Genomic DNA, 143,279 nt, shown 5'->3' with positions numbered 1-143,279 from the left:
GAGTTTCCACAAAAATAAAAGCTATAATTTGTTTACTTCTATTTTTCAAATACCTTTTTTTCTCTTATTTTACTACGAGTACATGTCTGTGCAGAAAATACACATGAGGGAGAAAAGGAAAGAATGGCCCGCACAGCCCGGCATCCCGAAATTGCCGTGCGTTCACACACACTGAGCCTTTGGTGATGAGCCGTCTGCCAGGAGAGCTGGTCCCCCATAGGACCTTTGTTAAAGGGACTGTCACACTCTGCTCGGTCTTCCCGCTTCGCTCTTAAGTCAGTCAGACTCAGGGGAGTTGGGGCCACAGCTCACACGTCCAGAGCTGAGGACCCAGCAGGAATGCACGTCCTATCTCCCTTCTTGCTCAAGCAGCTCAAAAACCCAGCTCCGTGAAGCATCAGGAGCTTCAGAAGGAAACTCGTCCAGTCTCTGCAGCAGGAGTCCATCTCCTTCTGGAGCCGGAAAGGTAAGAGGTGAGGAGAGCTGGCCAGGTGTAAACAGTTATCCAACAAAGAAACCTGCCCACCCTGATTTTTAAATGGCATTTTAAGCCTTTCATGTCCCTGCTTTTGTTAAAACCATGCATTCAAGAAGTTCTCTTTCCTCCTAAACTTTGTAAGAAAAATAACAGCACGACACAGTGGCAGTCTGCAAGCTGTGTCCTGGGAGAAAGGCTGCTGTCTCAGCCCCGCAGCCAGGGTGGCAGAGGCCCTGGATGTGAAGTGGGACAAAGGTCACACCCACACTGGGCCCTCAGTGACTGCCTACAAGAGAATCATTTAAGATCTAGAGACACAGACTTAAAGTGAAAGGATGGAGAAAGATATTCCATACAAATGGAAACAAAGACAGAAGACAAGGACATTACATAATGATCAAGGGATTAATCCAAGGTCAATCCAAGAAGATATAACCATTGTAAGTATATATGCACCCAACATAGGCGCACCTAAATCCATAGTGCAAATATTAACAAACATAAAGGGAGGAACCGACAGTAACACAATATTTGCAGGGGACTCGAACACCTAACTGACGTCAATGGAGAGATCATCCAGACAGAAAATCAGTCCAGAAACACTGGCCTTCAGGCCAGTCCATTGCTCTTTATAAAACATTCTATCCCAAAGCAGCAGAATACACACCATTTTCAAGTGCACATGTAACAGTCTCCAGGATAGATCACATGCTAGGCCACAGATCAATTCACAGTAAATTTAAGAAAATTGAAATCATATCAAGCATCTTTTCAGAACACAACACTGAGACTAGGCAATGACTAAGCTGTGTGCAGAGACAAGCCTTCCCCGCTGCCCCTCCCTGCCTGTTACGTGACTGGGATGAGGGCAGAGGAGGGATTCCCCCCGAGGGGAGGGGACGCCTGATAGTCTTTCCATTGAGTTAATCAGCCTCTTCCTCTAAAAATGCAAACAAACACTCCTCGGACAAGGGACCCTCCCGCATCCGTGGCACCTTACTGTGACTCTGTCACCAGATACTGCACTGTGCAGAGACAGCGGCGTGCAGCTCAGGAGCGCCTGGGGACACGGCCTCCCCTTGGGGCAGAGCCTGCATGCAGCACAGGCTGCAGAAGGAGCTGGAGCTCCGGGACAAGGTTCTTGTACTTCATTCTCTGCTTTTCCAAATGAACTGACCTCCTGAGCAAATATGTAAACACATTTGTTCATTTTCTAGAAGATAATTTAAAGAATCAATCTCCTTGTCTCCTCAGAATAAGCTGCACAGTAGAGATTTAAAACCATCTCATCCCTCAGAAAATGGGAGAGTGTAAAGATCTGTGGCATCAGCGAGCTTATTCAAGTACAGAGGGAGGCAGGAAAAGGGCGCCTGAGGGAGATTACACAGGCTCTGCAGGGCCTCACAGGAGGCTGTGTGCAGGCCGCCCCGCCCACTGCCTCCAGGTTCTTCGGGGGACACCGGGGCGCACGTTCCTCACGGGGCAATGGGACCACACGGGCCGTGAGGGTCCCTGGGACAGTGGCAGAAGAGGGGCCGCTCCGGACCTGGCCCACAGTAGGGCTCCGTAAACAGGGGCCTGTTCTTCCACTTTTCAAGGATGATTTCCCACAGGAGTGCTCAAAGGGCAGCACTGAATTAGGTGATGAAGAAAAGGAGTAGATTGGGCTTCCCTGGTGGCGCAGTGGTTGAGAGTCCGCCTGCCGATGCAGGGGACACGGGTTCGTGCCCCGGTCCGGGAAGATCCCACATGCCGCAGAGCGGCTGAGCCCGTGAGCCATGGCCACTGAGCCTGCGCGTCCGGAGCCTGTGCTCCGCAACGGGAGAGGCCACGACAGTGAGAGGCCTGTGTACCGCAAAAAAAAAAAGAAAGAAAAGAAAAGGAGTAGATTAACCGCGGTTAGCGGAGCGAGGCAAAACTAGAGGCTAAAGAACGCGGAGAATGGCTTCTCTGCAGGCTTGGGGACGCCGGTGGAATGTGGTTAAACTCTCACGAGGGGATGTAACTCTGTTCTCGGACTGTCACCTTCCTAAATACCTTTACAGCGCATCATCCTTTATTACTGAAAAGACAATGAAACGCCCCCGAAACGTATTAAGAAAAAAATCACCTACACTCCGTCACCCCACCACCATTCCTTTTGAAACATTGGCCTTTGAAACCTGGAGCTGGCCAGCCACTGGGGAAACTGAGGCACGGGATGAGAAAAAGTTCAGGCAGCCCAATGGTAACAGGACAGAGCAGCCCCAGGCCTGACTGGATCGTCTCCTCCGGTTCAGCGGCTGTCAGACCGTGTCCACAAATGTGGTCTCTAGATAAAGGACAGTGCCATGGCCAAGAGAGGAAGGGTCAGAGAAGGAACACGATTAAGACCTTGGAAAGGAAGCCCAGGAAAAAGGGTGAGAGGGTTATTCTGACTGTTTTTATAGAGAAACACGAGGAATTAAATCTGATTTTAAGTAGGGAATTTCAGACTCAGTAAGGGTGAGCAACTCCACTGCCTGGAACAAAATGAGACCATCAACAGAGCCAGAGCAGGATGGATTTGCTGCCTGCTCCCCAAGGCCTGAAATTCAGAGGTTAAACCAAACCCGAAATGTAGATTCCAAACTATGAGTTGGGACGTGTTGGGGAAGGGAGGGAGGAGGTCAAAAGAAAGGAGACAGACTGACCTCCAGGACAGAAGGCAGGGACCCCACCCCACCTCCCGGCCAAACATCTTCCATGAGCAGCGACAGCAGCGGCACCTAGTGGGGTCAGATGTAATTGCGGTCATGGCCCTCTTTCCAGAACTTTTTAAATTGCAGCAATGAAGTCACCTCATGGAATGTTCATTAGGTCATAATTCAAAGAGTTCCTAGAAATGTCAGGAATTACCTGTGCTGCTTTGATGGCCACAGGTAACTATGAGTACCTGCCAAAGGAGGACCTCAATCCGGATGCAGAAACTCCAAACCAGGCCCACCCGCCTGATGGCTCACTTTCTTCATTCAGTAAACGACCACTGTATGCCCATCATGTGCCATGTGCTGACCTGGCCACAAGAGGCTAGGCGACGGGGTAAGAGGACAGAGCGTAAGGGGACAGAGGGTAAGGACAGAAGGCAAACAGGACAGAGGATAAGAGGACAGAGGGTAAGAGGACATAAGGATAAGAGGACAGAGGGTAAGAGGATAGAGAGTAAGAGGACAGAGGGTAAGAGGACAGAGGGTAAGAGGACAGAAGGGTAAGAGGACAGAGGTAAGAGGACAGAAGGCGAAGAGGACAGAGGGTAAGAGGACAGAGGGTAAGAGGACAGAGGATAAGAGAACAGAGGGTAAGGGGACATAAGGATAAGAGGACAGAGGGTAAGAGGACAGAGGGTAAGAGGACAGAAGGGTAAGAGGACAGAGGTAAGAGGACAGAAGGCGAAGAGGACAGAGGGTAAGAGGACAGAGGGTAAGAGGACAGAGGATAAGAGGACAGAGGGTAAAGGGACAGAAGGATAAGAAGACAGAGGGTAAGAGGACAGAGGGTAAGAGGACAGAAGGCTAGGAGGACAGAGGGTAAGGGGACAGAAGGATAAGAAGACAGAGGGTAAGAGGACAGAGGGTAAGAGGACAGAAGGCTAGGAGGACAGAAGGATCGGTCTCTGGGAGATCATCTTCAGGGGCAGTTGGGAAAGGAAATCTGCCGTAGGGTGTGACTGCAGCCGCCGGGGCGGGGGGAGTGGGGGCTGTTTCTAGAGGCTGGGGAAGGGAAGTTTTCACGGAAGAGGCAGGAATTTGGCGAAGACTCCCAGCGCAGAGTGGCAGCGAGAGCACTGGTTCTATTGGGAAATGGCACCTTTTAGATGCCGGCAGAATAGCGGAGAAGAGGCGTCTGACAGGCCGCTTGCAGGAAAGGTCGGGAGAGGCTCAGCAGTCCAGGCAGGAAGATGGGCGCGGTGGGCGGTGAGGGATGAGAAGCAGCTCGAGGCCGTGGGAAGGGCACACGCCCCACTCTCCGCCAGCCGGGAGCTTGCCTGGCCATCCCTCCGGGGGAGGGCGGGTTAAAAGCGCACGCTGCAGGCGTGAATATGCCGGACGTCTCCGTGTGATGGGCCACTGCCAGCATCACACTCCGGACTCTCTGTGCCCTTATATTTTATACTCCCGAGGGAGTGAGTGTGTCTGATTGCTGCACTGGGGAGAAAGACCAGTCGGAGCACAAGCACCGCTCTCCTCCGTGCCACCCAGGCTGGGCAGCCCGGCCCAACACTGCTGTCACTGTCGCCCCGAGCTACTGTCAGGTAGCACTCACAGTGGTGAGGACGAAGCCACCTTGTCCTGACCCGCAATCTGTTCACAGCCCCAGGGAGGGAGGACGGAGCTGTTGCCCTTACACTGAGGACAGGCCAGGGCATTCGAAAAAGCTCCTCACTCCAACATACCCCCAGGGCGTCGAGGTAGAGAATAACCAAGGCTGAGGGCAGAACCTGAACGTCAAGTTTAAGTGGAGGGCAAAAGAACAGGGGTCTTCTGCCCATTTTTGGATTGGGTTGTTTTTTTGATATTGAGCTGCATGAGCTGCTTGTAAATTTTGGAGATTAATCCTTTGTCAGTTGCTTCATTTGCAAATATTTTCTCCCATTCTGAGGGTTGTCTTTTGGTCTTGTTTACGGTTTCCTTTGCTGTACAAAAGCTTTGAAGTTTCATTAGGTCCCATTTGTTTATTTTTATTTCCATTTCTCTAGGAGGTGGGTCAAAAGGGATCTTGCTGTGATTTATGGCATAGAATGTTCTGCCTATGTTTTCCTCTAAGAGTTTTATAGTGTCTGGCCTTACATTTAGGTCTCTAATCCATTTTGAGTTTACTTTTGTGTATGGTGTTAGGGAGTGTTCTAATTTCATTCCTTTACATGTAGCTGTCCAGTTTTCCCAGCACCACTTATTGAAGAGGCTGTCTTTTCTCCATTGTATATTCTTGCCTCCTTTATCAAAGATAAGGTGACCATATGTGCGTGGGTTTATCTCTGGGCTTTCTATCCCGTTCCACTGACCTATATTTCTGTTTTTGTGCCAGTACCACTGTCTTGATTACTGTAGCTTTGTAGTATAGTCTGAAGTCAGGGAGTCTGATTCCTCCAGCTCCGTTTTTCATTCTCAAGATTGCTTTGGCTATTCAGGGTCTTTTGTGTTTCCATACAAATTAAATAGACATTTCTCCAAAGAAGATATACAGATTGCCAACAAACACATGAAAGAATGCTCAAAATCGTTAATCATTAGAGAAATGCAAATCAAAACTACAATGAGGGCTTCCCTGGTGGCGCAGTGGTTGAGAGTCCGCCTGCCGATGCAGGGGACACGGGTTTGTGCCCCGGTCCGGGAGGATCCCACATGCCGTGGAGCAGCTGGGCCCGTGAGCCATGGCTGCTAAGCCTGCGCGTCCGGAGCCTGTGCTCTGCAACGGGAGAGGCCACGACAGTGAGAGGCCCGCGTACCGCAAAAAAAAAAAACAAAAAAAAAACTACAATGAGATATCATCTCACACGGGTCAGAATGGCCATCATCAAAATATCTACAAACAATAAATGCTGGAGAGGGTGTGGAGAAAAGGGAACCCTCTTGCACTGTTGGTGGGAATGTAAATTGATACAGCCACTATGGAGAACAGTATGGAGGTTCCTTAAAAACTATCATATGACCCAGCAATCCCATTACTGGGCATATACCCGGAGAAAACCATAATTCAAAAAGAGTCATGTACCACGATGTTCGTTGCGGCTCTATTTACAATAGCCCAGACATGGAAGCAACCTAAGTGTCCATCAACAGATGAATGGATAAAGAAGATGTGGCACATATATACAATGGAATATTACTCAGCCATAAAAAGAAACTAAATTGAGTTACTTGTAATGAGGTGGATGGACCTAGAGTCTGTAATACAGAGTGAAGTCAGAAAGAGAAAAACAAATACCGTATGCTAACACATATATATGGAATCTAAGGGGGAAAAAAAAAGGTCATGAAGAACCTAGGGGCAAGACAGGAATAAAGGCACAGACCTACTAGAGGATATGGGGAGGGGGAAGGGTAAGCTGTGACAAAGCGAGACAGAGGCATGAACATACATACACTACCAAATGTAAGGTAGATAGCTAGTGGGAAGCAGCCACACAGCACAGGGAGATCAGCTCGGTGCTCTGTGACCACCTAGAGGGGTGCGATAGGGAGGGTGGGAGGGAGGGAGACGCAAGAGGGAGGAGATATGGGGATATATGTATATGTATAGCTGATTCACTTTGTTATAAAGCAGAAACTAACACACCATTGTAAAGCAATTATACTCCAATAAAGATGTTAGAAAAAAAAGAAAAAAGAACAGGGGTGCTGTTTCTAAAGGGGAAGAGGCCGAGGGAACTGACCCAAGAGCACACAGAGCTGTGGGCTTAAAGGGAAAGGGGGCTCCACGTGCATGTGCATGCAGAGAACACAGAGGGGGCACCCACAAACAGCCCCGGCTCTCTCTCAGGGCTCCTTCTGTCCCAGGTTCTAGAACCTGAGCCTGGCCAAGTTGGCAGTGAGCTTCCAAGCACAGACACTTAGTAATAACTAAATGAAGCTCCAGGACATTGACTGCCCTCTGCCCTTTGAGCAGTTATGCTCAGACTATGATGATGGATTAGCGACGCACAGTCTCTTGCAGAGGGAATTAATATTTAAAATATGGTGTGTGAACTTCCACCTCTTCTTACAAAATCTAATAAAAACCTCATGCCTATGAGTTTCTCATCACGAGCAACACCAACACGTTGCTCAATGTCTCTGTCTGGGTAACTTTCCCAAGGGGAGCAAGCAGGAGCCTCTGGTGTTTCCTGCCTTCGCTGATGGCCAGCCTCGCGGACCCTGGGACCGGGGGGCGCATCCTCTGCTGAGCCCTGAACGCACTCACCACTGCCAGATACGCTGCCTGCTGTGGCCCGTGAGGAGCCCTCTGCCTTTTTCACAATAACATTGATTAGAAGAGCTTGCCCCTGGTTACAGAAATAACAAATTCACTTTAGAAAACCAGAAAAATTGTAGTAAAACATAAAACAAATAAAAATTAGTTATGATTCCACCTTCCTGAGGTAATGAACATTAATATTCTGGAGTATTTTCTCCTATATTTGCATAAACATTTTTCTTAAATAAAACAGATTAGTTTTTTACCTCGCTTTCTCTGTGTAACATTGTGAACAATCCTCAATGATTCTTACTCCTCAAAAACATGATTTTTAATGGCTGAGTAATATTCCACTTAATGGAGAGACATACCATCATTCCCCGTTCATTTCATCATCCCCATTTGAACAGTTAGGAATGTCTCTATTATAAAGAACACTGCAGTTAGAAACCCTGTACATCAATCTGTGTGCATCTCTGATGATTTCCTTAAGGCAAATTCCCAGGCATGCAGCCACCGAATCAAAGAACCACCTGACATAAGATGTGTCTAAACCAGAATGTTGGTCCTCTGCTCCCAGGCTGCACTGAAGGGCAAATAAGCTACCTTGAGGGTAAGGCTCAAGAATGAGGATCCCAGCAGGGTCCTGAATGGATCCATTTTTCAAATTAAATAAGATCAAATAAATGAGCGGCCACAGGAGTTACAAGGCTGAACTGGAGAGACGGAAGCGGCAGCGGAGGGGGCAATTGCTCAGGTGCATTTTACAGGAGAGAAGAGCTAGTACTGAGAATTTCCACATGCGAAACCACAAGGAAGACCTCTGTCCCAGGACCCCTGGCATGGCTTCCACTCCCGGGCGACTGCACTCCAAGCTGTTTGTGTGAGCAGCCAGCAGATTACGTCACGTAGGTGACCAGGACAGGGCCTGGCACAGAAGCTCAAGAAATGTGCTTTCCTTTCTGCTACAATGTAATGACGAGGGTACTCAGAACACAGCCCAGCCAGCAATATGAGTCAGTAAAACTGCGGAATAAAGGCTGAACTTCACGTCCCTGCGCTCATGTCTGGGTTATTGGATCAACACAAAGTATGGCTCTTTAGCTCTGTAAGAACACGTCACTTAAAAGGGAAAGCACAAGGAAGGATAAAGCACCGACCTACAGCAATCTCCTTCCCATCTAACTCAGGCCGTAAGTACAGCCAACCTCACAGGTAAGTAACGAAGCAGTTATTAGGGGAGTATCTCAGCAGCATTTCCTTGCACCTCCTCATGCCCCAGCCCCATTTCCGTCCACCACCCCTAAACACCACCAGACTGAAGAGACACGTCCACAGCCACACCCCTCTAACCCGAGGAGCTCCCGGTGCAGCTGCCAGCCCAGCTCAGCATCCCATCCCCGTTCAGTCTGCACAGAGTTCTCCCTGTAAGATACAGGTGTCAACAACACAATGAATTTGTTGTTTACGCCCCTCACTCCCTTTTCCTTTTCTGTTATACTTAATCTCCTGTAATGGTGGCTCAAGCCACAAAGACAGTGAGAAGATAAAACTGTATCATGTGGCTGGTATCACAGATATCTTCTGACATAAGAAGTGGTGGTTGGAATTTGGATTCTAGTAAAGATAATCTTTGGTGGTGGTAGGGAAATACCTTGCAGCACGGAAATTTTCCAAAAGCAATCGTGTCCAGTTGTTTTTAAGATGACTCATTTGGAAGCTGAGCAAGGAGCTTGAATAGGCAAATCAGAGAATTATAAATGATTAGTAAACATACGAAAACAGCTCTATCTCACTGGCCATTAGGGCGATGCGATTAAAGCAAGGTATCATTTTTCACCTCTAAAACTGGTAAAAATCTTGAAGTCTGATAACATTCAGCGTTTCTGCGGATACGGGGAAATGGACGCTCCTCACCGCCACGGGTAGAAACAGATTTGGCACAACATCCCTGAAGGGCGATTCTGCACTACTTACCTAATGTGCACAGCCTATGACTCAGCAATCTCACTTCCAGAAACCGATCCTGTAGGCCTGCACCTCTCATACAACAGCCCCTACTGTACATGTGGCTATTCAATTTTAAAAGTAATTTAAATGAAACAGAATTAAAAACTGAGTTCTTCCACCGACCTACTTACATTTCAAGTGCTCAACAGCTTCGCGTGGCTAGTGGCTGCCGTGTGGGACAGTGCAGACATACCTCATTTTCATCATCACAGCAAGTTCTACTGGGCAGTGCTGCCATGGGAATACGCACGCAAGTGGAGAAAGATAAACGGACAGAGATACTCAAGGCAGCGCTCTCTGTAAAGCAGACTGGATATAGGAAAAAGCGGAATAAACAAATGCCACATTTATACAAAAGTGCAAAAATTAAAAATATGAGGGATATTTATACAAACAGAGGACTCTGCTGTTAACTTTGTAAGTATGTTGCAAGACAAGATATGCATTTTAACATTTTATATAGATAGATATTTATATAATCTCTAAAGACACTGAAAAATATCGCAAGGACACATGTCAAACTATTAGTGGCAGTGGAAGAAGGAGGGACTGGAGAGAGGAATGGGAATTTTCACTTTTATTTATGTCTACATTGACTGAATCTGTAGCAACCAGCACATATTTTGTTAAAAAAAAAAAAAGATTTTCAAAAGGAGCTCTACTCTTAGAAGGATGATTTACCAGTAAGCCCTGAAGACATCATAGTCTACTCATTTCTTTTCTAAACTGGTATTTCCATCCTCTGGCCATCACTCTTCTAGATCTAGTCATCAAAAGCGTTGTCCTGAGGCCCGGGGGGGCCATGGATGCACCCCATCCAGCTGTGACCCCTCCCACCAGCCTCTCCCTGGCAGCATTTCCCCCAGTTGTCCTCTTTCCTTTGCCCTCTTTTCATCCACTCACACGCTCACTGTCCCTCAGCAGCTTTACAAAACTACCAACAGGATACAGTCTCTCACACTGCAACAGGTGGCAAGGACCTCGGCAGATGTGCTTCTAACCCCCAGAACAAAGCGCGCCGTGTGACAACGCGGCCTGACCGCAGAAGAGCAGCAGGAGAGCGGGGACGGGCAGCAGCACAGACGATTCAGACACACATCCCACGGGTGAGTGCTTTTCACAACAAAATCAATCACGCCAAATATAAGAAACCAGCACTGGCAAGTGAGATGACCAATTATGTTCCAAATGTGATGGGTTTATTTTATTTTACTCTGATGCAAAACGAAAGATTCCACTACCGCAGAGACCGATATATTACAAGGTCATGAAAAAGTGGTGTGGGACATGCAGGACGTGATGGACAACTGGAGGGTCGGGTCATCTCCTTTGTAACATGACGCTACATGTCGCTGAGCAACACATTGAAAATAACACAGCAGAACTGAACTGAAACGTGGCACGAACATGACAACTTCCGGGCATGCCTTCAGGCACACCTCCCTTAGGCTGGACTCGATATCTAGGCTTCTGTGTGAGGAGGATTACAATTCTTTGGAAGAATAAGAAGTTCACACCTTTGAAATCTCACAGAAGAATTTTAAGGCCAAAACATAGTGGGTTGACTTCTCTTCACCTCCAGGGACAAAGCTGATGCTCTATTCAAAACCACATTAAGCTTCTAGTTCAAATCCCAGCCCGACCTTGTGCCCTCCTGCATTGAAGTTCTTTCCATCGATTAGAGCTGACAGGGTCAGTTTCACTCCTAGGAAGAAGCAAACACCACAATCACTTGTAACAAGCATTACAATCAGATCTGCATTTCCTAGAAACAATGGGTGGAATCAATGACATGGGTTACAGCTGGCTATGAGATTACCTCTTACTAACTGGATGCCAGGTTATCCACAGCCACCTGATCTGCAAAGCACAGTCATGGCACACTTTATTTGGAGTTCACGGTTAAGAATGATGAGTGATCAACCAAACTCACAAGCCACAGTAACCAAGTTATTATTAGGAATACAGTAAGTCCCCTATATACAAACCTCCAAGCTGTGAACTTTCAAAGATGCGAACGTGTGTTCACACGTCCAGTCATGGAAGTTAGTTCACGTGTCTGGCAAACATGGTCACATGTGTGCATCCTCTACAAGTGGTTGTGCTTTTGTGTAGTTTACTGTACAGTACTGTATAGAATACAGTAGTACGGTATCTCTATTTCAAGCCCAGGATGTCCAGAAGCAAGCATAAAAGCAGTGGTGATGTAGCTGGTACAGTACTACCCAGACATCACTAGATCGTCTCTTCAAGAGGGTAGACAGAATTGAATCCAGCAAGGAGCCAGAACCTGTGCCATCAGCGTCAGCCATGAGTGAAATGGCAGCTTGCGCTCCATCTCCTGTTGCTGACGACCCTTCAGCTCTACCATCTCCCACCTCCTCTCCCCACTCCAGTCAGTAACTCTTCTTGCCTGTCCACTCGATGCCAGCCCCTGTGTGCCAGCTGTTGTACTGGACTACTGTACTTTTTAAGGTAGTGTACTGAAAGATTAAAAATGTTTTATTTGTTGTGCTTGTTTTTTTATGTATTATTTGTGTGAAAAGTATTATAAACCTATTACAATACAGTACTATATAGCCAATTGTGTTAGCTGGGTACCTAGGCTAACTCTGTTGGACTTACGAACAAACTGGACTTACAAACGCGCTCTTGGAACGGAACTCATTTATATGTAGGGAACTTACTGTACAAAAATATTTTTTTAAACAAAAGTGCTTAATCTGTTTTACTTTGAACAACCAAATGTTACAAAACGGTCTGAATCAACCTAAAGTGATTGCAGGTTGTCTGTAGGTTCTTTTCATTATTCCTCAATCACCTTCTACCCCAAGCCCACAGTTATTCACTCCTTTACTCACCTGGTCGAAGGGTCTGAGTATAACCCAGTCCAATCAGGCTGGCATTATTCACTTTAGCCTAAGATTAGGAGATGAAATAGAAACAGTTAGAAAACAATCAACTTCATAATATGTAAGTCCAACATAACCACTCCATGCATCAGATTTCCAAAGCTGAAACACCTTAGGACCAATCCAGAATTAGTAAAACTGAAAACTTAATTAATAAAAGATAAATCTTTTAAGAAGTCAGTAGAGGACAGAGGGGACCTTGAGAATGCATGCTTAAAGGCCTCGAGCAAAATTTTAAAACACTGTGCAGCCAAACATCCCTCCTGTGAACTGAATTCTTTTGAGTTACCAGTTTTACAGCCTCCGACAGTGGTATGAGCATGAACTCTGGTGAGAGACAGATCTGGGATCAAATCTTGGCACCTGTCTCTTATTGTGTGACCTTGGGCAAGTTACCTGACCTCTCTAAGTCTCAGCTCCCTCATCTATAAAATGCAGATGAGGGTAATACTACTCATCCAATAATTAGTTGTGAGGGTTAAATGAGATAATACACATAAAGTCTTAGCATAGGACCTGAAATTTAAGAGCTCAATTAGTGTTATTAACAAGAATTACCAATGGCAACAGGAATAGTAATTGAAACCCAGGAACTTACAGATAAGAAAATTTTGAGGCCAAAGAGATAAAATGACTTTAGGTCAGACAACAAATACAGAAGGAACTAAGATTAGAACCCACAGCTCCTGACTTCAGGTATATGCTCTTTTCACTAACAATGAGTAGCTCAAAGTTAATAAAGAACATGCAGACTACAACCACATCACAGCATCCATTTACGACTTAGACGAAACCCTAAGAGCAGACCCAATCTGCAGCACATTCTTACACACAGAGAAGTTCTACAGTCCAGCTTGTACTTAGCGGCGATGCCGAAACGGGTGTTGTTACTGCCAGCCGTCCACGCGAGGTTTATTGATGTTTCAATCTTCTCGTTCACCTTCTGGTAGATCGACCCTCCAAATTCAGTGCCATCGTTCCTGTTTTCACAGCGTAAGAAAAGTCATAAATATCTAGTTTGTTACAATATGGAAACAAATTCTAAGACTAACTAAATCGGGTCTTATTTTACAGCTACAGACTTCAGCAGACTTCTAGCACAACAGACTTCCAAACAAACCGGTTATGTGATTTATAGCCACCTAATTAAAGCACAGTAACATCTGACTCATTTACTTGGCTCCTCCACAAGACATGAATTTCTTAGACACAATTCAATTATGCACAAAGGCAGACACCTCAAGTAAGTATGATCTGTATGTCTCTGACATGTTCACAGTATTTAGAAACTTCAAAGTAGAGTTATATAAAGATTCTGCAAAAAAAAATATATAGTAGTACAAGCCAATTCTGGATTTCACTCAAAACACAATCTTAGCATTAGAAAGCACCCTCCAGACAATAGCTACAGTGCATGGCACCAGGGAAGTACACGACGTACTGCTTCAGAGCACCTCAGCAGTCAGTCCCTGAGTTTTCATAATACTGTTTCATCAATTTCAATGCCTCTTTCTACACCACTAGCGACCTTATTTAAGTGGAACAGACTGTCTAGTGGAAAGCAATCTGTAACACTTCAAAAACACAGAGCTGATCCTTTGCTTTTCTTCCTGGGACAGCAGCGGTGCCCAGTAGGCCAAGACATAAAATACAGTTTAAAAGTTCAAATTCATGTAACCAACAGGCTGCAGCCTACAGACTTGAACCCAGGACTGCTCTGAGGACTTCTGCTACTTCTGAATACAACCCAGGTAACTGGTTCTGACCAGGGTACCTGAAAACCTCCAGAGAATTACACTGGGGATGCTCCAGGACGCTCAGATCAATTAGGGGGTTGTTCATGATCCTAACAGACCTGCTTCTAGAAACTGACAAGATGAACAGGGAACCAGAGGAAGCAGGAACGCCTCCAAAGGATCCCTTCTATCAGGAGGTGACCCCTGCCCCGGGCCCTCTCCATCCCAGTGGCTGGGGTACAGGCTCAGAGGCCAGCAACTGCCAGCAGCACACCACCAGCGCCAAGTGCACTAACTCTGCAGTGCTTTGCCGACTACGAGCGGCACAGTGTAGCTGGATGTCCACCAAGGCATGACGTCATGCCAGCACCACCCCTTCCAACCTTCTCCACATGCTAATGGCTACCATCCTCTGGGCGACTGTGCCGGCACTAAAGGAGGAACTCTGAACCGTGAATACTCACACGTGAGTGTGCAGCTGGAAGTCTGCAGCCTTGTAACCCAGGGCGAAATTATTCTGTGACAGTTTGGATTTGGCTGTATCAAAACTCATCTGATAGCCAGCAAGCCAACCTTCAATGGCCAACACAGCCCAGCCATAGATGGTTGGTCCAGAAAAATCTATATCAACATTACTGCCAAGACTGAAACAATCCCGTTTATAGGAGGCCTTCAATTTCCCACTCTTCTTTCTGTAAAAAAAACCAAATGAAAACAGCACAAGTTTTCACTGCTGTCCAGAATTTTTAGAGTAAGATCCCTCCTCTCCCATAATGTAAATACTGTTTTGGCAGGTGGCCCATATACAGTAAAAATGTTTCAAATGACAGCTCTACAAATGTAATTTTGTTAGGATTAGAAATAGATATACTATTTTTTACCTATTCCTCACTGTAAGTTCAAATGATAGGGTATTTCATGATTAATTTCATGAAAGCATAAGTATAAAAAGGTGTAAGATATTTCAGTACCAAATTAATAATCTGAATGTATATGTATACAGACATATAAGAAACCAAATTTCTTTAAATGTTTCCAAATGCTACAAAAGGTAATGCCCGACAAACTTCTAAACTATTAACCTGTCACAGAGAGAAGTGTACTTTTTTTTTTAATAAGCATATTTATTTTCCTTAGGCCAGTGTTTTCTCCCTGGACAATGTTAGATGGATGGAACAGAAGTGTACATTTTTGAAGGACAATACTGAAAACACGAAATCAGTTCTTAATAGTCCTGTGCTTGTCCTGAAGACAACACAGGTGTGTAGCAGGAAGGACACGCCTGCTGTTACAGTGGAGGAGAAATGCCACGTGGCCCCCATCGAGCACCTGTCCTTTAGAGAGAGGCAGGTAGGAAACAACATAATCCCCATTTTTCAGATGAAAAAACTGAGTCAGAGAAGTTGGGGGATTTATAAAGGCTAAGAAATCAAGTAAGCGGAACTATTCTTTGCAGTGTTCTGGTGCCAGGAGACTACACTCTTCTCTTAAGATGTTAACTTCTCAGCAAGACATCACATCCGTGAATCTTCAGGACAGCTTAAAAAATATCTCGTCTCAGACCCCTCTAGCTCCTACGTTTTTTCTACTAGGTGCCTCTTTGAGTGTCACATAGGGAGTGTCCTCAGCGAGGGTCCCTCCCTCCCTCCTGCACACACAGGTCTCTGTGCCCCTCACCTCCAGAGCTGCTCCTGCAGTTCCCTGCCCTAGGCCCTTCTATCCCTTCAAGCCACAAGACCATTTCAGAAAATGGGGTTGGGATAATTACCCTGTGTTCGGTACAAATATGGTATCAAGAGTCAGTTTCAACCCTTCAGCCAACTGAAAAATAAAGATTTCAAATTAACAATCAGCAATTTTTGATTCTTTTCTTGACTTGAAAAACCAATTCTAAAGTTTTCTCTAACTTCCTAACAAATAAGAAAGTCATTAAAGAAAGCCAAATATTAAATGATTTAATAAATTTCCTCTTCTTCCTTCCCTGCCCTCTATCCCACTCCCCTCACCCCCAGGCTTCATCATGATTCTCTCACCCAAAAAAAGGCTAAAACATACAGGTCAAATCCTGTTATAGCCAATAATGTAAATTAGAGTACAAAACCAGAAAATCCCAATACAACAAAATAACTGTGATACTCTCTTGAAATTATTGTAACTGGACATTTAACAAGCCAACCTAAGTAATTTATTCAGCTATGTATACATATGCATTATCTATATATGGTAATGTGCAAATAAACATACTTCAAAAACTAGTGCCCTGAATGTAGCAGGCACTTGACAACTGCTGAAACATTTTCTCTTTGAAAACATTAAAGAATTTTAGAAACATTTTTCTGTGGAGTCAATTTTGCAATGATTACAAAACAAAATTAAATTAGATCACTACAAATAGCTTGGTCTACTCAGGAGAGGCTCAGCTGTGTAACAATAAGTATTATAGAACTGGTCAGAACAAAAGATATCATAATTACGTACACAACAACAAAACCTTACTTTCTAGAAACATAAAACATACCAAAGAAGGCCACATGCAGAGAAAAAAATACGAAAACTAGACAGGGTTGCAAGATCTCAAATTATATTGGGGATTTGTTCATCATTTTATCCCCAAGATAATTTTACCCTACAAATATCTTCCAACGCTCTCTTACCTTATTCTCCAAAGAGACTTCTGTCCCAAGAGTATTGTCTGTGTTCCACTTTTGGGTGAAGGTCAGTCCATAGTTACAAATCTTGTATTTGGTCTCTAGGTTGCCTGATGCTTTCCCTGTATCAGTGTAAGCATGACCAGAAGTAGAAAATTCCTGGTAAGAAAAAATAATTACTTTAAAATCAGCTTATGAGATAGAAAATATTCATTCCAGAAAGTAATGTTCAATGTAACAGAAACCAACACAACTTACTTTTTACCACAGCCCTACTCTGCAGCAACTTATTTCCTGCTTTCCTTCCTTCTTTCCAGTCTCTAAATATTTTAACCAGTCTTGCATCTTCCCATTACTCCACCTCTCTTACTGATATTTCTGTGCCATATACTCTCTTACTAAATGGGAATCTCTCTTTTAAAAGAAAAATATCTTTACTGAAAATAAATGCCTTTTCTAAAAAGACAAAAATATTGAATCTTAAATATGTACTTTCATGACACGAAAAAGACTATCAGTTCTCTATCGTACCTTGTGAACTATTAGTTAACTTTAAAGTCCTTAAAAATCCCCAAACACTAGAAGCCCTAGATTGCCCCCTTTTAATAGGGCCAGAACTTTAATGCATTAAAAAGCCTTATTTTTATTGTGGTGAAATACACTTAACATAAAATTTATCATTTTAACCATATTTATGTGTACAGTTCACTGGCATTAAGTACATTCACACTGTTATAAAAACTTTATTGCTTTTGTCCACAAAACTATCCATAAGACTATCAGCGTACACAATTTCAATAATTGAAAGTACCCATTTTTCACAAGAAAATGGAATGTTGTAACTTATCCCTCTTCCCTGTCAAATAGTTACTATGAATGCCTTAAAATATATCCTCCTCCCAGTTAGGTGTCCCTCAGTCATATGACAATAAGCAATTAGAAATAGATCTCCTTCTAGGGGAAGCAAACAGTCAACACCTGTCACTGTCAATCTATGAACTGTCAAGAAAAAACGTTTCTGATTGGCCCTGTTTTTAAAGAACATTTCTGAAATATTGCCAACAGTAAAGAAACCCTGCCAACCCTGCCCCCTAACGCTCGTTCTACAGGCTGATGAAACAACTGGGAAACTGTGATCTGTTTATCTACACCACGCAGAAAGTTTTCAAAGAGAATATCACACTGCACACTAAGGGCAAGGCCTTGGTAAAACACGATAAAATGCTAGTCACGTTTAATAGTTCACATCACTTTCTTTTAGTAGATCCAGCTACCTAGTGTTTCATTTTTCACATTTACCTTTCATAAACTTGCAAGTATAGCAAATATAAACCTTAATTTTGGTGCAAAAAATAAAGGTAAAAGAGTATTTAGTCTATATTTCTTTCTTATCATCATCATTTCTTAGTCTGAAGCTCTGTCAAAAATCTAAAATGCCAGAGGTACAAATCTCAAAGAAAAGGCTAGAACTTTCCTAAGTTGAGTTCCAGGCTCACAATTGCTTCAGTTTTTGTCTAATTTCATAATTAGCTCAAACAGTGCAAAATATATTTATAACATGCACATAACATCTACGGTTCTGCATTAAATGCTAGTATGCAACAAAACAATCATGAAAATGTTACTGTTATAGATGGCATATCATAAAAATACCAAGATACGATCAAGAAAATTTGGAGCAGTGGATGAAATTTACCCTGAATCAGTACCAGAGAACAAAAGCAGCCATAAAAACAAGCACACAAATACACTGTTTCTCTTACCATCTGAATGAATATTCACACACAACAGCAGCATGAAAGGGAGATAAAATTTTAGTTGTTGATTTTTGCAAGACAAACCTACCTTGAGCAAATTCTGAAGTACTAATCAAAATGAGTATAACTTTTCTAATTTAATAGATGATATAACAAAATCCCATCCTAGTAGGGGAGTCGCATACATATTTATTCACTACTAGAAAACCCAGGGAAAGAATCATAGTGACAAACCAGGACTATATGAAGCATAAGACAAAGTACCATAAATACTCCACATGCTTCTTGCCCTTCTAATTTAATCATTATATCCAGAAATAAAATTTGCGCTGGTTTGAATAGGTAAATACCAAACAAAAAAGATGCAGCCAATAAAGAGAAATCAGAGAATAAGGTGAGGGTAAAGTTGATCTATTTGCTGAGACTTACTTAAAGAAAGCTCTGGTCAGTGACGCTTTGATAATACACTGATATATCCTTTACCATATTCTTAACTTCCAGTAAAAAAGACTTTATGAACATTAATAAAAACTGTAGACTAATCTTCTACATGCATTTCTACATTTGTTTCAACTAATCATGAAGGGACAGAGACTAAAATTAATTTGTTTTTGTAAAAGGGCAACAAAATTTGCATGAACCCAATACAAGGGAAGCAAAGATTTTAGTGTCCATATACATATTCATGAAAGTATAAAGATATGGCATGGGTCAAAAATATATACATATATACACATACATATGTATACATATAAAGATATGGCATGGGTCAAAAAAATATATATATATACACATACATATGTATACATATAAAGATATGGCATGGGTCAAAAATATATATATACATACATACATATGTATACATATATTCTGTATCTTCTGAGAATAAGACTCAGAATACTCTTATTATGACAAACACAAAGGGTCTCCCCCCAAATTCAACCTGACTGTCCTTGGGCTCAAGTGGCTGGGCAGCTCACTGAAATCTGAGAGCAGGACAAAGCTGCAGGGAAGACAGCATAGCACCAGAAGTATGCCGTTTCAAGTAACTTGACTAAACAATGATTTTTAAACAGGTTTCTTTAACTTAATTATGCCACATCTATTAAAAATATATTAAGGGCCTTCCCTGGTGGTGCAGTGGTTGAGAATCCACCTGCCAATACAGGGGACACGGGTTTGATCCCTGGTCCAGGAAGACCCCACATGCCACAGAGCAACTAAGCCCATGCACCACAACTACTGAGCCTGCGCTCTAGAGCCCGCGAGCCACAACTACTGAAGCCTGTGCACCTAGAGCCTGTGCTCTGCAACAAGAGAAGCCACCGCAACGAGGAGCCCGTGCACCGCAACGAAGAGCAGCCCCGCTTGCCACAACTAGAGAAAGCCTGCGTGCAGCAACGAAGGCCCAACGCAGCCAAAAATATAATTAATTAATTGATTGAAAAAATATATATATATATTAAGTACTTACCACTCCACTACATGACTTGGTTCTCAGATCTATTTTGACCATGCCAAATCCTAGACACACACAGAAATACACATTAATGTACAAAATGTGACATGCACTCCAGTCTTTGCAACTTAGAAATTATGAAAATAGTCCATAGTACATTCCATGGAAAATACTCAGTATTCTTGTTAGGTGAGAGTTCCACAAGGAATTGAATTATAACAAAATAACTTAAGTTTAATTTTTAAGTCCCTCAAAATAATAAAGACATATTTTGAAAATATAAGTTAAAAAAACAAATGGATGAAAGGAATATGTACTATTTTAAGAACCAAAATTATTAGAAATTATGCAGATATATATATACAAGCTTAAAATATATAATTAACATTACTAGTTAATAAAAAATCAAATGTGTACAGCACAAAAAATTAAAAATGCAAAGACTAAATTTTTAAAACTAAATGTCCACTTGCTTTCAAACACTGTATGTTCCTCCAAAGAAGTCAAAAGCTGTGTCTTCACCCTCGTGAAAAACTACACCCCCTACGTTAGCTGTCCCCAGGGCTAACCAAAGGAGGCACACATATTACAGATTTATATGATTTCACCCAACAGATAATATTAAATACACAAATGCTATGTATGTGTTAATGTACACAACAGCTTTTAATGCCTGTGGGACTCTACCTCTAAAAACAGAAGTCTAGTAACCTGCTAATGGTGATCCCCTTAAATCTTGTAAAATAGATTAATGCTGACTTAACCTCATTCTACTAAGCACAGTCTCTCCCATATAGTAGGCATTCAGTACTAATGCTTACCCCCAAATTGGCAATTCACAATAGAATACTTACCATATCCTTTGTTGAAGACATCCTTGGCAGCCTTTCCTAGGTCACAGTAAGTCGGTGTGTTACACATATCTTATAAAGAAAAATGAGGACAAGGGAATAAAAGTAACTATTTAGTATTTATTCACTGTTCAGCTGTTTAGTTCTGTGAGAAGAGGTATACAGCTTTTTCTTCCTTTGTGTCATTAATGCTTATGCCCTAATGCAAGCCAAGTTAAGAGAAAGCATGCTGCTCCTTTAAAAAGAGCTTTCCAGAATGCTAGAGAATAAAAGGGTTTTTCATGAGATTCACAAAGGTCATCTTTCTGATTGCATTGCAAAGAAAAGAAATTTCTCCCAGGCTGAAAGAGATGCTCTGTTAAACTGGACTTTTACTTTTTAAAAAAATGCAAAAATGTACATTAGAAAAACATTTCTTGGGCTGTTATAAAGCCAAAGAGCTGTGTAAGATGTCAAGGTAAATTTTCTGAGGATCTGTAAAACAGATGCAATTAAACATCTTCAGGGTTACCGTTTTTGCCACTCTTGACATTCAGTTCTTAAGAATTACCACACTAATTGAAATGTATTCACCCAGAGTATGCCCTCTCTCAAAACTCTTCTTAAAATAAAGTGCTATAATCTTACCTAGTAACCAGATATAGGACAGGGTCTACATGCAGTGGTCTGCTCCCCCAAATCAGTATACACTCTAAAGTTACAGCCTTCAAAACCCAAGGGGCTTGACTTTTCATCTTGCCTACTTAGTATTCAGCCAGCCTTTCTACTGTCAAGATGACCCTCACATCAAAATCTCAGGCCTATTGACACTGCTGAACATACCACTCCTTTGCCCTGTGCACCACAGGAAACCTCTTCCTGCAGCAGCCTCAACAGCCACATCCAACAGGTCGTAGAACCACCTCAAGCAACCCCACTGGCCCCATTACTACACCAGAAACATCCAGAGCACCAGCTAGCCCCTGAACCACCGACACAACCGAAGGTATTTAGTTCTATTTGGCTGAGCTCTTAGTCTGGCCTGCTGCTAAGTTTCTGCCTATCCCACCACACCTTAACACTACACACACTTTATGGTGCACTTCGTAATTGTGAATTCACTTAAAATTTGTCCCTTAACCTAAACCTGTCAAATATGACAGATATTAGGATATGTTAAGAGAACAGAGTATTAAAATATACATAAAGTTAAGAAGAAAGCGTAAAGGCGAGAGGAGATAAATGTACTGACTCATGGCCATCCTAAAGCTTTGCTGTTCTAAGCCACAAGGTTTCGTAGTTCACTCCCAGAGCAATTGATTTACAATTCAGTCCTCTGTATTCAAAGGATCAATTTTAGGCTTTTTACACATTGCCAACTGCAATCTGATATTACTCTTTATGATCACAATCGATGCCGGTATCTGTTGAAATGTTTCCCGAAATGCAGGCACTACGTATTCAAATAGAAATGTTAAGGCTTTACAGTCTGGTTTTTTCTCTACTGACAAGAGAAAAGATACACTTAAATGTTTAGAAACATCCATCCAGGGACCCATTACAGTCTTTTAGCATTTTCCTTCTTTTTCAAAACGACCTGCCAGACACTTTGCAAAAGTCGTGTAGGGGGGTGGACCTCAATTTTACCTAGTTCAAGCTTACTTTTTCAGGCCCAGGATCCTGATGGGAAGTGCACTGCCGGTATGATCAAGCAAAAACTCGAGAAGCCCCAGAGACGACACGTTCCGCACATTTCCATGACTACAAATGCACTTGTCCGTGGGCACGCACAGCGCACCGGGGTTGCAGGAGCCGCAGTCGGGGGATGGGGGTGACGGGTTAGTTATAACCCAGCTTCACACGATTACTAACGGGACCGTCAGCTCGCCTCGCCCCTTGAAGGTGCACATTCAGCATCCTCCCCTCGGCGGCAGGGAGTGGAAGAGCCCCCCTGATGGTGGACTCCAATGCCAGGGAGGAAGCCGGGGGCGGGGGTGGGTTCGGGGTTCGAGGACCCGACTTCCCTCGAAACCAACCTCCCGTCCGGCCTGACGCCCGGAGAGTCCTGGGGACCGGCCAGGCGCAAGCAGGTGGCGGCGCGGCGGTGCATCACCCGAGGGGCCGGTCCCCGCCGACCCCGCCCGCTGGCCCGCGCCCCGTTAGGCGGCCCTTCCTCCCGCAGGGCCCTGCCGGTCGCCCCGCCCCCGCCCGGCCGCCGGCCCGAGGCCCCGGCTCGCCTCACCTCCGACGGGAGGACCTGTCCGCTCAGCCAGGAGGGCGCGCCCGCTCCGCCAGGGCACCGAAGAAAGTCTTCAGAGCAACGCCGTCCGCGCCTGCGCGGCCCCACGCCCACGGCGCCTGCGCGCCCCGAGCCCCGCGTCGCGGCTGCGCCGGAGTGTCGCGCCGGGGTCGCGCGCGGCAGGCCCGAGGCGGACCTACATCTCCAACCGTCCGAGTGCGCGCGTGCGCGGCAGGGCCCGGCGCGCAGGGACGGGCGGAGGTTGACGTGGGGCGCGCAGGCCGGGCGACCGCACCTTTGTCCGCGAGGGGCCCGCTCTCGCGAGAAGGCGCGGAGACTACTAGTTACCGTTGCCAGGGGAGGGGCCGCGGCGGCGGATGCGGCGGTACCAGCTACTCCGCAGTGGATGCTGGCACAGCCGACCCCGGCGTCTTCTCTGGCGGATGCCTGGCAGATCTGTATGGGGATTTCGTGTAAGGGTGACTAAAATTCAAGAATGTGGCCCTTAGGTCATCTCGTCTTAAGGATGAGAAAAATAAGTCCCGAGGGGCTAAGTGACGTGACTTATTCAAGATGACACAGGGTAAATGATATTTCAAAGGCAGAGAGGAGATGGAGGCGGGAAAGCTCTCCTTCAGAGACGAACTGCAGCTCGTAAGTGTAGAAGAAATTATAGAAATAGGAAATCACCACTTTGGAGCCACCAATAACTGATTCAAGCAAAATTCCTCGATAGATGCTGGATGGTTGAGGATATTCATACAGTTCCAAAGTGTCATCCCACAGGTTACTTAGTGAAGAGAAAAGGGTACCTTCACATCAAAGAAGTCACCCTCAATCGAGTGATCAAACTTGACATCACCAGGGATGGTACAGACTGACATCACATGCTCATTCTTGCCAAAAAAGTGACTTGTCTCTATTCACAAGGAAACAATCCGATTGAGGGACAATCCAAATTGAGGGACATTCTGCAAAACAACCACCTGGTCTCTTCGAAAATGTCAATTTCATGAAATATTAAGAAAAAGGCTAGTGAACTGTTCTAGATTAAAGGAGACAAAGATAGGACTCCAAGACCAATGTGATTCTAAATTGCACCCAGGATCAAAAAACAAAAAGCATCAAAAAATAAAAACAAAAAGCATCTATTGAGGATCATTCTTGGGTCAACTGAGAAAACTTGAATGTCGACTATAGTAGTATTGTAACATGTAAAATTTTCTGAGAGTGATGATTATACCTTGATTATGCAGAAATGGCCTGGTGTTTAGGAGATACGTGCTGAAGTATTTAGGCATGAAATAGCATGTGTCTGCAACTAGCTCTCAAATGGTCAAGGGAAAAAACATGCAAAATGTTAACAATTGGTGTAGCTAGGTGGAGCATATGTGGATGTTCGTTGCATTATTCTTGAAACTTTCCGATAAGTTTAAAATTTTTCAAAATAAAAAGTTGGGAAGAAAAAAACCCCACAAAGTCTTTGATATTCAGTTCCTGGTACCAGGTTGCTGCTTGAATCAAGAGGCAAAGATTATTTCCCTGCTGTGTGTAAGGCATTTCAGGCTAATAAGAGATAAGATACATGCTCCCAAAGGACTCATAATGTAAGACTTGGACAAATACCTGCTGAATGAGGCAGAAGATGATAAATGTCATCAACAAAGCAATAGAACTCATAGGCTAAACAAAATGGGCTTTGTAGTCAAAAGAGGCTGGGTTTGTATCTCACATCTGCCAACTCTGTGGTGTTTGGCGAGCAACTTAACCTCTCTATGCCTCTGTTTCTACATCTGTGAAACAGAACTAAATAAGGTCTACTTCAGAGGATTGTAGTGAATAGTAAAGAAAATAATGTATCCAGAGCACATAACAATCTACCTGGCATATGGAAAATGTTCATTAGTTAATAACACAGATGAAGATATGCTATAAGTGATTAAAAGCTGTACAGGCAAAACTATGTTTATTCACATACATATGCATATTAGAGCCACAACTTCAGCCTGTACTTTGGCACAGACCTGGACTTTGTCGGGTACAACAGGCCATTGAAGGCTGTAAAGAGCACTTTGAATGGGAATTTGGCAACGTTCCTTCCTTGGGCTTCTTTATCCAAAGACCTTTCTTCTGAAGGGAACTGATAACACCAGTCCCAGGTCATGCACCAAAAGACCTCCTCTTTCTCCCAGCACCTGATGCAGGAAGGTGGTAAAAGAAATTGTTAAGGAAAACGGCGACTGCAGAGGGAATCATTCCTTTGCTTGCTATCTCTCTGGCCCTGTCGGCTTATCAGGATCCACGTTACCCCTCAACGTCCATATCAAGCCTCTAGCCTCTGCCGCCTCCAATCTACAGCCATTGCTCACCCCCGACCCACAATGGGCTCTAAGCTCTTGGGAAGCATAGAAAGGACTTTCTCAGTCCAACTTCTAATCACCTGGCATTCTTCTCCTATAAAATGTCTAGAACCAGAATTTTAGGGCAGGGAAGGGGCTTTGGACTCCTTCATTTGTGAGACATTTGCTACGTGCTTACTGCATACAGGACACCAGGCTCAGAGCTGATGGATGAGCACACGCCCAGACACATCCGTGTTGTGTGCGTCCGGAGGCCCTGGTGAGCAGGCTCCCAGCACAGGTCACCTGCTGTAGTCAAGGTAACCTGACTGTCTGCCTGTGTTACCTTTGTGAGAGAAAATCTCAGGTTAGTATAGTTTTACCCTCAAAAATGAGAAAAAAAAACACCCTAAGAACAGAAACCCCACTGTGAAGATTTAGTAGCTCGATTGCCCTAAGTGTAAGGAAAATTAAGATTCTGAAGCCAGCGGTGTTATTTAATTCCCTGTTTCTTTAAAGCAAAAAGGGCCCACTTGTTTGTTTTCAAGGACTTCAGAATTCTGATGAAGGGGGAGGATCCCCTTGGCATCTTTGAAGAAGCGGAGGGACCAGCCCCATCCCTGGGCCTCCTCAAGGGGGCAGCAGAGCACAGGGACCCAGCGGTGAAAGCGCCTCACTGTGCCAGGGATGGGTCAGGTGGACAAGAGGGGCATGGCTTGAAGTGCAGAGGGACAGACATCCAAGACTGTGTTATTGTATATTGAGGGTGTATATCATACCCTGAAATTCCATGTCTGAGGACTCTTCTCAAGGAAACAGACTCGTGCAAAGGTTCATCTTGAATAGCTTGAATGAATTACAGTAGTAAGAAATTAAAAACAACTTAATGGCCAACATTTAGAGGATTCATTAAATTATAATACGCCCATCTTCTGAGATATGATACAGCCGTGTGTTCTGATAATATTTGATGATCTGGGGGAAAGGCTCAGTTAAAAAAAGGAGGAAGGAAACAAAAGTTTAAGTACAGTGTAATTCCGTGTGTGTGTGTGTGTGTGTGTGTGTGTGTGTGTGTTACAGTTTTACTTTAAGAAGAAGCAGGGCAGACAGAGAGACTGGGTAGAGGGGGCCCACATGGGTAGATGTAGGCTTTAGTAATGGCTAATTCTGGACTGGTGATAGATTAATAATACATAATATATATATATGTATATATAATAAACAGATGCTGTATATGTGTGTGTATATGTATGCACATAGAAAAAAATCGGGAAAATGTTTCCAAAATCTTATAGTGACTATCTCTGCTGGGTCAGAGTATATGTGATTTTTATTTTCTTCACACTGTTCTGTATTTTCCACAATTTCTAAAATTTGGAGACGTGTTTCTGTTATAATCAGAAAAGTTAAACTCACTTTCATAAGGTGGGGAAGTACCTAGGTTCATGAGAAGGGCATGCTGTTCCGTGGGCAATTTCCATCCAAAATTGGAAATGTCTCTGGGATCAGTCCCTGGAATTTATTTTGGGCTTTCTGGGAGCTCCCTTCACTCTTGGCCACAAGGGGGCGCAAGGAACCAAGGTAAAGAATAGCTAACCCTGCTGGTGGGCAGGGGGCTTGGGACTCGAGTCAGGGTGATGACCCCTGTCCTCCCCTTGTCCCCAGAGCCTCATCCAAGCTCTCCATACGGTTGTGAACACAATTATGGGGGCTTTCCTACCCAAGTTAGAGTCCAAGTTGAATGTCAAAAGGGCAGCAAATATTTACAAATTGTTTTTATGAGGAAACCAATTTTGTCAGCGTTCCACATGTGGATTAGGGTACAGCCTGGCTGACACAACCTGCAAATTAGCTCTTCTTAATCACTTGCTAGTGAAGCACTATGATCACTTATACGTGAAACATAAATTAAGAAAAAAGAGGATGGCATACTCCTATGGAACCTAAAAATAGTTAATAGGAAATGTCCCCTTAGTGAATATATAGCTGTGTTTCAGGCAACTTGATGTTTTGGGGAATGGCCTTAGGTTAGTGAGCTGTATAGTGTGGTATAGAGGGAAGAATCAACTTTGGAACCAGAAAACTTATGTTAAATCCGAGGTCTGCAACTCACTGGCTGTGTGACCTTGGGCAAGTTACTTGACCTCTCTGAGCCTTGGTGTCTTCATCTTTAAAATGGAGATCCCCAGGAGTACACCGTCCGTCCAGATGGGGCCCACCCAGGGGGTTCCACCAGATGGCTTTCTGTGGCCAAAGTTCTGAGGAGGCTTGGACCACACACCAGGGTTCACCCTGGGCCAGAGCCAGATGACGCCAGTGAGTCACACACATCACAAGCCCCAGGACGATGGAGGAGCCGGACACAGACTCACCCTGAAGGGGTGTGGAGGGGCTGCGGGGAGGGAGTCTACAGCTAGGGGCCCCTGGAGAACACCCCAGGGAGAGGCGAGGCCTGTAGCCCCACCCCGCCAGTGGGGACTCGGGAGCCCGTGTGTGCAGAGCTCAGGGCAGCCATTCACCACCCCACCTCACCTCTATGGAGATGTGATTGACATGAACCACGGTGTAAGTTTCAGGTGTACAGTGTGATGATTTGATACAAATATATATTGCAAAATATAATTACCACAGTAAGGTTGGTTAAGGGTGTCCTTTACCTCATATAATTACCATTTTTTTGTTGTTTATTACGGTGGGAACATTACAGCTCTGCTCTCACAGGAACTTTCAAGTTCACAGTACAGAATTGTTAACTATAGTTGCCAGAGCCATTCATTTAGAAAAATTTGTGTCTTCAGAATTGGGACTCCAGGCAGGTCTGGGATCTCTTAACACTATGGGATTCACCCCCTACCTTCGAGGAAAAAGAATCAGACCCCAGGTAGGGTCCGAACCCAAAGACAGCAGAACCCATCTTGTCTGCAGGCTGGAGGATTCCCCTTTGCACACTCCTTCCCTGAAACAGGTGTCCTGGGATGTGCGGACCGCCGCAGGGGTCCACTCTCTGTCCCTCAAAGTCATACGCAGTGTTGCAGGGGGGCCTTCGTTCCTTCCTCTACAACCCTCCAGCCTCCCACTTAGAGACACCACTCCTGCTTACAGATCACACACCCCCCTCACCCACCCTGGCCTGGACGGCTGCCACGGGGTGATCCTCAGGTCAGGTGACCATGTCCCCAGGCTCTGAGGGCCACCAGAACACCATTGCCTAGGACTGGACACAAGGGAAAAGAGGAATAAGCGGGGTTAGTTATAGGGATGCAGAGGGAGGAGACAATAAGAAAATGAAAAAACATGAGGCAAAAGAGAAAGACTCAAATGAAGAAGAATGCGGGAGACAAAAGTGTAGAAGGAAAACGATGAAATGAAAAGAAGAATGGAGGTTGAATTCCACTCAATTTTTTTTTTTTTTTTTTTTTTTTTTGCGTTACGCGGGCCTCTCACTGTTGTGGCCTCTCCCGTTGCGGAGCACAGGCTCTGGACGCACAGGCTCAGCAGCCATTGCTCACGGGCCCAGCTGCTCCGCGGCACGTGGGATCTTCCTGGACCAGGACACGAACCCGTGTCCCCTGCATCGGCAGGCGGACTCTCAACCACTACGCCACCAGGGAAGCCCTCCACTCAATTTTATAGGTTTCTGCCCTCCTCCCTGCAGTGTATTTACTATTAAATTACAGTCAGTAAAGAGAATAAAACAAACTGGACTCTATGAAAATACCTTGCTTTCCAAGTCGGTGCTCCATATGAGAGTTTCGTAGAACCAAGGGGCTGAAAGGGCCTCGTGATCTCCTCTGGAAACATAAATGTAATCCAGCTGAAAAAGAAACCACCCCAAATCGCCCACACATGGGGACTGCAGGCTGCTGGGACCCTCAGTGGCATTGGTGAAAGGACGTCTGGTCCCCGAGTCAGAGTGGTCCCGACACTGTCCCAACAGGCTGACTCCTGCTGTGACCTAAGACGAGAGACGCTGTTTCCAGCGAATGTGTACTGAGATACGGCCAGCTTTTTACAAACCTTTTCTTGCCTTTTCATCGCAGCATCTGCTGTCACTACCCCCACCTCTGTGTCTTGTGTAGCACGAGTGTGTCAGGGACTGCAGGACGCAGAGGAGGAAAAGCCCTGCTGTGGCCTGAACACTTGTGTCCCCAGATTCACGCGTTGCAATCCTAACGCCCAGTGTGACGGTGTTAGGAGGGGGGCCTCCGGAGGTGCTCAGGTCATGAGGTGAGGCCCTCATGAACGGGATTCGTGCCCTTGTGCAAGAGGCCCCGCAGAGCTCCCTCTCCCCCTCCTCCACATGAGGACACAGCGAGAAGGTGGCCGTTTACGAGCCAGGAAGCAGGCCTTCGCCTGACATAAACCTGACCACTTGGGCACCCTGACCTCAGACTTCAGCTTGTATAGAAGCACCTAGTCCGTGGGATTTCTGTTACAGAGAGGTGTGGAGCGTGCCCAGGAATGGGGTAGGGTGGACAAGGCATTCAGGATTGATGGGTCACACACAACATCATCTAATATTTTTAAGCAAAAAGAAGGCAGAGCACAACCTTGACAAAGGAAGCTCGGGGCCCCTGGTGCTGTTTCCAGCTGGACGCCAGGTTGGGATCAGGAGAACGGAGGCTGCCTTACGGGAAAGGCAGGTCCCAGCGCCACGTGGTTGGTTGGCCAACTCCAGAGGGAGCCGCTCACACATGCGCCGGTCTGCGTGGTGCCGCTGGGGTGAGCCTCATGGTGGCTGACCCCCCAACCCCTCCTTCCCCTCTGCCCGGCATCACACACTCCCGGAAAACTGGTCTGGAGGAGCCCTGCAGGCCGCGAGGAGCTGAGGCTGAGAGGTACGTGAGCTAGCCAAGGCCACACAATTGGTGATGAGCAGGACCCAGTCTCCCAGGCTGTTTCTGGAAGCGGGCCTGCCCTGAGGGGCAAGACACCTGATAAACCCGCTTCCTGGGCCGGCAGCTACGTGCCTCCTGACCTCAGGTACCTCAGCGGCAGTGCTTACACCAGCGCTGTGATTATACAGATCCTGCAATCTTTGTCTCCCCTCATCAACCTGCCCCCTCATCTTTCATTTACTGAGCATTTCCCGTGAGAGCCTGCCAAAGACCCGCTTGTTTCGGCTCCTTTGATTTGCCGACACAGGAGACTAACAAATAAAACTGTCCGTTCCGGAGTGAACGTAACTCGCGGCGCCGCCTCTGCCGTGAGCTCCGGGAGCTACAGCAGCTGTCCCCGGAGGATGCAGGTGTCACACCCACACACCAGCCCACGCCGCACCTCCGCCCTGGCCAGGAGTCACCCGGGGGGCTGGCATCCCCCGCCGTGCTGAACCAGGAGCCCCGGGGAATTTCTTCTCGAGAATTTTCACCCGGAGGCACGAGGAGGACCGGCGCGGGCTTGCCAGGTGGCCCACAGTCCTTGCCAGGGGCGCCCCGTGGCAGCATCCTGGCCGGAAGTGCACGGGAGGGCTTCCTTCGTGGTGTGGCTAGCGGGGCCACGGCTCCCCGTGGGGGCGGTGGGCTCTGCACGTGGTCTGCTGTCTGCGTCTGGGAAATCCAGGCCCTGACCTAAGAGCAGAAAAAAAAAAAAAAAAACGCCTTTTAAGCAGAAACACTAATAAAGCCTTCCTCTCCCCACTGCTCCATCATCTCCAATCCCCAGTCATTGAGCTCAGCCTTAGGGCCGTAAGGGTGCCCACAGGGCATCCTGGCTGATGAACACCGATCATTAGCGCACAAGCAGCCTCAGCCGATCTGAAACCAAAAGTCATCTTCCAGGGAGACTTCTCATATTTAGTTCCTCAAAATTGCTCTGGCTTTTGGGAGACCTAGAAATAATGGACTACTTAGCGGAGATTTTTCTTCGGCGCGTTGGGTTGCACACACTTCTACCGAGAGCCTCCATGGGAGGGCCGTGCGTCATGCTAGGTCCTGAAGTTCACGTGAGGATGAGAAGTCCAGGCTTGGACATGAGTGAGGGACATTGGTTTATAGAGTTTTATGAGTACCAGTTATGGTGCCAGGCCCTCTACACGTATTCACCCATTAAACCCTCAGAATATAGTCATTATGGGGAGGTCGTGCCCACTTTACAGTTGTGTAGATACAGCCTAGAAAGCTGAAGCACCTTGTTCAAGGTCACAAAGTCACTATAAATCCATTTATCTCTGCAGCCATCCATCACATGAAACAACTTATGGAGCTTCTATTATATGCCAGGCCCTCAAAGCATGAGGATACAAAGATGAACAGCTACAGCCCTGCCCACCCAGAGCTTATCACCTCGTTGTAGAGACCAAGAAGTACCCAATCACAATAGAGTTTTATAAACACCATGGTGGGCAGCCGGATGCCTGGGAGAGAGGGGGAATCGGGGGCTATAGGGGAGGCCAGACTTGTGCTCAGATCAGGTCGGCCTGACTCCAAAGCCTGCACTCTTACAAGGCCGAGAGAAAGTCAAGCAGAGACAGAGACAGAGAGGAGCCTGCTTTTCGGTTTTGTTGCCCTGTTTGTAGCCTCCTGCACCTGGTGTGTCTGCATCCTCACCCCTCTCGGTCTGTGGGAGCATCGCTCCTGGAAGACACGGGGGTTAATCTTCCATCTTCCATGTTAAGATGCCCAGCAAAGCCTTGATGATTTGGATCGTGTCACCCTTCCCCCCCAATCTGCTTTCCATCCTGAATTCCATCTTCAGTGCCATAGCCATCCACCTGTGCGTGGAATTAGAAATGTCAGGGTAACCTCGGCTCTTCTGTCTCACTCTCCCGCCACCCCCCACATCAAATGGTAGGGACTCAAGTGCCCAATCCCATCCTTGGCTGGTTCTCACGGTCACTGTGTCACTGCCTTACACTGGCCCTCCTCTGCCTCCTCGTCCTTCTCTTCATTGGCCCAGCATCCGCTTTCAATCCACTGCACCCTAGCTCCACACCGCCGCCAGCACTGCTTTCCTAAAAAGCAAATTAGATCCTGCCATTTTCAAGTTCAAATATTCCCCCGATGACTTTCTACTGCATATGAAATAATACCCGGTGTCCCTTGCCTGTTATCAGGTTCCTCACAGTCTAGCCTCCTCTTGTCTCTCCACCATCTGCCCCAGCCACACAGATTCTCTAGAACCAAAATGCACCTCCCTGCCCCTGCACACACTTCACCCTCTGAGCCTGGGGTAAGACCATCCCCTACTTCTCAACCTAGGAAACTCCTACTCATCCCACAAAACCCAGCTCAAATGACCAGTCACCACCTCTGTAGAGGCATTCCTTCATTCCTCCAGAAGGTCTAATCACACCCTTCTCTGTGATCCTTCAGCTCCACATTTCTATCTTTATCTTAGTGCTTGTTATATCAAAATCATCTCTACATGTAGATCTTCTTGGATACTAACCCCTCAGGGGCAAGGACTGTGTTTTATCTTTTATTCCCAACACCTACACATAGGTTCTGTTAAGTACAAAGTACTCAATGAACGTTTGGTTCCAGTCCTTTTTGTCTGTGTGTTTTGCCAGAGGCCTCTGGTGCCCTGGTATTCTCTCTTCTGTTAGGTAACAGGAAGCAGGGAAACCCAGCAGAGAGCGAACCCTGGGGCTCTCTCTCCTTTATGTTCGGCCATAATTGTCCAACTTCAAAATAAATTCTGGAACACCCCTAGTCACCAGGAGTATCCTACTATCAAAGGGTGTCTGATGCTCTCAGTTTACATGAAAACAAGTAGTACTTGCAGAAGAAATAGCTCCGTTGTGCCACACGATGGGGACAGGCATCCAACCCCAGGAAGAGAGCCAGGTAACGGACCCTCAGGTCACCTGCCCCAGCCACTGGGCTCCAGGTGTCCCTCGAGGCTGGGAATGGTCCCCTGGCACAGAATGTCCAGGTACCTCTTGACGGACTGATGTCAGGTGTTTTGGAGGAAGACCCAGTAACACCAAGGTTACCATTGATGGCATAGATAAGGGGCACTGGTAGATTTTAAACGGCGCCTTACACCCCAGGTACGGGGATGAATTTACCCTGAGAACAAAGCAAACAATGAAGGGATTTGGGGACCCAGATCTACCCTAAAGGACTTAGGCAGTGATAAGCACGTGTCTAAATCACTCGACTTTGCTAACTGGCTAGTCTGGCTGGAGAAAAAAAAATCAGAGAAAAAGGGATGAAGCATTTTTTAAAAATTCAAATTAGGAAACTTGAAAATGCATGAAATCCCATCTGAAATGAGTTCCAGTCTTGAAGCCTGTTCTGCTTAAGTCACTTCAACATCATACAACACAAATTAAATCCATTGCTCATAAAATACACCTAAACTTCCTATTAAATTGTATAAAACTGTATATAAAATGGGCTTTCTGCGGTTGTCCCTATCACTAAAAAAGGCAATTTTTATAAAATCATTATCTTCCTAATTAAATAATCCTAACTTCAAACAGTTCCATTTTCATTTTAAGGAGAATTATTTTCCAATTGACATTTAGTCGGGACAGGTGCTGTTACATTCACAGCTCTTAAGCTATTGGGATTTTTACGTCTGAACACCAGAGACACTCAGGGGGCATTTTGTCTCTTTTCTATCTGTCTTCACTATCTGAGCACAGTGTAAAGTTTCTCAGTATATTTTTTGTAACTCATTAGTTTTTGGCATCCCGCAGAGCGTATTGGCTAACAGGTTTCATCCTTTCTTGGAGCACAACTAGCTGTGAAAACAGGTCTTAGAGCAGATTCCCTCCACCCTCACAGGATTACTGAAGGTAGGAAATGCAGGTGATTATCAGAGTTTGCTTTTGATACAGACATCCTGCTCTTCCGCTGGCCCTTTGAACTGACTTTGATATGCAGTGATTAAGAGGGGTTCAACCCCTGGAGGAGCAGTGGCTGCAGCCCTGCCTCTGCTCCCCCTCTATTGAGTCCTCATTTTGAACTATTGGTCAAACAGATTTGAGGGGATTTGTTGGAGCCTGTGTGGGGTAAGAAGGAAGGAAAGGGAGGAGGAAGGAGGAGGAGAGAAAGGAGGGGGCACGTCTATAAACAGTTTCAGAGGGAACCCGCCGGTCAGACCTCGCTCGCCTGATTTCACACACCTTCCTCCAACGAAGATTTGCTTGTCTTTCAGAAATAGCAATCCCAGGGCGACTTGCCGAGTTCCCATTTTGGCAAAAGCTCCATCGTGGGTTCAGAGCAGGCCAGCTTCGAGGAGGACGCAGGGAGGGCTGAGAAGGTCCAGGATGGTGGTGTTGGTCCTGCTGCGGCTTGGCTGGCTGTGCGCCCCCCTGGGAGCCCTGGTTCTGGATGTCAACAACAAGAGCTCTGTGGATGCGCAAGGAGCCCGGAAGGTAACGCTCGGTTGAGGAGGAGGGCTGGGCGCTGGGCTCGAGTGAAGCCATTACGCAGATGAGCATCTGAAGTAGCTCATCTAGACGGTGGGCCGGATGGAGGCTGTGGAAGGCACCCTGGAAGAATCCAGTCGCTTTAGCATTAACTCACCAGATGAGCCAAGTGGCTTTTCAGGGCATGGAATTTCAGGGCTATCAATTCACCTATAAATCAGGGAGTAAGCTAACATTTAGAAAGCTATACACCACGTGCCAGGCCTTTTATACATACTATCTCATCTCCTCTTCCTCAGAGCTTGAGACAGCTATCACATCTCCTAATGACAGATGGCGGAAATGGGCTCAGAGACGCTGAGGAATTTAACCAAGGCCACACAGCCAGGGAATATGGGAGTCAGAAGTTACATGCTGCGTGCCAACCCTCTCACTTCACAGAATTGTTTTATAGGAAATGTTTCATATACATATGAAAAACCATCAACCGAAGATGAGAGAAATCAGTCTTCGGTATCTGTTTCTCTGCAAATGAGGCATCACTAGAAACCAAAGGATGGTTGGGTTGGCCCACTGAGGGGCCTACTTGGCAAATGGTGACTGATGTGATTCACTGGAGTAAAACGGTCAAATAGGGATGCCACAAACACCAACACTTCTTTAAACTATCGCACAGCATCTAGAGCTTCTAGATACATATCAAAAATCTCATAACCGTCTCTAAGACACACGTGGGAAAACATTTTCTTCCATTTTCACAGAGAGCATAAAAGATGAAATTCTATGTTTAAAAGTAGGACAATTTTTCAGACACAAATAACCTTTGCAGCACATAGGTCTCTTCGTTGGTGATTTGCTCTCCGCTTTGTGAAAGAAAACCAATTCTAGTGAAAAGTCAAGATGCTGCTTGAGGTTTGCCTCAGTGTTTAAAGTGCCTCTCTTTTTGGCTTTCTCCATCTCCTGCCTGGAATAAAAACTCTTCACATCTCGCCGGATTCCCTAGCCCTGTGACAACAGCTTCTCTTTACAGGGTTCACAGTGCATGTCTGACACAGACTGCAACACTAGACAATTCTGCCTCAAACCCCAGGATGAGAAGCCATCCTGTGCTACCTGTCGTGGATTATGGAGGTGGTGCCAGTGGGCTGCCGTGTGCTGCCCGGGGACGCTCTGCGTGAACGGTGAGTCAGCACGAAGACTTGCAGGACTGCAGTGCTCCCAAAGAGCAGACACAGCATCCGGGTCTCTTAGACGAGGGTATTCCACGACAGGCACTCTCTAAAGGCTCCAAAGTGGTTCTCCGCAGCTGCCTCTTCCCGATGCGGCAAAATAGTTTCTTTCCCGGCAACAACTCTTGCCAGCAACTTGGAGATGATTTTAAAGCAAGGGTTCAAGTTGGAATCTTTCAAGTTCTTCTGTTTTCACTTAGATTCCATTAATTACTTAAGCACCTGCTTTGCCATATGTGAGATGTAAATATTTAGTGCCTGTGTCCCGGAAATCTAGAAAGTTATACAGAAACTGAAGGCGGAAGTACTGCCAAACCCTGTGACAGTCTGATAATGAGCCTGTCTGTGGTTCTCATCCTCTAACTCCACCTGCTTGTCTCTCAGATGTTTGCACTGCAGTGGAAGATGCAACCCCAATACTGGAGAGGCAGATCGATGACCAAGACGACACAGATACACAAGGAACAAATGAGCACCCAATTCAGGAAAACAAGCCCAAGAGGAAGCCAAATATTAAAAAATCACAAGGCAGTAAGGGTAACAGCAGCATTCTAAGCATATATATATATATATATATATATATATTTTTTTTTTTAAGAAAAATATTTTCTCCTCCTAGGCTCTTAAGGATAGGCTGAAACTGACTTATGCCTCTCCACCCCGGAAACACCTAGGGAGCATGTCCTATTTCCAATCTCTTTCCATAAACAGCTATGGGGATCATGGGGGTAAGAGCACAAGGTAGTTGGCAGGCCAAGAGGACGGGGAATAGCTATAATAACGGGCTGATTAGCAAGAAAGCCTTTAATTGTTTAATTAAATTTTATATGCACATCTTTTTATAGCCTATAATTTAACAAATAGAAATTTCCCTTTCTAGATCCTCAGAATACAAAATAAAGGAGAGAGGAACATAGACGCAATAACGTTTCATTCTCGGACAAAATACGAACTTCACTAAGATGCTTTTTACAAAATTGCAGTCTCAAATTCCAGTCTCTGACATAAAGCAGCTAGGATTTTGAAGGTGGTGAATTGGCCATTCTTGTTTGTTGAAGGCGGTTAGTTGCCCCCTGTGTAAGTAGTGGTCTCTCTTTGGGTCAGTACAAATCCCATTTAATAAAACACTGATGAGTGATACTTATTTCATGTCTCAAGACTGGAAATCCCATCTTTCTTTAATAAATGTTTTAACTTTATAAAGCAGTAAATTGTGTTTGGGAAGACAGAGATGTCCACTCCATTGTTGCTTTCAGCCCAGGAGCCAGGCAGGCTGTTGCTCTATCTTTACTTTGCGACCTTATCCTACACCCCACGCCCTAACCCAGTCATGCCCTCACAAGCCACCATTCCCCCTGCTTATTACTAAAGCCCGTATCAATCTCGTTACAGGACAAGAGGGAGAAAGCTGTCTTAGAACTTTCGACTGTGGACCTGGACTTTGCTGTGCTCGTCATTTTTGGACTAAAATTTGTAAACCGGTCCCATTGGAGGGACAGGTCTGCTCTAGGAGAGCGCACAAAGATACCGCGCAAGCTCCAGAAATCTTCCAGCGCTGTGACTGTGGTCCTGGACTATCATGTCGAAGTCAGGCAACTGGAAATCAACGAAACTCACGGTTAAGAGTGTGGCCAGAAAATCTAAACAGCTGCACATCTTCCAGCAGAAGTCTCAGACAAGAACTTAAAAATCTTCCCATACAAATAACTCTTAAAATCAAATCTTGTAGTAAGTGAAACAGACTGAGCTGGAGAAACTGCCTTGTGATGAATGGAAACTAGTTTGGGCTTGTTGTCTATTTCTGCAGAAAAGTGATGTGATTCTATAACAAATTTAACTTTGATCTAGTGATTCAGTTAGTTCAAATAAATCTTTACGTAATTTCTGGTGACAGTAGTAGGCAGGGAAAATTATCACAGCAAATACTTTATTTTTCCTTAAAACCCCCATTGTTTATAATCACTTATTTCTTGGAAGGGAAATACCGTTTTGCTACAAAATAACTTGGTTAATAAAGAAGTAAGATTCAAAAGGTAGTATCTTATGTTTGTGTAGCCCACTGCAAGTTACAAAGCATTTTTACGTTATTTTGTTTTCAATAGCTTTACTTACCATTTGAGAACTTCCTATATTTTGTATTTAAATAATTTCTATATTTCAAAGCTAGGGCTTTCAAGGAGTGCTTTTACTTATACATTTTGACCATCTGAACTTAAAAGTTACACTGGAAGAAAACTAGGGCAAAAAAAAGTAAAATCTTTGTTCAAAGTATAAGAGACCATATTTTATACACATGGGTACATATTAAAAGTGGTTTTAATTAGGGAAGCTCTTTCTGATGGATTACAATCAACTGTTACAGATTTCATTTAAGAGATAAACCACACACCTGTTCTTGGAATTAGGTTATAAGTATATGTTACAAAATCGCATATGGGCCAAGCATAGAAAAAAGTCTCTAAAAAACATTGAACCTTCTTCCAAAGGCTTGCCTAATTGACTAATTTACAATCAGTAAATAGGAGGAAAGGTAATGAGGTAATGTGGTTTATAGCATAAGGGCAGAAAATGAAAAAGCAAAAATTCCCATTTAAGATTTGTTATCATCTCATCTCTTACTCCTCTCCACTGACCCTTAGTAAAGTGTCATCATGAACAGAATATATAAATTTAAACGTATTTGCTAATAAAATAAGCACAAGATCATCTGATAATAGTACAAGAGGTTTTATTGACTAACGCAAGCTACAGCATGAAGAAACAATTATTTAAAAACACCACAGACCCTTATGTAGCAAAGGTTAAGAAATAAATTAAGACCTATTGGGCTGTGCCGGGGAGGATGGGCCTCATTCACTTCGATCCTTGGGTTCTCGGTATTTCCACTGGATGTAGTCAAAGATGTCCTTCTCACTATCCACGGGCAGCGGCTCTCCAGCAACTCCTGCAAGGAGGGAGAACAGAACCTTCCTCATGAACCAGTTCTGGAGTTTAGAGGTTTCAGGACTGAGAGCTACACAGGACTCACTTTCAGAGGAAAAAGAAAATAGTCCCCAAGCCACTCAAAAAAAAAAAAAAAAAAAAAGATATTGACTGCCCTCCCCCTCCCCCGTGAGCTTGTGTCTGTGCTTTGCCACACATATTACCGGCGCTACACAAAGAACCTCAGTACCCCAACTCTGGCCAGCTGAAGTGGCCCTAATCCATGATTTTTCTGTCTGCTGGATCTCCACCGTATTAGAGAAAATACTCTAGTGAGTTCCTTTGCAACTCAAAATACGGTCCCCAGACTAGCAGTACTGGCACCACCTGGCAGCTTACTGGCAATGCAGAAGGCCACCGAATTAAAATCTGCACTTAACGAGGTCCCCACATGGTTTGTATACACATTGACATGTGAGAAGCACTACCAGGGATGAAAAACACTTTTAGGACAAAAAGACAAAATCTTCATCTTCCTAGAAGAGAATAGTAAACCACACAGTATATTGTGAAATGTTAACAAGATCTATAAAACAGAAATCAAGCAATTTTTACTCTTAAAACTTTAAAAGCTTGGGGCCAAAGCTACCAAGTTTGGCCTGGCACTAACAAAAATACCTGGGTTCTTTGGAAGTCTTGGAGATACATTTAAGAAAACAAAAACACTTTAGATCAATAAGATTATTTACTGACCACCAGAGGTAGAAAGAATTTAATCCATTCTAATAGAGCTGGAAATAAACGAATCTTGTCATCATGGGCCTTCAACTGAGGGCCTGGGAGCACCTATGGATTAAAGCTTTTTTTGTTGCCTGAGGGACTAACAATACCAAAGAAACTGCAATTAACTGGCACAGTTACTGAAAGGCTTTTTAGAAAAACCAAAGTTGCTAAACCAAACTATCCAGAGGACTAGGATTATCTCTAATGCAGACAAAAATACTCACCAGTGACGCCCAAGGGACGGATTGTGTATTCGTTGATTGTGAAGCCTTTTTCTAGGGCATGAGCTCTCATATTCTTATTGAAAATATCACTCCCAGTGAAATAGAGGACACCACAGTAATACTGATCCTTGGGTATCAACCTACAACCAATAAACAATTCACCAATCTTTTACTACATATTTCCAATTTAGCAAAAATGGTACTCTTAAAATCATTAAGGCACAAAACAAGTCTGTGTGGTCCAATAACTGAAGAGGACACCATCATTAGGTAGACCATTCAAATGACCTCAACTTTGCAGTTAGCTGAGGTTTCAGTAAACTATGCTCTGCAAGAGGTGTGGACAAATGCAAAGCAGTATCACTTGTTACAACCAACTCTCCCCAGGCAGGATCTACTCTGAGCTGCAGAAGACACCATGGTGAACCTAGAGATAATAAAGTAGATTCTGCAGACAGTCATTATTCTTTACATACTTTCAGGCTAAACGTTGTCTATTGCAGGGACACATGGCACTTTGGAATGAAAAGGGGTCTTAGACATTTATGCAAATTCCAAGACATACAGAGGGAGGGGGAAAAGGGGAAAAGAAGGGAAAAGTTAATAAGTCAGCAACAAATTTTGAGTAATACCTGATATCAATTCTCCTGTGTGGATATTCCTTTTCATCATTTTTACTGGGAAGCTGGCAAACACCCTAAAACGTATATTTAAAAATAATGTTTAAAGATTTTTTTAAACTTAAGGCTTAATTCTAATCAAATACTGTTAACCGTGAAGTTATTTTTGCTTTAAATGGAGGCAGTTTTAGAATTGTGAGCGCTTGTAACTTAGTAGCTTTTCTATGCACTATATATTATCCCTGCCTTCCTACTGTGCTTCATGATAACTAGAGAACCACATGAAACAGCAGGCAAGGGTTCCGGTTATGAGGGTCTGGCTTTTGTGTGACTCTAAACAAGAGAAGCTAATCAAGGAAAGCGTGAAAGGCAGAGACCAAAACAAACAGAAAAAAGCAACTTGGAAGAAACAATGATTATTCAGGGAGAAGAAAACAGACACAAAAGCTATCAGTAATATTCTCAGATCACAGATTTTTATCCATGAAATAAGGACAGAATTCTACAGAAAAAGAAAACACAAGGAAAAGATTTAAATCAAAATTTAAAATATGATAGAAGTAGAAGAAGTTGAAGTTGAGGAAATCTCCCAGAAATCAGAAAAGACAGAGAGAGGAAAATTAAGAAAAATTTAAAAGATAAGAAAATTAGAGGATCGTTTTCTTCCTTCTCTACAGGTGAGTTTTCATTATACTTCTGCAGTTTTCTTTTTTAATACTTCTGCAGTTTTTAAACAATAATTATCAAGGTGTATTTTGTTATCTTTTCCTTTTCCAGGAAAATGGGGACAGTTTATGGACTGGGCAGCAACGCATAAATATGTAAAAAGAAATACAAACATCACCAAGTTTCAAATCTAAAGCTTCAAATGCCACATTCTAAGAAAACTACACAAGTGACAGGTTTCTGGTCCTAAAGAGCAGTCGAGTTGGTACACACGTCACTAAAAGACATACTTTTCACTCAGCAACATAGAAAAATCAAAATCTAAAATCTAAAATGGGTATTTTCTTTAGCAACTCCTATTCCTGAGAGATTAATGAAACCTCTTTATCTTCAAATATGAAACCTACCTTCTTAGGCACTAACAAGTTCCAACTCAACCTTCAAATGGAATTACCATGAGGCATTACCTTGCAGAGCTGGATGTCTGAACCCACAGGCAATGATTTTTCTGTTTGTCACATCAGTAATAGGATTCCATCTAATGGCTTTGTTCCTGTCCTCAAGGCTAATTTTATTTCCTGCACTTTTTCTGAAGTGCTAATGTTAAAGAATTTCTCTGTATTACTGTAAATTCTTTATTCAATTGAGTGGATTAGTTTTGTTTGGCATTTCAGTTAGGTCACTTCATGCTGACTGTCTGAAATAAAGCCTCTTTCATTTCCCCAAGTGTAGCCAAGGTATCTTCTATTGTCCTGTGAATCCTCGCTGTAGACATTTCACAGAAAATCATCCTCCGAGGTCAAACCTGCACGAAACGCTAAAATTTGAGTGGTACTCACCATATATAAAGTAAAAAGGCATCTAAATGCAGAGGAAATTGGTTTTTCTTCCAAATGTCATTATATTCACGGGAAGAATAGTTCAATTAACTAAAGGCCCTGAGTTTACAAGAAGAGCTGGAATAACCCTGGCTTTCCTAAGCTTTGATTACTATTAGTTTAAGAGAATTCATGTTTTGAAGATAACTTAAAAAACACACAGATGGTCATATCTTTAAAACTATTTAGTCAGTGCTTATAGCAACAAGATGTTCTGAAAACAAGTGGATCGATATGGAGTGGAGTTTACTCCACTTCATAAGCTGAATTCATTTTGCAGCCAATTTCCTTTCAGAAACCTAGAGACCTTAACTCCTTTGGTGATCTCTGCTCATGTTCACGTGCTCAGGGTCACTGCCCTGACTCCTGCCTGCCTCTCTCTCCCCGCAGAGACCTGCCTGCCTAACTTCCTTACTTCAAGTCTTTCCCCAGGTCTCATCTTCTCAATAAGGCCGGACTCTTTAATACCGTCTCCTGCACTCCCTTTCTTTTTAAAAAATAATATTATCTTAACGTTTTACCTACTTAATATGTTCATTGTTAAGTAGCAGTCCCTTCCCATACCCTCAAATAAAAGTTCTACTTAGGGCTTCCCTGGTGGCGCAGTGGTTGAGAGTCCGCCGGCCGATGCAGGGGACACGGGTTCGTGCCCCGGTCCGGGAAGATCCCACATGCCGTGGAGCGGCTGGGCCCGTGAGCCATGGCCGCTAAGCCTGCGCGTCCAGAGCCTGTGCTCCGCAACGGGAGAGGCCACAACAGTGAAAGGCCCACGTACCGCAAAAAAAAAAAGTTCTACTTAAATTCACTAATCTATCCCATTCTCCTAGAGCAGAGCCTGGAATGTAGTAGATGCTAAGTATGTATTTGGTGAATTGACTGAATACACCTTCTCATTCCTACTGACACTCATTCTCCCCGCTTTGTTCTTTCATAGCACCATCTTCTCTTTTTCTATCCCTTTTTCTGTTCCCCAATTTAATTCTTTCCAGGTTACTACCTTCTTCCAACTGATCTATTTCCAAATAGAAATATATTATCTTTTATATTATTATTATGTATTATACTAGTATAACACTGCACAACTCTTTGAAGATACAGTATCTTCAAAAGATATTTGTACAAACCCTTCAACGTTTCCACATATATTACTTAATCTGATCTGCATAACAGTCCTTTGACAGAGGGCAAGGATATCATTTTATAAATAAGAAAATTAAGGCCTTAGAGAAGTAAAGCAACTTGTCAATGTCACACAACAAATTGGTAATGGAACCAAAAGATCTTAAAGCCTCCGTATCCAAATCTCCTTTCCTACAATGCAACATACCAACACCCACCGTGTTTGCAACAAGACACAAATCACTTCTTATTGCCTCCAAAATAAAATGATTTGAAAGTTGACCTGGAGTGCTTCTCATCCTAACAAATACTAATTATACATGTCAAAACAGCAGGCTCAAACACGGCATTTTCTAAGCGTCAGTGAATACATGAACTACGTGTACAGTATACAAACTTTATACACAGACCATCCACTAAGATGGATTCCTATGTCACAACATAAAGGCCTTGGTCTCTTATTGTGGTCTAAGTCTTCTATACTTTGAAAACAAACAAAAAGCCTGCTTTCTTATTTTCTAACCTGTTTTCTTCTGGAAAGAGGTTTGGAGGATTCCCTTTCTGGCAATACCTGTACATGTGCTGCCAGGTATGACCGAGAGAACGGAAGGCTAGATAGAGCCAAGACTTCCACAACCCCAGCCCGTATCCTAGGATGGGTGAGCGGTCCTAGTCTTTCACACACCACATGTACTGTGAGGTCTGAACCGGCCGACTCTGCAGCATCACTGGGATTTGGCTGCCTCTGACCTTCCTAGACAAAGGACTTCCCTTCTTTGAGCAGCTACTAGGATAACCCAATTCCACTATGTCAGCAACTCTTTATGTTCACATACTTGGCTACCCACCTTCCTTTGCAGGTTACACCCAGCCCACCAGCTTGTAATTTTTCCTTGTATTCTTGCTAGCTGGATTACTACAGCCTCTGTAGGTCTTTCCTCTGGATCTCTTTGGGCACAGAAGAATACTGTTCAGACTGTAAAAAAATGCTTCTGCTTTTTTATTGTGTAAACACCTTCCTGGTGGCTAACTCTGAAAACAGCTGCTACACTTCCCCAGGAGAGAGTCCAGTGCTTTCACAGAGATGACTACTGAAGGAAGAGAGGCCAGAAGGGGTCCCTGGTGGCATACCAGGACACTTCCCTACTATTTAAAAAAAAACAACCCAACTTGTCTAGCACATGATTTTTAGAATTTTATCTGATTGAATGTTCTTTAAATGTAAGATTTATGCACATTCATTTTGAGTGATTTAAAGTCAATCTAAACTTAAAAGGATGTTCATATGGCATATACAAATCCTATTTTTATTAATATCTCATGTGTGCATATATTTTTTGAGCATAGAGTAAGAGCTCAAAACCTGACATACTAGGGAGAACAGATCATAAATGTAATTCTCAAAAACTGACTAGAATTTTTATTTTTACCTTTCCCAAAGTTCTTTTGAAAATACTGATAAAGTGTGACAACTTAGTTAATATACTTTCATAGCCCATTAAAATCACCATGCTGAATCAAATGACATGTTTTTTTGCATATATGATTAAATACACATAACATAAAATATACCACTTTAACCCTTTTTAAGTGTGCAGTTCAGTGGCATTAAGTACATCCACACTGTTATGCAACCATCACCACCATCCGTCTTCAGAACTTTTTCATCTTCCCCAACTGACATTCTGTCCCCATAAACACTCACTCCCCATCTCCCTGCTGCCCCGCCCATGCCCTGGCAACCACCGTTCCATTTTCTGAATGACATGGTAATTCAATTATCTATCTCAACCATCTTCTTCTACTTTTGGCTAAGACTGTCAAATCTACACAGTGAGACTCTTGCTAATTTTAGCATGTCCATGCTCCAAAAGCATAGTCTCTGACTTAGCAAAAGGGGGGCATGGAGAAAAGAGCGCCCAAATGCTGTATTTAAGTGAGCAGCAGATAAATGTAAGCCTTTATTACATTAGCCCTAGATTTCTGTTTGCCTTCGGTTTTTATACAGGACCATTTATTAATGTTTTTAATCCATTTGCCATTCGTCTTGAATCCTCAAGTCTTAATCCCCTAGGAAGAACACAGGACTTTGACAGTCCATCACAGTGTGTTTCACTGGGACGACTCCACAGGTGCCCCCTCTATGAGCCCCTTTCATATAGCATAGTTCTTCCCCTGGACGTTCTATCACGTACCCTGATGCCTTCTTTCTTTGGTCTTGTAACAGATTAATACTCTTCAGACAATTCTAATCTCACTTATTAATATATTCTGAGTCAAAGAGTATTTGCTATTTTAGGGAAAAAATATAATGTATTAAAGTCATTATGGATATTTTAAAAATAGCAGATTATGCATAATTACCTATTCCAATGGCACAGATTATTTACAAGTGGGGAATTTAGAACAAAACTCTTTACTGGGACTTCCCTAGTGGCACAGTGGTTAAGACTCCACGCTCCCAATGCAGGGTTCGATCCTTGGTCCGGGAACTAGATCCCACATGCATGCTGCAACAAAGAGTTCACATGCCACAACTAAGGAGCCCTTGAGCTGCAACTAAGGAGTGCACCTGCAGCAACTAAGACCTGATGCAACCAAATAAATTTAAAAAAAAACAAAAACAACAAAAAAACCCTCTTTACTAAAATATTCTCAGATTAGAGAATATATCTCCTCTAAGGTCTAGGATGTCCTATTTACTGACCGTGACACTAAGCTACAGTGAGGTCACACTCAGAATGGTTACTGGACAGTCTCCACAGTTTTTTTTTAAATGTGTTAATTCAAGTGAGTACTTACCATGAACTTTGTTTCCCCTTTTGACAGAGTGTCTGTAATAAAATGGACCTTTTGTAACTGCTCCACAACACGATGTAACAGCTTTGGCTATAGAATCATAATTAGGGAATAAGAAAAAAAGCAATTACTCTGTTACAGCAAGAGAGCATTTTTAAAATGAGTTTTCTGATGCTCTATGCAGAAATGCCTAGTTTTCCTATGTTCTGAGTACCTTTTCTTCTAACAGAAAATTCATCTTATCAAATGAAACCACCACTTTTCACCAATATCATGATACCCCCAAATAGACATCATTTGTCTTTATCTGTTTCATTAAACAAAAAGTTACCTGCTTCATCTTTAAAAGGTATATATTCCAAAATCAAAAGCATTTTGCCTTCATGGGTCTTCTAACAGAGCTTAAGTTTCTTGATAGACAATAAATAATTCTGGAAGTATTTTACTAAATTTCATCTCTTCCAAATGCTAGACTGTCCTGCCAATTATTTGTGGACAAACAATGCCTATCCCTTCCAACAACTTACTTTGCCTCTCAAAGAATTCAGTCAGTACAAAACACTTCAACTGACTTTCAGAAAGATTAAAACAAAAACTCATTCTGAAAATATCCAACTATCATTTAGAAAATTATATTCACTGCTGTGTAAGACCGATCACATTTGCTTATAAATTCTGAGGTACCTGTTTTGTTGACTCAGAGGTAAAGCTTGGATGGGTAAGAAGAACATCCATGTCGCCACTGGACTCTGCCCCTATGATAGCAAAGAATATGTATGGAATTCTCCTTGTAAATTTATCAATTAGGCAAACACAGAACCAAGGTGATGACACACATAGAAGAGTCTTACTTCTTACAGCCTAACTTTCTATTTCACTGTGCTTCATATTCAGAATTAGTTAAAAGAGTTCAATTTTCTGTCCAACTATTCAGGTATATTAATGTAAACAGCAGAATCTGGGATAACAACAGTAATTGATGTTAGATATATGTTGCATACAATTGGTTAAATATTATTAAAAATGTACCTAAGTAACTACTCAATACTGAATAAAAATAACATTTAAATATACCTTTAAAATATATCTATGAACACTAAATATTTAAAAATCTCAAATTAAACAATATGCTCTAACTCTGCAAAGGTTAATCAGAAAATTCATTTCAATTCTTCTGAATGAATTCACTTGATGAGTACTGGTAACAATTACTATTATGGCATCATAGATAAGAATGCTAGATTCTTGGGGCTTCCCTGGTGGCGCAGTGGTTGAGAGTCTGCCTGCCGATGCAGGGGACACGGGTTCGTGCCCTGGTCCGGGAAGATCCCACAGGCCGTGGAGCGGCTAGGCCCGTGAGCCATGACCGCTGATCCTGCGCGTCCAGAGCCTGTGCTCCGCAACGGGAGAGGCCACAACAGTGAGAGGCCCGCATACCGCAAAAAAAAAAGAGAATGCTAGATTCTTATAGCAGCTACCCAGAGAATTTCTGATAGCCTATTACCACTTCCTAAGCAAAACTCCAGAGGTGGCCAGAGATTCAGTCAGACATCTATTTCAAGGTTTTAAATAAAGTTCTATTTCAATTTTTTAAGATAATATTTTAAAATTTAGGTTACCCTTCCAAAATTTTGAGCCAGTAAGAGACCAGTATTGTGTGGTTCTCACTTTGTTCACATTCACATAGTAAATTAAGATCTTCTGAAGAACCTGGTTGTTTTGAGAACTGGTTCTGAGCTGATGTCTCTGAGACATTAAACTTAGATCCATTAGAGAAAACTTAGAAAATTAAATAAAGTAAAACAACAAACATAAAAACTACTCATGGCTTCACTAGCATCTAGCCAGATAACCACTATTAGCATTTAATATACCTAAAATTATTTTATAATAATTTTATTAGAACTAGTCATCAAAAAAACCCATCTTATAATAAAATCAGGATGAATTTCCTCTAATTTATACTCCCATTTATAAACAAATAAATTTAGCTAATACTACTAGATATTAGTAAATCTATAAAGTAACAAAAATTACATCTTTTTAATCCATGTTTTTCATATACATTAGGCAATTTTAACATCAAGGCATGAATAACCTAAGCTTAGGAAGTATGTTACCTCTTCTGAAACTGCCACAGACTGTAGCAATGTATTCAGAATCCACTTTTTCAACTTCACTTAGTACAATATCCTAATAGAAGAAAACTTAAGTCAGTATTCTAAAAATGGCTTTTCACCAATTGACATTCTCAATTCTAACCAAAGAATACAATTCAGCACACTCTTACTTGCATTTGTAACATCTCTTCACGAGGAATTCTTTTCTCAAAGTCCTCAAAATATCTATAAAGACAGAATAAGTAGACAAAAGATTTTTTGTGAAATTTGAATCTTAGAAATTAAACTGCCTACTTTATCAAGTGTCCTTATACAAGCAGATCTTTCAAAAATCAAGACTAAAATTCATTACGACAAGAGTAAAATTGGGGGGGTGGGGAGAGGTTTATTCCTTAACTTGGATCAAAATCCTTAAGTGTCATGCTTTGTGATATTCCAGATATTCCATCCAAACTTATTTTAAATAAACTTCGCATTCACATACCAAGAGTAAATAAATATATTTAAGTTAATACGGTTCCAAGTTAGACTGCTCCCTACTGGCAAATCCAGGGATTACAGTTTATTGCTCTTAAATCCTGAAAAATACTTGTATTTTAAAATATTATCCAACAATATGGATAAACCGAGACAACATTATGCTAAGTGAAAGAAGTCAGTCGCAAAAGACCATATATTATGATTTCATTTACATGAAATATCCAGAATAGACAAATCTATAGAGACAGAAAGTAGAATAGTGGTTGCCAGGGGCTGGGGGAGGGAAGGGCAGTTGGGAAGAAATGAGGAGTGATGGCTAATGGGTTTGGGCTTTTTTGGGGATAACAAAAATGTTCTAAAATTGACTATAGTCATGGTTGCACAACTCTGGGAATATAAAAAAAACACTGAATTGCACACTTTTAAGTGGGTGAATTACTTGGTATATGAAATGATATTTCAATAAGGCTATTAAAAATACTATCTTAGGGGATTTCCCTGGTGGCGCAGTGGTTGAGAGTCCGCCTGCCGATGCAGGGGACACGGGTTCATGCCCCGGTCCGGGAGGATCCCACATGCCGCGGAGCGGCTGGGCCCGTGGGCCATGGCCGCTGAGCCTGCACGTCCGCAACGGGAGAGGCCACAACAGTAAGAAGCCAGTGTACCGCAAAAAAAAAAAAAAAAAAAAAATACTATCTTAGTATTAAATAACATCTAAGAATGATAAAGTGCCTGTTCAAAAACAATTCTCACAACAAGCAAGTTCTTCAGAAGATCTCCATTTACTATGTAACTACGTAAATGCAAGGAGAGTGAGAACTACACCATCCTGATCTTTTACTGATTCAGAGTTTTGGAAAGGCAGTGTAAGTTTTAAAATATTGTGGTAAGGCATCAACAGGGAAGTTCAGAAGGTTATTAGGACTGAATGGCCAACAAGACAACCTAAGACCAGAGGAGGTACGTGCTTACGCACGTACGCTACGTGCTGTAAATAATCAGTCAGAAGAGGGGGTCTGTATCTTGCACTTGACAAAGTAATTACCCATGCTGACAGACGACACGTCTACTAGTTATTCCTATTCTGGTATTTAGGTGTCTGGGTTTTCTTCCTTTTCCTTTTTAAAAAAATTTAGTGTTTCATGGTCATGTCCCGTCTTCTCAGGTAGACTCTAAACTTCTTAAGAGCTACACAGAACCTGTTTATATCCTAACCTCAGAGGCAGTGCTTTCTACAATGTAAGCATGAAATAAATACCCTGACTAACTGAGGCCCTCAGTTCTATGTATTTTAAGGGGAAGTTCCCAGCTAAAGTCAAGGTAATGTGGGATATACTCAAAACAAGCAAACAAACTAGAAGGCAGTAAAAAAACACGTGTGAATACAGGCTTATTCTCTACAGGAGTCTGCAACAAATCTTAGCATTTCTGATTAGTAAAATGGCTGTGTTTAGCTAAGTCTGAAGACTTATGGTGTACGGAAGAATGGCTATAAAAAATTTTACTTTTACATTTCAAGTGTCAAAAGGAAATCTGCTATCTTACTTTAGCCCAATTCGCTGATGATGGTTCAATTTATCTTCATTTTTTCTGAGATCTGTATAGAAGATAAATAAAGTTGAGATGCTGATTTAAACATTTTTGAAAAAAAATGCTAATTTCAGTGATCCTTTTTTTCAAAGAACTACCTGGAAAACACACTGAAATGACTTTGAAAAGCAAATGAAAAAACTTTCAGATAGTAAGAACTAGATAAAAGTGATTCTTCAAGTCAATAGTAAAACCCAACAGTGACTGCATAATCATTTTTATTTACTGAATCAAAATTTCAATTATAGCTACATAGAACAGTAGATAAAACATACCAGGATCATACCAAACTTCACTGAGTATAGCAAAACGCACCTTCTAAGAACCTATATTGCTTAATTTACGGTTAATAGCAGCATGAGAAGTTCATTCATACTGTTCATTTGTTCATTCACTCCTTCACTGGATTAATATTTATTGAGTACCGATTTGTGCAGGCACTATGCTAAAAATCCCATTGAAAGGAGAGGTAGTATTATCATTTTTTTAATCAAGAAAACTGTAATATCTTAAACTGAAAGTGACCGAGTCCCATCTGGGTGGTCCTTTAGTGGGTACAGGCACAGGAGTGAGCCTTGTTAAAGAAACGGCAAGATACGTATGCTTCAAAAGCAACTCCTATGGTCACCCTTATATTCACAAACATAAATTCTCTCTGGAGACATAAAATGGAGAAAAATAAGCACCTTCATTATTAAAAATAAGCATGTAATGTTTCTCATAATTGTGTGCACACAGAAAACACTAAGGTATATGACCGAAAATGCCACAGAAATATTGAGTTTGTTATATATGGAGAGAGGGATATCGACAGCTATTACATTACATATCTGTGAATGGTGAAATAATGTAAAACCACCACAGGAGATCCTTGACACCCCAAGGGATGCAACGAATACCTTTGAGGAACAAACTCTTGACCTCTTTAACCAATATTTCACTCAGGTAAATTATATATGCCACACGCAGAAAAGCACAAACCCTCTCTGAGATGCATATATAGAACAATTCATTCTCTAGCTATGTGATTCACACAAATTCTCAAGTTAATAATATTACTAATTAATCATGCCTTTTAAGAGTCAGTTACTATTTTTAAGTACTTACTAGGTACCAAGCACTCTGCTAAGTCTTTTACATACATTATTGCATTAAATCATATGAGAGAGATATTATGATACCATTTTGTAGCTGAGAGACTGAAGTATCACAGTCAACTTTTTTTTTTTTTTTTTTTTTTGCGGTACGCGGCCCTCTCACTGTTGTGGCCTCTTCCGTTGCGGAGCACAGGCTCCGGATGCGCAGGCTCAGCGGCCATGGCTCACGGGTCCAGCTGCTCCGCAGCATGTGGGATCTTCCCGGACTGGGGCACGAACCCGTGTCCCCTGCATCGGCAGGCGGACTCTCAACCACTGTGCCACCAGGGAAGCCCCCACAGTCAACTATTTTAATAAAGGGGTGGAGACTGGATTCAAACCCAAGTCCGTCTCCAAAATCTGTCCACCTGACCATCTGGGTTGCTTATAAATTAGTTGAGCCCACAAATATTAATCCCCAAGTGCCACAGATGTGCTGTAATGAATCCATATAGTATATACCCTTGAAAGCATGAAGAGATAAATTATATTTAAAAGATGGCTATATTAGGTTTAAGGAAAATGTTTTATAATTACTTGACTTTTATTTTTATCACTTCTTTGGAAGCAAAAATCCCTTCAATAAGCATTGCAAGCCTCTTAACAGAATTTTTCTCAATATACATAACTTGGCTTTTAGGCTGAATGTATAGGACTTTATGGTCTAGAATTTTATTAAAGAAACAAAAGCAATTTAAAAATCGTCTAAAAATCTACAAATGAATCATTGCCTTTAAACCAAGAAGCCACTTCTTGTTCTTCTTGATTTTTTTCTAAATTATAGACCAAAACATGTTTAAAATGGGAATATAAGCTATACTTTATATCTGTTCTCTACTGTAGAGTTAAAAAGAAAATCTTACCATTCGTTTCTACTAATTGAGAAAGGGTTTTTCAAATTCCAGTTTGTTAGAGCATGGTCCTTCAGCACTATATCTGACCTGAAATTAGTGACCCACTGTACAGACTCACCTTCTAATGTCTTAATTCCTTCATCTACAAACTTCCTTGCAGCAGAAGGACTACAAAGAAAGAAAAGCATTATCTCAGTGTCAAGTGAAACTCAGGATCCAACAAATAACCAGTTATGCCTCCTCTTGTCAAACATAAAAGCTACCTTTGAGCTAAAAAAAACACCTGCTAAACTACTGTGTGGTTACTTTGGTAATGTTCAAATTATTGAAGCCTTAATCTAGGGAGACAGTCATAAATTTAGATATGAAAAAGACATCCAAGCAGCTAGGTGGCATAATGCCGTACATTATTCATACACCAGACATACAGGCACTTGAAAACCATTCATTCAAATGAGATTTAATGAGGGCCTATTATGTGTCAGATATTCTTCTAGGTGCTGAAAATACAGCAGGAATAAGACAAATAAGGGCCCTGGTCTTACCTGTTTATACACTCCAGTGGTTAGAGAGAGACAATAAACAGATATATAAACAAAGAAAAATATCTGGTAGATGAATTAAAATAGGGTAATATGACAGAGTGGCTGGGCCTTCTTTAGACTGGGTGGTGAGGGAACGCCTCTCAGATGATACTTAAACTGAGATTTTAATGACAAAGAGCCTTGGTACAGAAACTGACATTCATATCAGGAGGGCAATGTGGCATAGAAATAATAGATCTGGACTGGGAGTCGGGAGACCCAGGTTCTGATTCTGGCCCTGCCACAGCTATCTCACTTTCTGCATTCAGTTTTCTTGCCTGGAAAATGAGAATAATGTAACAGACGCTCTCTAAAACAAATATTAACATTTTATAATTGTCTTGGGTCCCCAAGGAGTCATGCTCCTTTTCAGTATACTAGGTTTAGGAATTTAATATATTTTAAAATAACATTCATCAAATGGTTGCCATTAAGGAACAATCATCATATACCTAAAAGAATGGCCTCATTTTATCAAGAAGAGAGTTAAGTGAAGCACTGCAGCCCTAATACTTCAGTGTTAACCTTTACTCTCTCCAGTGTCAAAGAAGCCTCTGCTAGCTCAACTTTAAGATAGAGATGCCTTCATTAGGAAATACTTGAGTGCTTGTTCCAAGCTCATATGCCAGGTACTACAGAAAAAGCTTAAATGTTTAAGATAAATACCACGCTCAGAGAGGCAAAAGAGCCACAATGTGGAGGGAGTGATAATAAGTCCACAGAGCAAGTGCTAATGGAGCTTAGAGGAAGGAGAGATTATTTCTGGCTGGGGACTCAAACTGGATTCACGTGCCTTGAATGGGGCTTTTAAAGTCGCGGCAGCCTCTGAAGAACCAGCCTGAGACGTGTAAAATATGGGTGAGTGAACTGCATGGGCAAAGGCGCAGAGGTGGAAAGGTACAGGCCTTGAAGAGAAAGAGCATGTACTTTAGTTTGGCTGACATAAAAAAATTAAACAACCCTACTACTGTGTCTGCTTAAAAAATAATTCTTACCCAATGCCACTAACTCGAGTCAGGAAGTTGATGGATGAACTCGTATCATCCTGCCGAATCTTTAAGGAAAAAAAAAAAAGTCTAACAATGATTTAGGAATGCCTTGAGGACTCAAATGATCTTATTAGAAATACACTAGGCTGCTAAGAGACTTGAAGAGCCTTTTACACTGCCTGGATAACCCATGCAGAAGGATTCATGTAAAACCCCAGTGGTTACAGGTGAGTAAGAAAGCAGATGAAGATGGCTCTTCGCTAATTTATCCAATACTTTAAAAAGGCTTATTCATAAAAAGACCAGAAGTGATATAATGACTATCATCAGGGTGAAATAAAACCATAAAAATGCTTGCGAGAGTTTAAGCATAGAAATTCTAAAAGATAACAATCATTTAGTCAAAGTTTATAATCTCCCTTCTAAATGGTACTGAAAATAAAGAAGTAATTCTATCACAGATGCTAATAGTCTCTTAAATGCAACATAAAATAAGTGAACAGTTTATAAGAACAATATTCAAAATCTAAAATATAGGACACTTACAAAGCCATAAACTGCTCCTCCCTTTTCTCACTGAATCTAACAGAGGGTGGATGACATCACCCACCCTGCAATGGTGCTACATGATAGCTGCCATAAAGGCAGACACTATAAGCAAACAAGTAAGTTAGCATTTTACCTTTTCCAGTTTACGCAATTTTCCAGTAGCTAAAAATTCATCAATCTTTTCAGCAATTTTTGTTCCTACTCCAGGCTACATAGAAAATAAAAAATATAAAAGTCACATAAATATTATGCTTACCAAATCACTAAAAGATAAAGGAAAAAATGAGAAATGAAAAAACAGTGATCGTCACATGACCAGTTTTCAAACAAAGGACACAGAAAATTGAGCACCAGTAAAAATATATTCTCCCAAAGACAAAATGTTTAAATGATTGGCAAAAGAGGAGCCCTAATAAGACAATTCTAAATGACCTTGCTTTTTCAAAATTAACTTTTGTTGTAGAAAAATTAGAAAATATAAAATTGCATAAAGAAAATATTAGAATCACTTGTTAATTTCATCACCCTGAAAATTAAAATAACCTGTAACCTTGCCACTTAACATCTGCTATGTACTGACTTCTTTTTTGCTCATATATATATGCAAAGTTACGTGCGTGTATATATGTATGTGTGTGTGTGTGTGTCTGTGTGTATACATACGGCTACTTTTTTCTTACAAAAATAGAATCATACTGCTTTGTAAAGTGCTTTAACTTAAAAATGAATCATGAACAAATGTCTGCATCGATAAATAAACTACAACATCTTTAATGACCGCATAGTGTATTATTGTAGGAATGTATCATAATTTACTTTAAGACTACCGTACAGGAGAACATTTAGATGTTTTCCAGTTTTTGAAATTATAACAATGCTGTCATGGACTTGCTCTAGAACAGAAGTTCTCAGGCTTCTACATACACCTGCATCACGTGAGGGATGTGTTGGAACAGAGAATGCCAAGTCCCCCCCAAGAGTGACACTATTAGCATACAGGGCTTCACGGAAATTACAGAGAACAGGGCTAAAGGGGCTTAATCGTGTGCTTATTAGTAGGTAAGAGCTCCTCGGGAACACTAACTCACATAAGTTCCTCTACCTGGGGATCAGAAAGAACAGCTAGCGAGCAGACATGCGAGTACTGCTCTGTTACCACACTCTCCTTGAGGAGTAACACTCAAGCTGAAATTCAGCGTGAGAATGAGTACACATGTACGTGGCAAAGTAGAGAAAGAAAACTGTAATTACATATGTTAAAAAAAATCTTAAATCCACCCCCTCCCCCAATAAAAACACTCCAAGCTTGAAAAAGTATGCTTGAAACACATTAATATTATTCCAAGAAAGCAGTGAAATCTGCCCGTGTGGGTCAAGGCAGCTTCGGAGGCAAATTTCATCTTGTGGGAACCCATCAGATCGGTACATGTGTGAGCTCTTCGATCAACTTGCTCCCTAAACTTACCAGTTTCTTAGCTTCTGCTCCACTCTTTATTTTGTGTGGGTACTTTGCTATCACAGATGCTGCTTTTCTACAAGTAAAAAGAACAAAAAAAAGGAAAACCAATTGGAAAGCCAGCAAAGTATTAGTTTTTCTTAAACTGGAATATACATACAAATATGCAGCTTAAACTTTCACCAAGGTGAACTTATCTTCCACATCTGTGTAAAACTTTAAAACTCAATGAGCTGACAGACCACCTGCATCTCTAACTTGTAAAAGTATCCTGAAAACCCTCGCATTTGAGAATAACACAGTTTCAACCATATATGTAAAACTAGGGAGATCCAGGAAACCAGTAGGCTTTCCTTTCTGGGATTAAGTGGAAAATATCACTGAGCTTTTTTTTTAATAGCTAGTTTTTAGAAATTGTTCATAACTCTCCTTTCATAAAAAATGTGCCACCTAGAAGTATTCAAACTGCTACATGCCAAACTGGCTTATGGATGGTTATTTTTAAATTCATGGCTTAAAGCTGTATTCCCCTATGTCCTTGTACCAGTTCTTTTTTTCATTGCTCTCATTTCGGTTCCACGTAAAGCAGTGACCTGTATCCTTGCCATCTCCACACATACCTAGCTCAGTAGTCTGGTGACAGATTGGGTCCACCCTGGGAGCTCACTGATGGTATCCTGTCTATAATTTCAATGCTAAATGTAGTTTTTGGATAGTCTTTGAAGCCTTAGTTTTTCACTCTGTTCTAGCACATATAACCTTCAGATTTGGATTTCGACTTCTGTATTAGCATGTTACTGATGATGAGTCTGGAAAGGTAGGCTGAGGGCAATTTGTGGAGGAAATTGTTTCAGCAAAGACAAGCAGTTCCACATAATTGGCACTATGGCACAAAGCCTGAAAGGGAAGAAGAATTAAATCAGGAAAGGCCTTTTGTATGCAGATGCTTTGGGGTTTTATCAAGGTAAAGAGGAAATATTTAATTCAAGAGAATACTTTGGTCACATCAAGAGAAATGTATATGGGGACTGGGGGCTGGGGAGGAGCCTGCAGGGGTGGTAGGGCATCACCTGCTTTTCCAGACTTATTGCCCACTCAGACTATACCCCTTATGCAAACTGAATTACTGACTTCCTAGAAAATGCAATACCCCTTCGTGTCTCAGTGCCTTGGCTCATTTTGTTTCCTTTCTCTAGATTGTTCCTCCTCTCCCTTATCTCCTGATGGGCTCCTTGAAGACTAAACACCTCCTCTCTGAAGCCACCTGAGACTCAAGTAGAATACGGGGTTGAATCGCTCTCTGATTTTGAGATCATCAAATGTGTGGACAACAGTACAAATATTTTATGGAGGAATTCACAGGAGGCAGCGAAACGGAGTGTAATCAGCTTTTAGTTATGGTGAGTGAGAAGCAAAGATGGGAGTTGAGTTTAGTTTTGAAAGGGTAGAGACAAAGGTAACATAGGCTTGAAAATCTGGAGAAAAGCCCAGTGAATACAGATCTGGAGTCACTGACTGGTATTCAAAGCCAAGAATGGTAAGATTGCCAAGGAAAGTATAAAAGTGAGAAAAGAGGGCTCAGGGCAGACCTCTGGGAACTACCAACATTAAAAGGTAAGATACAAGAGGAGAAAGAACAGAAGATTGTGCCATCATGGAAGTCAAGATGATGCCACTGAGAGTCCAGTAAGATGAGATATGGGTGAGAACCTTTTCAGAGGAATGGCAGGATGGAAATTACACTGCAATGAGATAAAGAATGACTGGGGATGAGGAAATCCAGGCAAGGAATACAGATTATTCAAGGTTAACTGTAAAGTGGAGGAAAGAAAAAGGTGCTAGCTAGAGGGCAGAGGGAGGTGAAGAAGATTGCTTTGTTTTTGCTCTTAAGAGCTGAGGGACTTGGACATGTTTACAGATTAAAGGGGCGGAAGCAGGCGGATATGGCATTAACGGCTAGGATAACGGCCCTGGTGAAATGGACAAGGATGAGATTCAAAAGGTGACAGATCAGCCACACACCAACCAGATGGAAAGAGTCCCCTGAACCACATCTACTTTACAGCACAGACCTCACCCACTGTCTTTCATTATGACTTAAAATCAAACTGCATTTTCAGTAATTCACGTTCAATGATGGGAAAAATATGTATTAGCCTATTTTCAATCAGAATTGGCAACTAATCAAAACTGATCCTACAGAACTCTGCCCAAATTCTCCCAGAAATATCGCAGTAAAGTGCCACCAGAGTCAATACCCTCAGTTCTTGCTTTTTATCCCCTCCTACAGACGGTCCTAATATCCACTGGACCCTCAGCCCTGTTAATTGCCACACATCCGAGAACGCATGCTAACAGAGAATGCCCCCCCGTCCCACCTGTAGGCATTGTACTTGTGGATAGCCTGGTTCACGTTCTTCTCAAAGTTTGCGAGTTCTGAAAAGGCAACAAGAGGCTCGGTGAACAAGAACCACGAGTAAACAAACGAGAACTGAGTTTCCTGGAAGGAGGCGTAACGACCTCTTAAGGGACAGGGACCTCCCCGCTTGTACACCGGCCAGGCTAAGGGCAGCCCAAGCGTGACTCAAGGGTCTCCAGCAGGACTGACAATCTGCCACCGGCGCCGGAGGAAGATCCGCACGGAAGACTCCGGGCTGCTAGGGGCCGGACATCCTTGGGCTGTCGGGACTCGAGAGAAGGAAGGGAAAGCAGCGGGGAGGGAGGAGAGGAGAAAGGCAGCGGCGCCGGGCCGGGCTAACCTGTGAGCATGTCGGTGATGCCCCCGTTGAGCGTCTCCTGCGGCGCCTTCCGTTTGCTCATGGTGGCCTGCACCCGAGGACCGCAGAGAGCTCACAGCCAGGGATGGTCCACTTGCCCAGCTTTCGGGAGGGGCTGCGACCTGGAGAGGACGCAGGATCAGCCCAACGCGGCGAAACCAGCACGACTGGCTGAACAATGAGGGCTTCTGACTGGGGGGGCGGGGCGCGGCGCACGAGTGACGTCACAGGGAGGGGGCGGGGCCGGTGGGGGGCCCACGGCCAGGGGGCGGGGCCGGGGAGGGGCCTCAACGGCGAGAGAGAAAAAGGATCCTGGAGCCAGCAGGACCGGGAGGAGGATGTTGGACCCGAGCTTAGATTTGGCGGAAGGGAAATGGGAGCCTCAGGATTACAACCCAGTGGGGTTCCTATGGGAAGACTTGGACTCCTAACCTAAGGCGTTGTACCTGTCTTCCCAGGCATAACGTTTTCTTCAGTCCTCTCCGTAGAAGGGAAGTCTGGTTTTGACTCTGAAGTCAAAACTTCAGATGGTGGGGTATGTAAGATGATGGGGTATGTAAGATGATGGGGTGCGAGTAGAGTACATAGACCGCAATGCAGTCCCCGCTGCAGAGGAGTCCTGTAAGGCTGCGGCAGGAGTCTGGAATGAAATCTGCCGATCACAGGAATGCCTCCCATACTAAACTTTTTAGCAGATATGCCAACAAGTGTCAAAGGATATTTTATGTTTTATTCCCCTCCTTTTGCGGCAGGGGCCAAAGTGAAAAAAACACTAAGAAGCCCTTAACCTAGATAATGAGCAATGCAACTGTCATTACAACATGATGACCTATAACTGAAAAATTTATAGTTCTGCTTAAGAAATGGAAATGTGACATCAGCAATATGTTACTTACAAGAGTAACTCCTGGGGTTCGTACTCAACTGCCAATTCCAGGCAATTGCTTTGTGTATAAATAAATTAAAAGCTTAACAAAATGATACATGGTTGCTGTAGAAAAATCTAAGAAATATATAAAAGGAGAATAGAAAAGTAACATAAATGATTATCTCACCATCCAGTTTAACCACTATCAATATTTTGGGACATATACTTCCAGTCTTCTAATCCAGTCCTTTCTAAATCCTTTTCAATAATGGAATAATTATTTAGATAAAATAAGTTTTTGTGATTAGGCTGTGTGGGTTTTTTTTGTTGTTGTTGTTCTTATTTACACTGTCAGTGTACATCTTAAGTTATGCTTCTTGGACATTTGTATTTCTTCTTTTCTGAATTTCCTATTTATATCCTTTGTTCATTTTTCTTATTTATTTATTTATTTTTGGCTGCGTTGGGTCTTCGTTGCTGCACTCTTGGTGCACGGGCTTCAGTAGTTGTGGCACACAGGTTCAGTAGCTGTGGTGCATGGACTTAGTTACTCCATGGCATGTGGGGTCTTCCTGGACCAGCGATTGAACCCATGTCCCCTGCATTGGCAGGTGGATTCTTAACCACTGTGCCACCAGTTCATTTTTCTAATGGGGTAGTTGTCTGTTATGAACTTGTTAGATTTTTAAAATATTACTACTAACACTTTTTTGTATATTTTACTTGTAAAGTTTTTGTAAGTATTTGCACTATCCTCTTGTCCCTTGCCTTTTAACTTTATTCTAAAGCTTCTTGCCACCTTGATTCCCACCTTCATTTAGATATTCTCTGTTCTCCTTTTCTCCTATGCAATCTCTATTCCAGGTTATGTTCATATTATTTGGTTCCGAAGAATGATCATTTCTCATTTTAAAAAAAAGTTTTTATTCACCTCTGGATAATGAAAGTTACAACTTTAGGGAACTGTGGGATCCCTATATGAGTTATGTCAACTTTTAAAAGATCAGTGCCAGAAAATCCAAGGAAAATGATCAATTCTCTGTGCTCATCTTCTTGGATAAACCAGTAACATTTGATCCACTCATTCACTGTCTTCTGGAAACAATTTGTTTTCACTTGGCTTCTAAGTTAGCCCGTGCTCTGGGTTTCCCTTCTTCCTCAATCTTCCTTACTAGCCACCCCTTCTCAGGTGTTGGTTTGTTTGTGTGTGTGCTGGTTCCCAGCTCCTCCTCCACTCTCCAGCCTTGTGGGAAAGTGCCTCAGGCCTTGAGCCTTTAACCAGCTTTTCCACTCTGTCCAGCTTCGCCCTTTTAAATGCGAAGTTAGCTTGAAGACTCCTTTTATATTTCTAGCCCTGATCTCCCTTGAACTCTAGTCTCATATACCATCTCAAAGACAAAATGTCCTACAAACTCTTGCTTCTTGCCCCTCTAGCTTCTCCTTAACTTTTCCCCATATCCATTAATGACATTTAATCACCCTGCCATCAGGCCAAAATCCTAGGAGTCATTCTTAATTGCTCTCTTCACACCCCACATCCAATCTGTCAGCAAGTCTTGTCTGGTCTGTCTCCAGAATATTTATTCTGAATTGGATCACCTCTCACTGCTTCTGCTGCCACCACCCTAGCCCAGTCTACCATGATTTTGCTTCCCAATTACTACCACAGCCTCCTAGTGGCCTCCCCACTTCTGCTCTTATCCCCTAAAGCAGCGGTCCCCAACCTTTTTGGCACCAGGGACCGGTTTCGTGGAAGACAATTTTTCCATGGACCGGGGTCGGGGGGTGATGGTTGTGGGATGATTCAAGCGCTTTACATTTATTGTGCACTTTATTTCTATTATTATTACATTGTAGTATATAATGAAATAATTATACAACTCACCAGAATGTAGAATCAGTGGGAGCCCTGAGCTTGTTTTCACTTGCCACTCACTGATAGGGTTTTGATATGAGTCTGCAAGCAATTGATTTATGATGGTCTCTGTGCAGTCAAACCTCTCTGCTAATGATAATCTGTACTTAGAGCCGCTCCCCAGCGCTAGCATCACTGCCTCAGCTCCACCTCAGATCATCAGGCATTAGATTCTCATAAGGAACGTGCAGCCTAGCCTTCACATGCACAATTCACAGTACGGTTTGTGCTCCAATGAGAATCTAATGCCGCCGCTGATCTGACAGGAGGCGGAGCTCAGGCGGTAACGCGAGCGATGGGGAGCGGCTGTAAATACAGATGGAGCTTCGCTCATTCTCCCGCCGCTCACCTCCTGCTGTGCTGTGCAGCCTGGTTCCTAACAGGTACCAGCCCGTGGCCTGGGGGTTGGGGATGTCTACCCTAAAGGCCACGCTCCAAATAGGACAAGAGTGATTTTTTTAAAACATGTATCAGCATATGTCATTCATTTGCTTAAATACCTTCTCACTGCACTTAGAATAAAATCCAAGCTCCTTTCCATGGCCTTCAAGGCCTCATGTGTCCGCCTGCTACCAACTCCCCTGCTTCACTTCTTGCCACTTTCCCCTTTGTCTAGGACACAGGTGTGCACACAGGTACCTGCTTTAGGGCTCATGTCCCATTGTTCCGGCCACTGCCTGACTGCTTTCTGCTCATCATTTGAGTGACAGTCCTGAACAACCTTCAGGCACGCTCTGTTCCATTACCGCCTTTTATTTTCTTCTTAGTATGAACACTATTTGAAACATGTTAGTTGCCTACTACCTGCTCCCTGCCCGACCCTCCCTCCCACCAACATGGATTGTAAGCTCCATGGGAGAAGGGGCTTCATCGTTGTTCGCCACATAGAGGTGCTCAATAAAACTTGGATGAATATCCTAAATTATAATCTTGCTGAAGTGAAGTGTCAAATATTTCAAATTACACAGGATACTGACCGATTATGATGTGGGATGGCTGATCATCTCAGGTTGGCAGGGACTGAGAGGTTTACTAAGATACAAGTGGTTTATTAAAGAAGAGGTTTACTAAGATACAACTTTCAAGGCTAAAACCAGGAAAATTCTGGGCAAACCGAGACAAGTGGGTCATCCTAAGTTTTGTCACCATTTTAACAAATCGTGACACTAACAAAACCTAATTTGGAATATAACAGCCCCTGTCTCTCGTTTTAGGATTCCCAAAGCCTGAACCCTTTAAAGAGAGCGTGCTCTGTACTTCTGAGATAAATGTGATTGAGGGAGTATCTCTGGGGTAAAAATTGCTCATTCAATCAAAAAACACTTATTGAATACCTACTAAGAGGCAGGCACTGCTCTGGAGTCTGGGTATACAGCAATGAACAGACCGAGTTCCATCTTGCAGAGGTTTTTTTTAAATTGAAGTATAGTTGATTTACAATATTGTGTTAGTTTCAGGTGTACAGCAAAGTGATTTGGTTTTATATATATATATATATATATACACATATATATTTTTGACCAAATATATATATATATTCTTTTAAAATATATATATAACCAAATATATATACATTCTGTTAAAATATATATACATTTAAGATATATATACATTCTTTTTGAAATCTTTTCCATTATAGGTTATTACAAGATATTGAATATAGTTCCCTGTGCTATACAGTAAATCCTTGTTGCTTATCTATTTTGTATATGGTAGTGTGTATCTGTTAATCCCATGCTTTGTGGATCTTTTTAGTGGGGGTGTGGAGGGACAAATAAATATATCAGATGGTGATAAGTGGCATAAAAACAAAGAAGCCCGGACTTCCCTGGTGGTGCAGTGGTTAAGAATCCTCCTGCCAATGCAGGGCATATGGGTTTGAGCCCTGGTCTGGGAAGACCCCACATGCTACGGAGCAACTAAGCCCATGCGCCACAACTACTGAGCCTGTGCTCTAGAGCCCATGAGCCACAACTACTGAGCCCACGAGCCACAACTACTGAAGCCCACGCGCCTAGAGTCCGTGCTCTGCAACAAGAGAAGCCACCGCAATGAGAAGCCCGCGCACGGCAATGAAAAGTAGCTCCCACTCGCCGCAACTAGAGAAAGCCTGCATGCAGCAATGAAGACCCAACACAGCCAAAAAAAAACTATATATATATATATATATATATATATATATATAAAGCTTAAAAAAAAATAACCCAAAGAAGTCAAGACAACAGAGTTACAGGGCAGTGCCTGGGAGTTGGGGAAGGGGATGGGTACCAGGATAGAGAGGATGACCAGGAGAGGCCTCTCTGATGAGGCCATGGATGAACAGAGATGTAGGTGAAGAGGAAGGGACACAGGAGGATATCTGGGGAGAAAGTGATCCAGGCACTTAACAAATGGTGATACTGATGAGACCAAATTTGGAACGAAATCTTTTTCTTTTATTCGAGGACCAGCAAGGAGGATAGTGTGGGTGGTGCAGAGTGAGCGAGGATGAGGGGAACAGATGACGAGGTCAGAGGTGTGTTCAGAGGAGGATGCAGCCAACCCAAGGCCAGGGAGGTGGCCAGAGCACAGCATCAGAGGGAGGGTAGGAGGTGAGGTCAGAGAACAGCAGGGCCAGATCCTACAGGGCCACTGTGAGAACTTCTGGCTTTACTAAGAGTAGGGTGGGAACCCTTTCAGGGTTGTGAGCAGAGGAGTGACTGGATCTGAGTTGGTTTTAAAAGACATAATCTGGCTGATGTAGGGGAGCGAGGACATAACAGGAGGATAACAGTTAGGAGGATAATGCAATAATGCATTAGGACATAACAGTTAGGAGGATAATGCAATAATACAGGCAAGAAGTGATGATGCCTTGGGCCAGGTGAGGCTGAAGGAGATGGTAAGAAGTACTCATATTCCAGCTCTAGGCTGAAGGTTGAGCCAACAGGATTCACTGACGGATGGGTGGTGGGATGTGAGCTAGAGAGAGAGAGGTCAGGGATGACTCCATGGTTCCGTGACTGAGCTACTGGAAGAGAAGAGCTGCCATGTAAGGAGATGGGAGACCATGGAGCGCACAATGGAAGGGAGAAATCGGGAGCTGGCTTTGGAATGTGAGATGCCTGTTCCACATCCACTCAGCAATGCTGAAGGGTCAGTTGGGTACATTATTCTGGAGTTCAGGGTTGAGGTGAATGAATCAGCATAGTGTGGGATTTAAAGCCATGAAGCAGGATTAAATCACCTTGGGAGTAAAGATAGATTACATAAGAGAACTCCTGGTGGGATGTGGGGAGGGCAACTAGTTTAGAGGTCAGGGAGAGGTCATGGAATCAACCAAGAAAACAGGAAGAGCCACCAATAAGCATGAAAAGGATTAGATTAGGTGATGCATGTGAAAAACCTTCCATAAAGAAGAAACAATTGGTGTATACAGAGGAATGTGAAGTCAGGAACCAAGATGAATGCAAATGAACTTATTTACAAAACAGAAAGAGACTCACAGACATAGAAAACAAACTTATGGTTATTGAAGGGGAAATGGGCGGGGGGGGGGGCGGGGGGAGATAAATTAGAAGTGTGGGATTAACAGATTCACACTACTATATATAAAATAGATAAACAAGGACCTACTGTGTAGCACAGGGAACTATACTCAATATCTTGTAATAACCCACAATGGAAAAGAATCTGAAAAAGAATATATACATAACTGAGTCACTTTGCTGTACACCTGAAATACTATACTTCAATTAAAAAATTCTAATTATAAGATTGAAAAAAAAAAGAAACCAAGATGGGATCATGTATGCCAGAATGTGGAGACTAGACTTTAATCTTTAGGTGCTGTAGGGTCACTGGAAGATTTCACATAGCCAAGTGACATTTTTCAATTTTCCTTTAGTAAAATCACTCTAGCAGCACTACAAAGAATGAATGTTTGTTTTGTGGGAGGTGTTAGAAAGTGGGCTGAAAGCAGGGAGACTATTTTAAAAATTAAGGCAAGACGGGCTTCCCTGGTGGCGCAGTGGTTGAGAGTCCGCCTGCCGATGCAGGGGACACGGGTTCGTGCCCCGGTCCGGGAGGATCTCACATGCCGCGGAGCGGCTGGGCCCGTGAGCCATGGCCGCTGAGCCTGCGCGTCCGGAGCCTGTGCTCCGCAACGGGAGAGACCACAGCAGTGAGAGGCCCGCGTACCGCAAAAAAAAAAAAAAAAAAAATTAAAATGTAGAAAATAGGGAGGGAGTGAAGAAGATGCAGGGGTCCAGCACAATCACTAACCTCCAGTTCATAGGACTTAGTGGAAGGCAATGCTAATACTTGAAATCAAAAATATACAAGTAACAGGTTTGGGGGAGGGGAGATAATAAAGTCAGTGTTTCTGAGGTAATGGGATATGTTTACCACAGGTAGATATACAAATTTGAAATTTAGGGATAAAAATGTAGATTTATGAGCCAGCCACATAAAGATGACAGTCCATGTACATCAACCATGAGAAAAAGAAAAGAATTTCCCTTCAATTTCATAAAATATACATTCTACTTTGAGTGCCCATGGAAAAAGTATAGGCCCATTTCAGATATTAAAATAATGTAAAAATATCAAATAAAATATTAGCTGATTTTCAGAACAAAAAATTATATGGCAGTGAAACTACTCTGTACAATACTATAATGGTGGATACACGTTATTATACATTTGTCCAAACTTACAGAATGTACAACACCTAGGGGGAAGCCTGATGTAACCTATGGCCTCTGGATGATAATGATGTGCAGTGTAGGATCATCAGTTGTAACAAGTGTACCGTCTGGTGGGGATGTTGGTGGTGGGGGAGGTGACACATGTGTGGGGGCAGGGGGTCTCTAGGACATCTCTGCACCTTCTGCCCAACTTTTCTGTGAGCCCAAAACTGCTTTAAAAAGTAAAGTCTATTTTTAAAAATCTTGAGCAAGTAGAGTTTATCCTAGCAATACCAGAACAGCTTAACACCGGAAAAATCTAACAGTGCAATTTCTCACTATAATGGGATAAAGGAAAAAATACATCACATGATAATCTCAATATATAAATAAAAAGCATTTGATAAAGTTCAAACCAATTTATGGTTTTAAAAGGACTCAGAAAACTGAACAGTAGAAAATATTCTTCACTTGACAAAGACTCTCTGATAAAAGCCTAGGGTAAACGCTCTTTTTGACAGGGAAACTTTAGTCTCAGAAGAGGGCAGAGATGTCCACTATCATCACAACTGTACAAACAGTACTGGAGATCCTAGCCAATGCAGTAAGACAGGAGAAAGAAATAAAAGGCATCAGGATTAGAAGGGAAAAGACAAAGCCATAATTATTTGCAACTAAAAATAACTTTTATACAGATAACACAATAGAGTCAAGATAAACTATTATAACTCATAAAAGTCCAGTAAGGTTCTCAGATACACAATTGACTTATAAACATTAATTAATACTTTCCCATGAGTAACAGCCAGTAAAAAAAAAAAAAAATTGTAGAAGTAAAATATATTGGAAAAAATGACATAAGTTAGGGGCTTCCCTGGTGGTGCAGCAGTTGAGAATCTGTCTGCCAACGCAGGGGACACGGGTTCAAGCCCTGGTCTGAGAAGATCCCACATGCCGCAGAGCAACTAGGCCTGTGAGCCACAACTACTGAGCCTGCGCATCTGGAGCTTGTGCTCCGCAACAAGAGAGGCCGTGACAGTGAGAGGCCCGCGCGCCGTGATGAAGGGTGGCCCCCGCTCACTGCAACTAGAGAAAGCCCACACACAGAAATGAAGACCCAACACAGCCAAAATTAAATAAATAATTTTTAAAAAAATGACCTAAGTTACAATAGAACAAAACAACAAACTGTCTAGAAATTTTTTTAATGCACAACATCTACATGGGGAAAATATTTAAGTTATTTAAAAGCTTTACAGAAGACCTGAATAAATGGACAGATACAATACAGGGATGAATCTCACAGCCATATGTTGAGGGAAAGAAGTCAGACACCAAAGAGTATATACTATGTGACTACATTTATATGAAGTGCAAATAGGCAAAACTAATCTACAGTGAGAGAAGTCAGAATACTGGTTCCCTCATAAGGATCAGAGCAGAAATAAATGAAATAGAAATGAAGAAAACAATAGCAAAGATCAATAAAACTAAAAGCTGGTTTTTTGAGAAGATAAACAAAACTGATAAACCTTTAGCCAGACTCATCAAGAAAAAAAAGGAGAGGACGCAAATCAATAAAATTAGAAACGAAAAGGAGAAATCACAACTGACACCACAGAAATACAAAAGATTATAAGAGACTACTACAAACAAAAATATGCCAATAAAATGGACAACCACACAGAAATGGACAAATTATTGGAAAGGTACAATTTTCCAACAGTGAACCAGGAAGAATTAGAAAATATAAACAGACCTATCACAAGTAATGAAATTGAAACTGTAATTAAAAATCTTCTAACAAACAAAAGTCCAGGACCAGATGGCTTCACAGGTGAATTCTATCAAACATTTACAGAAGGGCTAACACCCATCCTTCTCAAACTCTTCCAAAAAACTGCAGAGAGAGGAACACTCCCAAATTTGTTCTACAAGGCCACCATCACCCTGATACCAAAACTAGACAAAGATATCACAAAAAAAGAAAATTACAGACCAATATCACTGATGAATATACAGGCAAAAATCCTCAACAAAATACTAGCAAACAGAATCCAACAACACATTAAAAGGATCATGCACCATGATCAAGTGGGATTTATCCCAGGAATGCAAGGATTCTTCAATATATGCAAATCAATCAATGTGATACACCATATTAACAAATTAAGGAATAAAATCTATATGATCATCTTGATAGAGGCAGAAAAAGCTTTTGACAAAATTCAACACTGATTTATGATAAAACCTCTCCAGAAAATGGGCATAGAGGGAAACTGCCTCAACATAATAAAGGCCATATATGACAAAATCCACAGCAAACATCATGCTCAATGATGAAAAACTGAAAGCATTTCCACTAAGATCAGGAACAAGACGAGGAGGTCCACTCTTGCCACTCTTACTCAACATAGTTTTGGAAGTCCTAGCCATGGCAATCAGAGAAGAAAAAGAAATAAAAGGAATACAAATTGGAAAAGAAGAAGTAAAACTGTCACTGTTTGCCAATGACATGATACTATACATAGAAAATCCTAAAGATGCCCCCAGAAAACTACTAGAACTAATCAATGAATTTGGTAAAGTTGCAGGATACAAAATTAATGCACAGAAATCTCTTGCATTCCTATACATTAATAAGGAAAAATCAGAAAGAGAAATTAAGGAAACAATCTCATTTACCATCGTAACAAAAAGAATAAAATACCTAGGAATAAACCTACCTAAGGAGGCAAAAGACCTATACTCAGAAAACTATAAAACACTGATGAAAGGGCTTCCCTGGTGGTGCAGTGGTTGAGAGTCCGCCTGCCGATGCAGGGGACACGGGTTCGTGACCCGGTCCGGGAAGATCCCACATGCCGCGGAGTGGCTGGGTCTGTGAGCTATGGCCGCTGAGCCTGCGCGTCCAGAGCCTGTGCTCCGCAACGGGAGAGGCCACAACAGTGAGAGGCCCGCGTACCGCAAAAAAAAAAAAAAAAAAAAAAAAAAAACACTGATGAGAGAAATCAAAGATGACATAAACAGATGGAGAAATACACCATGTTCTTGGACAGGAAGAATCAATATTGTGAAAATGACTATACTACCCAAAGCAATCTACAGATTCAATGCAATCCTTATCAAATAGCCAATGGCATTCTTCACAGAATTAGAACAAAAAATTTTACAATTTGTATAGAAACAGAAAAGACCCCAAATAGCCAAAGCAATCTTGAGAAAGAAAAACGGAGCTGGAGGAATAAGGATCCCTGACTTCAAACTATACTACAAAGCTACAGTAATCAAGACAGTATGGTATTGGCACAAAACCAGAAATATAGATCAATGGTACAGGATAGAAAGTCCAGAGATAAACCCACGCACCTATGTTCATCTAATTTATGACAAAGGAGGCAAGAACATAAAATGGAGAAAAGACAGCCTCTTCAATAAGTTGTGCTGGGAAAACTGGACAGCTACATGTAAAAGAATGAAATTAGAACACTTCCTAACACCACACACAAAAATAAACTCAAAATGGATTAAAGACCTAAATGTAAGGCCAGACACTATAAAACTCTTAGAGGAGGGCTTCCCTGGTGGCGCAGTGGTTGAGAGTCCACCTGCTGATGCAGGGGACATGGGTTCGTGCCCCTGTCCAGGAAGATCCCACATGCCACAGAATGGCTGGGCCCGTGAGCCATGGCCACTGAGCCTGCACGTCCGGAGCCTGTGCTCCGCAATGTGAGAGGCCATAGCAGTGAGAGGCCCGCGCACTGAAAAAAAAAAAAGAAAAGAAAAAAAAACTCTTAGAGGAAAACATAGGAAAAACACTCTTTGACATAAACCACAGCAAGATCTTTTTTGACCCACCTCCTAGAGTAATGAAAATAAAAACAAAAATAAACAAATGGAACCTACTTAAACTTCAAAGCTTTTGCACAGCAAAGGAAACCATAAACAAGACGAAAAGACAACCCACAGAATGGGAGAAAATATTTGCAAACGAAGCAACAGACAAAGGATTAATCTCCAAAGTATATAAACAACTCATGTAGCTCAATTTCAAAAAAAAAAACCAAACAACCCAATTAATAAATGTGTGGAAGACCTAAGTAGACACTTCACCAAAGAAGACATACAGACGGCCAAGAGGCGCATAATAAGCTGCTCAACATCACTAATTATTAAAGAAATGTGAATCAAAAGTACAATGCGTTATCATCTGACACCAGTCAGAATGGCCATCATCAAAAAATCTACAAACAATAAACGCTGGAGAGGGTGTGGAGAAAAGGGAACCCTCATGCATTGTTGGTGGGAATGTAAATTGATACAGCCACTGTGGAGAACAGTATGGAGGTTCCTTATAAAACTAAATAGAACTACCATATGACACAGCAATCCCACTACTGGGCATATACCCTGAGAAAACCATAATTTAAAAGGACACATGTACCTCAATGCTCATTGCAGCACTATTTACAATAGCCAGGACATGAAAACAACCTAAATGCCCAATGACAGATGAATGGATAAAGATGATACATATATACAATGGAATATTACTCAGCCATAAAAAGGAACGAAATTGGGTCATTTGTAGTGAGGTGGATGGATCTAGAGTCTGTCATACAGAGTGAAGTAAGTCATAAAGAGGAAAACAGTTATTGTATATTAAGGCATATATATGGAATCTAGAAAAATGGTACAGATGAACCTATTTGCAGGGCAGGAATAGAGACGTAGATAGAGTGAAGGGACATGTGGACACAGGGTGGGGAGGGGAGGGTGGGACGAATTGGGAGATTAGGATTGACATATATGCACTACCATGCATAAAATAGATAGCTAGTGGGAACCTGCTATAAAGCACAGGAAGCTCAGCTCAGTGCTCTGTGACGACCTAGAGGGGTGGGATGGGGTGGGGGTGGGAGAGAGGTCCAAGAGGAGGGGATATAGGTATACTTATAGCTGATTCACTTAATTGTACAGGAGAAACTAACACAACATGGTAAAGCAATTATACTCCAATAAAAAATAATAGGGCTTCCCTGGTGGCGCAGTGGTTGAGAGTCCGCCTGCCGATGCAGGGGACGCGGGTTCATGCCCCGGTCCGGGAAGATCTCACAGGCCGCGGAGCGGCTGGGCCCGTGAGCCATGGCCGCTGAGTCTGCGCGTCCGAAGGCTGTGCTCCGCAACGGGAGAGGCCACAGCGGTGAGAGGCCCGCGTACCGCAAAAACAACAACAACAACAAAATAATAATAATAATTAAAAGAAAAAAAGAAGAAGCACCAGAGTCAAGCTCAAGGAAAAGCTCTCCAGAGAAGTGCCCCTTGAGCTGAGCTTTGAGGAAGGAGTTGAAAGGGGGGCAGTTGGGCAAGGTGGCGGTAGAGGAGGAGGACGGAGGAGGAAGGAAGGATAGGCCTCCAAAGGACATGTCTGAAGGCCCAAGGCTAGAAATAGCTTCCTTTAGAGAAGTTCAAGTAATTCCTTTTTTTTTTTTTTAATTCATAGCCAATTATTTTAAGCACTGATTTTTGGTTTTTTGGCTGTGTTGGGTCTTTGTTGCTGCGTGTGGGCTTTCTCTAGGTGCGGCGAGCGGGGGCTACTCTTAATTGCGGTGCGTGGGCTTCTCATTGCAGTGGCTTCTCTTGTTGCGGAGCACGGGCTCTAGAGCGCAGGCTCAGTAGTTGTGGTGCACGGGCTCAGTTGCTCCGCGGCATGTGGAATCTGCTTGGACCAGGGCTCAAACCCGTGTCCCTGCATTGGCAGGCAGATTCTTAACCACCGCACCACCAGGGAAGTCGCAAGTAATTCTTTAAAGCAGATACAAAGGGTAAAGTTGAAAAATAAATAGTGGGAAATACAGCTTAAGAATCAGGAAGAAGTTATATCTTGAAGGGCCTTGTGTGCTGAATTTGAACTTTGTCCTGAAAGCTACGGGAAGCTCTTGAAAGATTTTAAGTAGGAAATAGATGATACAATTTGCTTTTCAGAAAGATCATTTTATCAGTAATGTTGAGGACACATAGGAGGGTTGAGTAGATTGTAGGGAAACCAGTTAGAAGACTACTGCAGTAGTGCCTGATAGAGGTGATGAGAGTCTGAATTTAGGCAGTGAGAGTGGCTGTGGAAATGAAATTGAGGGAGGACAGGGAGAGAGGGAGGGATTGACACAAGAGGTAATAAAAAGAGACTTGGGAGAACCTGAAGACTAACTGAGTGTGAGGGATGAGTGAGAATGAGAATAGAGAAAGATTCCCAGGCTTCTAGGTTAGGTATCTGGCGATTTGACGATGCCACTTACTGAGACAGAAGCCAGAATTGGAACAGAAAGACGATGTGTTTGGTTTGAGGCATATTTAATTTGGTGTGTCTATGAGACATCCAAGTGGAGATGTCAGATAAATGGATAGCTGGGTCTGGAGTTCAGCAGTGATCAGGGCTGAAGATAAAGACTTAGAAGTCACCAGAATAAAAATGGTGGCTGAAACCCTGGGTTAAGGAGAGTGCTTAGTTAAAAAACAAATTAGGGAACACCGATTTAGCAGGTCATCAGAAGAAGAGGAAGCCTTGAAAGATATTAAGAAGAAATGTCCAGAAAGGCAGAAGGAAAACATAATGATAAGAACCATTTTGGGGGATACCTATTGCCTTCTAGTGAATGGCCTGGGACCTTTATATACATCATTTCACTGAATTCTTATGGCAACCCTAGAAGGTACATGTTTTCAAACAGAAAAACTTAAGTTCTGAAAAGTTAAGTAATTTGACAAGTGTATGTTTGGCCTCTGGAGTCAGATGAGACCTAGATTGAAAACCGACCTCCCAGTAGCTATGAGATGTGTGCAAATTTGTAATCTCTCTGAGTCTCGATTTCCTCGTCCACATAGGATACAAATAGAACCTACCTCTGGGATTGTTGTGAGGATTAGATGAGATAGCATATGTAAATTGCCTGGCACTGAGTGGGTACTCGATACCTGATAGCTTTATCCTTATTAATAACTATAACCACATATAACTATGTTAACAAGTTACTGTCTCTTCTTTAGCTTCAAATTCTCACCTAAGGTCCTTAGTGTACAACTGAGAGCTGAGCCAGGCGAAACTATTATAAGGCTTTGCTAAAGACTTAGGCATAGCTAGATGGGAATGAACACAGAGAGCAACGTAATGCTTGAAAATCTGAAAGTGTATCACTTCATCTTAGGATCCCCTGCAGGGCAGTACTGCCTTCCTGACTAGTCCTTGGGAGAAGCCATTTTTCCATACCACCAGGGAGCATCATCAAATAGTCAGTACACCTAAAAGCCCAGCAAGAGTGTGGTCCCACAGGAAGTCAGGAGTTCTCACCCAAGTCTAAGACCCACCTTCCAAGATCTTGACATCTGTCTGAGGAACTGCCCTTTCCAGATGATTGATGCAGGGATGCTCACTTTCTCCAGAGAAAATCATGTCTACCTCTACGAGGATGGTCTTACACTATGGCCTCAACAGTAGAGCCTTATTAGAACACAACAGAATAAGCCCAATGAGGGTTATACCCTTTTCGTAATTCCTAGAAAAGATGAGATTCCTTATACAAACTCTTCTTAATCTTTCAAAACCCTGCTACGTAAAGTCACTCTGAAAAGTGAGTTTGGATAAAGCCAGAAACTGACTATAGTCCAAGTACAAGAACAAGACATATAGCAAAATGGACCTACCAGATTGAAAGTAAGAAAAATATTTTGTCAGTATAATCGAGAAAGAGACATAAATGTATGTCTTAAAAATTAAAAGATGTAAGTAGATACAGAAATGAATAAATTATTGGTTAGTGTTCAAAAATTTGTAGAAATAAAATATATTGGAAAAAATGGCCTAAGTTACAATAGATCAAAACAACGAAGTGTCTAGAAAATTTTTTAATGCACAACATCTACATGGGGAAAATATTTAAGTTATTTAAAGCTTTACGGAAGACACGAATAAATGGACAGATACAATACGTGGATGAATCTCACAGCCATATGTTGAGGGAAAGAAGTCAGACACCAAAGAGTATATACTATGTGACCACATTTATGTGAAGTGCAAATAGGCAAAACTAATCTACAGTGAGAGAGGTCAGAACGCTGGTTCTTTTTGGTGGGGGGGGGGGTAATTGCATGGGAGGGAAGGTCCAGAGGGTGTAAGTTGCAGGAGTGGGTGGCTCAGACCCCTTCAACACTAACTGATGCTGCTTCCTCTTCCTCTTTCTCAATCCATGCCTATGGCCTCTTGGGGGTGCTCTTTATGGCCAGTGGACTAAAGAAGAAAACACTGAAGGCTGGTTTGTGGATGGCTCTGCATGACATGCTGAGACCACCTGGAAGTAAATAGCTGCAGCACTACAGCCCCACTCGGGTAGCTCGGAAGCACAGAAGTGAAGGCCAAGCCTCTCAGTGAGCATTACAATTCTTGTCCACTTTGTCTGGAATAAGAAATGGCCAGAAGTATGGATCTACTCTGATTCCTGGGCTGTCACTCATGGGTGGCTGGATGATAAGGGACATGGAAGGAGTGGGCAAGGGAGGTTGGAGGAGAGGCACATCCCAGGATGGGCAGAGACTGAAGATACTTGTGTCTCCTGTCAATGCCCACAGAGGAGAGCCACTGCAGGGAGCCTGTTAATAACAAGGCGGGCAAAATTACATGGTAAGTGGATGCTGGTCAGTTTCTCTGCTCGGCCACCACACTGTTTGTTCAATAGTATGACCTTCCTCTGACCAAGGCAGAGATGGATAATGCTGCTGTTAACCAGCCAGCAGAGACACCCATGAGCCCCCAGCGTGGCACTGTTCCCAGGGAGACAAGCCAGCCAAATGACGGCAGCTTGATTATAGTGGAAGAGGCAGAGATTCGTCCTGGGCATCATTCCACTGGAACAGCTCCGCATTCGGGATATGGAGTTGCTCTCCCCATCTGCCTCTGTCAGCACCGTCTGCAGACCCATAGAACCACACTCCCTCCAGCACTGCTTCTGATGAAGGAGCTCATTTCACAGCAGAGGAAGTGCAGCCGCATACTCTATCGTCCGGAAGTGGCTGGGAAAACAGAAATGGGAGTGGCTTAATGAAGACACAGTTACAGTACCAGCTGGGACACAACATCCTGAAAGGGCGGGATTCTGCCTTATTATGATGCAGTCTACGCATCGAATCAAAGGGCATTATATGACGTTATCTCTGCCACAGTGAGAACGCATGGGTCTGGGATTGAAAGGGTGAGAGGAGAGACTTTGCTCACTGTATATACAAAAAAAAGCCTTGCAGAATTTTTGCTTCCCACACTGACAGTCTTGAGCTCTGCTGGTCTGGAGGTCTTAGTGCCCAAGGAGGGAACACTTCAACCAGCAGCGTTCCGTTTAATTGGAGCATGAGACTGCCACCTGCCCATTCTGGGCTCCAGATGCCACTGAGCCAACAGGCCAGGAGAGTGTTTACTCTACTGATTCGAATGATTGATCCTGATTTCCAGGAAGAAATTGAGTTGCTGCTGTACAATCGGGGCAGTGAGAACTGTGTCTGGAACCCAGGGGATTCTCTGGAGCGTCTCTTGGCACTTTTATGTGCAATAGTTAAGATTAATGTAAAATTACAGCAAAAAAAAAAAAAAAAAGGCTGTATGATTTTGGATTTGGATTTTTTAGGAATGAAGATTTGGATCACAGCACCTGGCAAAGAATCCCGACCAGCTGAGGCTCTGGCTGAGGGCAGGGGAAACATGGAATGCATAGTGGGGAAAGCAAGCCATCTGATCAATTCCAGCCTCACGGAAGACAAAGGTGTCAGGTACAGAAACAAGGACGCAGGGGCTGTGTGCAGTTTCTCTTTGCTTGTTACGTGTGTGCTTACTTGTACATGCAATCCATTTCCTTCTCTCTCCTTCTTCCTAATATTATTTCATATACAGGTTGTTGGAGATAAAACTTTATAATTTAGTGCGACTTTATTTGGGGAGTCATTCATACAGCTGGTGATGGATACAGTGACTGTATCTCTTGATTTGGGGGAAGGGTGAGAACATTTTCATTTCTGTGCAGGATGCTCATATCTTGTTAGGTGGAAACGGAGTTGCTTTGTTGTTGGAAGGAAGTCTAAGTGTATGTGGGAGGACGGATACGGAAGCTGACGGTCAAAGGGCTGGGCTCTGCGCATCACCGGCTTATTGCCTGTTCATCCCAAATCCACCCTTCATGGTCCTGTTTTTGATGCTGGAACATCTCCGCCTTGCCGGCTGGCCCGGTTATCAGCTTTGTCAGTGGGAACACTGGAGGGACACAGAGGAGGAGGGGCTCTTCCTGCTGCTCGGATGTGCTCCTATTGGGGGCCCACGCCCGGAGGCAGTTTCTCAGTGAGTTGTGTGCAGTGACCCATGCAGGGATGCCACATCCTGTGAGAGCCAGCATCATCCCAACAAACTGGGAGACAGTTTGTGATGGGAAAAATCTGACTGCTGCCCTCACCCCACAGCCAGCTCTTCCTGGAGAGGGAGAGCCACTTCTGAGAGACCTCCTGGGCCCCATGAGAAGATCACATTTAATTTAAGCTGATTACAGCCCTAGTTTCCTCGTGGATAATTGTGAGGGCTACCAAAGGCTGTATCTCAACAACCTAAACCCACTGAATTGTAAGAAACACCATGATTTCATGTACCAGTAAGAAAAAAATACCCGCAACTGCCCTTTGGCGCCACGTCTTAGCAGTAATCGCCATGACAGAGGAACGAGTCACACCAGCCTCTTGTTGCTTTAAGGTTTTCAGCCACCCTGAGGGACCTGGCAGTTCCTCTTGCCTTCCACTGCATTGCTTGGCATGCGAGATAGACCTTTGTCCTTTGGCTTGTGTTTCAGTGACAGGCTCGCCTTTTTGTAGGTATATTCTGTTCTTATGACCCATTAGAATTTGGTAGAATTATGGTCATATCTCCACATGAAATATTTATTTGACCAATATCAGATATATGCTCACTGCTGTTTCTATGCGTTTCTGCGTACACAATACATTTGTGTCAAGTTGAATCAAAGGGTAATCTTTCTGGGACTTCCTGGCGGTCCAGTGGTTAGGACTCCGCGCTTCCACTGCAGGGGGCACGGGTTCGATCCACGGTTGAGGAACTAAGATCCTGCGTGTCATGTGGCGAGGCCAAAGGAAAAAAAAAAAAAGAAAAAGGGTAATCTTTCTGAAGAGATTTTTAAAGGCAATTAGATTCAACGTGGGTAGTACCAAGTGTACATGGCTCAACTGAATGACAGATATGACCAAGTTCACATACGCAAATGACAACTGTAAGTCAATAACCACAACTGTGACATGACATTGATTCAAAAACATGTCCCACGTTGAAAAAATTACACCCTTTTTATCGCTGATGAAACATGTATTTCAAGTAAAGTTAGTCCAGTGCCCGGCACATTGCAACCAATCTACACATGCTGGTCCTGCTCCAGATACATCTTTCAAAGACAGTGTTTTCCTTCTAGAATGCACTATCCAATAGAGTAGTCACCTGCCACACATGGCTATTCACATTGAAAATGCAATTAAATAACAAGTAAGATGAAAAATCTAGTTCCTCAGTTGCACTCACCACATTTCAAGTCTCAGCTGCCCCCTTACTGGACAGTGCAGATTGGATGGCTCTTGTTGCCACACGAAGTTCTATTGAGGAGCACTTTTCTAGAAACTTCTATTAATAAGACATATATGTATATATTTTTGGATAAAATTGAAACTTTATTCTTCATAACATATGCAGATATTAAATTAAATACTCAACATAGAAAGCTTCTAAAAGTAAATGTAGATTATGAAAATATCTTCAGCAACTTGGAATAGGCAAAAATGCATATCTTTGTTTTTAACAATTTTTAATCTGAGATTGGCGTCAAGATGACACGGGGTGAGGAGGGTAAAGAGGATGCTACCTATTATTTATTAATCAGAATGCGTATAGAAGAAAAGGATAAGATAAAACCAGCGTCGCTAACTAGAAAACAGATTGTCAATTTGTACCGAGCACTTCTTTTTTTTGAAGTATAGTTGACTTACAATATTATATTAGTTTCAAGTGTACAACATAGTGATTCACAATTTTTAAAGATTAAACTCCATTTAAAGTAATTACAAATCACAGCCATATCTTCCTGTGCTGTGCAATAGATCCTTGTAGCTTATTTTATACATAATAGTTTGTACCTTTTAATCCCCTACCCCCATCACATCCCTCCCCCGTCCCTCTCCCCTCCCCCCTCCCCCTAACCATTGGGTTGTTCTCTATATCTGTGAGTCTGTTTCTGTTTTGTTATGTACCTTCATTTGTTTTGTTTTTAGATTCCACATATAAGTGATAACACAGAGTGTTTGTCTTTCTCTGTCTGACTTATTTTACTAAGCATAATGCCCTCCCGGTCCAGCCCTGTTGCTGCAATAGACATACACTTCTTATATACACAGAATATATTACTAAGTGTCCATGTCACTCCCATTCTTTCCATTTCTACCATTACCGTCTCTGCCCACACCTTCCTCTTCTCCCCAAGCCCCAGCCCAACACCCATCCACAAAAATGGGCTTCTACCTCCAGGGATTTTTTGCTCTTTTTTTAAAAAACTATTAATTTTAAAATAACTATAGATTCACAAGAAGTTCCAAACAATTACAGATTTACAAGAAGTTGCAAATATTCTATAGAGAGGTCCCACACACCTTGCACCTAGTTTTTCTCAATGGTCACATCTTACAAAAACCAGGTAACTGACACTGATTCAATGTGTGCGTATAGCTCTGTATCATCACGTGCAGATTTGTGCAACCACCGGCAGAATCAAGATACAGAACCATTCTATTACCAGAAATACCTCCCTTGGGCTATGCCTTAAACACCCCCCCTCCACCCCTCCAACGTTACCAATTCCAGGAAATCACTAATTTCCCTTTATTCTCCATCTCATAACACAGTCATTTTGAGAACATTGTATAAATGGAACTACACAGTATGTGACCCTTTGAGACTGGTTTTTTTTTTTTCACTCAGCATAACGTCCTTGAGGTCTATCCAAATTGTCGCATGTGTCAATAGTTTGTGTCTTTTTATCACTGAGTAGTACTCCACGTTATGATGTATCACAGTCTGTTTAACTATTCACCTGTTGTGGGAAATGTTGCTTCCAGTTTTTGGCTCTTAAAAATAAAGGTGCAATGAACACCTTCCTGTGTGGACGTAAGATTTCATTTCTCTAGGATAAATGCCAGGAATGTGATTGTTGAGTCATATGGTATCTATTTAGTTCTTTTAAGAAACTGCCAAACGATTCCAGGGCACCACTTTATACACCATGAGCAACGTCTGAGTGATTCAGCTCCCCACAGGTTCACTAACACTTGATATTGTCACCATTTTAAAATTTACTTGCTTTGTAAGTGATAATGATATTGTATCACTAATTGTTTTAATTTGAATTTCTATTGAACATCTCTTTACATGATTGCCACCTGTGCATCCTTTTTTTTCGTGAAATATCTCTCCATGGCTTTTGTCCATTTTCTAATCAGATTGTCAGTTAAAAAAAAAAAAAAAAAAAAAAAAGTGACGTTTTGAGAATGCTTTATATATTCTAGATGAATCCTTTGTGAGATACATGGTTTGCAAATATTTTCTCCAAATCTATAGCTTGTCTTTTCATTCTCTTAAGTATCTTTCACAGGGCAAAAGTTTTCAATTTTGATGACGTCTACTTTATTGATTTTTAAAATTTTATGGGCCATGATTTTGATATGTCTGAAAACTTCACCAAGCTCTACACCCTGAAAATTTTCTGTATTTTTCCTAAAAGTTTTGTAGTTTTACATTTTACACTTAAATCTATGATCCATTTTGAGATATTTTTTATATAAAGTGTGAGACAGGTCAAATTTTTAATTTTTGCTAATGGATATCCAACCATTTGTTGAAAAGACTAATCTTCCTCCATTGAATTACTTTTGCACCTTTGTCAAAAATCTGTTGGTTGTACTTGTATGGGTCTATTTCCGGTTCCTCTTTTCTGTTCAATTGATCTGTGTGTCTACTTTTCTAACCACTAGAAACTACCTCTTGAAACTGGTAGAGTCATTAATCCAGTTCACACTTCTCTTTCAGAATTATTTTAGCTATTTAGCTCCTTTGTCTCTCCATATAAATATAAGAATAATCTTGCCTATATCTACCAAAAGTATTGCTTGGATTCTGATAAAAATTGTATTAAACCTATCAACTTGGGGAGAACTGGTACTTTAAAATGTTGAGTCATCCAATCCACAACATGGTATTTCTCTCCATTTATTTAGTTCTTTGGATTCTTTCATCAGCATTTTATAGTTTTCAGCATACAGGTCCTATACATGTTTTGTTAGGTTTACACCTAAGTATCTTTTTTTTTTTTTTTGCCTTCGGATCCATTTTTATTTTATGATTTTCAAATTTCTTATTATTCTCATTTTTTAATACAATTTTAAAGGTTACACTTCATTTACAGTTATTACAAAGTATTGGCTCTATTCCCTGTGTTGCACACACACCCTTGTAGCCTGTCTTACCCCCAATAGTTTGTACCTCCCACTCCCCCTCCCCTACAATGCCCCTCCCCACTGCCCCCCTCCCTGGTAACCACCAGTTTGTTCTCTACGTCTGTGAGTTTGCTTCATTTTTGTTATATTCACTAGTTTGTTGTATTTTTAGATTCCACATATAAGTGATATTATACAGTATTTGTCTTTCTCTGTCTGACTTCTTTTACTAAGCATAATGCCCTCCAAGTCCATCCATGTTGCTGCCAATGGCAACATTTCATTCTTTTTTATGGCTGAGTAGTATTCCATTGTATAGATGTACCACATCTTCTTTATCCACTCATCTGTTGATGGACACTTAGGTTGCTTCCATATCTTGGCTATTGTAAATAATGCTGCTACAAACAGTGGAGTGTATGTATCTTTTCAAATTAGTGTTTTTGTTTCCTTCAGATGAACACACAGGAGTGGAATTGCTGGATCATATGGTAATTCTATTTTTAGGTTTTTGATGAATCTCTATATTGTTTTCCACAGCAGTTGCACCAATTTACATTCCCACCGACAGTGTGCAAGTGTTCCCTTTTCTCCACATCCTTGCCAACATTTGTTATTTATGTTCTTTTTGATGATAGCCATCCTGACAGGTGTGAGGTAGTATCTCATTGTGGTTCTGATTTGCATTTCCCTGATGATTAGCAATGTCAAGCATCTTTTCATGTGCCTGTTGGCCAACTGCATTTCCTCTTTGGAAAAACTGTCTATTCAGTTCTTCTGCCCATTTTTTAATCAGGTTGTTGTTTTTTTTTACATTGAGTTGTATGAGCTGTTTATATATGTTGGATATTAATACAGCTAAGTATTAATTTGGTTTTGAGTAATTATAAATGCTAGTGTATTTTTAATTTGGGGTTTCATGTGCTCATCTAGTATAGAATTTTGAATGTTTATCTTTGTATTCTGTGACTTTGCTTAAGTCACTTTTTAGCTTTAGGAGAGCTTTTGTAGATGCTTTGGGATTTCTACATAAACCATCATGTCATCTGCAAATAGGGACAGTTTTATCTCTTCATTTCCCATCCCTATGCCTTTTATTTCCTTTTCTTGCCTTATTGTGCTAACACTCCTACTACTATGTTGAACAGCAGGGGTGAGAGAGGACATCTCTGCTTTATTTGAAATGTAAGGGGAAAGCACTCAGTCTTTCACCATTAAGTAAAGTGGTTGCTGCTGGGTTTTTGTAGATGACTATTTATTCAGTTGAGGAAGTTTCCTTCTATTTCCATTTTTCTAAGCCTTTTATCTTGAATGGGTGTTAAATGCTGTCCAGAGTTTTTCTGCATCAACTGATATGATCGTGTGATTTTTCTTCTTTAGCCTCTTAATATGTGATTACACTGATGGATTTCCAAATATTGAACCAGCTTTGTATCCATGGAAAAAAACCCCACACTTGGTCACGGGTTATAACACTGTTGAATTTTCATTAATATTCTGTTAAGGATTTTTGCATCTATATTCATGAGGATGTGTTAACTTTCATTTTCTGTACTGTTTTTGTCTAGTTTGGTACAATGTTAATAGTGCCTTCACAAAATGAATTGGGAAGTATTTCCTCCTATTCTGTTTTCTGCAAGAGATAGTGTAGCATGTGTTAATTCTTTCATTGTTTGGTAGAACTTTCCAATGTAACCATCTGGGCCTGGAGATCTCTTTTTCAGGGATTTTTAAATTACAAATTCAATTTCCTTCATGGCTATAAGGCTATTCAAATTATTTCATATTTGATGAGTTGTGGTAGCTTGTGCTTTTCAAGGAATTGGTTCACCTAATCTAAGCTGTCACATTTATTGCATAGAGTTGTTCACAGTATTCCTTTCCTATTCTTTTGATACCTGCAACGTTGATAATATCATCTTGTTTTATTCCTGATATTGATAATTTGTGTCTTCTCTCTTTGATCTTAACAGAGAAGCAGCTCATTGTTTTATTGATTTTGTTTTCCTTTTTGTCAATGCCTTTGACTTCTGGTCTTATCTTTCTTGTTTTGTTCCTTCTGCTTGCTTTTGATTATTTTGCTCTTCTTTTTTTTAAGTCCTTGAGGTCATTTGGTGTTATAAATTTCTCTTTCAATTGGTTTAGCCATATCCCACAAATTTTGATATGTTGTATTTTTATTTTCATTCAGTTCAATGTATTCTTAAAATTTCCTGTGAGACTTCCTCTTTGGTCCATGAGCTATATAGAAGCATTTTTTTTAGTTTGCGTATGTTTGGGATTTTCCTGCTATATTTCTGTTATTCATTCCTGGCGTGATTCCACTGTGGTCAGAGAACACACTCTGCATATAAATTTTTGTAAGTTTTTTGAGGTTTGTCTTATGAGCCAGGATTTGGTCTATCTTAGTATATGTTCCATGGGTGCTTGAAAGGAATATGTATTCTGTTGTTGTTGGGGGAAGGCTCTATAAATGTTGATGAGATTCTGTCGGGTGATGGTGCTGTTGAGTTCTTCTATATCCTTTATATATTGCTGATTTTATATAGTTGTTCTATGAATTGTTAACATCCCCAACTATACTTGTGGACTTGTCTTTTCCACCTTGCAGCTCTATCAGTTTTGCTTCATATATTTTGCATCTCTGTTGTTTGGTGCATATAGATTTAGGGTTGCTATGTCTTTCCATGGACTGCTGCAATTTATTACTATGATGTTCTTCCCTGTCACCGGTAATTTTCTTAGCTCCGAAGTATAATTTATCTGATATTAATATAGTCACTCCTGCATTTTTTGATTGTTTGCATGGCATATCTCTTCCATCCTTTTACTTTCAACTTGCTTTGATCATTATATTTGAAATGAGATTCTTGTAGACAGCATATATTGGGGTCTCTTTCAGATCTGCTCTCCAATATCTATCTTTTAATTGCTGCATTTCAGTCTATTTACATTAAATATAATTATTGATGTGTTAAGGCTCAAGTCTCCCATTTCATTTTAGGTTGCTTTGTTTTTTCTCTGTGCTTCTAGCTTCTCTTTTTCTTTTTCCTCCTCTTCTATAAGTTTCTTGAACATTTTTTAGGATTCCATTTCAATTTATTTATGGTGTTTTTGAGTGTACCTCTTTGTATACCTTTTTCAGGTTGCTCTAGGTATTCTATTATATATGCATATCTTTTCACAGTTTGATACCTGAGCCTAAAGTGTCAATTTATGAATTCCCTCTGAATTCAAGTGAAGTATAGGAACCTTGCCTCTTTGTATCTTTTACTCTATCCCATTTATAGTAAAATTGCCTTAAATACTTCCTGTACATACACTGAGAACCATATCAAACCATGTTATAATTTCTGCTTCAACCACCAACATAACTTAGAAAACTCCAGAAAAGAAAGTCTATTATATTTATCCATATTTTTAGTCTTTCTCTTATTCTTTCTAACTTACTTAAGTTCCAAGAATGCTTCTTTTATCCTTTTCACTCTGTTTAGAGAGCTTCCTTTAGCCATTCTTTTAGGGTGTGTCTACTGGCTACAAATTCTCTTCATTTTTTTTGATTTGAGAATGTTGTGACTTCCCCCTTCATTCAGAAGGCATTCCTGAATATACCTCTAGTAAATTTTAGCTGGACACAGGATTTTGGGTTGACAGTTCTTTTCTACCAGAACCTGAAAAATGTGCCACTTCTTCTGACTTCCATGGTTTCTGATGAGAAATCTGCTATCATTCAAATAGTTTCCCGCCTCCCATAACTAAGGTGTATCTCTTGTAGTTTTACACATTTTTTTCCCTTTATCTTTAGTTTTTAGGGGTTTGACTGTATGTGTCTTCATATACACTTCTTTCTTTGTGAGAGTTTATCCTGTTTGGGGTTTGCTCAGCTTGTTGAATATACAGGTTTATATTTTTTGCCAAATTTGAAGGATTTACAGGTATTGGTTCTTTGAATACTTTTCAGCTACACCTCTTTTCTGCTCTCCTTTTTGGGACTTAGATGACATAAATATTAGCTCTTTTGTTATAGCCCCACAGGGCTTTGAGGCTCTGCTGTTGTTTTTTCCCAATGTTTTCTTTCTATCGTTCTGTTTTCAAGTTCACTGATTTGTTCCCCTCCATTCTGCTGCTGAGCCTATCCATTGATATTTTTACTTCATTTATTTTACTTCATGTATTTTTCAGTCCTAAAATTTCTACTTGGTTCTTCTTTACATCTTCTGTTTCTTTGCTGAGACTTTCTATTTTTGTTTGTTTCAAGCTAGTTCATAATTATTGTTTGAAGCATGTTTAAATGATGGCTGCTTTGAAATCCTTTTCAGATAATTCTAAATCTCTGCCACTTGGGTGTCTGTGTCTGTTGGGTTACCTTTTCTCAGTTGAGGTTTCCTAACTCTTGGTATGACGAGTGATTTTGGAATAAGACCTGGACATCTGAGTCTCAGGTTATGAGACTCTGGCTTTCATTTAATTCCTGTCTTAGCAGGCCTCCTCTGATATCCAGTGGGGGAAGCAGGGTGCTATCTCATCACCACCAAGTGGGAGTGGAAGCCCAGGCTTCCCGAGTGGGAAGAGCTCTTCCTCACTGTTGGGTGGCAATAGGAGTCCTGGCTCCCCAGTAGGTCTGCTGTCACCTGGGGGCAGGAACGCCTCATTCCTGCTGGGCATTTCCCACGTGGTCTCCCCTGATACCAGCAGGAGAGGCCTTGTTACTGTCCAGCATCAATGAAAGTCCCAGTTCCTCACCCCATCACTCCAGTGGGGCACTTAATTATGGCCTGATGTGTGTGGAAGTTTAAGTTTCCCCCTTGGTCTTTGCAAGCAGGGGTGGGGCAGTATGTTTTGTGATGTTTGGCTGCCATACAGTGGTTATCGTTTACATTTCTCCTGTTTTGTGAGGCTGCCCCGTCCTGACCCTTCACCTGATGTAGTGAGTTGGGTGCACACCCACAAAGGCATGCCCATGTCCTAGTTCCCAGAACCTGTGAACATTACCTTATACGGCAAAATATGTGATTCAGTTAAGGACTTTGAAAGGAACTCACCCTAGGTTATCTGGATTGGCTCTAAGTCTGACAAGTGTCCTTGTAAGAGATGCACAGGGGAGATTTGACAGATAGAAGAGAAGGCAATATGATCACATTGGCAGAAACTGAATAGATGTAGCCACAAGCCAAGGACCACCTGGAGCCGCCAGAAGCTGGAAAAGGAAAGGAACGTATCTCCCCTACAACTTCTGGAGGGAGCACAGTCCTGCCAGCATCCTGATTTCAGAGTTCTGGCCTCCAGAACTGTGAGAGAACACGTATCTGTTGTTTTAAGCCACCCAGTTTGTGGCAACTTGTTATAGTTTGGTACTGTAAAGTGAGGTGCTACTGTTAAAAAACTCAAACTGTGGAAATGGCTTTCAAATTATATAATGGTTAGATGCTAGAAGAATTCTGAGATGCATGAGAGGAAAAGCCTAGGTTGCCTTAAACAGACTATTGGTATAAATGAGTGTTAAAGAAATTGATGATGAGGGCTCAGAAAGTGAGAAGCATAGTAGAAAAAGTTTCTAATGTCTCAGAGGATACATACATCGTCATGAACAGAATGTCAGTAGATGTGAATGTTACTTGGTTCTGCCATTGTGTTCTACCATTATGTGGACAGCGGAACTTGTAAGCAATGAACTTGAGTATTTTATTGCAGAGATTTCCAAGCAAAGTGTTGAAGGTGCGGTGTGATTTCTCCTTGCTGCTTACAGTAAAATGCAAGACAAAAGAAATAAATTGAAGAAAGAACTATTAAGAAGAAAAGCAGCAGCATTTGATGATTTAGGAGATTCTCCATCTATCCATATTGCAAAGGATGCTAAAATTAAAAAACTCACTGTTGGAGAGAAGTCCAAGGGTGCAGCTGGACATCCTTTTGTTGAAGAGATTATTTGTGTGACTCACAGACCCACTCACTCATCTCAGCAGAAGCCAGGAATAGAAGTGGAGTTATCCAAGAAAGACCTGTGGATCTTTTGTTAACTGTGTGGACTCCCATGACATACACAGGAGACCCACAAGATTATTAAGAATGTTATATCAGCAGAAACAAGCTTGGTCTGAAAAGAACAGAGAGAGGATGGCATAAGTCTACTGGACTTCTAAAACTCACGAGCCAGGAAATGGTTGACAGAGTTACCTGGTTGTAAACATGTGGTAGCTGTCAAGACAAAGGAGGAATGACTCTGAGGGCAGAGCCATGGGTGCAAAGGAAGAGACTGGAAGAGCAGTTACAGAGGCAGTGGGTGCAGAGGCAGAGGCCTATGAAGCTGCCCTTGGGTTCAGTGGACAGAGCCTCAAGTGACAGAAAATCATTCTCAGGACTTGGAACCTAATGGAATTTACCCTGGTAGATTTCAAACTTGCTTCGGGCTAGTGACTCCTTTATTCCTTCCAATTTCTCCCCTTTGGAATGGGAATGTCTATCTCGCCATTGTATTTTGGAAGCAGACAAATTGTCTTCTAGTTTCACAGGTCCACAGATGGAGGGATTTTGTCACAGGATGGATCATGCCCAGAGCCTGCGAAACCTGATGTAGATGATGAGATTCAAGACTTCTGAGCTGATGATATTTAGATTTTGGTCTTAGTGTTGATTCTGTAGTGGGTTGAGACTTTTCGGGATGGGGTGAATATATTTTGCATGTGACGAATGTGAATTCTGGGAGGCTAGACGGTGGACTGTAGTGGGTTCAATGGTGGCTCCCCAGGAAGAAATGTCCACATCCTAATCCCCAGAATCTATAAATATCACCTTATATTGTAAAACATGAGATCAAATTAAGGGTCTTGATCAAATTATGTGCCTCTTAGGCACTTATCTTGGATTATCCAGATCAGCCCTAAATTCAATCATGAGGGTTTTTTATGAAAGGTACACAGGGGAGATTTGACAGATATAAAAAGAGGTGGCAATGTGACCACAGGGGCAGAGATGCAGCCACCAAGTCAAGGATCTCCTGGACCCACCAGAAGCTGGAAGAAGCAAAAAACAGAATCTCCCCTAGGGACTTTGGAGGACTTGATCTCCGACTTTGGCCTCCAGACCTGTGAGAATAAATGTCTGTTCTAAGCCATATAGTTTGTGGTGACTTGTTACAGCAGACCTAGGAATCTAACAGAGTTGGAGAGCAGCTTGTTTGTTTGTGCCATTGGTCGGCATCTCCAGCCTCCGTCAGGGACACAGGAGGCAAGAGGAACTCACCACCACATGACCGCTCAGGGCCAAGGTCCCTAGCTGGTCTGCCTCCTTCTCACTGCCTTTTGGGGTCTTCTTATCTTTGTTTATAAATAATGTCCAAGGATCTCAGCTGTACTAGCTGGAGGAATAGGAAAAAAGTACAACTGCTCCATGTTTTGGAAGTGGAAGTCCTACCTCCAGTATTTTCGCTTTTTCAACCAACTAGCATATTCCAGTTACATCACTCGTTTTAAACATTAGCTTTGGTAATGTCCTTCCTTGCTCAAAATTCTTCAGTGGCTCCCAACTGCCTATAAAATCAGCCCCTGACTCTCAACTCCACATTCATTCCCTCCCTAATCTGACCCCGTCCCAGCCTACCTTTCTGGTATAATGTCCCACTGTGTTCCTCACCAGTGTTTCCAAAATCACGCTTTATCAAACTCAGTTCTTTGGGACGTTAATCAATGTTACATGCACATGGGAGAAAAAAAAAGGCTCTACTGTCAAATGAGTTGGGTAAACAGTGGATTTAGGCAGATTTAAGCCAGTTTATTATTACAGATCTTTCAGATTCTTTAATAAACCAGTGCACAAGGTGAATCTCCAAGAGGCAGTTAAAGCATGAAGCGTTTCCCCAACTTCCCTGACACGGAACCCACTGTACCGCCTCCATGGAAGGCACTCTGTGAAACTCTTCTCGTCCCACTTTCTTCTCCAACCAGACCTGCCTGTTTGTTATCATCTGAACTCACTTTGCTTTCCTGCTGTTATAGGAAGCAGCAACTTTTGTGAAACGTCCAAGAGGCCTTGCTGGTGCTCTGGCACTGTTTGATCAGGCACCACTCAATTTCATAAAACTTTCCATTAAAGCTGGACTTTGAGTTCAGAAGTCCCAACCAGAGGTATTATAAAAATAGACTGTGGGACTTGAATCATGTTACAAAATAGAGAATCTGTTTTTTAAATATAAATCCACTTAATAATACCGCTGGATGACACGAGGGATGGGAACTGCCCCGTCCACCCTGCCGCACCCAGGGGCAGGGGGTGTGGGCACAGGGGTCAGCAAGCTGGTGGTTGACAGACATCTTCCTCTTCTTTCCTTCTTCTCCATGGCAGCTTGCTCCTGGGGACTCTTTGAGACCCACAGGAAGGGAGACACTCTCCCCTCCTGGCACTAGCGACTCACTCTGGCTGGAGAGACTCTGGACGGGGAAAGCAGCACTCACCCAACCTGGCCCAAGGTCGCAGGCAGAAGGAAAACGTTAGCAGCCGTGAAGTCAGAAGAGGAGGGAGGACCGGGCTGGGCCGAATCCACGGTTTCAAGAGAAGCCGGATCCAGATGAAACCTTAGCTGTGAAGACAGGTGGATGAGGCCTCTGGAGATCAGGAGGGGTCAGGAGAGGACAGCTAGCACCAAGTGCCATTCATACTTCGTCCTAAAAGTCAGTCTGACGTGTGGCTGGTGGTCTGTGGAGCCACTGTACTCGGAGCACTTCTCTCCGCGCAGAGGCAGTGGCTGCCGTGGCTCCACCTCCCCAGACGCCGCGCTCGGCATCCTCGTCTGCTGGGCCTCTGTGGCGGAGGACGTCCAGCGTGCAGATAAGCTGCTGGCACTGCCACGGAGGGCTGCACCCTCAGTCCACGGTGATGGTCATGGCTGCTGGGGAAGCGAGATCTCCATCTGGGTGCCGAGGACACCGGACGCGACGCGGCGGGGCCCCGGGGGCCTCGGGCCAGGCAGCCCGGCAGGGTCAGGGCCGCCCACCATCAGGAGGCCCGCTCCAGGCTGTGCTTCTCCTCCTCCCCCGACTGCAACCAGCTCCAGTCTAGAGACTGAAAGTCAACGGGCACGTTAAAGACACCGTGGCCACCTAGACACTGCCTTCTTCGGGAGGCAACCAGCACAGTTTAGAGGGAAATTGAATTCCTCTCGTTAAGACAGTCTTGTTTCTGCAGGGTACCCCTGAGGTAGAGCTACGTCTGCAAAACCATGCCGGAGCTTTTCTTCAGATGGGCTTGGAGCCCTGAGATTCCGGGAAGGTGATTTAAGTATTATTACTGCAGCTCACAGCACTGACTCACGCTCACTGTGGGCAGCTGGTACCCTGGGCTAATCTCAGCTCTCGACCTCCAACCTCACCAGGTGAAATGGCCTGGTCACACTTCCTTTTCATCTGGCAGAAGTGCAAACGGGCAGTGAAAGGATCCAAGTATACACAGCTCGGAGGAGGAAGAACAGCAAGAAGAGACACAGAAAGCCCCAAACCAGAAAAGGACACTTGAATAAATAAGAAGTGGTTACAATGAGCAGTATCCCCTCTGATTCTTCCCCCAAATCAGAAGTTGCAGAGACGCCAGCATGTGACTGTATCGGCAGGAAAAGGCCAGAGAGCCAAGCGGATGATTAAGCGGATGATTTAGCGGATGATTTAGCATCCTCTCCGCAATTTCAGCTTTGTCTCAACGTACCTGCATCTGGACTCGTTTTTCTTTAGGTCAGCTTCCCTATAACTAGGACTGCTAAGCCCCGAGTCCCTGAGAGGCGGGGTGGTGATGGGCTCTTGCTTTGTTCCCGGAGCCCAGCACTGCACCCCACACACAGATGCCCGGCAATTGTACAGAAGGTGCAGCAGGGGAGAGGCCTTCTCACAGTGATGCTACCTTCTTCGTAAGCAGCGAGTGTAGCAAGGATGAAATGAGATAATGCGCACTAAGTACCTGCACACGCTCAACAGGCATCAGCATTGTTATCATGGGGAATAAGAAGCATGTACTAGAAAATCCTAAGTGTACCCTGCGATCGAGGAGCACGGCATCGCCTTTCGATCTGCTTTTTCTCGTTTGCTGTAGAAAGAAAGGGCGTGGGGCGGCGGGGCTTCCCACGGGCCATTACCCTTAAGCTCTGGTCCTGGTCCTTCATGGTGTCCTGTAGGGCGTTTTCCAGCTGGGTGCACAGAGTGTGTGCTTCAGCCACAAGGTCTTCGCTAAAAAAAAGATTGAATTATTAGAACGTGGTCAATGTTAACTTTTCAAAGGTGCTTACAAATACGCTAAAGAGCTTCTGGAAAGATTTTTAAAATTAAATAATTATTCTGAGGCTGAGTGTCTTAGAACACCATGTTATTGCCTCGGTGATTTCATCTGTCTAGTTAAGTGCTGTTACAGAAGCTCGAATCCAGCTACGAGCATCACTGTTCACCATGTGAAAAAGCAGCGATCCGGCTTAATAACAAAGCTCTTTCTGACTTAACTAGATTCTCTCCAAATTGCCATAATCTGAAGATCTCTCCCAAACCACCTGTTTTCCACTTTTTGAAATGGACAAAAATATACACACCATGCAATGTCACCAGATGTCCCCAGCTTGCTGAGATCTGGGGGAAGCAAGTTCTGGGAACTGGTTTGTTTACGGTGCTCTCTCCTTCTCTCTGATGAGAAATGCACGTGTCCCCCGAGAACCCGCCACGGTAAGAAAGAGGAGAGCAGAGCGAGCCATCTGTCCTTTCTAACCTTGGCTCAAGGGCGTGGAGACACAGACAGCAGCCTGTGCCCCCGGGACGACTTCTCCAGAGCTTTGAGGATATCATGGAAAGAGAGTGACAAATCCAGGAGGAAGGGCCCTCGATCCCCTCCTCTCACCGTGAAGGGGGCACTGATGGAAGGAACAGAGCACAGCGCTGCCCAGACTCATCCATGGACTACTAACCAGGCTCCAGGCTCCGGGCCGGCCCCAGAGGCCCCGTGAGAGGCGCAGGACCTGGTTACCATCCTCAAGGAGCTAACAGTAAATTGGGGAGAGAATTAAGAATCCAAAACAGGGACTTCCCTGACAGTCCAGTGGTTAGGCCTCTGCGCTTTCACTGCTGAGGACCCGGGTTCAATCCCTGGTCAGGGAACTAAGACCCCGCCAGCCAAACGGCAAAAAAAAAAATAAAAAATTTTAAAAAATTAAAAATAAAAAATCCAAAACAGTAGAGGCTACAAACCCCCTAAGTACAGGAACAGGATTTTTAAAAACAGCTGTATTGAGATAAATTTACAAACCCTAAAGTTCACCCATTTAAGGTGCACAATTCCATAGCTCGAGTACATTTATGGAGCTGTGCAACCATCCTGGTGATCCAGTTTGGAATGTTTTCATCACCCAGAAAGAAACCTTGTACCTGTCAGTCACTCCCCATTCCTGCCCCGCCCCCTGCCCTCGGCAATCATTAATGTATTTTCCATTCTATAGATCTGCCCACAGGAACCGATTTTAACTGTCTCCAGTGCCTGGGGCCCAGCAAAGGGAAGGTGCTGAATAAATGTGAGACTGAACCAGAAACAAAAAAAACCCATAGGTGGTCCAGGAGGAGAAGGATCCCTGTGCTCGTGTGCCAGGGCCGTGGAGGAGGTGGGAGCAGAGGTAGGAAGGCTCCGGGGAAAGGCGTCAGCGGAGCCGAGGTTCTGGAACTTCAGGTTGCAGGAGGGTCAGCCAGGGCTGGTTAAACAGGACTGCTCCGCCCCACCCCGAGTTCCTGATCCCAAATCTGCATTTCTGGCAAGTACCCAGAACCCGCCAATGCTGCTGGTCTGGACCAGACTTTAAGACCCCTGACGGCAGAGCCAGGAATCTGCCCCGGAGCAGTGGGTCAGACTGCGGAGGTGGCTTGAAGGCCTGAGAAAGCTCAGGCTTGGACCCTGAGGCAGCAGGAAGCCATGGCTTTTCCCTAAATAACTTGAGGAATAACTCGATCTAAATGGTCTCCTGTGAAGGCTGATTTGACCAGAGGGGCCTGGAGGCAGCACTGGGGGGGAAGCAGGGAGGGAAAAGTTCGCTGGAAGGGCTCTGGGGCTCTGCTCCCAGCTCTGCAGCAGGGGTGCAGGTGATGAGTGGGGCAGGGAGAGGCCACGGGAGGGACTAATGACACGCGACTCAGGCGTGGCGGCCAGGGCACGCCCGCAGGGACCTGGTTCTACGAGCAGACCGCGACGGGTGGACTAGAGGACAGCAGGGACTGGCCAGCACTTCCAGGTTCCCATCCAGCAACGAGCAACGCGACCTCAGACAAGGAAACCTTAGTCAGCAAGCCAGGAGGAGCTCTGAGAGCAAAACACCACATCTGTCCCCACAGCGCCCGGCAAAGGGAACAAACATGGAGGAACACGCACAGAACCGCCGACGGGTGACCGACACGCCCCTGACTCCTGCACTGGGCATGGCGAAGGGGGACGCACCTCCTCTTGACGGCCTCGGGTAAGCTGTCAGGGGCTGGGCAAGGCTGCGACAGCAGCTGGCTGGGGTGACTCAGGCGGGACGTGTTCATGCTGTCTGGGCTTCCGCTGACGGGACCTCGGACCTTGCTCTAGATGACAAAACCAGGAAGAGAGTCAGCAGTTTTGGAGCAAACAGATGTTTCAAATTTTGCATTCACACCAGGGTATTTTCTTTTTTTCAAGTTTTTTTTTTTTCTATGTGGACCCTTCCTAAAGTCTATATTGAATTTGTTACAATATTGCTTCTGTTTTTTATGTTTTGGTGTTTTGGCTGAGAGGCACGGGGGATTTTAGCTCCCTGACCAGGGATCGAACCTGCACCCCCTGCATTGGAAGGTGAAGTCTTTAACTACTGGACTGCCGGGGAAGTCCCAGGCACCACACCAGGGTATTTTCTTGTGAGACAACTGGCCACGAGACACAGGCTCTTCCTGGAGAAATAGGTCAACATCGCTATTTGATGGTTTGCATTTCAGTTTAGAAACTGTTTCTGTAACTGTAGGTGTGCTTTTTGGTAAAAGTTTCTAGGGGCTTCCCTGGTGGCGCAGTGGTTAAGAATCCGTCTGCCAATGCAGGGGATACGGGTTTGACCCCTGGTCCGGGAAGATCCCACATGCCACAGGGCAACTAAGCCCGTGCGCCACAACTACTGAGCCTGCGCTCTAGAGCCCGCAAGCCACAACTACTGAGCTCACGTGCCACAACTACTGAAGCCTGTGCACCTAGAGCCTGTGCACCGCAACAAAGAGTAGCCCCTGCTTGCTGCAACTAGAGAAAGCCTGCGTGCAGCAACGAAGATCCAACGCAGCCAAAAATAAATAAACAAATAAATAAATCTATTAAAAAAACCAGATTCTAACTACAGAGAGATCTGAGGGCTCTATTTCATTAGTTGGGTCGCTTAACGAACTCCTACAAGGAAATTAGAAGGAAGGTGTGTTTACTCTTTCCAAGTAGAAGACAGACACACAAAGGTCCTAAGTGACTTTCTGTGACTCGCACCATCCGCGGGACAGAAGGAGACTAAGGTGTTCTGACGCCCCAGGCTGCAGTGGCCACTCCACCTTATGCAGCCGTGCTCCCCTGATCCGTGACCAAGTCGCTCTGCTGTCACCTCCTCAACTTCCCTGCAGCCCACACGACAGCGCGGTCTGTCCCACCAGCTCGCTTCCAAGACACAGCTTTTACCCGGCTCTTCTCCCTTCTCTGTCCTGGGCTCTCTTTTGTGCTGAGGGTTCTCTCTGAGCAACACTCAGTGGGATCACAGCTACGCTGAGACGGCGGGCACAGAAAGTGTGGGCTGAGTGCTGCACGGCACAGGCACAGCTCAGGACCCACCAGGCCACACGGGCACGTGCTGCTGGGGCTGCATGCAGATCTCCAGGAACCTGGGCATGTGATCTCGTCTGGAAAAAGGATCTTTGCAGGTGTAGCTAAGGAGCCTGTGATGAGATCACCCTGGACTATCTGGGTGGGACCTGAATCCAGCGGCAAGTGTTTTTACAAGAGATACTCAGAAAAGAGACACAGAGAAGAGGGTCACGTGGAGACAGAGGCAGAGACTGGAGGGATGCTGCCACAAGGCAAGGAGCACCGAGAGCCACGGAAATGGAAGAAGAGGTGAGGAAGGAGGAGTGATTCTCCCCTCCAGCCTCCAGAGGGAGCCTGGCCCCGCGACACCCGGATGGCGGCCTTCTGGCCTCCAGGACCGTGAGAATAACTGTGATAATTTATCACAGCCACCACCCGCACAATAACACAAGGACACAGGCGCCCACCCCGGCCCTCCGCACTCACACCAAGTCACGGAGCAGAGAAGTGGAAAGGGAGCGGCAGCAGCGGAGCGCTGGTGGTGGCCCTGCGGTCCCCACGCCGGGTGCGTGGGCTGGGGACGGCAGCACAGGGCCCCGCCGAGGGTCACTCACACAAGCAATCTTCAGGAGGTTCCAGAGCTCCTTCTGCCGCTTCTCCTGCAGCCGAACCACAGTCTTCTCGTCCTCGCTCATTAAGCTCACCACCTCCTCCACCTTGGGCAGCAGCTCCAGAGCCTTCTGCTTGCAGACCACAGTCTTGCTGTGAAGAACAAACATGACAAGCTCCAGCGGCACGTGGGTCGGAGGAGGCAGGACGCAGCCCCGGCAGTTAAGGCTCCGCTCGGCGCTGCAGGTGGAGGTCCCGGGGCTCAGGCGAGTGGGCGAGGCCTCGCACACAGCCCGCCGGAGGAAGGCGGCCCGATACCTGAGCTGCGTGTAGATCACTCGCACTTTCTTCTCGAAGCCTTGGATGGCCTGCAGGAGCAGCCGCACCATTTCCTGACTGTCGCCATCCGTTCGCTGGTCTGCAAAGAGGGACGGGGTCGCACGGTCCGCGGGGGGCTGGCCTGGTGCCCGGGTAGCGAGGGACCCGGGAGGTGGCCCACTCACCTCGGGGCTTCTCCCTCAGCCTCCGGTAAAGCTCCCGCGCCTGCTCTTCTCTGAAACACACGAGACAGCAGCTCTGTCAGCATCGAGCAGAGGTCAACAAGCTCACCTGAAGCGCCGAGGCCAACTCCTGCCGGCAGGACTACTCGTTTCTAGAAGCCAGACGGGCAGCACATCCCGACTGGAGCAAATGATCGTTCCTGGTGATGTTACAGGTGAAACCCATGACAAGGGAAGGCTCGCCTCATTACCAAAACTCAAACACCTCCAAGGTCTAGTGAGAATCTTCAGGACAGGAGTCTCCTCTGAATTCCCTGCCCACCCGGCTCCTGCCATCGGGACTCTGGGTGCAGTCTGTTGCTGGACCTGAGCCCGGAGAACGCGGCCCCCGAAAACTCAAGCCCAGGAGCAAGCACAGACACCCTCCCCGTGCCCCTAACACAGTGAGACGGGCTGACATTCTCAGGGGTGACTTGTGTTTGAAAACCAGAGGAGAATAAAGGGTTAAATGACTTGAGAAAACATGGACTACCAATAACTAAATTTCTGACGTTCGGCGCCTGGTCCTAGGAATCCCAGCAGAAGCGTCAGAGGACACGGCTGAGCCCCAAGGAGGCAGCTCCTGCGGGGCCCCGAGGCTCCCCTGCCCCTCCTGTCCGCCCCCAGGGCTGCAGGTGGGGCTGCCCTGCCTAGGTACCCCCCTGCACCGCCCTCCCCCACTCCCGGAGCCAAGGCCAAGTTCCTGATAGAGACTCAAATGAAGTTTCCAGATCCCACCTTCTAAGACTTGCCAGCCTCCTCCCCTGTTCTGCTTTCTGCTCCTCGGGCCACAGCGAGTGAGGGTGGGCGGGGCGGCCCTGGCGTCTAATCTGATACTTTGGTCAAGCAAAGGCTCCTGGGACGGCAGCCTCCGTAGTTCACGAGCCACCGCTTGGGGCGTTATCTGAACTGGTCCCCATAGCTCTGAGGTCAGACATCCCTTCTCTATCCTGTGAGGCTCAGAGTGACGGAGGTGTGCCCGTGCTCATCTCTGCATGTGCCGAGATGACCCCCCAGGGGCCGAGCTCCAGGGGGAACGGGCCCACGGGGCTCCACCGGGACCACACTCGAACCATCCCGACACACACACTCATACCCACACACACAAAGAGAGACACACTCACACACAGACACATTCCCATACAGGCTCACTCTCACACAACACACACACATATACATACACACACGCACGCGCACGCGCGCACACACACACTCACAGGTCGTCCAGCGTCCCGCCCTGCTTCCAGCCCAGGGGGCTGCGCTGCAGGTCCACGATGTCCGTCTGTAGCGCCATCATCCGCTCCACCAGCTGCTTCACCTCGTTCTCCTGAAGGAAGAGCGGTGCTGAGGCCAAGGACGCAGCGAGAAACTCCTGAGACACGGGGTTCTCGGGGGAGCCCTCCGGCCTCACCGCAGACCCTCAGCTGACCAGCCGGAAGGGACCCGGACTTGGAGCCCTGCAGTCGGATCTGGGGTCGGCCACCTGTCAGCTGTGTGGCCCTCGGGCAGGTTATCTGACCTTGCGCTGCAGTTTTCTCCACCGTAAACTAGGCTCTCAAAGGACTGCGTTAGGGTGAGAGGAGACAGAGCAGGTCGGGGCCTGGCCCGGTCCTGGCGTGGAGAAGTGGCCGGGGCACATTCTCTTCTCCAAATTCGTCGATTATCTCAGGGATTACACCCACGAGTGCCAAGACTGGGGGTGCGCTCGTGTCCCTGTGGTTGAACAAGGTACTGCCGATGGACACCCACCTTTAAGGAGGCATATCGGTACTGATTTATAGAAAAAGATGTTAAGACACGGAGATGAAACTCCCTGCCCAAGTTCACAGGGAAAATGGTGACAAAGTCCAGGAAAAAGCCTTGGAGACCACAGTCTTCCATTTGTATGAGGTCTGCCACGTCACACCCTGGCCTCATAATCAACACTTTTCAGTGGCATCTGATTTACACTGTCCTAAGACTTGCCCCTTAGACCCTTTCTTTCCTGGGGATTTCTTGTCCCAAGGAGGTTAGGACAACCTCCGACGAGACAGCGTGCTGCTCCTTCATCCAAGGCCCCTTCTCGTGGAAAGAGGACAATTCACGTAGTAATCCTGACTCCAATCTGTGCAGCTCCCGGACCTGCCACGGCAGGGCCCCCTGCAGTGTCCCCCACCCCCTGCCTCTCCCCTTCTTTCCAGCAAGTCCTAGCTGAGGGCAGAGAGCTGGGAGAGGAAAATCTCATTTTCGACATACAAGCTCGACCGAGCGCGCAGTGAGAAAGGGGAGGACAGCAGTGAAGAGGCTCGCGCCCTTGGCCGGCCTGGGGACCCCAGGGTGCCTCCTACCCGTCCACAGAGCTCCACGGCCTGCTCCATCTCCCTCCAGGCCAGCAGCAGCTTGTCTGACGCTGAAAAAAAATGGAAGGAAAATAAAATTAAAGCAAAACGAAAACATCCCCAAACCCAAACAGAAAACAAGCGACTCAATGGCAAGGGGACAAAAGACACCTCGGAAAGAAGAAGAAAGGAACGGTCTCTCGAGACCCATCACAAACAGTACACTCACTGATCCCAAACTCTTTCTGCTCACTGTACTTCTCCAGGTCAATCTGGATGCTGGTTTTAAAGAAATCCAGCTTGGCCTTGAGCTGCTGAGACATAGAGGCCATGGAATTCTTCATCTTGGACAGGCAGCTGTTGTTCCGGAGCAGATTCATCCTGCAGGGACCCCGAGAAACAGAACCGTGGGGTGTCTCTGGCCTCCAAGTGCCAGTTCCCGGACAAGAGCAAACCCAGCTCAAACACGACGGCAGGCCCCCGCTGTAACTGGTATAACCGCAACAAGAGCAGCCACCTATAACCGTAACGACGATCTCCTGGCCCTCGGCAACGGGTGAGGTTCTGCTCCCAAACTGGAGTTAGGCCAAGTACCACACGAAGCGACCCAAATCAGCCACAGCCCGGGGAAAGAGTCAGCCCGGCCCGGCAGGACGGTCAGGGGAGGCTGGCCGACCCACGCCGCAGCAAGCCCTTCCGCGGCCCCAGCGCCGCCCGCTGACCACACTGGCCTGGTCGGGTCTGACGGAGCCTCCCTCCATCCCACCCTTCCAGACCAGCGTTCCCCTGCTCGCTCTCCCAACGGCCACCCCTGGGCCCTCGCCTCTGCCACCGTCCTGCGGCCGGGCCACCGGGCAGCTCCGAGCAAGTGAAGGCGAACCACCGGGCACGTACATGGCGGCGCGCTGGCCCTGCTGCAGGCGGCCGCAGTCCTCCTTCAGGGCCTGGATGCTGTGCCAGACCTGACCCCACACCTTCCTCAGCTGGAAGAACGGGAGGCTCCTCTTGGGCTCTTGCACTGGCCAGAGACACACACGACCGTCAGGGAGCGGCGCCAGCGACGGCCCGCCTCCTGCCCGCGGAGCTCGCAGGCACACCTACACTGCGCCGTTATGCAATGCTCTGCTGCTACACAATCATGTTGGCTGCTGGGCCTGGTTACCGTCGCAGACATTTTTGTGCCCTGGCGGAGCACAGGCACGTCAAAAGTTACAGATGCACAGAACACCCCGGAAGGTAGACCCCAGGAGTCAGGCAGCAGTGGTTTCCCGGGGGAGCTGGGGAGACAGAGGCACTTACTGCCTACCGTACAGTCTTTTTGATTTTTTGGTATCGTGTGCACGTATCGATTATTAAAATATGAAGACGACTTCAAACATCAAGAAAATGGTCACGTGGCTGAATTTCAGCGGCCTGTCTGTCCTCTGTTTAAATGAGGTTGACATTAATTGAAGATGGATGTCCTTTCCTCTCTTCACCTGGGCTACTCCTCGCGGGTGCAAGTGAGGAAGGCTGCCTGACTGAGGGCCGGAGGGACTCATCTTCTCAGGGGCGACCCCTCCCTCAGTCCAGGGCTCTCCCTCCAGCCTCGTCCCAAGCACTGTAAGTAATTATCTTTTAAAAAGATCACGCTGTTCTTACGGATACAGCTGACGCTTTCAGGCTGGGGCCGTGGGGAGATCTGGGTCTCATAGGCGACCCTGTTGTTGTCAAAGAGGAAAACGAGATCCATGTCCAGGGTGCGGCCCTCGTTCAGCTGCAAAGGGACAAGAGCAAAATGAGGCCTCGTGGACCCAGCCCCTCCTTTTCTCAAGCAACAAGGGGGGAGTCTTCAGAGGGTCCCAACAGCACCGTCCTCAGAGAGCAGGTGCCGGGCGCCCACTGAGCCTTTCCTAGGGGCCGCGGCCTCTACTTCCCTTGGCTGTTCCTTTTACACTTATTCCCAAATGCAAACCTCATCTACAACTTACTCTGTTCTGTTTTATTCTCTGATTGTCTTTATCGTGCAACTTAGATGGTTTGCTTTACTGTCCAGTGACTCTCTCTCCTGCATTAACTTTCCAGCTCTTTCTGTGCAACTGTCAGCACGGTTCTGCACACACGAGGTGTGTCAAAAATGGTTTTGGTTGACTTGGAAAAATGAAGCATCACTTTGGCAGCAAAGGCAAAAGAAAGGCACTCCCAGTGGTCTGGAAGGAACAGGCAAAGCGTGGGGTGGCTCAGGTCTCCTATCAGGTTCACGGGATCTCGCATTCCAACCTCAAAACAGGCAGGCGCCTACCCTGCGTGGTAACAGACTGCCTGGCACGATGGAGTGGGACGGGATGGGCGATCAGCTCTCCGGGGTCGGGTGGGGCTGGGGCGCCTGCAGGAGGCCGGTCTCACCTTGCCGTCGGAGGCGCACTGAGCGGCGGGCTTGTCGGGGGTCAAGGCCAGACCCGCTTCCTGCAGCAGCTCCTGGTCCTCCTCAGGGATGCCTGTGTCCTGCTGGATCCGGGCCTGCAAGCTAGGCAGACTCTCGTCCTCTGCCACGGGGTAGGTGTGAATGGTGCCCGTGACCATGTTCAAGACGTGAACCAGCTGCAACGCAACCCAGGACAAACCACCTGACACTCCCGCTTGCTGGCTTGGATCCTCTGCTATTCCCCACACCTCCCAGCCTCCCAGAGGCCCGGCCTGGGGAGGAAGGCCAGCGCTGGGCCACACACAGGGGTCTTCCCACTCCTGTCCGTCCACAGCTACGACCTCGCGACCCACAACAGTCAGCAAGGGGTCCCATCATCCTCTCATGTGGAGATGCCCTCATGGGAGCCTGCGTTTGCCCACTGGTCGGGCAGCCGATGGCTCGCAGCCTTGGGCTAACTTGGCATAGCTCACCTTCAAGTTTAAGATGTCGTCCAGGGCCTTAAAGCAGCCATTGGGCCCGTAGACGGGGTCGGTGCCCCTCTGTCGGGGGTGCCACATCAGCATCAGCTGCAGCCACTTCTCCAGCCGCTGGGCCAGGACGCTGAGAAGAGGGGGCCGCGTGCGTGTGTGTGTGCGCGCGTGCGCATGCGTATGGGCCCAGAGCCAGCCTCAGGGCCCCGCGTGGGAACTGAAAGGCACTCACACCTCACACGCACGTGACCATCACGCAGACGGGGCCAAAGTGATCCCTGAGGATGAACTAACCTGAGGAAGGACGAGCCTTTCCAACAAAACGACTCACTCAGGCACTCACCCCTCCCGGATCCGCGCCAACACCCTCACATCAGGGCGTCCTGGCAGATGGCTGTGGGAGAACCTCAGGAAGCTTCCTATGTGCTTCCCAGGCCCGCCCCACCTCAGGAGAACCGCCCACACAGTCCAGACCCCTCGCTGCCGATTCGCTTTGTCGGTCACCCCGGTGACCCCTCGGGGGGTCCACATGACAAAGTTCTCACTTCTCCCGGCCCGGCGGGGCCCTGCCGGCACCCTCAGAGGCCCTTGCCACGCCCCCAAGAAAGCCCTGCAGAGGCCAGCACCACTACAAGCTGCCTCTCCTGGGCCCACCCCCACCCCCCATCTTTCCCCATGCCTGTCCTGCACGTCTTTCCAGATTCTTCCAGAAAGTTCCAGCCCACCCAGTCATCCTGCGCAGCTAGTCCGCTCGGTACCTCTCTCCCCATCCTCCAAACACTCATGGTCACTGTGCTCCGTGCTCCTCAGCTGTGTGTGGCCGCCTGGCAGTTTTCCTCTGTACTAGCCCCCAATTCTGATAGGATTACCTGACTGCTAATATTCTGGCTCTAAGACCAGACGGCAGTGCCTGTTCAAACCGCAAAGGTTTGTTTGTTGACAGTAACACATGATTAGGCTGCAGGCAAAGAGAAATAACGCAATCCCCTGGCGGTCAAAGGCTTACAGCTGACCAGAAGGTAAACCCTCTGCAAAACCAAATGTCACACGAGGTAGAAGCTTCTTGGAGTGATGAAAGGTACAGTTTGCTGTGTGAATTCGGGAAGGAGAAGACTTCTAGATGGGGTCGGGGGGGAAGGCGTTCTAAGTTTAACACTGCGATAGACTATGCCAGGTGCCGGCCACAGCAGGATGTCCCGATGTCAGAGCTACCAGGACGTCGGCTCTGACATCCATTTCTAAAACAGGAAGGACACGACGCGGAGGGGAAGGCCTGGGGCCGTACCTGTTGAGGTTGCTCGGGTGGGGTAACGAGCTGGAGAACTTCACGGCTCCGTTCAGGTCCTCACTAACCACAATGTCCATCTCACTCTTCTGCCGGACTTTGGAGTGCCTGCGGACGCAGGGCCTGGTCTGTCACGCTGCTTGTGATGACCCTGCATCACCCAGCAGCCAACAGCCCCTCTACACCGGTAGCCTTCCACCTGACAACTGGACGGGATGCCCCCAGGTCACTAGTCAACCCCTTGGGATGCCGGCCAGTGCGTCTGCGTCCTGCTAGGATGCTTCTGCGAGAGTTTAAGGCCGTCAGTACTGCCCAGTGAGTGTCAATGACCTCCAGGCTTGTACTGCTGATGCCTGGCCTCACCTTGGCTCATCCTTATCTTTCTTCTACTTTTCATCAAACACAAAACTCTCACGTTTTGGTAGAGGATGAAATTAGGACGTGCACACCAAGATCACTGCATGAGGATCCTGTTCACGTGAAACCTGCACGCACCACACACTTCCCTCTTAATGCATGTGGCTAAGCGTTACTTCTGATGGTGAATGAACAGTTACATTTCCCAACTTAGAGACCCTTCTGATGTATCTGAAATAGTATTTGAAGGAAGCAAATTTTTAAACTGGTTTCAAATCTTCTCGGTGACAAGGGTGATGACGTAAGTCTGAATAATGCTTCACAGATAACCAAGCACTGACTGTGAATATGCCCTTCTCTGCCCGATGACCCCATGTGGTAGATGGTTTTCAGCCACCCATTCAGCGGTAAGGAAGTGAAGATCAGGTGACCTGCCCAAGGTCACACCACCGGGGCCTCAGATCCAAAGTCTGGTGCTCCTTCTACTCTGTCTAAATGTCTATATCCTTCCTTTTCAAAAACACGTAAGAAATTCAAATGCAAAATGCTTTAGCCCTGAAGCCTCACTGGCGAGGGGTGAACCGGACCATGTGGAGCACACGTAGCCTGGAAGAGCTGGGGTCCAGCTGGAACCTGCCTGCTCTACGTCAGGCTGTCATTACACACAATGGGATGGTCCTCTGACAGAAACTCGGTCTGTCAACGGGAAACCACAGATAAAGAAAAGGACACAGTAAGTGAAATGCTCACTGCTTAGGCCGGTCCTAAAATGTACTTCACAGTAGCTCAGTGACAGGATAATAAAGCTCAAATTGCATTTGTCCTGAAATTACTATCTACCTGCCATTTGAGATGAGAGTGAAATTGCTAAAGCTGCCTGAGGCATTACAAGGCAGACAAGACAGACACGTCTCACAGCTACTAGGTTTCAGAGATGTCCACCTGCAAGTGGTCACCCGGCCTCCCAGCTCCGTACAAGAGGCTGGCTCTGCAGACAAAAAACTTACTATGAAGATGCCAAGCCATTAGAGATAGCTTCAAATAGCATTTCTTCTTCTAGTTCTAATGGACTTTAACTCATCTTGTTATAAATAATGGAAACGCTCGACATTTGAACTGAAAAGAATGCAGTAATTCCTTGGTTAGTTAAAAACACTATAGATGTACAGAAATTTAAAGTTTTTGTCATGATGGTTACATGATAAGGTGTGACTCTAATGTAATGAGCTAATTCAACACTCCAGAACCCAGCTCAGGAGTGCTGCCTCTTCTAAAGTCAGTCCCCACAGGAGGGCACTCTCTGCCATGTCACCAGGCTCCTCAGGAGCTGGGACCATGCCTGGTTCATCTCTTCCAGTGTCTGGCATGTGAACGGTGACTGAACTGGACCGCGTCACACAAAACTACTCTTCTGGAATTGATTTCAAAGGCTACATCTTAGACTTATAAATAAACAATCTCATGATGTAAGTACCTGTCCTTTGAAAAAGTCAATGTTTTCGCTACTTCCAGAAAGATACTGAGAAACGTGACAACAGCCAGTGTGGACCCACAAAGGGGCAGCTTCGTACGTTCCTGGTGGAAACGTTATTTATACAAACTTTCTGTGGAGCAATTTGTTAGTGCACATGGAAGACCTTTAAAATGCGGATAATCTTTGATCTGTTGATCCCATTGCTAGGAATTTATCCCAGGGAAATAACTGCAGACATACAAGGATTTCCCTACAATGATGTTATTCTTGGTGTTATTTTAAGAAGTAAAAATTATAAACCACTGATTCTTCCAGTAATGGGGAACAGGTTAAACCAACTACAGTGGAACAGCAAACAGACGTGACAAAGAACACGGAAAAACAGAAAGCATTTTCGGTAGCAAGTTTGAGAGGCAGGTTCTATGAGAGTACGTAGGGTAACCTACTTTGTTTTTTAAATAAACACAGGCACAATGAAGAATCTGGAGACACAGAGATATGTTCACAGCAGTTGGAGGAAATTCTCAGTGTAAAAATCCTGGAAGAGCACGTACAGGGCAGTGTGCATATTACACTGTCACTGAGGTAAAATGGGGCGGCATACATAAATGAGTTAACCAACAGGTACATGCCCATTTGCTTGTACACGTACAAGACATCCTCAGAGGTGGACCCAAGATCAAAAGGACCAAATGCCTGTGGGGAGGAACCATGACTTTTCACTTTTATACTCTGAAGTTTGAACCACATGAACTTACCACTGCTCCAAAAAATAAAAACTGGAGATAAAAAAATAATGTTGAACAACAGTAGCATCATTTCAATTAGTGTGTGGTCTCTCAAGGAATCATTTTGAATGAATCCTAACTGATTTAGGGGGATGTTAGTTTTTAAATGATGCATTTCAGTAATGGTTAACTTTTATGTATGCAATGAACCACACGTTAGTATTATAATCAGAAAAGAAGTTTCAAAATACAGAGTAATTTTTAAAAACTTAATTGTATCCTTTGACTTTTTTTATTAGAAAATCTTTTTGGAAATGTATTCAGTTCACATTTTAAGCCACTTTTTGACGCTTTTAAAAACAGTAAAATTTGTCAACAATAAATTTTCATGTAAATACAGCTCATAATTTGTCATGTGAACATGCTATTTGTTTGTTTACCAATGCACAGTGTTTTCAGTGTAAGCGTACACTACACACACACTCTGTAAACACAATGACCTCCTGCCCTGCACAGAGCAGTCATTTACACAGTACTGGATTTAAAGCTGTTAAGGTTCAGAATCCAGGTTGACACTTAACAACCTTCCATCTTTCCAGGCTTTTGGAGCTCAGACTGCCCACGTGCCAGGTCTTAACGGGACTTCCTCTGGGTGAGAGGTCACAGGTGTCTTAGGCCCAGCCTGGGGCGCCCAGTGAGACAGCACAGGTGAGGTGACATCTGACAAAGACAGGGGCACACTCCCCGCTTTGGGCGGCCGGCCCGCCCCAAGCCCTCACTCACCACTGCACGGGCTGCCAGTTGGGCAGGAAGGGCCGGAAGCCCGTGATACACTCGAAGGCCAAGGTGCCGAAGCTCCAGTAGTCCACGGTCACCGTGTACTTCTGCTGCTCTAGCAGCTCAGGGGCCTGTGGTGACAATGTGGGGACATACCTGAGCTGCTCCCCATCTGAGGGTTTACCACAGAGGGGGGCACCCAGCCTCTTATCGTGCCCCATGCTCCCTGGGCCCCGCTCCAGGTGAGGAGGTGACCACGTGTTCAGCAGGTGGTACCGAACATCTCTCTGGACCTCATTCAGTCCCGGTGCTGAAACAAGGGCCTGGGGGTATTTTAGGTGAACTGGGGTGCAGCGTGTATCCTTTTCCCAGCACTGTGCAGGGAGGGGAAGACAGGGCACGGACAACAAAGGAAAGTGATCCCGGCCATGCACACCCATTCACAGCACACGCACTGCATGCCAGCTGGTCCCCTAAAGTGGTGAGGTCCACAGCATGCGGTCGGACAGCGGGATGGATTGTTGCAGTCAGGTAGGAAAGGCCAGATGCATGGCCACTGCCCAAGCAGAGAGGCTGGGACAACCAAGGAAAGCTTCCCAGCACAGGTGGGACGGGAACGGATCAGAGGGCCTCAGGGCAGACAGCCCAGAAAGGACCATGACAAGCGAAGGCGTGGAGGCAGGACTGAGCACAGGCTGGCTGGAGGCATGACACTCATGGAGGACCACGGAGTCCAAACCAAGAGGAAAAGCGTGGGGACGCACAGGTCAGCCTCTGTGTCTGGTTACAGCCAGAAGTTTTAGGTCCGCAAGTGAACAATCTGGCCGAGCATCCTTGTCAGAGCCTGGGGTCCTCACTAACTGCTGCTGAGCTGACGAGGGGTCCAGAGGACACCGGGCAGGACCCACAGGGTCACGTTATGTGGACACACGTGCTGAGTCACAGCCCCGAGTCCCCGCTCTGAATCCTCTACTCCCCAGGGCAGGTGATAAACCGGCAGTCCACTGCCTGGTTGGGGGGTTAGTGGGAAGTATGGATACGCTCAAAAGGACCTCAATAATTGCTTTCTCTCTTTCTGTATGAGAACCACGTAGGATAATTAAGCTCGTCGAGCCCAGTGGCTTTCAACCTTTTTTTCTTTTTCTTTTTTAAATTGTAGACTCCTTTAATCAACATGTACTGGTTATCATCTGCAAACAATCTATTACCAAGTTCTGCCGGGTCTCTTCCAGGCATTTCTTGAACCATCCTCTACATCCTCAAGGCCCTCCACCAGCTCGGACCAGCTCAGTACAACAGCCTCCTTACCACTCACCCACTACCTGCAATTCACCCTCCACGCTGTACCAAGCATGGTCTCTTCAAAAGGTAAACCCAATCCCTCTCACACTTAGAAACCTTCCACGTCTCTCCAGAGGCTTCAGGATAAAGTTTAAAATCTCTAACCCAGCCAACAAGGCTTTGAATAATCTGTCCTCTACCTCTCTCTCCAGCCTCAACTCGAGATACCCTCTTCCTTCTTCTCTGGCTCCTGCCACACCTTCTGGTCTCCCATGTCCTATCCCTTTACCTGGAACTTCCTCTCTCTCCCCCTCCCCCAGTCCCCCTTTCCCCCACTCATCCTTCAGGTCCCAGACCAGGCTAGGTCTTCCTAAAATATATTCTCATAACACCCTGCAGTTTCCCTTTGCAGTATTTATCACAATTGTAATTTCTTCATTATTTGTGTATCAGGGTGATGCCTGCTTTCCTCCTAAACTCTAAAACTACACTTGACCAATATTTCTTGGATGAATGAGTGACTCAAATAGAACCACAGTATTAAGACCAAATAACAAAAAGAAAGGGTGGGAGCTCAAAGCTTAGCCCTCTCTCCTCCATGGCCCCCGAGATGCTGCGTGGAAACTGAGGCCCCTACAGACCAGCAAGAACCTGGTTTAAACCCTTTGTCCTCAGACAAAATACTGCAGCATGAGAGGTTATGGGACTCGTACGAGGGCCTGGGAGCACAGCCCTTTTGATATGAGAAGATGACCACATCCCTCCATAAGGCCTCTGCTAGCAAAATGTGCTGACTTGAATGGATTATGAGTCTGACCTCATACAACAGTTCCTAGGCACCCAGGAAACATCCAAGAGTCAGCAAACTTAGATGGCAGAAGGCAAGGATGGAGGAAGAGCCCCACAGACACAGCCATCGGACAGAAACTGACACACAAACATGGAAACCCCGTCTCTTACCAGGTACTGCAGGGTCCCCACAAAGGAAGTGCACAGACTGCCCTGGTCCAGCTCCTTGGCATATCCTAGGTCAATAATTTTGTGTATTAACTGAAAAAAAAGGGAGGAGAAACCTGACGGTTATGAGAGTATACTGTCCTTCAAGAATTCTGGATGTCTCTGTTAGAGCAGAGGATATTTCTGAATTTCCAATCCCAAGACCCTAAGTTCCAAAGGACCACCAAATACACAGGAGAATGCCCTAGACATGGTAGCTTTAGGCAAAAGAAAACAATGTAAAAACGCCAGGCACATGTTCTCCCTTGCTCTGCAACCAACTGCCAGAGGAAGGTCAAAATTAGCAGACCACGCAGCAGCCCTCAGGACTGCTAAACCTAGACACAAAGGACCAGGCCAGCTCCTTCCCAGTAAATACCTTTAGTTCTCAAATCTTAGAACTGACAGGAATGAGCGTGAACTGGGCCAAAGGTGAGAGCTAGGACAGGCGTGGGTCACACCTAGGATGCTGGAGGAAGTTGCGTGGAAGAGGTCAGACAGTCCGTGAGCTGAGTGACTGCATCCCACTCAGCTGGGCCCCTGCCCGTCACCCAGCTGAACAAACAAGGCCAGGAAGAGCACAGGGCCAAGCCCTGCGGGGAGGTTACCCCACAGCCGAGCGGCGGGGCCCCGGAAAAGGTCCCTGAGAGCTCTGGGGAAACTGCGGGCTGGACCAGGCCCCATGGGCAGGTGGCAGCTCCAAATGCCTCCTCTCAGCCACGCCCAGAACCAGCTCATAGATGGACTCCCTGTCAGCTTCAAAAGCTGAGGCTCTCAAACAGACGGAAAAGAAAGCCCATTTCCAAGAAGTGCAAGTCCCAGAGGCTGGGGGTGTCAGCTGGAAGACAAACATTATTTTTCTTATCAGATTCCTGCAACTTGGATGACTAACAATGTGGTCCATTCAAACCTGCCTCGATCTGCAAGTAAGAACTTTTCGCGGAATCTCGTTTCAAATCAAAAAGCATTCCCGGAGAATCAAAGCAAATATGTGAGCAAAGAAACGCAAACACACAAAGCGGGTTCCTCCCCCGCCCAGCTGCCACCCGTCCTCCCCAGGCCCTGGAGGGTCACTCACTCTCTGTTCCCCTTGCTGCAGGACGATGTTTTCTGGCTTTAGATCCCGATGGATGATCCTGTTTTCGTGAAGGTATCTAAGTGCAGAGGCTGACAGGGTGGAAAGGGGAGTGAGTTTTCGTTAAGCCTGGACAATGCTTTTCACTTGGAATCGCCTACCCAGTGAAAGATGATTACCGCGTGCCCCCGACACACACCCTGACTCGGTGCAGGGGATCACAGTGGAGGGACGGGGACCGGCAGACACCCCTCCGGTGAAGGGAAGGGGACCCAGCTACATGAGCAGAACTTGGACCAGCACCAGAATCTGCCTCGTTCACGCAAAGAACTCTGAGCCTTCCACCCACGAGGTCACCAACTCCAGTCTTGAGCAGCGGTTCTTAAACTGCACTGCCTGGACCTGCAGCATGCAGACTTGTTAGAAATGCAAAACCCTTGGGTCCCAATCCAGACGAAGTGAATCAGAAACCTGGGGGTTACCCCACAATCTGTGTTTTACCAAGCCCTCCAGGTGATGCTGATAAAGATTGAGAAGGGGAACTCCTCTGGTCTAGAGGCTCAAAAAAAATCTAAGTTCTGCTGGGCAGGTAAGGGAGAAGGGCCCTCTGGGCAGAGAGCACTTGGTCATCTGCTGTAGAGTCCGCAGGGCAGAGATGGCTCCAAGGAAGAAGTGGGGGCTCTGGAAGGAGAGAATGGGGGCACCTTCAATACATCTGACAGTCCAACGTGTGCCTGTTATGCGCCCCGTTCTCTGCTGGGTTCTGAGGGACATAAAATCAGGGAGGGCATGGTCCCCAACTTTAAAGGGCTCAGAATCTAGCTGGCAAGGAAGGAGCCTGCACAACCTGGCTGTGAAGTCACTTGATACCACAGCTTCTGCCGTGAAGAGCAAACATGACTATGCGACTGACCCAGGATGGCCAAGGCTACGACTCCAAGCAGGACGTGATTTTTACCCCTAAGAGAGGTTTAATAACTTCAACAGAAGTCCTAACAACCTGTACTACAAAAGAAAAAAATGAAGAAGTATTGGAAAGAGATAAAATTACCTTTAATTGGAAATGATCTGACTCTATGCCAGGAAGACAAACTGGGGAAAATTTAGTAAGTTGTCTGGAAGCAAAACAAGTATATACAAATCAATAGTTTTTCTCCCTGTCATAGATCCAGTTGAAAGGAAAAAGAAAATAAAATCCCATTCACATTAGCAACAAAAATTCTAAAACACCACGGGATAAATTTAGCAAAAAAAGTAGTGTCATGTGAGGAAAACTATATGGCATAAAGAAAAGCAATACAAATAACATAAAGAGGTTTTAAAAGTTCATGGCAACTATGGAAAAGAGTACGGAGGCTCCTTAAAAACCTCAAAATAGAGTTACCATATGATCCAGCAGCCCCACTCCTGGGCACTTACCCGGAAAAGACAAAAACTCTAATTCAAAAAGATTCATGCACTCCAGGGGACTTCCATGGTGGCACAGTGTTTAAGACTCCGTGCTCCCAATGCAGGGGGCCCGGGTTCGATCCCTGGTCAGAGAACTAGATCCCACGTGCATGCTGCAACTAAGAGTTCACATGCCACGACTAAGGAGCCGGCGAGCCACAACTAGAGTCCACCTGCTGCAACTAAGACCCGGTGCAACCAAATAAATTAAAAAACAAACAAAAAGATACATGCACCCCAATGTTCACAGCAGCACTATATACAATAGCTAAGACATGGAAGTGACCTAAGTGTCCACTGACAGACGAATGGATAAAAAAGATGTGGTACATATATACAATGAATACTACTCAGACATAGAAAAGAATGAAATAACACCATTTGCAACCACATGGATGGAACCGCAGCCACATGGATGGAAACAGAGATTATCACAGTAAGTGAAATAAGTAGAAAGGTAAAGAGAAAGATAAATATCATATGATATCACTTATATGTAGAATGTAAAAACTTATTTACAAAACAGAAATTGACTCACAGACATGGAAAAGAAATGGTTACCAAAGGGAAAGGCGGGGGGAGGGGGGATAAATTAGGAGGTTGGGATTAATAGATACACACTACTATATATAAAACAGATAAACAACACGGACCTACTGTATAGCACTGGGAACTCTATTCAGTATCCTGTAATAAACTACAGTGGAAAGGAATCTGGAAAAGAATGTGTGTGTGTGTGTGTACACACACACACACACACACACACACACACGCATGTATGTATAACTGAATCACTTTGCTGTACACTTGAAATACTGTAAATCAACTACACTTCAATTAAAAAAAAAAGAAAGAAAGCTTTATGGCAAAAGACACTATACACAAAGCAAAAGACCAAAAAAAGGGAAAAAAATATCTGCGGCACATATGCCAAAAAGCATATACCTAACAGACAAAAGCTACTACAAATCAATAAAAAAGCAACCCAGATGTTAGGGTAGCAAGAAAACTTTTGTTTTTCCTTTTTTGAACCTCTATTTTTCAAAATCATAATGTTATGTTACTTTTCTAATGAAAAAAAATACATAGCTTTTTACTTTAAAGGAACATAAAAAAACAAAGAGGTGGGTTAGATAGGTGGCTCCAAAGTTTTTGGATTCAGACCAGTAGAACTAAGAATAAAAATTGAGGATGGGGTCCAAGAGAAGATTACTATATTTCTATTCTGCGAGGTTAAGTTCATCTAAAAATAATAAATACTATCTATTTTATTTTATTTATTCTATATTATTTAGTAATTAATAATGTAAAAAAGGAAAGACCATTTTAACACATACACACAAAGAAAGCAACCCAGTAGAAAAAAGGGCAAAGAACAAGTGAAGCGGTAACTTACAGGAGTAGAAATGAAACGCAAACCGTGAACAATTATGCAATTATGCACAAAGTCGCTCAAGCTTACTGGCCGTCCACAAAGTGCACATTAAAGCAACACTGAGGGACTTCCTTGGTGGCGCAGTGGTTGATAATCTGCCTGCCAATGCAGGGGACACGGGTTTGATCCCTGGCCTGGGAAGATCCCAAATGCCGCAGAGCAACTAAGCCCGTGTGCCACAACTACTGGGGCTGCACTCTAGAGCCTGCGAACCACAACTACTGAGCCCACAGGCAACAACTACTGGAGCCCATGCTCCCAACAAGAGAAGTCCCTGCTCGCTGCAACTAGAGAAAGCCTGTGCACAGCAACGAAGACCCAACGCAGCCAAAAAAAAATACGTTAAAAAAAAAGCCACAACGAAATGCCTTTCACCTCTTCAGCTGGCAGGAATTTTAGATGAGAGATAAAAGGCACTCCCTACGTTGCTGGAAGGAGTAATAACTGCTGTGCAATTGGGGGAAAGAAATATGGCAAAAGCTATTAAATTTTAAGACATACATATCATTTGACCCTTCATTTCCGCCTCTGGTAATCCAGCTTACAAAATCAAAAGCACTATCACATACAAATACGGATGTGGACTGCACAGTGTGGAGTGAAATAATTAGAAACTAATGGAAAGTCATCAATCAGGGAACGGCTGAACAAATTATGGGAAATCCATAATATAACAGGCAATTATTAAAAATTATTTAGGTTTATATTACCCAACTCAGAGGGATGTCAATGATGTAATGGTATGAACCTTTTTTTTATTAGGAAAAAAAAAGGTAAAAAGCAAAAGTGATCACAACACTAAGAGAGGTTTACTAACGGGTCCTCGGCCAGGGCACAGCAGGGAGAGGGGTAAGAGAGAAGTCCTCCGCAGAAAACAAGGGATCAGATATGCTGATTAAAGACTTTCATGCTGAATGTTTCCTGAAAACACTGGAGAAAGTCTAACTGAGAGTTAAACACCCAACTTCAGGGACTTCCCTGGTGGCTCAGTGGTTAAGAATCTGTCTGCCAATGCAGGGGACACAGGTTCGATCCCTGGTCCGGGAAGATCCCACATGCCGCGAAGCAACTAAGCCCGTGCGCCACAACTACTGAGCCTGTGTTCTAGAGCCTGTGAGCCACAACTACTGAGCCCGCGTGCCACAACTACTGAAGCCCACGTGCCTGTAGCCCGTGCTCTGCAACAAGAGAAGCCACTGCAATGAGAAGCCCGCACACCACATCGAAGAGTAGTCCTCGCTCTTTGCAACTAGAGAAAGCCCGCGTGCAGCAACGAAGACCTAACGCAGCCAAAAATAAATAAATAAAATAAATAAATTTATTTTAAAAATAAATAGATAAACACGCAACTTCCATCTTCTCGGGGATGTTCCATCCGCACATTAAGTCAAATCGCAAAACCTCTCCTTAAATCTGCCCCTTTTTCTTTTTTTTTTTAATAAATTTATTTATTTGTTTTGGCTGCATTGGGTCTTCGCTGCTATGCGCAGGCTATTCTCTAGCTGCGGTGAGCGGGGGCCACTCTCTGTTGTGGTGCACGGGCCTCTCATTGAGGTGGCCTCTCTTGTTACGAAGCACGGGCTCCAGGCATGCCGGCCTCAGTAGTTGTGGCACGTGGGCCCAGTTACTCCGTGACATGTGGGATCCCCCCGGACCAGGGCTCGAACCCATGTCCCCCGCATTGGCAGGCAGACTCCCAACCACTGTGCCACCAGGGAAGTCCCTAAATCTGCCCTTTTAAACCCAGCCTTTGACCATAGAGTTTCAACATTTCACACCTGTTCCTTCTTTTCTTTTGTTTCATAACTGGGTACAGTGATTGGCTTAGGTCCAACAAACGTCCAAATGAAGGAACACATTCGCTGCTTTCAAAGTGTGCCTCACCAAATCCCCCCAAACATTGTTCTCGGTTACAGTAACTTTTAAAAGACATGCTTCTTATCAGCACTTTCATTTTTATTTTACTAATCTTTATTAAAGAATCAAAGCAACGTGTAATAACCAGTACTAATAATTGCACAGACACGACATTGCACACAGGGATGCTGCCACTGCTGCATGTGAACGAGCGGCCAGCGGAAGCACCATGTGGGGAGACCAGGCATGCCTGCTCAGTGACAGTCACAAAGGCCTGCTTGGGTATGTGACACAGTGTCAGGGTGTAATACATAAAGGCGTGGGTCAGTTTGTTCAAGAGCAGGATATACGAACATTGAAACTCACTGTATTCAGAGGAAGTAGGAACACAGACTAAGGCAAGGCCTCTGAAGTTAGATGTGAACCTCTCAGAGCCAGTGACACGGGGCACAAGCAGGGGAGGTGTCCCAAGAAGCTCAGGGAGGGCAATCAGATCACACGGAGAGCGCTGCTCTCGACACTGCAAAGATTGAGAGTTGTCACCAGGTCTTTAGGGAGGACAGAGGGCAAGCTGGTGGCCAAGCCAGTGATCACTATTAACAGCTGTCTATTTTTATGCTTAAGCAACTGTACATGACAAACTTGAGTCCTCATTTCGGGGGAGTCATTTATTCTCAAATGCTTTTTTGTCAACTTAATAAAGCCCGGAATTTAAAAATCCTATAGGTGTTGTTATACACGGTTTCTTGGACCGAGTGAAACGGTCAAAACCTTGATGGGCAGGAGCTCTTAGACAGCTCCCCTTACGGGATCAGTCCTTAAAAGGCTTAGTTCAGTCTGACGGTGCCCTGTTTTACACAATGGTACCTCAGGAGAGTGTCATGAATTGTAATTATCTCAAGCCAAGAGAATCTAATTTGATTTCAGTTGGATGGAACCTAAGAATTTGAGATGAAGAACAACACCTTTGTGTCTGAAAGTTTCTTAAAAATCGAAGCCCCTAACAATAGAGGTACTACAAGCGTGTAGAAATGGAAAAGCACACCACAAAGCAGAAAAGCCTGCAGGTTAATTTCTCATGTTCCAGTGATAGAAGTGTTGCCAAGCAGTACTCCGTGTGAACTTTTTTACACCACGCAGTGGCATTTCCTAGGACAGACGCTGCTCGGAGGGGTCCGTATCTGCCCCCTCCTGCTGTCCTTGTCAGGAACAGCACCCAGGTCTGGACCCCAGCTTTCTCTCAGCTCAAGAGGGAGACACAGACATTATAACTGAAGACGGTGGCACTCCTGGAGTTCTTACTGATGAGCCAGAATCCCAAACCACACTCCACAAATTAGGGAACAGACAGGACCAGCTAGACTCCCGCGTCGAGAAACAGCTGTGTAAGGATCGTGTCCATGGAGCCTAGTGACCATACCCTGAACTGAAAGAGATTACTAAGCTCTCTTGAGAATATTGTTGCTCAGGATACAGTCCTGAGCAACAATGGAAGAAATGGAAAGATAAATGGACCAGAGAGCTGACGCAGAGATTAGAAGGGAAAGAAAAGACAATTACCAGTTGGTGGTCTGAGTCAGCAGTGCGGGAGAAGGGCAAGAGGACATTCGTTCACACAATAAAAGCTGGCCGCATGCCTACTATGTGCCAGTCACTTTGGTGTCACTGGGCTTTCCAAGCAAAACAGGCTGGAAGGCCAAGTGCAGACATGTGGAGATTTAGTCCAGCTAATGGTTTCTTGGCTAAAAGAGCCCCTATGACTCATCAGCAAGGTAGCAAGGCAGGCACACCAAGTGCTGAGAGAAAAGTGCAAAATCATTCTCTCATTCATTCAACCATGCTCAGGAAGTGTCTTCATACATAAGTGTGCCAGGTGTTGTCAAAAATGTGCCACTGGATCGAACCGTTTTCTTCACTTACTGCACAAACAGTCTGGTCGATGGGCCCCAAACCCAGAAGTCAGTCCTTACTGTCAAGGACAGGCAGAGGTCACATAACAATAGCAGGGAAACCAAGTCCTGAGTGGAGGAGGCCACGAGGGCACAAGAATCCCGAGAGCGAGACCCACTGTGCTCACCAGGCCAGGGCGCTCCCCACGGAGTGGCAGGTCGAAAGCGCAGGGTCGTGGGGAGGGGCCGGAGCGCATTCTAAAAAGGAGCGTGTGGACAAAGGCTCGCAGGGGGATAGAAAAGTGGGTCTTGAAGTTGGCTAGAGGGGATCAGGAGAGATGGGAGGCTATGAGGTTTGGTCTTGATCTAGTGGTGGATTATGACGAAAGCATTCTTTCAGAAGCATTGAAAGATGGGTTAGGAAAATGGGAATAAGGACTCCAGGTAAGTGATGTGCTGCGACACTGAATGAGCAGAGGTGGTGGGAACAGAAAGGGAAAGTGCGATGCTCAGCACGAAGGAAAGGATGGAGACTCTTTTTTTTTTTTTTTTTGCGGTACGCGGGCCTCTCACCGCTGTGGCCCCTCCCGTTGCAAAGCACAGGCTCCGGACGCGCAGGCTCAGCACCATGGCTCACAGGCCCAGCCGCTCCGCAGCATGTGGGATCTTCCCGACTGGGGCACGAACCCGTGTCCCCTGCATCGGCAGGCGGCCTCTCAACCGCTGCGCCACCAGGGAAGCCCTGGATGGAGACTGTTTAAATGGGATGGTGAGGACCAGGAAGAGGGCAGGTTGTAGGAAGAGACGAGATTCGAGGTTGGCAGCCGTGTCGGGTAGCTGGCAGAAAGACAGGGCCAGTGACCCAACAGAGAGGACGTCAGGAAGGGATCGGCTTTAAGGAAAACGTCTAGGACTTCAGTTTGCAAGTGACTTGGGGAGAAATGTTGTGTAGACGTGAATATGGAGCTGAGGGTGGAGGTCAGCGTTCAATGTCCTGACTTTGGAAAAGATTTGGTGGATAAAGATGTCGTGAGAACGGCCCGGCACACAGAATACTAGTGGAAGCAGCGGGCGGTCACCCAGGTGCAGAGAGGGACACACAGGTTGGGGCAGGAACAGACAGACAGCATCAAGACCAGGTTCCAGGCAGAAGCTGATGCATGAGGACCGCGGGAAGCAGGCAGGCTGGGGCAGTGCAGCGGATGTCAAAGACGTTCTGGGCAACCTTTCTGAAAATCAGAACCTGAACAATGAAAAAGCAACATTCAGAGTCAGAAGGGCCCCTAGGGGTCACCCAGCCAAAATGCCTCATTTAAAGTTGAAGACGCGCGGGCCCAGAAAGTCACCTCGGTTTTCCAGAGAGGAAAGGCCCTCGTCAGAGGCAGCAGAGCTGGAGAGGCAGCGAGGCCAGGACTGAGAGCAGCTGTCTTCTCTATTATGATTACATTCATTAATCTGGTTATTTACGCCTTTCCATGTATTTATATACAAATGACCTGGATTGCTGAGACCAGGTAGTCATCTTTTATTATAATCAGCAGTGCAGTCAGAATGTAAGTATTCAACAGAATAAGCAAGGAAATCCACAATCACATAAACACAAAACAGAGAGCCCAGTGTTCTGACTCCCTAAAGCCCTGAGTTCCCTTTGGAACCCTCCCTGTCCTGTAAGGTGGAAGGGCTGGACGCCTGCTAGGAGCAGCTCTAACAGGGACAGAGATGGTGACTCAGAGAACGGAGCACAAACAAAATGGGGAGCGGGGGCCCTGAATGCTTAGAGGACAGGATGGTCGGTCACCATGGTACCCCAGACACCTGGAGAATCAAGATGGGTGCAGATCTAAGATCTAAGACGGTAATCGCTTACCGTCCCGCCCAGCTGGCCTGGGTGTGGGCAGGTCCCCGCTCTTTGGACAACAGAGACCTGGGCCTCCAGAGTGCATAGGGGTTTGCTGTCAGCTGGCAGAGGGAAACGCATGGCAATATTTTCCAAAGGATAACGAGCACACTGTTTAAATAGAGTCCACTGAGATACAACTTCCTGGAGCTATTTTAGGGTTGCTTTATGTGGAAGACAGAACACTTCCAGCTGCCTCTGCCACCTGTCCCCAGACCTCTTACTAGCATAAGAGCAATGTTCTAACAGGCCTGTTCGTCCTGGTACAGGACACGGGCTCACCCACATGCTTGCCGGGCGTCTGCTCACTCACTCATGCGTACTCTGCAAGATCTTCTCGGGCAAGGTAAAGCTCACTGGAAAAAATCCCGCCTACGTCTATCATCCTGACGCTGCTTTGAGTGGGCATCTCTGGGAGGCCAGGGGCACCGAAGAGGTTAAAGGCAAGTAGGTGTCACCCAGAGGAGAAGGTCGTGAATCTGACCTGGCAGGCAAGGGTGGGGCTCTGCCCTTATCTGAAGTCAACCTGGCAGGGACCAGCAGGGCAGCTCCACAAAGGGGACGTGCGGCCGGCCCTTGGGACAAACTGGAACAAAACAGGTTCAGGAAATGTTCCAGAATACAAAAGAGTTATGTTAGATGAACTCGCAGAAAAACTTTCGGACTTGGTCTCTGTGACGACATCCATGCAAAATAAATAAACTTCATGAATCTCGTACACAAATCATAAAAGGGAGTGAAAGCACAATACAGGCTTATCAGCAACCTCCACCGAAGCCTGCAGATCAGGGGGCCTAACGGCATCCCAGAGGCAGCCACTTCCGGGGAGGGACGTCTCAGAAGACAGCCACCTGCCTGGCTCACTGGACCCCAGCCTCGGGTCACAACCCAAATGAGGGCGACGGAGGTTTTCTAAAAGGGGTGCTATGAACCCAAACCCAGGGGGGAAGGACGGGAGGAAGGGACGAGCACGGGCTCACTGCACGTTAACACGGCAAGCAGAGCGTGTGCTGGGATTACGTGTCCCACCTCCCTCACTCCACCCTCCTAACGGTTCTCACGTGGTGAGTTATGTTCCCACCTCACAGCAAATAAAGCTGCTGCCCTTAAGAATTAAACAACGTGCCCTAGGTCACACTGCCAACAGGTGGAAGCGCTGGTATTTGACCTGGGTGTGTTAATTTAATTACATGTGGACAGCAGTTCTTTTAAATAAAAAAACAGGTCCTTATTCTAATTTCCTTTGGGATTTATTTCATTTGTTTGACAAATATTTACAAAGAAGCTCCTACATAAGGTACTACTGCTGTTCCAGATGCCAGGGACACAGCAGTGACTAAGTCTTGGCCTTCACGGACTTAAGTCTAGTTGACTAGTGCTTCAAAGCCTCATTATTTCCCACCTGGGGCCACAGAGAGGAAAGATAGGGAATCAGCGACCTAAAGACCTTTGATACTCATCCACCGACAGGAGAACGGAGCCACATAAGCACGTGGAGTGAACCAGTCTCCTGTCTTCATGACTGTGACTTACATGTAACTTATACACAGACACCTTGAATGCATCAAGGAAAGCTACCGCAGGAGGCCAAGGTAACTGGATGGGACACGTGACCACATCAAGGGACACGTGACCAGCAGAGGCTCCATGAATATCACTACAGTCACGTGAGGCAGTAGAAGGCTGCGTGAGCAAGTAGACGGTTTTGTGTACTTGAGCCAATAACTTAAAGACTTTCTTAATAACGATCCACTGAACGCACAAATAATCTCATGAGGGGAAGCACAATATTTGAGGGAATAACATACAAAAAAATGACTTGAAGCAGCTCTAACCAGAGAGAAACAAAATCAAAGTTGCCCATGAAGAGCAAAAGAATATTCCCCAACCTTCTAACCTGCCTTCAACCCAACAGAGAATAAACTGATGATGTGGCCACTGGGGCAAAAAACAGGTAAATGTGTAAGCACAGCATGGATGGGCCAGGGTGGGGCAAGGTGTCGAGGGAACAGGTGGGATCTTGGCCTAAGGACTGGACACCCTAGGGAGTCAGAGAGGGCACCTCCCACACACCCACACGAGGGAAGCAGTCTGGCCGGTGACGGACGCCCATGCTGGTCACGTAAAAACGGTGCGATGTTTTCATGCTGCACACCTGAAACTTACATGTGTTACCTGTCAGTTATACCTCAATAGAGCTGGAAAAAAAAACCCCAAACTGGTGCCAGGTCAACTTGCTCTTACCGTGAACCCCATCCACAGGACAGGGACACCGGCTACAGGGGGAGAGGGAATTTTCTATGTCTGACCGCTCGGATCCTAACCTTAAGCATGTCATCCCTCGGTTCCGCTCACTTCCTTCTTGCACAGAGTGAGAGGGAGGCAGACCCGGAGCCGCGGGGACCAGAGGACCCCTGCCCTCCCAGGCCAAGCGTCAGCCAACACAGCTTTACAGACGTGGTGAGACGGTAACAACTGGTGAACCTGGGTGACGGGTGTGTGGGTTTCACTACTTTTCCGACTTTCCTATATGTTTGATATTTTCCTAAAAAGAAAGTTTGGACGCATAGAAGGAAAAAAGAAAAATACAGCTTCGAAGAGGTTGTGGTGGCAGAGGGGTGAAAATGACGTCATTCCCCAAATCTGGGGGCAAAGGCTCAGTTATGAACTCTGGGTACCTCTCAACTTTACATCCTTGCACCACCAACCTCGGAGGTTTACCCCTAAATAATAGCAGGCACCAGGGTGGAGGAGACTGGATCTGACCCCTGCAGGCTGAGGTCAGGCTCCTGCTCCCCAGGCCAGCCGGGCTGCCAGCCAGGCCTTCTCTGAGGGCCATGGACACCCTCCTCGGAGGACACCACGGGCACCAAAGGGATAAACAAGGCCTGTTTTTCCTAAGCCTATGGCCAGCAAAAGAACCGCCAGTGTGGAAGTGGAAAAATTCACTGCCAAGGGATGAAATTCATTCAAAGGACAGACAACCTACTCCATCACTGGCTGTTCTGGGAAAGTAGGGAGTGGAGCTTTTCATGGGAAAGGAAATCTCTTACCCTATATACACCATCGTTCACTTCATGACTTAGTCCGGAAGGAAGGGAAATCTATTTGCGTTCAGTGCCAGCCCGACTAGGCCCTGCTGACATCCCCACCGTCCCTAGTCCTCCACCACCGTCTGTCCCCGACAACCCCACCTCCGTAGAGACCGAGGACCAGTCATCACCCCTCCTCGCCCCCAGAGGCCTCTCCCCGGAGCGCACGGCCTGACTTCCAGGGCTGGGATTTACCGATGTCGCTCAGCAAGGTGAGGATGGCTCCTTCCCGCAGGCCACAGCAGTTCTCAAACTGGTTCAGGTACTGTCAAGAAGGGGAAAGAGGCGTCAGGGGGAGCGCTCACCAGCCACCAATGCGCCCACAAGTGTCCTTCACCAGCCAAGGCCATCTGAGCACTCCCCGGGCCCTGGGCCTTGGGTGGACAGCCAGCCCGGGCAGGATGGGCAGGGTCGGTCCAGGCGGGGAAGGAGGAAGCATCTGAGAGCTCCTAGAAGCGCTCCCGTGTGTAACCCTAACCCTAACCCTGAGTCATTCTCAGAGTCTCACCTGTGTTGCGGTCCTGGGGGATGCAGGCCCATCTGAGCTCAGCCACAGTTGGTCCACTGCTCCCGAGAGCCTGAAGGAGCCACTGAACACCTCCCTCCGACCCCTTCCCCGACGCGGCCTTGCTGTGGGGTGGGGATGACAGCAGGGCCCGGGCAGTGAGCACTTCGTACGTGCCGGGCACCTGGCAGAGCCGCGTGGACGGGCTCAGTGCAGCCTCACCTGCCCCATCTCACTTCACCCTTTCTCCTGCTCCCCTGCCCAGGCCAGCACTGGCGGCATTTCCACTTCACAGGTGAGGGTGCTGGACGGGAGGGGTCCAGCCATCCATCTGCCACCACGGCCGCTGCACAGCAGAGCTGCCATAGGACACAGGTCCACCTGAGGCTCGTGCCCAAACGCTCAGCCCCTGTGCCCTCCTGGCCCTGGCAAGCCTGTCGAGGGACTCCATCTGCTGCTGGAAGCCGGCCTCAACTTCAGGAAGTAACTTCCCGACGGGGTGCCCCGTCGTTAATTCACACCCACACCCGCGCACGTCTGCCAGCCGCTCCCTGCGACAGGCACACACACGGCACTCCTTCAATCAGCTCTGGCTTTTACCCTCGCTCCCGTACTGGCCAAGCCTGTCTCCCCAGACCAGGTGCGGATTCTGAACTTTCTAGATACGAAGGACGAGCCACCTCATTTGGAGAACAAAGAGGACAGACTGCGGGCACCCGAGGTGCCCTGGTGACCACATGGACCAAGGCCCCATGGGGTACAATCGCTTCCCGCGTCCCCTACACCATCCTGCACCCCGTGCCAGGTCAATCACGCCAAAGTCTGTGTCAGTCTTCCCTGGCCAACGGCTCCCTGCTGCCTACAAGATGACGTCCAAAGTCCTCTGCCTCTGTGAGCTGGTCACCTCCCACCCCTCCCACGCTGCCCTCTAAGGACTGTCCACTCAAGTACAATGACACGGCTTTATCTCCCTAAACAGCTGCAGTTAGGAATCAGACAGCTGTCAAAGATTAGGAAGATAAAGGGGAAAATGGAAGCGTTGTCAAGTTCCCCATTTGTCATCGGTTATCAGTCCCCGGCCTGCGGGTCGCCAATGACTGTGCTCACATCCTGCCCTGAACCCCAGGATGAGCCCATCTCCCAGGATGGGAGAGCCACCCGGGCACACCAGCCCTCATGGAAAGTCTCCTTTGGAGAGGGAAGGTGGGAGGGGCCGGAAGAGTACTGGGAAAGCACGCGATGCCGGGTCCCAGAAAGTGCTGAGTACGGATGGAAGAACTGCCTGGCCATCCTGACCGCGCCCCCGAACAATGCAGACCTTTGTCCAGAGTGCGAGGTGAGGGGGGTGGAGACGAACAGGCAACCTCTTTTCAATACAAAACCAGCTTCTGCCCAGAGCTCTCATGGTCCTCGTGCGCCGGGCGCTATTCCCTTCACAGACGGAGGGGGGCCTGCGGCTGGGACCCACCGGCCGTGACCCAGCCTCTGCTGCTGCAGCTGTGTGAGGCCCGGACACCCACGTGGGCCCTCGGGGCCGCGGGGCCCACCCTTCACACGGGATCCCATCCATTTTACCCACGTCACGGGCTGCTGAGAATCACATGAGGCCACGTGTAAGAGCGGCTCGTGACACTGTTCCGGAGATCGCTGGGGAGGGGGACACACAACGGTCCCCGACACCCACCCCGCAGCGTGCGTTCTGGCAAAGGGACGTGGTGGACGCGGCGGGAAGAAAGGGAGAGGGACCCAGAAGCTGAGTCAGTGGGGCTCTGGGTCCCCAGCCCAGCTGGCCCAAGCCAGTCCCTTCCTGCCCCGCTCCAGGACCCCGGGCGGCCACATCTGGGAGAAGCCCTCTGATCTGGGCCAGTGGCCCCGACGACACCGAAGGGCTCAAGTGGCCCCAGCGTGCCGAGGGAGGAAGACCCGTCCTGGAGTCTGACCGGCCTCTCCCTGCGCTCGGACCTGGTGGGTCTTCCGCGTCACGTCAGGGACAGCTGCGCAGGGTGCATGGCAAGCCCCTCACTGCCCTCCGTGCACCCGTAACCCCGCGACCCCGGCCCCCGCAGCCTCACCTTCCGCAGGTCCCCTCCCTGGCAGTACTCCATGGCCAGCAGGGGCAGGTCGTTGGGAGCCAGGCTCTGCATGCCCTCGGGGACGTCCCGGGCGGCCACCACGTTGGGGTGGTTCAGCCTGGGGGGAGGGAACCAGTGAGGGAGGGCTGCCTGCAGGCACTGAGGGCCCTGGAGAGCGAGCGGCGGGGCGGGGAGACGCGGGGCTCACCACTCGCCCAGGGCCCGGGCAGCGCTCCTGTCAGCACCGTAGCCCCAGCTCTGGGCGCCCCGTGCAGAGCTCCGTTCTCTTCAGAGTGCCCTTGGCAAGTCCTCCCTGTATCTCCGCACTGCTCTGAGGCAGAGAAAGCAGGGGGATGTCAGATCTCACACCACTGGGCGGGGATGGTGTGTGTGGTGTGGTGTGGTGTGGTGTGGTGTGGTGTGTGTGTGTGTGGGGGGGTGTGTGTGTGTGGTGTGTGTGGGGGTGTGTGGTGTGTGTGTGTGGTGGGGTGTGTGTGTGTGTGGTGTGTGTGTGGGGTGGGGTGTTTGTGTGTGGGGTGTGTGTGTGTGTATGTGTGTGGTGTGTGTGTGGGGTGGGGTGTTTGTGTGTGGGGTGTGTGTGTGTGTGGTGTGTGTGTGAGGTGGGGGGTGTGTGTGTGTGTGGTGTGTGTGTGTGTGGTGTGTGTGGGGGGGTGTGGGGTGGGGGTGTGTGTGTGTGTGTGTGGTGTGTGTGTGTGTGTGGTGTGTGTGTGTGTGGTGTGTGTGTGTGTGGGGTGGGGTGTGTGTGTGTGTGTGGTGTGTGTGTGGGGTGGGGTGTGTGTGTGTGGGGGGGTGTGTGGGGTGTGTGTGTGGGGTGTGTGTGGGGTGGGGTGTGTGTGTGGGTGTCTGTGTGTGTGTGTGTGTGTGGTGTGTGGGTGGGGTGGGGTGTGTGTGTGTGTGTGTGTGGTGTGTGTGTGTGCGCGCGCACGTGCACCTGCAAACAAGGGGACGCCTCCCCTTTCCCTGAGCTCCAGCAAGGAGCCCCTGTTTGGGACCTGCTGGTCTGCGAGCTTCCCCACATGCCTTCCTGGCTGGGAGGGCACCCTGGAGGAACGGACGGCAGCAACAGGCTCAGGGCACGGGAGACTCACAAACCAGCTCGGAATTGGAAACACTGGAGAAAAAAGGACTTTTGCCAACAAAGGAAAAGTCACTGCGATGGCTATTTTAAATAATTGAATATAACAAAGAAAACCCCCAAGAGCCCTTGGCAAGGCCAAGTGATGGCTGTAACTGCCACTCCTCCAGAAGTCACCCCTCTGGACAGTGGGGCTGGGGTCCTTATTGAGAGACTGGGATTTATGACTCCTGCCCAGACAGAACTGGGGCTGCTGCTCCACATCCCAAAGCTCGGCCTGCTAGCTCCCTCCACTCATTCCGACGTCCCAGGCCCCCGGCCCTGCGGCCCCCGGCCCTGTGGTCCCGCACCCGGGCGCACTCGTGCACCAGGTCCTCACCTCCTCATGATCTGGATCTCCAGGCACCAGCGCTCGCGGTTCCGGGGACTAAGCTCCTGCCGGCACTGCTTGATAGCGATCTGTTCGCCCGTTTCCTGCAGAGGACACGTACGGGAGGATCAGAGAAAGCCGAGGGTCAAATCCGAAGCTGTCTCCCTAGGACCTGGAGCACGGACCGCCATCCCCGCCAGGCTCCCGAGGTCTGCATGGGTGCCCACTTGAACACACGTCCCCCCGCCACCTCCAGCCCGTCACGTGGGTCCCCACCAGCCCCAGCTCCCAGCCTGCCCCCTCCCCTCATCTCTATCCATCCCAAGTCCACACGGAGGCCTTGCTCCGTCCCCACCTCCTCCACGAGACCTCTGCCGGCCACTCCTGCCCCAGAGGGTCCTCACTCCTCAGACCCCAACGCTGCTGGACGTGACCTCCGACCCATGCAAAGGGCACTTCCCTGCACTTCAACCTAACGGTTAATGCCCTGGCTTCAGTCTTCATGCTTCTCCCTCTGGGGGGTTTCTCTCTCCAGAGAGAATGCAAGCCTGGTATAGAAGATGGAACACAGGCTGATTCAAATCCCGATGCAGCCATGTACCAGCTCTGTGACCCTCGGCAGACCACGAGGTCTGGCTCAGTGTCTTCAGCTGTAAAATGGGAACACTGACACCCACCTTTCAGGGCTGTCATGGAGCTGAGCCCCTAGCAGTGTCCAGCCCTTAGGGGTGTTCAGTAACACTCTTGGGGGCAGACCCATGTCACACAGGCACTCCAGGCATGTAAAACCCTTCCAGGCTGGGCTCTAACCTGCCTTTCCATCACCCACCGTCGACTCCACCCCAGGCGTCTGACGCCAAGTCTAGGTCAGACCATCGGCCCGGTCCTGTGCTCTAAGGTCTCTGCTCTGGCTCGTGCAGATGCCAGGCACTGATCCCCCCACTCCTTCATTGTACTTACCTACCAAAGACTTACTTTCCATAGGGTCACAGGGTTATTTTCTCTTTTCTCCGTTAAACTATGGGCCCATCCCTCCTCGTGCATTTAACCCCTAATGCAGTACCTGGCACAGTGCCCTCGACGGAGGCTCCGTGAACGAAGGCAATCACTACAATTCTCGTGAATGAGTGACTGCCTGGGCCCCGAGAATAAACTCTTCCCTTCCCCTAGGTGTCTAGACAGAACCAAGGACAGCGCTCGGCCGCCACCTCCTGGTTCATGGGGCCCCCAGGACGGCCAAGGGTCAGCAGCTGCCCTGGCCATGGCTCTGTGGCAGCAGCCTGGGTGCTGGCCCTGCCATGAGCGAGCAAGCCGACCTCCACCCCTACCCCGCGAACCCTACACACCTGCGGCGAGACCCCTTCCCCCAACAGCCCACGTGCCATGAGCCCTGGGACAAGCCCCAGCTGGTGGGACGGGCGGAGTGTAAATCCAGCAAGAAAAGGCTTCAGAACGGTACCAAAATCCGACTGGTGCCCAACTGAAGGATGGGTGTCCCACAGGCCCTGTCGGACCATTGTCTCTGTTTATGAACAGGCATACCGTAAGGAATCATAAGCTCTGTAAGTGCAGGAGTTCATTCGGTACAGACGGGACTTAACAGAGGCATGTTGAGGACGTGGCAAGGTCCCCAGGAACACATGCTTCCCGAGGGCAGTGGAAGTGCATCGCGGTCACACATCCACCAAACTAGCCACTATCCCCGTGAACAAGGACCCACCCGGGAGGAAAAGGAAAATGGGAGTCCCGGACGGAGACAGACGGTGTCCACTAAGACCCCTGACTCGCTGGTCAACAGACCCGTCCCTAAAACCGACATTCAAGAACAAAAGCTTCGGGAAGAAGGCGGAGGCATTTTTTGACCGTGAAGGCTCCAAGGCCTGAATCAGGTACTTGCCACACCTCCAGGGCACTCTCAGAAGTAAGTGGCTTTTATCAAACCCCCACGTGGCTGTGGGTAAGCCTCTGTCGTGCAGTCACCTCACATGCTTATTTTTTTTCAACATCTCTACTGAGCTATAATTCACATATCATTCAATTCATCTGTTTAAAGCACACATGTGGAGACTCACTTCCCTGGTGGCACAGTGGTTAAGAATCCGCCTGCCAATGCAGGGGACACGGGTTCCAGCCCTGGTCCGGGAAGATCCCACATGCCACTGAACAACCAAGCCCGTGCGCGACAACTACTGAGCCTGCGCTCTAGAGCCCGCGAGCCACAACTACTGAACCCACGTGCCACAACTACCGAAGTCCATGCGCCTAGAGCCCGTGCTCCGCAACAAGAGAAGCCACCACAGTGAGAAACCCGCGCACCGCAACAAAGAGTAGCCCCCGCTCGCCGCAACTAGAGAAAGCCCCCGCACAGCAACGAAGACCAAGCACAGCCAAAAATAAAGCATACACGTTAATGGTTGGGGCACATTCAGAGTAACGTGGCCAAAGCCACAGTCGGTTTTAGAACACGCTCATCATCCCCCAAAGAAACCCCACACCCATCAGCCATCACTTCCCGTTTCTCCCCAACCCCCTCCAGCGCCAGGCAACCACCCGTCTGCACTCTGTCTCTACAGATTTAGCTGTCTGGACATTTCATCTAAGTGGGATCATACAAGATGTGGCCTTTTGTGATGGCCTCTCACCCAGCACAGTGTTCCCCAGGCTCACCCTGCAGTGGTCCATGCCTGCCTCTGTGCCAACACTCCCTGGTGCCAGGCAGGCACTGACGGCCAGGCTGTGCCACATCGTTCACTCACTTTGCTCTTAGAATCCTGATCTCTGGCCTGGGTTCAGAAGCCCTATTGAAGAAGAGCTGACCTCTTTCAAAAACTGTCAGTCCTGTTGCTCTTGAACCCATCACTACAGCTGGACGAGTGAACTTGGGTGGACGTTCAGCTAATACTTGTCAAGAGTTACGGTGTGTGTCAAGAGACCACTATTTCTTTAATCGATGTACAAACAGGCTTGAGTTACATCTCACAAGACGTTCCATCCTCTACAGCGTGAACTTCCCGATTCCTCTGCTCTCGAACTGATTTGAATCTGCTTTCGAGTTTCACTTCCCACTAAGCGTTCAGACTAGAACGTTTTCGCCCAGTTCTCTGGTAACTTCAGCAACAGCCGCTCTGATATGCGTCTAGATGCTTGTTTCCAGGTGGGTGGGATCGCACAGGAACCCGGGCTGGGATGCCGAGATCTACCAGTGAGAGAAGACTGACGGACGGCCAGGCTGTAAAAGGAGGTGACGCCACTGGGAGCATCCACTCAAGCGTGTGACGTTGTGATGGACAGTGCCTTATGCAACAGTTTCGAAGAAGATACTGCCACGCATGGTGTGTTACCTCAGGATGTCTCTGAGAGTTTAAAACTCTGCACCTACTTTAACTTCAATACACAGAACAGTGTATTCCTTTTCTATTGCTGCTACAACAAACTGCCACCAGCTTACTGGCTTAAAACAAATTTATTTCCTGATAGCTCTGGAGGTCAGAAGTCTGGCAAGCACCTCGCTGGACTAAAATCAAGATGTGGGCAGGCCGTGTCCCTTTCCAGAGAACGCACATCCCTGCCCGCCCCAGCTTCTAGAGGATGCATTCATCCCTTGGCTCATGGCCCCTTCCTGCAGCTCAAAGCCATCAGTGACCAGCTGTGTCTTTGTGGTTGCATCACTCTGACACTGACTCTCCGGCCTCCCTCTTCCACTTTTAATGACCCTTGTGGTTACAATGGGTCCACCAAGATCACCCAGGATAATCTTCCCATTTAAGTCAGCTGATTAGCAACCTTGATTCCCTCTGCCACATAACCTAACGTAGTCACAGGCTCAAGGGGTTAGGACGCAGACATTTTGGGAGGCATTGTTATTCTCCCAAGCATAAACAGTATGCTTCCTTCATAAAGATAACAGGTAAATCAAACCCAAAGGGTAGACTTATTAAGTGACTTAGAAAATATTTTATAGACTCTACCTGTATATGCTGGGTGACTGTAGATAACTGTAGTCTTTTGCCCAACACAAACACCGGAGCTAACACACAGCCATCACCTGGCCCATCCCAGAATCCACAAATGGATTCTGATATTGAAGACTGATCCAACATTGGTCTCAACTGCCAAACGAAACCTAAAAAGCGAACTTAACGATATGAACACGGAACACATCACAGACTAAGTGGGCACAGACACCAACACTGACTCTGGACAGCTCAGCTTCGTCCTACGGCGGCAGGGGAAATCCTGACTTCCTAGGCCTGAGTGTCCCATGCAGACACAGACACAACTTTTCTTACCCGGTGGCCCTCTAGGAAGTACTCTGAAACATTCTCGTTTTTCCATGAGTAATGTTTCATTTGAAACAGAAACCCAAAGAGAAGGACCTTCCATTGCTAAAAACATACTGGCTCTGGAAAGCGAAATTCAATTCATCGTAAACAGACTACGAAGATGTTTTTGAAAGTCGGGTGGGGGGGGCTTGGTTCCCCAGCAGCAATGACACTCGAGGGCATGGATGACTGTCTCCACTTGGCTCGGAACCTCCCACTCTCAGCTCAGTTCTCTGGAAACCCAGACTCGGCCCAAACCATCGCAGTATCCGACGCCTAGTAAGCTGGGGCAAAATTCAGAAGTGATGTGCATTTTGAGAAAATGGAGAAAGGGGCCCACAGTGGTACCTACATCAAAGGCAGTTGATTATGAAGGTCCTCTGAGTGTCTGTGACTCTGCCTTTTGCACAGGAAAACACGAACCTCGCGTATAAACGTGGGTATACTCTGAAGTGAGGGCGGCGGGGGGGCATGCATCCTCAGACTTCTGAGACCATCAGATGGTGCTCTTCTAACGACAAGGCGACATGCACGGGAAGCCGAGAGGTCCCTCCACACCCTCAGGTCAGAACGCTGACTCCTGTTACCACGGCAACCACCCAACAGGCCTCTGTGGTCCAAGAGCGGGATTAGAAATACCTTCCTTGTTCCTTCTCAGGTCCTCCCTCCAAGATGAGTGTTTCAGGAAGGAGGTGCGAAGCTGGGCCCAGAGAGATCCTAGGGACAGAACCCAGGCCTGAGAGTCAGAAGGCCGAGGTCTGGCCGCAGCTTCACCCCTGATTCAACCCCGGTGACCAGTGTACGCTGAGACGGCTGACTCCACCCAACTCCCTTCGGAGTAAACACCTAACGGGCACGTCGGCCTCCAAACCCACCCACATGGGCTCAGGGGTGAAGCAGGTCAGATCATGATCCCTGTACTCCGCCTGGTGCATGTGCGACCTTGAGCCCATTAGGCCTCTAGGTCTTCATCCACAAGGTGGAGGCGACCCTACCCCTGCCGGTGCTGTCAGTTAAATGAGGCAGAGCATCTGATCCTTGAGGGCCTGGCGCACATTCCCGCAGCACCGTTCCCTTCCTAGCCCCGTGCAGGCGATGCTCTCCCCGTCCCACCACCTGCAGTCCACCTCCTGTGAAACCCTGCTTTGAGAGGCCTCCGGCCACCTCTGGCATCGACGAGACAGCATGGGTAAAGCACCCAGCACAACTGGCAATGACACTCCCGACAAACAGGAGCCGTGATTACTTCCTCACGATCCGGTGCTCACATTACACTCACTCGGTGTGTTCCTGAGGATCCACTTTATCCCCTCGACTAGAGCACAGTGTGTCAGGGCCACCTCCTTGTTTCCCTGACGGACCCCTGACGGCCTCAGGCCCGTGCTCAAAGTCTTTAAGACCTGAAGACACACAGACAGGCTAAAGTGAGCTTAGTGTCGTCCAGTGAGGGGACAAGTAGAGCCAGCGCCACTTCTAGAGGGGTAACCGGTGTGTCCTCAGGGACCAGGGCAGCAACTCCCAGCCTTTCCCATCACAGCGCACAGAGTAAGTATGTGGTATCTGTGAGGTACCCTGGGACGTGTCCAGAGGCTTCCAGGGCGTAGCAGCGCCACATCTGGCCCAGACAAGCTGAGAGCAGAGGGGATCGATATCTTAGCTTCTTTCAAATCCGTGTGGGAGGCTGTGGCCCAGAGCCCTGAAGCTGCCGACACCAGAGCCAGGACTTGAGCCCAGGCTGTGCGACTGCAAGTCCTGAGTTTTCTCCCCCTCGCTCCCGAAGGGGGCTGCAGCTGAGGTCACAGAGGTCCCCGCCTCTTCTTCTTCTTCCTTTGTGTTTGACAAACACCTTATTGAAAATATCAGCCCATCCAGAAAGTACTGACCCTTGGGCTGAAGATTTAAGGGAGTATCCACACAGCAAGGATTGTCAAGGCCCATGCTTGGTAAGAGAACCAAAAAACTCAAGGAGACAGGTAGGGTCATTTGTTGCACTGCCCTTCCTCCGTGGGAAATATTCACTTTAGGGTTCTCTGTTTAGCAAGGAAGACTTATACATTTTGTCATCCAAAGGGGTGTTTTTCCTTTAGTGCTTCAACTGAGCCTGTTCCGAGGTGTCCCTGACCTTGGATCCCCACCTTGGAGAAGCCACAAGCCAGTGGAGGAGGCATGAGGCTGGGATTCAAACAGATGTAGGTTCAGAAGATTCCCGCTCCTTTACTTACTAGCTTAGCCTCTCTGAGTAAGGGGTTGACTTCTCTATGCTTCAGTTTCCTCAGTTATAAAATGGGAGTAAAGACAACAGTACTTCCATTTAGGGTGGTTGAGCAGACTGGAGATAACGCATGTGAAAACACCTCGCCCATGCTGGCATACAGGACGTTCTCAATAAATGATGGGTCTGGACTTCCCTCACGGCGCAGTGGTGAAGAATCCACCTGCCAGTGCAGGGGACACGGGTTCAAGCCCTGGCCCGGGAAGATCCCACATGCCGCGGAGCAACTAAGCCCGTGCGCCACAACTACTGAGCCTGCGCTCTAGAGCCCGCGAGCCACAACTACTGAAGCCCGCGTGCCTAGAGCCCGTGCTCCGCAACAAGAGAAGCCACCACAATGAGAAGCCCGCGCACGGCAACGAAGAGTAGCCGCTGCTCACCACAACTAGAGAAAGCCCGCACGCAGCAACGAAGACCCAACGCAGCCAAAAATTAAAATTAATTAATTAATTTAAAAAATACTGAAAAAAAATGATGGGTCTGCTCATTAGTCTGACTCATCTGACTGAGGACACCAATGCTTAGGCTCCTTTATGCTTCTCCTGTGATGAAGGACAAATACTCTCTCTTGTAGACAAGGTACACGGCGTATTAGGAAAACGTACATGGTTGTCATGTCGAATATAAGCAATTACTGTGCCCGACGGGAGTTAAGTAACCACCACCCTATCCCAGCTGCTCTCCTCCAGAGGTTCTGAAAGCAGAGGTGCCCCCCCACCCCGAGAACACGCTCGTGTTGATTCTGAACACCGATTAAAGACCCTCCCCTAAGCACCCAGAGCAGCCCAGGGATTTCCCCAAGGGGGGACGCCAGGAGGACCTGGAGTGCTTCCTGGACGGAGCCAGGCCCCGGGCCAGTGCTCACGACACACCTGGGAACGCTGGACACCTCTCCCCCAGCCCCTCACTGTCCACTCCACCCCTGTGTCCTGCCAATGTCACCCTGAAAAGCTCTTAAATCTGCCCACTTCCCCCCACGTCCACCACCATCAGCCCAGTCCAATCTCGCACCCGGACTGCTCCAGAAACCTCTTACTTAACTGGTCTCCCCAACAGACAGGGCAGTGCCAGTGGGGGCCCAGTACGGATCTCGAGAGCTGACTGCTAATACTCAGGAATTTGGTGAGAAAGGAGGTTAAACCGCCAGCGGCAAGAAACAAGCCGCAGTGGGAGCCTTCACGCTGCAGGAGTAGGGGAGTTTTTTCGGAGAGCTGACCTCCCAGCCCAGCAGTGCCTGGGCCCCGCCATGTGTTCCTGCAGCCCAAGCGGGGCTCCCTGAAGCAGCCCTTCCCCTCTCAGCCCTTCCGCTCACATCCACCTGCCATGACCTACCCCTCCCAACCCCCCGGCAGGGGCTCTGAACAGGCCGCGCCCTGGGCCTGGAATCCTCCTCCCGCCTTCTCTGCCCGGCTAGCTTCCACCAACCCTCAGGGCTCCTGTCCAGCGCTGCTTCCTTGGGGCAGCCTTCCAGACCCCCTGACAGACCCCGGCCTCCGGTACAAGGTCTCACTGCACCGGGCCCCTCTCCTGGGTCGCGATGATCACAGCTGGGAGCTTACATTTATAACACTTGATGAATGGCTCTTTCCCTTCTCCAGAAACCAAGAGTGAATGACCCTGTGCACCTAACACACGTGTAACACGAAAAGAGTCTCTGGTGCGGGGGGGCAGTGAAAGAAGCCCAAAGCCAGGCAGAGCCCAGGCTGATGGGAACACCCCTAGGCAGAAAACCACGCAGTGCGCGAGGCTGCCCGAACGAGCGAGGGTGAAGGGTTCAGTGAGAACCAGCTCCCATGGGACGAGGGGTCCTGCCTGCCGGCTCTGTGGGAGGTGGTCTACACGGGGTCCTGGCGGCAGGGGCAGAATGCACACAGAGACGTCCAGGAGAGAGGGGCTCGTCCCACACAGGGCTCAGCTGGGAGCCGACGGGGGAGAGGCAGGGAGTGGAGAGGCCGCAAACGGGAGAACAAGAGCTCGGCCTTTGGCTTTCTAAAAATTAAGGTTTCTGAACAGAAGAAACTGGAAAGCAGTAATTCTAGAGAACAAGTCCATACACATACACACACACACACACACACACTCTTGGGCTCGCAGCTATAAAGCCAGAAACAAACTCCAACTGACAAGCGTATTCCAAGCCCAGAGAGCAGATGGAGGCCACTTGGGGTGAGACGTGGCAGACACTCAGCACATCCTGATAGAACTCCTCCTGCAGGAAACCAAGACGTCTCCAGTTCAGCTGCAGCGGGACACTTGCTATAGTCAAGACTCCAGAAGCCCTGGCCTGTCTGGAAGCAGCCCGGCCCAGGTCTGCGTGGGGCTGTGGAAGGATCTGACTCTCCTGTCGTGATGCCAGGCCCCTGGCTGCACCCCCTACACCCCTCCCTCAACCCCGTCCCAGCCACAGGGTTGGCTGGAATTGGCGTCTCCTGGGTGAGTGTGAGAATTACCAGCTGCAGGACTGTCCTCTGCCCTCCAGCTCTGGCTCTCACATTCCTCCAGGGGCCGCTTCATCCACTCAGAGCTGACAGGGTTCAGGGCAGGGCCTTCCAGTTGATACAGGAGGGTGGCTGTCTGAGATGGCCCTCTGCCATGGCTGGCCGGGGGCCTGGATGACCCTCCCTGCTGGCTGCAGCCAGGCTCCTGGGAAGCGGTACAAAATTTTCCACCTCTTGAGTCCAAAAAGATGCTCGCGGCCCTTGATTAAAAAGCAGGAGCCTTCTTCCCTCAGGGGCTCTGGCGTGTCTGAATTTTGGGTCAAGAAACTAGTATTATCTATTTGGTGAGAGGGGGCTCCCTCAAGCAGTGGTCTCCAAATTGGGTATATGTAGGGGTTTCCCAAGACTGGAATCCAAAAAATAAACACGAAATGAAGCTTTCCTGATATTAACCGTACAGCACCGTCCTCAGATCATCTGTCAGGACACGTGCCGCTTCTGACACTCGAGGGATCCCAAGGAAAATGGGCATTCCACAGGCAGGGGATGGAGGACGTGCTGCAGGTTCCGTGTGCCCCACTTTGGTAGAATTATGGATGGTATTATCCCATTTTAACAAAATAACTCTCATAAAATGGACGAATGGCTTAAAGACACTGCTGTGGAGAATTTCAGTGCATGTAACACCAGTACAAACAAACAGTAATATGGAAGACCTAACGCTTGTGGGGTGAGAAGCTCACGTCAGACACATAAGGAATAAAAACAATGAGGATCACTTTGTTATACAGCAGAAACTAACACACAATTGTGAAGCAATCATAGTCCAATAAAGATGTTTAAAACAAAACAATCAGGGCTTCCCTGGTGGCGCAGTGGTTGAGAGTCCGCCTGCCGATGCAGGGGACACAGGTTCGTGCCCCGGTCCGGGAAGATCCCACATGCCGCGGAGCGGCTGGGCCCGTGGGCCATGGCCACTGGGCCTGCGCGTCCGGAGCCTGTGCTCCGCAACGGGAGAGGCCACAACAGTGAGAGGCCCGCGTACCGCAAAAAAAAAAAAAAAAAAATCAGGATCTAGCAGAGCTATAAACAAATCGGTCCAAAGAATTCAAAACTATAAAAATTATTTGAAATACGGATGTTCACCCACCATCCTTACCGATAGTTCTCACTTTCGTGTGTCTCTGTATAATTCGTGCTGTGAAGTATTGCAAACAATACTGGGAAGACATCATAATTGGTAAGTACTTTAAATATTTTTTAAATTCTTTTCAAACATTTGAAAATATTTTATTATTTTCACACTTTAGATTCTTCTATTTTTGCATGTTTCATAACATGTAATATATTACTACACAATGTATTAGTAGGTGTTAGTCTAAGGTTAGCATAGATATGTAATTTTCAATATATATAACTGAAGCTGAAAGCTTAAACTTTTTTTTTTTTTTTTACTATTTATTTAGGTGACACAGTCATTAAAGCTTGGAGACCACTAACCTAGAGTCAGCTTAGGGGCCCTGAGGCCCCCTCTCTCACTCTCTCCCAAGAAGCCCATGGCCAAGGTGAGCCCCGTTCACCCAGGGAGCCCAGGGTAGGGCAGAGGCAGTGAGGGGGGAGCCTGCCCCCAACCCCGCCGCCCCCAGCTCTTCCCAGCGGCACCGGGCCTACCTGATTGTGCCATCGGATGACGTTCCCAAATCCCCCTGTCCCAAGCCGTTCTTTCATTTCCCAGGCCCCGCATGTCTGGGTTGGCAGGGAAGGTGACCAGCTCATACTGATGTCCTGCTAACTCTGTAAGCAATTTGGCGGTGGGGGACAAAAAGCGAAAGTTAAGCAAGAATGGAACACAAGGAGATGGACAAGAGATACTACAGCCCTTCCATGTGAAAGGAGAAAAATCGGAAGTGGTTTTCACCTCGTACATAAACCAGGTTGTTTGGTTTGGTTTTGGTTTTGGTAGCCAACTCCGGCCTTTCGCAGCCCCTCCACCGACCGCCCCCTCCCCAAGCTGTACGGAAGCAGCAGGGAGGAGAGTCCCTCAAAGGACAGGGCGCCCCACTGCCCAGGACCTGCAAGGGGTCCCCCAGCCGGGACCCCGCCCGGGCGCCCTGACCGCTGGCCGGGGAGCCTCCCCTCCCAACTCCCCGCGGTCCCTGCGTCACCGCGGCGCGGACGAATCACCGCCCCGTCCCGGGCCCCCGCCTCGCGGCCGCCACCCGGCACCACCCCGCCGGGGCCGGGCTCCGGGGCCTCCCAGCTCCCCCCGCCCAGGAACCCCTGACTCAGAACCCGTCACGGGCGTCTCCGCGAGCCTCGGAGAGGAGGGGTGCGAGCCCGCCGGGCAGGTGACACCGGGGGCGCCCGCCCGAGGGACTCACCTGGCGGCGGGGCGCGGGCGCCACCCAGACGACATTAAAGTGCGGGAATCTCAAACCCGCCAGCAGAGCGCCACTTCCTAAAACACTTCCTACTATGACGTCACGGAGCACGTGGGCTGCGGCCTTAAAGGGACTGCGCGGCCCAGGCCCCGCCCTGCTCCGCCCGGTGACCAGCCCTAAGAAACGCCAGAGTCCTCTTCAGACTTAGCGACTTAGACCTGGGCGACTTCTGGGACAGGGAACATGGGGATTTCCTCACCTGGCACCGCCGGGGTCAGCCTGACACGCTTCCTAGACTTTGAACTGGGGGAATTTCCCGGCCCCTTCTAGGACTGGTTTAGGGACGGTTTACAGGAATTGCCGTGGGCCTCCTGTTCTCGGGCTGCGCTCCCTGCCCTGTCTGGAGGCTCCTTGGCTCGTATCGAGAATGATAAGTCACACCTGTCGTCCCTAGGAGGAGTGACAGCCCCCGTTTCCTCCTTAAAAAAATAAAGAACAAGGGAAAGGATCCAGTAGCGTAACACAGAACTGCAGGTTCAGCCCCATGACGTCCGGAAATTGTGAGAACAGCTGCTGTTAATCGGTCATCACTTACCTACTTGGCATCATAATTAGGTTTTTACTATTGACTGTCTCAGTTCGAGGGCCTCATGTTAGCAGCCAAAGGAGAGGCCTGTGTGTGTTGGTATATTTACTCAAGCAGGAAAAAAAGTATTAAGGGCAACCTGAAGATAATAGCTCACTTTATAGAGTGCTTACTGAGTGCCTGGCACTGTCTAAATTCCGTGCTTGGATTTCCCCATCCAATTGTCAAGACCGTCCTACAAATTAGACAGTACTGCATTATTATTATCCCCATTTTACAGATGAGAAAACTGACGCACAGAGTGAAAAATCTTTATCCCAAAGTCACAGCCTTATAAGAGGATGATGATCTGATGTTTAAACCGCAGCAGCTGGTTCGTGGGTGCACACTCTTAAAAGTAGCATGCTAGTGCGTTCAGAAGGGAGCAAACTGGATTTTGAATCCGGGTACTGCTGTTGAGAACCTCTGAGAATTTAGGGCAAGTTATTGATACTTAGACCATTCTAAGCAGCCATTTCTCTTCTTTAAAATGTAGGCAGTATTAATGGATGGACTTGGAGGGTATTATGCTAAGTGAAATAAGTCAGACAGGGAAAGACAAACACTGTGTGGTATCACTTATATGTGGAATGTAAAAAATACAACAAACTAGTGAATATAACAAAAAGAAGCAGACTCACAGATATAGAGAACAAACTAGGGGTTACCAGTGCAGAGATGGAAAGGGGGAGGGGCACGATAAGGGAAGGGAATTAGGAGGTACAAACTACAACGTATTAAATAAATAAGCTACAAGGATACATTGTACAGCACAGGGAATAGAGCCAATATTTTCTAATAACTATAAATGGAGTATATTTTATAAAAAAATTTGAATCACTATGTTGTACACTTGAAACTATATTGTAAATCAACTATACCTCAATTTTTTTAAAAAGGTAGGCAACATAAGGGTGAATTGCATGAAATTATCATTTTTTAAAATAAAACAAAATTAGTTGAAACATCAGCAACAAAGATTAGCAGTTTCATCTGGTTCAGCCTAAAAGCAGCAGGAGGTAAGAGGGCACACAAGTCAGAGACAGTAGGGCTGGGAAGGCGGGGGTGTTGTGAAGGACAGGTGATAAGATGGTAAGAGCTGTGCCTGACACAGAGGACACTCCTGCCTGGACAGAGCCTGAGGCTGAAGTTTACTCTTAGGAACAGACGTCTGCTGTCAACCCAAGCAGACGGGTCGGTGTGCCCAGGGCTGCCCTAGCCACGCCAGGATGCTCAGAGTTTCTCCACTTATCCTATTGTTTCTGCTAAACAGCACGCTGGGCCTCAAAGCAGGAAGAGAAAAGAACATGAGTAAACAGTTGTAAAACACTTAGAATAGTGCCTGACATATTCTAAGTGCAGTGTAAGTGTCTCTCTTTTTTTTTTTTTTTTTTAATTTTTGGCTGCGTTGGGTCTTCGTTGCTGCACGCGGGCTTTCTCTAGTTGCGGTGAGCGGGGGCTACTCTTTGTTGTGGTGCGCGGGCTTCTCATTGCAATGGCTCTTCTTGTTGTGGATCATGGGCTCTAGGCACGCGGGCTTCAGTAGTTGTGGCTCGCGGGCTCTAGAGCACAGGCTCAGTAGTTGTGGCGCATGGGCTTAGTTGCTCCGCGGCATGTGGGATCTTCCCAGACCAGGGCTCAAACCCGTGTACCCTGTATTGGCAGGCGGATTCTTAACCACTGTGCCACCAGGGAAGTCCTAAGAGTCTCTTTAATACATCAATTTTTAAAATAAATTTATTTTCATAAATAAAATTTTACCGAGTTCTACAGGCGCTGGCCCCTCTCTACAGTGTGTTTCCTGTATGACATCACAAAAGGTTTCTTTTTAATCCTGTCACCACTGAAAATCACTGTCCCTGAGAAACTTAGTGAGACATCCAGAGATATGCCAAAGAATTCTCATTTGCTCAGCTAAAAATAGCTTGGTTTTCAACTGAATATAAATCTTTCTGATAAGTCACATATTACTGGATTTTTTTAAAAAAAATTAATGATGGCCCAGGAAGGAATCTCTGGGTTTTATCATGTCCTGAGATGTTTATCATGTTAAGTCCCTTTTTCCCTCCAGATAAGACGTGTCCATTGCCTACGTCTGGTCTTTATCCTGTTCTAGAGATGACTGAGCATTTTTTACAAAAAATATTTTCAGATGCAGCAGAAAAGTCTTCCTTTTCCTTCCTGTTTTGAGGCTGAATGTGCTATTTAGGGTAATCCAGAAACACTGAGCAGCATGAGTGCCCCGCACAGCCCTGGGTACCGCTGGTCTAGGGTATCCAACTCTCATTAGGGGCACCTAGAATCTTACTGGAGGCGTATGACTCACTGAGGGTCCCCAAGTGATGAGAGATGGGGACCAGGCAATACAAAGTCCTGTGCTGATTTGTTCTGCTCTAGAGGCGGTATGCTGTTGGTGATAAGGATAATGTTTCCAATGGGGTTATTTTAAAATAAAAGTCTTCTTCACAGGGTAAGTCAAAAATAACTATCCTCTTGCTCGATCTTTGAGAACAAAACAGCTCTGAGCTCCTTTGAGTGAGAAAAGGGTTGTTTTCTGAGCAATCTGGGAGCTGAGTCATAGTAAGAGAAGCCAGCTTGAAAGATAGGAAAGCAATAAAACAGACCACTTGGCAGAGGGAGGATTTCCCCAGGCCCCCAGCCCCAGAGTCAGCTCTGGTTCAGTGATTTCAGCAACTCTTTCACTATCCTTCCGAGTTTGTTTTATCTCAGCCCTGCAGGGAGAGAGCTCTGCAAGTCAGGACCTGCTCCTTCAACAAACAAAAAATCTTTTGTCGCAAAAGTTGGAAAACTCGTTCAGTTGGAGGACATAAAGAAATCCACCTTTCTTCTAGGGGAGATGATGGGAGGTGGGAATGGGCTGGTGGAGATGCTGAGAATGAACTTCAGCCCAGACCCTACGTGGCTCAGGGCAGAGCCGGCTGCAGTGAGGAAGGGAAGAAAATGTAACTAACTTCTATGAATGAGACCTGGGCCAGTCTGGCCATCATGCCTCAAACCTGGGTGAAACACGGAAAGCTGGGGATTTGGGGCCCTGAGTCCCCCTCCTGAGAGGGATGATAGCTGGGGGAGGAAATCAGCTTGTAAGCTCCCTTCATTTGTACATGCACATGTTTTTATTCCAGTAAATTCGAAATAAAGAGGAAGGAGCTGATAAAGCACAGCTGCCCATCCCTTGGCTGTGGTGGTGGGGAAACCGTGGATGTGAGCTGGCTGTGTGTGCTCATACCTTAGGATGTTTCTTAGCTCACCTTAGTTCTGAGCTCTTACCTGTGCTCCATGGGAGCAGAGATTTTATTCCCTGCTGCATTCCTAGTGCTTGGAACATCACAGGTGCTCAGTAAGAGTTTACTGAATGAATGGGTGAATTGGCCAAGGCAAAGACTTGGTGATACTGCACCCTTTAGCATTTGGTTATAAGTGGTCTCTGGAGTCTGAGAGATGTGGTTCTAATCCTGGCTCTGCGTTTTCTTGGCTTTGTGAACAGGCAGTTCACTGGTCCTCACTGAGCCTTAGTTTTCTCATCTCTAAATTGGGGGCTAATAATCATTAAAGAGTCTACAAATAATAAATGCTCGAGAGGATGTGGAGAAAAGGGAACCCTCTTAGACTGTTGGTGGGAATGTAAATTGATACAGCCACTATGGAGAGCAGTATGGAGGTTCCCTAAAAAACTAAAAATAGAGTTACCATATGATCCTGCAATCCCACTCCTGGGCATACATCTGGAGAAAACCATAATTCGAAAAGATACATGCATCCCTATGTTCATAGCAGCACTGTTCACAATAGCCAGGACATAGAAACAAACTAAATGTCTACTGACAGATGAATGGATAAAGAAGATGTGGTACATATATACAATGGAATATTACTCAGCCATTAAGAAGAATGAAATAATGCCATTTGCAGCAACATGGATGGACCTAGAGATTATCATACTGTGTGAACCAAGTCAGAGAAAGACAAATGCCATATGATATCACTTATATGTGGAATCTAAAATATGACACAAATGGACTTATCTATGAAACAGAAACAGACTCACAGACATAGAGAACAGACTTGTGGTTGCCAAGGGGGAGGGGGTTTGAGGAGGGATGGAGTAGGAGTTTGGGATTAACAGATGCAAACTATTATATAGAGAATGGATAAACAACAAGGTCCTACTGTATAGCACAGGAAACTAATATCCTGTGATAAACCATAATGGAAAAGAATATGAAAAAGAATATATATGTATAACTGAGTCACTTTGTTATATAGCAGAAATTAACACAACATTGTAAATCAACTTATACTTCAATAAAATTTTAAAAAAATAAATTGGAGGCTAATAAAACCTACTCCTCATGGTTATATGGTTTAAGTGAGATAAGATCTATAAAGTGCCTAGTACAGAGCTTGGTGCTTATTAAAACCTGTTTGAATAGTAGTTATTAATACTTTTTTTTGTTTTTTTGTCTTTCTTTTTCGGCTGCGTTGGGTCTTCATTGCTGCGCACGGGCTTTCTCTAGTTGTGGCAAGTGGAGTCTCTACTCTTCATTGAGGTGCGTGGGCTTCTCATTGTGGTGGCTTCTTTTGTTGCGGAGCATGGGCTCTAGGGTGTGCGGGCTCAGTAGCTGTGGCGCACGAGCTTAGTTGCTCCGTGGCATGTGGGATCTTCCCGGACCAGGGCTCGAACCCGTGTCCCCTGCGTTGGCAGGCGGATTCTTAACCACTGCACCACCAGGGAAGTCCTAATACTGTTAGTTTTTAAATGCAATAATCCAGAATTCAGCTGAGATCCTCGTCCTTTGTGATTCAAGTGAAATGGGCTCCAGCCGGCCCCCACTTAACGATGAAAGGCCCTGTGTCCATTCACCTTTCACGTCTCTGCAGGAATTTGATGTAAGAGGTGGTGGTGTTAAAAGATAGTATGCTTCGCAGCCCCCTCTGATTCTGAGCTCCTGCTTTTGCTGAACTCTTGACTGTCCTTTCTAAATCGGTCTTCCTCTCCACCACAGCCAGCGATTTTGTCACCACACTCTCTTCTAGTCCTTAAGAGCCATTAGCACTAATTTTTTTAAAAAGACTTCAATTTTTGTTTTAACAGAATTGTGTATTTATTTATTTTTGCCTGCGTTGTGTCTTTGTTGCTGCGTGCGGCTTTCTCCTGTTGCAGCGAGCAGGGGCTACTCTTCGATGCAGTGCGTGGGCCTCTCATTGCAGTGGCTTCTCTTTTTGCGGAGCATGGGCTCTAGGCGCGCGGGCTTCAGTAGTTGTGGCACGCGGGCTCAGTAGTTGTGGCACACGGGCTTAGTTGCTCCGCGGCATGTGGGATCTTCCCGGACCAGGGCTCAAACCCATGTCCCCTGCATTGGCAGGCGGGTTCTTAACCACTGCGCCACCTAGGAAACCCCATCAGGATTTAAATTAAATCCTTTTGCCCCCCTGGGTTTGTGGATCCAGTTCTCTGCCCAGACCTGGAAGACAGCCCTTCAGCTCGACTCGTATTTACAGACTTTGCCAAAGGTTTGCAGAGATGGAGACATTTACATCCCAGCACCACAGGCGATTTGAAGTAAGCATGGACAGCTTCTCTTGAGCAGTTTCCATTCCCACCACCTGGCCCAGCTTCCCCCATCTCCACCTCCCACCTGCCTGGCCGCCCAGCTCCAGGCCTCCTGCTCGTGGACAAAGAACCAGATCCCTCTGCCATCTCAGGCAGAGCAGCGCACTCTTCTCGGCCACAGTTCCGTTCTCAGTTAGGTCCCCAACAGAGCACGGCCAGGGGCCCTCAGGCAGCCTGCACAGCTTCTAAACTAGATTCAGATCCCAACCCTTTAGGCTGAGGCCTCAAGCCTGTCCTTTCCGGGCCCACCCTCTCTCCAGCTGCTGCCCTCAGGCTGCCATCACCTCCTCCAGACGCTCCGTCACCCCCTGGAGGCCTCCCCTTCATGACAAAAATCCTGGGCTGAACGAGGGGACGTCTACACTCTAATTTCTTTCTCTGTCCCTGCAGAGCCACTACTCTCTAAGTTCCCTAACTGCAGTGATTCGATAGGAATCCTGCCTCCCCTTAGGAGACGGAAACACCGACAGACCGTTTTGGGTCCTAAATAATAAAAATTTTCCCCTCTCTGCTACTGCTACCTGCCAGTCTGGATCAATTCACACTGATCTGGTGGGTGGATCAATTCACACTGATCTGGAGGGTGGGTCTGTGAAGTGGGCAAAAAATGGCAGGACCCGGAGGGATGGTTCTTAGGAGAAAAAATTGTAGACCCTATTCATTTTATTACCAGAGGATGTCAGATCACTTAAACACATAGATAATCTTTCTACTTCCTTTTGGTCATTAAAAAAAATTAGGTTTACAGAGATACTATTTACGTACTATAAAATGTACCAATTTTAAGTGTACAATTTAAGGAGTTATTTTACAACTGCGTGTAGCCCAATAACTCTCATGAGAATCACCCCGTAGAACATCTCCATCACCCTAAAGTTTGCCTCCCTTGGGGCCCCTTGCCGTCCACCCCTCCCCCGCTCCAGGCCCAGCCCCCCCGGCCAGCACTGATGCAGTCACTGCAGTTACTCAGTTTGGCCCATGTTCATGTAACTTCGTTGCAGCTACCACTTCTAGAGGACTGTTAAGGTGTGGCCAGCCTGCTGGGTTGGGCTGGATTTCTTCTGCTGAGAAGTCAGAAGCTGGAGATGACCAAGTGTACGCTCTGGGAAGGGCCCGGGTCAGCGGCTCCAGACCCGGCTGAGCCAGCCATGTGGGGAAGAAAGGCTCACCACAAAGCCAGGAATGAGGAACAGAGAGAAAAGGGAAAGGCCGGCCACTCCAGAGGGAGGAGGCGGAAGGCCACAGGGCCACAGAGATGGGAACTTTAAAGGCCTGCACTGTGTTGCAATTCAACTGTCAGACTCCAATCCACCCCAAGCGCAGGCTGCTGTCAGCACTTCCCCTGGTCAAGGGTGTCCCACCTGACTGCCCCGTCCCAACTTCTCCTTTCTGCAGGAGACTGCGGGGGACTTGG

At 46.1% G+C, this 143,279-nt stretch overlaps 4 protein-coding genes across 12 annotated transcripts; 1 reads left to right on the top strand and 3 right to left on the bottom strand.

The window, feature by feature from the left end:
- Positions 1-10,577: 10,577 nt before the first annotated feature.
- VDAC3 (voltage dependent anion channel 3) lies at positions 10,578-23,127 on the bottom strand. Of its 3 annotated transcripts, none has more exons than XM_060291593.2 (9): positions 22,985-23,127; positions 20,767-20,835; positions 19,928-19,977; positions 16,703-16,855; positions 15,817-15,869; positions 14,513-14,740; positions 13,142-13,292; positions 12,258-12,319; positions 10,578-11,105 (listed from the first exon to the last, which is right to left on the bottom strand). In XM_060291593.2, the coding sequence occupies exons 2-9, from the start codon at positions 20,831-20,833 to the stop codon at positions 11,027-11,029; spliced, it is 843 nt and encodes a 280-aa protein (XP_060147576.1). In that variant the 5' UTR covers positions 20,834-20,835; positions 22,985-23,127; the 3' UTR covers positions 10,578-11,026. The 3 variants fall into 3 exon arrangements, with proteins under 3 accessions (XP_060147576.1, XP_030690162.1, XP_030690167.1); XM_030834302.3 differs by having other exon boundaries at positions 12,262-12,319; positions 22,985-23,126; XM_030834307.3 differs by lacking the exon at positions 22,985-23,127 and adding an exon at positions 22,405-22,557 and having other exon boundaries at positions 12,262-12,319.
- Positions 23,128-34,534: 11,407 nt separating this feature from the next.
- DKK4 (dickkopf WNT signaling pathway inhibitor 4) lies at positions 34,535-37,699 on the top strand. Its single transcript, XM_030829797.2, has 5 exons — positions 34,535-34,648; positions 35,673-35,823; positions 36,256-36,408; positions 37,264-37,496; positions 37,679-37,699. The coding sequence occupies exons 1-5, from the start codon at positions 34,541-34,543 to the stop codon at positions 37,697-37,699; spliced, it is 666 nt and encodes a 221-aa protein (XP_030685657.2). The 5' UTR covers positions 34,535-34,540.
- Positions 37,700-38,579: 880 nt separating this feature from the next.
- POLB (DNA polymerase beta) lies at positions 38,580-58,606 on the bottom strand. Of its 2 annotated transcripts, XM_030834269.2 has the most exons (14): positions 58,400-58,606; positions 58,019-58,076; positions 55,650-55,716; positions 54,318-54,392; positions 53,642-53,700; positions 52,181-52,230; positions 50,028-50,079; positions 48,173-48,227; positions 48,003-48,075; positions 46,567-46,637; positions 45,886-45,972; positions 40,433-40,497; positions 39,801-39,940; positions 38,580-38,815 (listed from the first exon to the last, which is right to left on the bottom strand). In XM_030834269.2, exons 1-14 carry the CDS (start codon positions 58,458-58,460, stop codon positions 38,721-38,723), a joined length of 1,008 nt encoding a protein of 335 aa, XP_030690129.1. In that variant the 5' UTR covers positions 58,461-58,606; the 3' UTR covers positions 38,580-38,720. The 2 variants fall into 2 exon arrangements, with proteins under 2 accessions (XP_030690129.1, XP_030690150.1); XM_030834290.2 differs by lacking the exons at positions 48,003-48,075; positions 48,173-48,227; positions 50,028-50,079.
- A 15,926-nt stretch (positions 58,607-74,532) lies between these two features.
- Positions 74,533-135,701, bottom strand: IKBKB (inhibitor of nuclear factor kappa B kinase subunit beta). Of its 6 annotated transcripts, none has more exons than XM_060291720.2 (22): positions 135,609-135,701; positions 134,899-135,021; positions 124,205-124,299; positions 122,730-122,847; positions 120,348-120,417; positions 108,537-108,625; positions 107,423-107,512; positions 105,188-105,312; positions 101,846-101,953; positions 100,561-100,690; positions 100,069-100,263; positions 99,325-99,439; positions 98,578-98,701; positions 97,913-98,064; positions 97,693-97,754; positions 96,583-96,692; positions 95,330-95,379; positions 95,145-95,244; positions 94,832-94,979; positions 92,868-92,995; positions 90,544-90,634; positions 74,533-74,927 (listed from the first exon to the last, which is right to left on the bottom strand). In XM_060291720.2, exons 2-22 carry the CDS (start codon positions 135,001-135,003, stop codon positions 74,877-74,879), a joined length of 2,256 nt encoding a protein of 751 aa, XP_060147703.1. In that variant the 5' UTR covers positions 135,004-135,021; positions 135,609-135,701; the 3' UTR covers positions 74,533-74,876. The 6 variants fall into 6 exon arrangements, with proteins under 6 accessions (XP_060147703.1, XP_030690098.1, XP_060147701.1 ...); XM_030834238.2 differs by lacking the exon at positions 74,533-74,927 and adding an exon at positions 88,169-89,483; XM_060291718.1 differs by lacking the exon at positions 74,533-74,927 and having other exon boundaries at positions 88,169-90,634.
- Between the last annotated feature and the right edge of the window lie 7,578 nt (positions 135,702-143,279).

This window comes from Globicephala melas, chromosome 21 (genome assembly GCF_963455315.2).
Source record: "Globicephala melas chromosome 21, mGloMel1.2, whole genome shotgun sequence".
Classification (NCBI taxonomy): Eukaryota; Metazoa; Chordata; class Mammalia; order Artiodactyla; family Delphinidae; genus Globicephala; species Globicephala melas.
This window is presented reverse-complemented; position numbering and strand designations above follow the sequence as displayed.

Excerpts from the sequence above, each read along its gene's own strand:
- VDAC3 (XM_030834302.3), bottom strand. The coding sequence starts at position 20,833 with ATGTGTAACACACCGACTTACTGTGACCTAGGAAAGGCTGCCAAGGAT. Across the intron at positions 14,741-15,816 it reads ATATTTGTACCGAACACAGG|AAAGAAGAGTGGGAAATTGA; the intron begins GTAATTATCCCA and ends TTTTTTTTACAG. Across the intron at positions 12,320-13,141 it reads ACTGTAGAACTTCTCTGTGT|GCTAAAGTGAATAATGCCAG; the intron begins GTAAGAATGTGC and ends TCCTAATCTTAG.
- DKK4 (XM_030829797.2), top strand. The coding sequence starts at position 34,541 with ATGGTGGTGTTGGTCCTGCTGCGGCTTGGCTGGCTGTGCGCCCCCCTG. Across the intron at positions 34,649-35,672 it reads ATGCGCAAGGAGCCCGGAAG|GGTTCACAGTGCATGTCTGA; the intron begins GTAACGCTCGGT and ends TTCTCTTTACAG. Across the intron at positions 35,824-36,255 it reads GGGGACGCTCTGCGTGAACG|ATGTTTGCACTGCAGTGGAA; the intron begins GTGAGTCAGCAC and ends CTTGTCTCTCAG.
- POLB (XM_030834269.2), bottom strand. The coding sequence starts at position 58,460 with ATGAGCAAACGGAAGGCGCCGCAGGAGACGCTCAACGGGGGCATCACC. Across the intron at positions 53,701-54,317 it reads AATTGCGTAAACTGGAAAAG|ATTCGGCAGGATGATACGAG; the intron begins GTAAAATGCTAA and ends TTTTCCTTAAAG. Across the intron at positions 40,498-45,885 it reads AAGGGGAAACAAAGTTCATG|GGTGTTTGCCAGCTTCCCAG; the intron begins GTAAGTACTCAC and ends TATACGTTTTAG.
- IKBKB (XM_060291718.1), bottom strand. The coding sequence starts at position 135,003 with ATGAGCTGGTCACCTTCCCTGCCAACCCAGACATGCGGGGCCTGGGAA. Across the intron at positions 101,954-105,187 it reads AACTGGCAGCCCGTGCAGTG|GCACTCCAAAGTCCGGCAGA; the intron begins GTGAGTGAGGGC and ends CTGCGTCCGCAG. Across the intron at positions 95,380-96,582 it reads GGCGGGACGCTGGACGACCT|AGAAGAGCAGGCGCGGGAGC; the intron begins GTGAGTGTGTGT and ends CGTGTGTTTCAG.